Source organism: Aythya marila (assembly GCF_965140915.1).
Source record: "Aythya marila genome assembly, chromosome: 6".
In the NCBI taxonomy this organism is placed as follows: Eukaryota; Metazoa; Chordata; class Aves; order Anseriformes; family Anatidae; genus Aythya; species Aythya marila.
Window position 1 is genome coordinate 20,853,488 of NC_139047.1, and position 118,577 is coordinate 20,972,064.

Genomic DNA, 118,577 nt, shown 5'->3' on the forward strand with positions numbered 1-118,577 from the left:
CACTACCTCAGGTTTACATCAGAATGATAGCTGCTTGATGAAGCAATATCATTTTGCTTCTGTTCTCTCCATACAGTAAGACACTAACAAATCTGATCTCCTGACTCAGACAGTTGATCAAAGTCGTGGGTGTGCACACCTTGGAAAGTATCAGCATGCACATTAAACCCTCTGACTCTTGACTAAGAATGAAATAGTTGCAAAATTCACATTGCATTTTTTAGTGCATTCTGCATGTTTTTAATCAGGAGCATGTGAATTGATAAAGGTGACTTGAAAAGGTTTTTGTTTTTTTATAAATAGTTTATTTGCTAGAAATGATGACAAATAGTTATATATCTAGTTTAATAGTCAATCTGATCTAGAGAGAACTGAGCAACTTGAGGCTTAAACCCTCACTATGCAAGGTTAACCATCTTTCCAGCCCCAAACCATTATTTTAACTTGCCATGAAACTTCCTGTACGTTCAGAAAGAGTTAACCATGTCATCTAGCCTTGCTGGACACTTTTATCTCTTGGATCTCTCCCTCTCATCTCAGTCTTCATATTTTATACTAAAAAATATAACATTTCCTTTCAGTGGTGATAATCACAATTTACATTTTAAAACAATTTCCTTCTGCATTCACAGGATTCTATCTCCTTAGCTCCTGTGCAGCTTTATCTCCCTGTCCTTTTTCATTCACTTTAAATGTTTCTAAAATTTTCTGACCTTCAGCCAATGATTTTCTAAAGTGCATCTTGAATTTCTTAAAACAGGTTATGCTGCAGGTTTCTGTCTGTAAAGTCAAGAGAGAAGAGTTAGTTCACTTGAAAAATGTTTGTGTACCTTAACCCAAATTGATACCAGGCTGACCAGAGTCTACAGCTGCTCATTTCTCAAATGCAGTTTCAGAAGCAGCAAAATCAAAGAAGTACAAAACGTTTAGGGTAACTGTATTTTCCAATTTCCTCCTGCTTCTGCATCTGGGCAGCTCCATGCTGTTTCAATATTTCTCTTTAACTGCTTGGCCTAAATAGACTCTGATGCTTTTAATTAGTGTATGCGTGTGTATCTTTGTGAATCTTAGCCTGGAAGGAAGCCAAAGAACTTGTACCTGACTGTAATGGCCTGGATTTTAAGGTCCAGCCAGGTGAGTAAGCATTTACTGTTCCTGCTAGGGAGAGAGAAAACACCTCCTTTTACCTATGCCAACAGTTTCACACACACTGGCCTTAGAGCTGTTAATAAAGCCGTTTGGCATGGCCACTTCACATTGAGCTTCTAAAGTCAGTACTCAAGCAAGCCATTCAGCAGAGCTGTAATTTGCCTTGTAACACCACCAAACTGCCTTTGCCAGCTCATTGAATGCCTGATGCATGAAAGGTGTGGTGCGTTACAATGAAAAAATAAGACTGAAGGCAAAATCTTGAAATAATAATTATAGCAGGTTCAAAGAAACCACAGACATGTATAATATGCCTTTACTTTTATTAAAAATGAGTCCTTTCTCTTTTAAAGTCAGACATCTAAATATAACTAAAGAACCTCAGAATCTAAGAATGGTCTTGCTCTGTCAGACCAAAGGTCTTATCTAGCCTGGTATCCTGTCTCAAGCAATGTCCAAAAATGGATGTTGAGGAAATACTGTAAATGAAGGAAAGCATATTTAACTCCTATCATACAGCGATCTGTAGTTCAGGAACTTCCTAAGCCAGGGAGGGAGCTTTGTGTTTAATAACTCTTAATGGATTTCTCCTCCATCAACTTGTCCAGTCTTCTCCAGGAAGAGATAGAGAAGATAAAAATGGTACTCTTTTCAGTTTCTATCCCTTTTTCCTGGGAAAAACATTGGCCCTATTCCACAAAGTCAGAAATAGCTATTATACTACTATAGCAACTGAGTGGCCTGAGGCTTCGGTATACAATGACGGTGGGAATTTCACATCTCCTGACAGAAACAAGTGACACATGGGAGCTGCCCATTTGTCATGGACTGGGGCTGACTGATGCATTCAAAATCTTTGTTCTGTGTTTTTTTTTTTTTTTGTTTTTTTTTTTTTTTTTTTTTATTCTAAAGGAAAAGGTTAAAAATAATTCTACCTTTAATGAGCTATTTAAAAGCTGAATCTTCAGATCTTTTAATTGTGCAATTGTACTGCTATGCAAAAAACATTGCACAGACTTCTAAATCTGGTCTAATGCCCAAGTCAAATCAGCTGAGCTAAGGGCATTTCTGTTTGTTGGTTCTGTGTGGAGCATTCCAAGCTCTAGCCTAGCTTGTTCCCTTTTCAAAATTTTACTTTATTTTTAATGAAAATATCTGGACAATTTCTTGCAACGTTTATCTCTGATGAGTACACAGTACTTAACTAGGATGACTTAATAGATGTTAATGTACAGCAAAAGGCAATATAAACTGCTACAGGTGAACATAGCAATTAGCATGTGAGAATTCTGTGCCTTTTTAGATTTGTTTTTATGCCACAGTATGCAGAACAAAACCAAACATTGTTTAGTCTTTTTTAACTCTTGACTGTTTCAAGGTATGAACAGAACTTTCCAGGCTGTGCCATATTGAGTGGGTAGAAAGCAGTAACTACGTGATAGCAATTTGGAAGGAGAGAAGAATGAATTAATGGTGACTTGGATTTCCATGGTGTATGGACGTAACACATCAAAAAAAAACAGGAAAACTAGTGCTAGTAAATTCTCCATACATTTCTTATATGGATTAAACTTAACTACAACTTGACTGCTCACATTAGAAGCATTTCAAAATGCTAAATTTTATCAAGTGCTGCACTTTAATGAACCAACAGCAAATATGTATGCATTCAAGTTATATTTTTATGCAACATACACAAAAGTTAGATAGCTCAGTGCACATCACCACGGACTTACTGTTTTTATGTGAGAGTACTTGGCTGTTTAATTACCATCTTTATGGTGTTTATTTGGCATACATACTGGTGCATACATACTAGATAATATACTTGAGCTACCCTTGAACTCTCCTGTCCTGTGCACTACTGCTAAGGTAGCCAAAGAGATACAGGATTTTGCTTCAACATTCTCCAGGAAACCTGGGTCCAAAAATGAGTTCTTAGCCCCTGCTGAGCTTCACACAGCTGCTGGTTTCAAACTGTCCTCAACATGCCTGCTCAAGCTGCATTGACTATACATGGATGCTCACTAATAAGGTACTTCTGTAAGAAGACACTGGCAAGCAGCAGAAAAGAAAGAGTCAAAATATCTTGGAAGCTGAAATGACTTGAAATTATTTATGCAAATTCTTGGTCTTGGATCAGTAATAATTTTCAGCTGAAAACCTCAAAGAATTTCTGTAGACAATATTTCAGCTCCCTCTTATGAGGTAAATACTAAACATTAAGCCAAATTTAGCAGTACTCAGCCTTGAGTTCCCGTCCATGTTCATTCTTGCTTCTTATAATCATAGTGATAAGTGATATGCCTGGAAAATGTCTTTGAAAGGGCTATGAGAATTTTCACACTTGGTAAACTCTGCCAGGTACTCTAACTAAAACCTTTGTGTAAGTTTTTGCTCTTGACTTTTATTCAAACATTTATTGGAAAAACAAACAAACAGCTTTCTGAAAGTTTAGAACACTAATAATGGTTAGATCAAAATCAGCGTATGTGCCTACAGCATGACTTCAGTAGAACTTAATGCAACATGGTGTTCTCGAAACTGCAACCATCTGAAGGAGGGGTGAGCATTTATTTTTATTTTTTTATTTTTTTGACAAATAAGAGTTTTCCAGGTCCCTAGAATTCAATGGAAACTGAATTCAGTGTTCAACTGAAGTTGTCTTGGCTTTGTGCTGAACATCTCAGTACCATCATGTATTTAAAACAGAGATGATAGGGATTGTCCTTTGGAGCCCTTCTGGGGGGTCCATGCCAGCAGTGAGTCCCGCTGTACACAGAGCAGAGGGACTTCTGCTATTAGCATTTCAGGGGAGGAGGGCCTCTCCCCTCTCTCCTCCTGATTTATTAATTTGTCTAGTCATAGCATACATTTCATAACTATGACTAGAGAGCTCTGTATTTAACTCCCTCTGCATGCTTCAGAGTTGTCTAAACATATGGCACTGGATTCTGCCAAAATGTATGCAATACGTTGGAGGATGGACAGAAAGCATGAGACCTGTAGAGTTACCAGGTTGGATCTGAGGGAGCTGGCTAGAACACTGAGGGATACAAGTTTGTGCAGCATACTACTACTCCTGTGCTAACGTATCTTGCTTTCAGGACTTAAGATAACTCCTCTACTTACAGCTTATTTATGCCATATGTCTTTTCTGAATCTCTGTTGAAGAAATTCCGAAATCTTTTTTGAATCTAAGTGTATTTTTCTCATAGGAAAAGATTGTTTCTTGTAGTTTTGTTTTATGATATAATAAGACTTAAGCTAATGCATTACTAATTACTTGAACAAATATTATGAATGTATTATTTTCCAAAGGTGTTTTTCTTTGTAAATATGTCTTAGTGTTTAGACTCTACAGACTTCAATGTTGAGGATTTTTGCATGGCATACTTTCCTAGTTATATATGAACATCCATAATTTGTAAATTTATTGTATGATGCCAATTCAGAGAACTTGTAGTTTCTTCTAAACTTTAGGTAAGCTTAACATTTAAATTCACTCTCATCTGTGAATTGCAACTTTTTTGGTTAATGCGATTTGAAAATATTAAACAAAGCTGTTTTAAAAAATAATTAACATTGCAACAGGATACGACAGTGCATGTGTGATACTTAAATCATTCAATACTTAACATCATCTGAAGCTTTCTGATATTACTCAGGTGTAAATTTTCTCCACCTCAGTAAGTTATTTTCAGAAATACCGGTCAACAAAATAACTTAAAAATCACGACATGTAATATGGTAAAATACTCACCTTGATCCAAAAGCAAAAATAAAACACTAGCAGAGTAAAACCATAATGGTAGCCATGGGAATGCATCATGGTATCATGTTAATCATAAATATGTGCCAAAAGGACAATGCATCTCTAAGAAAGTAAATACCTGTAATGAAGACTTAGGAGCAAAATATATTTTGGAATGTATTAATAAAAGAAGAAATTTTCTTGGATCTGCATTTACAGTTATATATAGAGACAAATATTGTGAAAACTCTCTATAAAAAAGCAAAAATGACTTAGACCCATACTTGAGAGTATATGGGGTACATTTTTGCAGTCTTAGTTTTTGACAAGTTCATCTATCAGGCCAAAGTGTTAAACAGACAATGCATTGCTTGCAATGTAGAATACAGTGATTTGTTTCCTTCTCGGGGTGATATCTGTCTACGTGTAGGTGGCCAGCACAGACATGACAAATATAAATTACTAAAATATAATATTAAACATGAAGACTAAATTATACTACTTGTGTAATCTTGTTGAGGTTGGTAGAGTCTGTCACGCTTCAGTTACTGTAATTGGGCTCCACTGGAAAGCAGCGAACCCATACAAACCCAGCCATGGGATAATTTTAACGTTACCTTTGGTCACGTAGATAGGATGGTTCTAACTTGAAATATTTAAAACTTTTTTTTTTTTAATTATTGTTTAGGTGGAAATAAATCATTCTTTTATATATTCTATGCACTTTAAAAATATTAGTAGTCATACCATAAACTGGATATCAATCCATCAATAAAGGCATAGGATGCCTTTATGTTTACATGTTTATGAAATCCACATATCAGTGAACTACTTGGTAAATCTCTGATGCAAAATTTGAAGGCTACTCATTTTAAAATCAGTTCTCTAATTTTCTATGTACTTACAAACTTAAGATCTACCCAGGCAGCTGCCTTTGATTATCATCATCCATTTTTTTAAGGTTATCTGCTGTTGAAAGTAGAGAATACAACTAGTAGTGATACAAAATCATGTTATTCACAGCGGTTCTGCCAACTAGCTGAATTTTAGCAAATTGTTTAATCTCTGGGCACCAAGGTTGCTTAATATAAGAATTAGATATAATGGTTTTAACTTCTTTATGGGGGTAGCATAATATTTAGAAATGCTTTCAGAGCTCCTTACAAAAAAGACATTACCAAAATGCTTACTATACTCTTGTATATTTATAGGTTAGATGTGTGTAGTGTTCCTTAATTAAGCACACAGTTTTGATGGGCACAAAAACCTGTCCCTGTGCCTACAGCAATACTTTCAGTGTCTGTATGCATGTGTGTGCATGCTTCCCCAAACCGCGCCCACATGCTGGAATGCAAACACAGAAAAGGCAACTGTTCAACAGGATGCGATGCTAGCTGATTGCCTGCTCTGTAGGAAAAAAAAAAAAAATACAGACTCCGTTTCATTTAAACAAAAGCAAGAGTCATATAACAATTCCTTGCTTTATCACTATACTGTAATGGAAAAAAAAAAAAAAAAAAAGATTTTTATCATATCTGGTTAGCAGCAGAATAAAACAGCTCAGCTCTCTAACTTATTTTAATGATGCATCATAAAATTAGTTTAACAAGGAAAACACCCTTCAATTCCATATTCTATTCCACACCTTTGTTGCACAATATTATGCAAAATGACTGTATGATACAGCATGATTTTCTATATACGCAACTACAACAAGCAGGCATTCAGGTTTTATCCTTAAACCACAAAATGCCACTAATATTCTGATATATGTGAATAAATTGAATCAGAAAGACCTTGTAAGCAGAGCTTTACAACAGAGAAAATTTTGTAGGACTCCTGTGGTCTGTTTAATGCCTCTAATACCTTTCACTACACGCAATAAAGGGCATACCTGTTTGAGAAATTACATGGTCTATTACATTTCTGTTGCACCTTTCATCCCAAAATGTTTGCACTCCACATTTCTGGCAACCTCTTGAACAGAGGAGAGCAACCACCAGTACTATCCTGCTGTGTGGGTGGAGGCGTGGAGATTTTCCCGGAGACATCTAGGACAACCACTGCCTGTTACAAAAAATGCCATGGGATATTACTGCTTTTTCAGAACAGACAGGACTTTGTTTTTAGTAATTTAACTTGTATGAAAAACATGTACTTAGTAAGCTGCCTGGAACTCACATCCTTACCAAAGGCAGAGGTTCTCCTTCAAATAGCCATTGGAATTGACAGTTCTCTCTAGCTGAAGGTTATGCTAACAGTAATCAGAAATGGGTATTAATCTGCAAACATTTATGCTCAAGTATACAATGGCACCAAGTACATTTACTGCGTACGGTAGGTGGCAACTTGTCACGTGGATTAATGCTTCTAGCTAAACGATTGTTTTACCTCAATCCATAAACAAAGGATGACATTATAGCAACTGTACAATTAATAACCTGCCTCTTTGTTAACTTCTACAATGTTATCTCCTCAGATTAGCTTGAAAAAGCTACAGATTTTTTCTTCAAATGCTCTTTATTTTTTTTTCCCCCCTCTAAGTTATTCAACAGAGGACATGGAGAGCGTATTAATAGCTCCATTATATAGCTCCCTGTTTTAGTCTTCTGTTTATAGTGTATGAAAGTTACATTTGCTTTATATGAGCCATGTTTTAAGTTCAGGACAAAGCTGTAAACTTTACAAAAACAGGAAAATAAAAATAGTTTGACTCTATCAATGACTTTTGAAACACAAACACAGAACTGATTTTCTGTTGGTAAAAAACAGAAGTGCCATTGGAGTGCAGATTTTGTTTTTAAAATCTCAGATCCCTAGGAAATATGGTATCTCCAGTATCTCAGAAAACCAACTATTTAAAGTTTAGTCGTCATAAAATTGTCACTGCAGAACATGGCCTGCAGGCGCTCAAGTTTAGAGCCTGCAGCGTTTCTAGTGATCAGCATTTCATGCGTGCTCAGTTGACAACTGAGGTTTGATTAAGAAAAGTGGTAGAATAAAAAGATAAGCATAATCTCTCCCTTCTTAAGTGAGATTAGCATCACTGACTGAACTGCTCTTTTAGATAATTCATTCCTCCATTGGAAATTGCCATTGCTGTCTGTCTGTCTCTCTCTCTCTTTAGATATTTTCCCTTGTGTTGATTATCACGTTCCTTCCTGGCATTGCTGAATTTCTGCTGTTAGCCCATGTGAGCTACTCAATAGTTTGCAATCTTCATTCTGGATTAGTGCTTGCCCAAAGAATTAGACTATAGCATATAGTGGTTTTCAAATGAGATTTTAAAGGGAATGTTACAACAGTTTCCTACCTGTCCAGTAAAGTGTATTAGAACAACATCACACAAATCTATGTGATCATTTTTAACTAAAGCATGATCAGCTGTGATGGTCTTCAGTTCAAACAGTGCTGCAGCGTTGAATCATCTCACCTTTGCAACATGGCAGTTTGGTTAGCATTTAGAAGATGGAGTCACCTAATGATTTTGCCTGAAAAGTAGCAGGTTACAAACGTGAAGTTCTTTTATACTTACAGGAAGGCTATGCTCTGAATACAGTTACCCTGCCCTTGCTGCAGGAACAGACAAAGGAAATATTTCTCAGCCTTCATGGTAACCTAGACAGTGCCCAAACAATTTGAGGAGCATCAGAAAAGAAAGGATGGACGATCAGAGGAGAAAAAAGATCAGACTTACATTAAGGTCGTCCCTGGGATTGCTCTTGAGATTCTTCTGCCAGATCAGTTTGTTGAACTCTTTGAAAATTGAGCCATGGAAAGTCCACCTGACTCATCGGGGCTTTTTTGGGTTTTGAAATTTACCCAGATTAATGGGGCGTGCCTGATAATGGCATGTGGTTATTCAGGCTGCGAACAACCTCGATAATCTGTCAAAACAGGCAGTTTCAGGTCATTTAATCTTTATTGAAGAAGCAGAAAACAAGCAGAATAAAAGCTTTATTGAAGAAGCACGGTACAAGTGAGAACGGCACACGGCGAGAAGCAAAACATTATTAAAGTACAATATAGTATACTATATACTGTATTGTACTGGATACAGTGTATCTACTAGATGAGCTATATACTAGATAGCTCGTGTATTAGCATAGAATGGCCAGTTATAATACTTTTCCTAGATATTTAATCCTAGAACTAGTGAGAAAAAGGGAAATTATACTTCAATGCCACGTTCTGGTTTTTCCTCACGGGAAAGAAAAAAATAATAATAATTAAAAAAAAAAGATTGCTTTGTTGTTGTGCCAAAGCACTTCCCGACTGCGGAGCTGTGTTTTGCTGTGCATCCCCCGGCCACACGGTGTGACAGCGGCACGGCGGGGAGGTGACCCGGCGGAGCTGCACGTCCTGCCCCGCGCTCACTGCCCGGCCGCAGCGGAGCCGCCCGTCCCGCAGGAAAGCCGGCTCTGCACAGGGCGAGCTGCCGCTCCGGCCCAAAGCGCTCCCAGCGCCAGCTGATGGCCGCGACGGGGGCAGGCGGCGCCGTGCTCCTGCCCCAGCCTGGCAGCGCCAGAGCCCGGCGGGGGGAGCGGGGGCAGCCGCAGGGAAACCTCCGCGGGACGAGCCCGAGGGCCGGGCCCGGGGAGAGGAAAATTCCAGCCCGGGACAGCGGCCGCTGTCAGCCCGCCGGGGCCGGGTGGGTGCGGGCAGGCGGAGGGAGGAGCCGGGCCGGGAACAGGGAGTCTCTGTTTCCCCGCCGGCTGCCAGAGCGGGAAAGGTTCCGCGTTTCAAGTTGCTCACCGAGAAGTTTTTTTTAAAAGGTTTTATTACACCCCCCCCTCCCGCCCCGTTCTCCGCCCAAGGTGTGGTTCGGCGAGCGGCCGCCCCGGCGGAGCCGGAGCCGCGTATGCGTGGCCGCCGCCGCCCCACGGGCGCGCTGTGGAAGCAGCCGGGGAATGCCTGGGCTCGGGGGCGAGGCGGCGCCGCGGGCGGCAGAGCGGGGCCGCCTTCCCCGGCCCTCCCCGAGCAGGTGAGGCGGGGCCCGGCGGCCGCTCACCCCGCCGCAGGCATGGCCGCCCCGCCGCCCTCAGGGTAAGCGCCGCTCCCGCCGGGGCCGGAGCCGGCTGCGGGCGCCCCGCGGAAGGAGAGGAGGGGACGGGACGGGACGGGACGGGACGGTCGCGGGTTCTGCCCCTGGACCGGGCGACGGCAGCGCCGTGCTCGTGGCCGCCCAGCGACCGTTAAACGGCCGCCGGCGCGGCGGGAAGGGGAGGGCGGAGAGCGCGGCCCTGCCTTCCTCGACGGCACCCGACCGCTCGCCGCCGCCACCGAAAGCGGGCTCCCGGCGGGGCCAGCGCTCGCCCCTCGGTGAGGTGAAGTGAGGTGAGGTGAGGTGAGCTGCCGGCCGGCGGCGCTTCGCGGCGGGGCTCGGCGCGTTCCCCTCCCGGACGGCGCCCGCGGGCTGGCTTCGAGTTTTGGGAGCGGTGGCTTGGGGGCGCCTCGGGAGCCGGCTGAGGTGAGCGGGCAGGTGAAGCTCGGCGTGTCTGCGCCTCAGCGCTAGTCCTGCCCGAGGGGCGGCGAGCCGCCCGTAGCCCGTCAGGAGATGGAACTTGTAGGACGTGGCTCGGGGTCCCGGCTGCAGGCAGGCGGGGGCTGCCGCAGGTACCGCGGTGTGCCTGCGGGTGGTGGGTGCCCTCCGCAGCTGTGTGCTCAACCCCGCAGGTCCCCGGCGAGGTTGCTAGCCCGACCTTTAAATAGTGGGGACAAAATAATTGGTGAGTGTGTATTTTAACACCAGGATGTTCCCGAAGCTTGTGTATTATCTGCAAAAGCTGAGTAATTGCATTTCTGACCAAGTGAATACGTGGTAAGCAGGTGGAGTTGGTGATTTGCTGTAGCAGCCGCAGTAATCAGATCAGTTTGAAGCGATGGATGAAGCGAATACGGGGACTGGTAGAGAAGGGGCACTTGTTTGCCTAGGGCCTTGTGGTGGCTCCACGCTTATGCACAGCCACAGAGAAGTGAAGTTTATCTTGTTAGCCACTGTAGAAGGTACAATTACAGTATAGATAATTAGTACATTTCTGCAACGTAGGGAATGTATGCTCAGCTGAAAGGACCAAGCGTATGATAATGGAGCATGATTGGAGGTTAGGAAGCGGCTGCAGTGGTATGTCTGGAAAGCCCTCAGTTGTACTTGCAGGCTGGAGTGTGAAAACAAGCAAAAAGTCACAACTACAACGTTGGGTTGAGTGTGCTAACAGCTTCCCTAGGTCTGCAGCCTGCCATAAAGCTGTCGATTGTACGCAATTTTGTCTGCAGCCTGGCTCCTTTAAGGTTGGAGGAGTAGCGTGTTCCCTTAATGTGACTTCAAGCATCTGTCAGCATTCACATCTCATTTCTGAAAAAACATGTAGCTAGCAACAAGGCTTATTTTCATTAGCCCTGCAGATATATTTTCAGGCCTTTTATCAGCTGTTCCCATATAATTTAGTTCTTTGAAAAATCAGCTTACTCTTCCTCTTTTGTTACAAGAGTTTCTTATTGGCAGTCTGAAATATTTCCTGAAGGTGATTTGTTCATACTAGATTAGAGGGAAAAAAAACAAAACAAAACACAAAACTGGATATACCAGCAAACCCAGCAACTCCCTCCCACTTTACTGAATAGGATCCACAGATTCTTTTTTGAATGGTTAGCAGTGCTGTGGTTCTCTTCACCAAATGAGATTATGGGACAAATTGTGTTAGAAATAGTAATGTTCTTTGGTTTGCATTATATCTTCTAATCTGCCTGGCCAGGTGGGAAATGTTGAAACACAGATGAAAACTGTTTAGCAGCAAGTGTGTTCTTAAATCACTGTTTAAAGTTACATGGTGTAATTATGGATAATTCTTCACAGTTTAAAAACTCAAATTATGCTAACTGCCAAGAAAGGTAGATGTGTTAAAGTTTTTTTTTGTGGGTTTTCAAGTGTCAGTGTTTATTTAGCCTTGGAACTTCTGTATAGCTTAATCCTCTGTGATACGTCGTGGCTTTTCTCTATGGAATTTTCTTATCTTGTTCTACTGGGACAAGATTTGGAAAGTATCTCATAACTATATCCTGGAGGACTTTTTTTTTTTTTTTTTTTTTTTTTTTTTTGGGTATACAGGATTATACTTTCCTGTTAAAAAAAATGTTCTTTAAAAAAAGTTTGTGGATTGGGAGAAAAAGATGCAGGGGTACACGACTATGTTATTCTCGAAGTACAACCAAGGTAAATTCATAAAGGTCTGTTTTGTTTTAAATACTCAGCTGGATTTTTTTTTTAATATGGTGAATAGAAGGCATGCCCAGTAACTGGCTGGACGTGCCACATAGTTTCCTCTGGTAGGAGATGAAACTTGGCTGGACCTACCCTTAATAATTTTATAGCTCATCCATCTTGACTCAAGTCTGAGGAGCACTCCTGGAAGTATGTTCCTGCCAGGCCAGCTGACACAGTGTGTTCCTGTTCAGCACAGAGGTGAATCGGCTTTGTGTATTGACTGTGTTACAGGATGATAGGAAGATGTGTGTTTTTTTAAATACTTTTTTTAAAAAAAAAAAAAAAAAAAAAACACAAAACAAAACCTGGCTGGTATCCAGCATCTTGACCTCATTTTTTCCTGCTGTTGCAAGCTAGCTGTATCCCTGGTGAAAATCAATTTTTACATAGACAAGTAGATTTTGCTAGTTGACACAGACTTTTACTGTGAAGTGGTGCCAGCAAATATGCTGTTAAACTATTGGAGCAAAATTGTTTCTTGATAAACTACAGATTTATTTCCTTTGAAATATTATAATGACCATTTAGGTGTGCCTTTTAATTCAGATCTAATCAATTTACGATAACTTCATGTGATCTCATTTGTATTCAGAGCTATATATTTACTTAAAGAAAGTGACAAAATATTTTTATTTTTTTTTTGATTGCCTAAAGAAAACATGCTTAGGAGCTACAGCTGCTCTCCAGGGGCTGAAGACAGAGATGGCTGTAGCAGGGGGTAGGGGCAGGCCTAAGCTGAGCTGTGCTTAGGGTACTGCCAGGAACTCTCCTCAGGTGTGTCTTCATGCTCCCTTTCCCTGGCTGTTTAGCCCCGTGAAGGTACTGAGGTTTTTAATAAGAACAGGAGAGAAATCTTTTTATGTGGTTAGGGCTGCCTTTGAAGGAGAGAGATCTGAATGTTTTCAGAAAAAAAACCTCTCTGTTGTGTGCCTTTGCTTGAGTACAACTGTTGAGTTCTTTTAGCAAATAATTTCAATCGGTTTACGGATCTCTAGGCATGTCAGCTGTGGTGCAGTGTTGAAAAGTGTCTGGTATCAAGCTTAAAATACTGGTTTGAGCTCTCCTCATCTGTTCTTTGTCAGCTGAGCTAGTTCACAACATGGCCATAGGTTTGTTGGGGCATAAATGAAGGTCCTCTGTGGTGTGGAGCGTGGGATGAATGGGGCAGGAGGTGCAGCAATTACTTCAAGCGTTCTGTTGTCAAGCCACAGCAACAGGTTGGAGGGTGGTGGTGGAGTGCCTGAAGCTTGTACAGTTTGGTGGAGTTCAGGTCCAGCCTGAAACTACTACATTTTCAATGAATTAGCGGTTGCTATTGCCTGTATAGTACTTCACTGTATATAGATGTTCATGGATAAAAGCAAGACCTTTGTGCTTGTGGTACTAAACGGTAGTACTATCAAGACTCGGAATTTAGGCTGGCATGGGTCTAACAGGCAAGGCAGTTCAATCTTAGGTGTGCTCTATCTTTTATACTGAGGAGTTCAAGATAAAGATTTTTTTCTCACTTCCATGACCCTGGTGAAGATCTAATTGAGATACAACAAAATGGAAAGAAGTTTGAGATCTTGTGACCACAGTTTGCTGGGTGTTTGAAACAGGGAGTTAACCACTTTGTGGGTGGATCCCCATCAGGAGCCACTTAAATGTTCTTCATTCCAGGGTGTAGTTTACTATCTGAATTCTGAATATATACGTAATACCTCTTGAGGTGATTATGTTGTTCTTTTTAACAAATCTGCTTTAATCAAGGCAGCATCAAATAGTTACATGACATAGTGGTGCCATGAATCAAATGTTGTTGCATTTAATGGCTGGTTTGGTTACTCAAACCTTGTCAAGTCTGAAATCATAGCTGAGTACTCAGTGGTAATATTCCCCGTTGGAGTGTGTTGCTGTGGGAATGAGATCAAGGAAGCATTAGGGGGCTAAGGAATGTGGATACTAGAGTGAAAAAATGCGTGGGAGGGTAATGCACAAATAGAGAAATGAGCAGTTATTTCAAGCCTTTGTCCAAGTGTGACGGTATCCTGTGAAAAGGAAAAGTGAGAGCTAGTCATTAGTGAGATTTAAACAGCATGTGAGAAAAAAAAGTGCTTTGGACTGGAAGGTGGGTTTCAGTGTCATCTTACGCTTCGTTCTTTTTTTTTGGTATTGTTACTGGATGTTTTTGTTAACTTTAAGAGAGGCTACAGTGTTTACGTAAACCTGAAGATCACTATTTATGTTGGGTAGTAGTATCTGTGTTGGGTGAAAGAAGAAAAGAGCCCATTGTAGGGACCAGAAGCTTAGATCCCAGAGGAAACCACAGAGCTTCACATGATTACTATGATCTGATAGGTAAAATAATTCAGTAGGAATATTTTTAGTTCAGAAACCAATGGTTTCTGCTGTAATCTAGCATCTTTGTAGACCTTCCTTCGTGAAGTCCAGTACTACTTCTGGCTTCCTTGACTGTAGCTTGGAAGAAAGTTTTTAAGTGTGCAAATTTCTCTAGCTTGGCTGCTGCTGTTTCTGGCTGCCACTGCTGTAATTTTGTGCTGCTGGGGAGCTGAGGATCCCAAATTACCCCTACTGCTATTAGAGTTGTAACAATGTTAGCACCTGCTCAACTAAATATTTTTTCAAGAAATTAACAAGTTGGTATGATGAGTTGCTCTGTTAAATAACTGAATATGAGGAAAGCTGTTTTTTTTTTTTTTTTTTTTTTTTTTATGACTGCTTGCAAGTTAAAACAAATCTGACGGTGCTCTTCCCTTCCTTTTCACCTGGCTCTCACCAGCTTCCCCAGGGGCTGACCTGCTGCTCTCACTTAAGCTCACTCAGCTGCCTGCTGTTTGAGAAAGGGCTGTTCTTTACTGTGAGTATTTGCTGTCACTGTATGCTGCTCTAAAATTCAACAAGATGACGTCAAGGCAGTAGAGGATGACAGGAGGCCAAGATGTTGACTCCTAGACTCCTGTAGAGTTCTGTGGCCATGCCCAGCATTAGCACAATGAAGAGGAAACTCTGGCTGTGCAGCATGCGACAATGGGAAGCTCAAGAGGGGAAAAAAAAAAACAAAACAACACAACAACCCTGTTTTGAGCTGTAACAGGCAATTAAAAACTTGAGGTTTCACCTGAATTCTCTCCTGAAGTGAGGTCTCACAATTGGAAATGTAACTCTTTGTATCAAAGTAAACTTTTTACTAACTAGGATTCAAATAGATGCCTTCTGACTTAAAATCTGCATGTTGATGGACAAATAGAGAAATACGCATTTTTTCATGTTTTTTTTTTTTTTTAGAAACTTTTTTTTTTGCAATACCATGGGAATATTTACTAACCTAGGAGTTCCTGGATTTGTTTTTTATTTGCTTGGAGTTTATCTAGTTCAAAAGGGGCACATACATTTGTGTATATCTTTTGGTGGTTGTAAATGATCAAAGACATGTGGGTGGTTGAAGGATGGATCCCTAATCTGTCTGTGAAACGTCTCCCTGGGGAGTTTGTGTGTATGTCGACTGTTCTGCAAGACTAGGATTGTCAGGATTGCTATTTTCAGTTAAAGAAAATAGAGCACATGAATATTTTTGGCTAGGCATGAGCTTTCTTCTGTGAGAAAGCATTGGTTTTGTTGCTGGGAGCATTAATTCAGCAAAGGCTTCAATTGAAGAAATAGGTTGCTAGTCGTACTTTTTTAGCTGTACTTTAAAAATACTTTCTGCAAATTTTGTCTTTTATTGTTCATTTCTGTTCTAGATATATACCTATATGGTTTGGAAAATGTTACTCCTATTTAAATACCATATATAAAAAAAATCAACCTCTCCTCCTCTCTGAACAGTGTAATCAATTACTCTATGCCGAGTAGGTAAGTATTGTGAGCTAGAATTTTTCTCAAGTACCAGTGATCATACAGTTTCTGTTACTTGCCCTGCATCTCTCTTATAAAGTAATGCTGTTTTAATTCCAAAACCCACTCTATCTCAAAAGAACAGGATTATAAACTTGTGTATTTGTCTTTAGAATCAAGTCTATTTTCACTTCGGTTTCTGACAAGAAACCGACCCAAATGAAAAAAATGGGATTTTTAAAACTAAAACGAAGAAATTCTGTCCAGAAAATTGACTTCCTTCTGATGTTTTACCTGGCTTTCATTTCAGACTTAATGATACATTTTCTTCCAAAGACTAGGGCTCTGTATGTGCAAGTATAGCAGCTTTTACACATTTTGCTATGGGGAGGCTGAAGTACCTCTTTCAGCTGTCCCTTCAACACAAGCAGTTTATTGACAAAGCCATTAAAAATAGGGTCTTTGTATTGGTGGATGATGTAATTTCGCGTCTTTTCCCCACTCAGTTTTAACTGCGAACTGTGTAAGCAGTTTGGCAGATTCCTTAGGTATTAAGGTACAGTACAAAAACCTTTACATGATGTGAAGTACTGTGTCTTGCTCTGAAGTTAAATACCTATACTTCAAAGTACAATGTCACTGGGTTCTTACTGGCTTTGTGGTGTCCTTTCTGCAGACCTCTCTAAGCATGGCACCGTGCTGTTCTTCACTGTCCTAGGGTGATATGCAGCTTCCCGAGTGTTTGAGCCATGCTCAGATGTTGTACAGTCTCCACCACTAATACCTGCTCTCTCTCATTGAGCATCAGAGGACTTGTACCCGAAGAGTTGCACATGCTTGTATCTTATTACTGCCCAGACACTTTTAATGTGCAGGTAACAAGGTTGTTAGAAGGGTAGTAGGGAAAAATACAGTGTGGCGAGTTTGGTTCTGGTCATTTGGTATTTTACCAAGTGTTTATGTATCATTGCATTGCTGTTGACCTTTGTGGAACCCAGTACAGTTCTTGTTTAGTGCCAAACATGACTGAGAAGACAGCTGGACATTGCAGTGCAGGTAGAAGGTAATCTACTGAGATATCTATTTTTAAAAATTCTTCAGACTACGATGTTGAAAGCATTTTTCACTTGGGAGGAACAATATTTTTGTCTCTGTTTTTGTTAAAAATAGGCGCCAAAGTGTCTGTTAGAAAGGTAGTTTGGAAAAATGTTTACAACGTGTCATTCTGGGATGTAACCCCTTCAAGCAAAAATAAATACATCACCGCTACTAATGCAGAAACTCTTGTTCTTTTCATTAAAAAAAAAAAAAAAAGGCATCCTGTTCACAATTAATTGTGAAATTGTTCTGGCTTTGGACCCGACGATCTCTTGAGGTCCCTTCCAACCCCTACAATTCTGTGATTCTGTGATTTGCAATGATGATGCGTAGAAATTATTTGCAATGGTAAGTGTTTTCATGGCTCTTCAGCTTGTAAGATGGACAACAGGTTATCTAGGTGATGACCACAGAGTAGTAGGCAGGTTTCCAGGGGTGAAATGTCTGATGATTTTCAGAAGTTTGTGTCAATTCAGAAATCCACACTATGGCAGAAATCTGGGCTTTGGCTCTTTTATTTTTAATAAAATAAAATTCTCCAAAATCAAGAAAAACTGTGTGTTGAAAGTTGTCCCTTGGTTCCCATGCTTTCATTCTTTAGCAGTCATTGCTTTCTTCATCTACTTTATGAAATCTCCAGACAAACTTTTCTGTATCCCCTGCTGATCTCTGACTCATGGTATCTCACTTCCCCTTGCCTGCAATTTTAATCCTCTCCTTCCACCCACATTACGAAGTAGCCTCACTAATTCCATCCTTGGTGACATCCCTCAGCTATTTTTACCTCATTAAGTTTTTAAAGTACTCGCTTCACAGGGAAAGTCCCATTTTGTTGGATCTTATATGTGCTGCTTCTCTTCTGAATGCTTTTATTGCTGGTTATGCATAGGAATTTAGAAGAATTGTAACACTTAATTCCAAAACCACAACTGTTTAGGTGCCTTTAGATGTTTGAAAGATAAATGGTGTTTTCCCATCTGACAGAATTTGGAACTGAGATCTTAAGGCAGCACTGATAGCCAGAGACATGGGATTTATTCTATATATTTTTTTTCCATTCAAGGAAATCAGAGTTTATACTTTGCTGAGCCAATACCAGGACAACTTAGGACATTGCTGAGCCAATACCAGTGATTTTCTTAATGTATTATGTTTTGTCATTCCTCAAAATCAGATATATGTAATTTGATGTTTACATGGCAGGTTCTCAGGACACTTGTTTTAGAAATGAACTGATGGAACTGGACCTGATTAATCTTTTTTCCTTCAACTCCTTAACGTTTCTGTATCTTTGTTTAGTGGCTGTTCTTCTGTGGTGGGGGGCGGGGGTGTTTTTCTCCCAGGTGATATGTACAGTGTTCAGAGGATTCTGAAATTAAACTAACTCAGTTTTTTTCTTTTTTTTTATTGTTCTCCTGCAGTGTAGGGCACATTTCCCCCCTGCCCTCAACTATAGTGGCAGTAGGTAATGCTTGTTCAATGCTTTAGAAAAGCAAGGTGAAAATGCACATGTGGGAAACTACAGCAGTTTATGAGTGCTCCTTCAGAGCTTATTGTTAATAGTGAGTGGGATAGGAGAAAATCTGAAGCAGCTTATTTTGGAAAACTAATAAGGATCTGACATCACTGTCTGAACTGTTGGAATCTCTGTCTTGTTTCTAAGCATCTTTCTTTGACTGTTTTCATATTTCCACTGCCCAAACACTTACAAACTTTCCAGTCTTTCTCCCAAAATACACCACTGCAATGCTTTTTCATCCATAAATCTAAAATTAATACAGGGAGAGGAGGGAAATGTTATGAATTGTAAATGCTATATGAAAGCTTCAAAGTATAAAATGACTTAATCTAGAGGAGAAAAAAAAAGGCAGGTGAGACTTGGTATCATGATAATTATAGAAGTATTCAAACTAATCTTTTTTTTTTTCTTTTTTCTTTCCCCCCCCCCCCCGCCTGGTGGTGTTCTTTAAGACACTGCTTATAGTTCTTTCCTTTTTTTTTTTTTTTTTTTTTTTTTTTTTTCTTCCCCCTGCTTTTACTCACCAAAAGTTTCCTGGATTCTGTAGCTTCAGTATGTAAAACTTGCCAGCCAGTGGGTTTATGAGATCTTATTATTATTTTTTTTTTTAAGACTGCCTGCCAGGACTTCAATCCAGAATAAGTTTTTATGGTAGAATTGAGAATGTTTGGAAATAATGACACACGATGTAAATGCTGAAATTTCAACCTATGCAGTGCCAACCAGTATTTTATACATATATTGACTGTAGATAGAGATTGAAAAAACTGCTTTGTACCATGAATGGCCTCATGGAAAGATCCATGTGGTGTCAGTGAAAACTCTGCCCCTCTTCAGAAGAGACAGATATTGTAATATGACATTTTTGTGACCTTCAACAGGTCATCTCTTAGGTCTCAGCTTTATTTGAGAGAATTAGGGCACAAGTATAATTCTGGCCCCAGTTGATGGTGATCATAAACTGTCTGTAATTTCTGGATGAATAAAGGGAAGAGTTAGGGCAAGAAAAATAAACAATATTTGCTTTCACTGGAAAAATATGTTAATGTTGATTGCATATAGGGTTTAGATTTGCGTGATTAATTTAACACGTTTAGGGCTCAAGCTTGAAATCACATATGAGTGGTCTCTTTGAGAGAAAGTACAGCATGCTGTGTACACATGGCTGCTGCTGTGTTGTGAGTTCAGCTGTACCGTGCCCTTGCAGGTTATTGACTATTAACTACTGGGCCGTACCCGACAGACACATGCAGGCTGGCCTAGCGGGCCTCAAATCACAGGTACAGAGCCCTTTTCCTGCTATATGGGGATTTTCCTTCACTCTCCCTGAGTGTGATCTGTCTGCTCTCTTACCAGCTGATGTGGCCTCTGCCTGCTCATGGTGCACAGATCTGTGGTAGGAAATGAAGTGCCCAGTGAATTGTTTTAAATGAAAGATTGTCAGAGCTTCTTGGAAGACCTTCAGATGGAAATAGCCTTGAAAAATCCTACCCTAATTAACTGAGAATTGTACAGTTAGGTGCCAACAGCATGTTCTCGGAAAGGAAAACTGGTCGAATATCTAAAGAATTCTCTTACATGTAAACAGGAGGTCCAAGATTAGAAACGATTATGAGTTTTTAACATTCACTTGAAGATTCAATAAAACCCAGTGAGATCATGACAGCTCTACAGTTTCTGGCTTTTCCCACATCCTGTCAGATCAAGCTTCGCATCTCAGTCATACGCTGAGAAGTGTTTCCTTCAGTCACTTTGTGGGGTCATGTGAGTAAATGCCCAATGTGGTAGAAAGATCTCCAGTGTGCTTGCAAAAGAGCGTATGATACTTTATCAAAGATAGGAAGGGAGAGCTGAAACATGTCAAAACTTTAGCTGAAATTGTAAAACTTAAGTCCTTAAGCTCCACCCCTTTAAAAACTCAGCTTCTGACAGTACCATCAGATCTGTCAGCAGATGCGAATCACATCCTTAAACTGTTGGGGTTACACCAATTAGTCTTCCCTGTGGTTGTCTGTGGCTTGATTAACAGTTTCAGTTAAATGGCCAGCAGGCAAGAAATGGTTTGGTGGCTATTTATGGGGAGGACTGATTTGCAGATATGACACAGGCTATGGAGTTTCATTCTTCTTGCTTTCCGTTTTGATAGTTGGATAACTGCCAGGGGTGGCATACTTGGCTCTCTCATACGGATGGTCTAAGTGGATGGAAGATTTCTGTGTCTTGTTCTGAGCAGAATAGATTTATTCCTGCTCTTCAGCTGCTGGAGTAGGTTAGTTGTAGTTTCTTTTTGTCCTTTTCTTCAGCTAGAAGTCAGTGAAGGTTTTTGTTGCCTTTGGACCTTTTCCCTTGCCTGTATTTACCTGAAGATACTCTTTTAATTTGGTGATATTTTTGAAATAATAGTTTGAAAGTTCTGTCTCCAAAGAGAGGCTTTCTTCTTTATACTAGCTGCAGTATGGCAGTGACTTCATGTCCTTGTAATAAAAATGCCAAAAATTGTGGTCATTTTTGTTTTAGGTGTGTCAAAAGAACAAAGGGTCATTAGCCACAGCTTGAATCTCTTCCCTGATAGGAAGGTGGAGTTCTTTCCACAGATGCCTTTGGGCAGTGTGTGAAACCCAAAATGTTCTACTGGAAGAGAACAAGTGTGGCAGAGAGGTTGTTGGGTTTTAGGCTGCTGGCCCATAGCTGTTTACTTGGTAGTGTGAGGGTGAATGGTGTTTTCAGTTGAATTTTAGCTGTCTTTTGTTTGTGTCTTTCTGCTTTTATAAACTGTGTAGCTAGCTGCCCGACAACATTTTTTTTTTTTTTCCAGATAGCATGCTGAAAAACTACAGTATCAAACTTTAGTCTTAAAATAATATTCATGCTGCTTTTGATCAGATTCTGTGAAGCACTGATCTACTATGGGTAGCCTGGGGGAATTGGGACAAGTCTTAGAGATTTTGGCAAAGGAAATACCTGCAGCTGGTCTCTGACCTAGCTCCTACCACTACGGGCAAGAGTAGAGGCTCTGGTGTAGGTGATGTTCTGATCTCCCCACCTTCTTGTCACTGAAGCTTCTATTGCTGTAGCTGTGTTGGGGGTAATTTTGCCTATCCCTCTGCTTTCACCCCCACCTCAAGTCTTTTTTTTTTTTTTTTTTTTTTTTTTGCCAGTGTAGACAAACTCAAAGTTCTCTAGTGTTCTTGAATCAGGGTCTTTAGTTTCTAATTCACAAGCTTGCCCTATGTTGGTATTGGTAATTACATTTCTGCTTCCACTGTCATTCTGCTGGCATGCTGTTTATCCCTTGCTTGACTGTAAATTAGTATTGAAGAAAAAAAGTAGATATTTTGGAGCTATAACTAGCAATACATTCTCATTGTATTAGTTTTTAATGAATTACATTTAACAAGCAAAAGCTTCTAAAACTGTTTTGAACAAGTGTGGTTAACAGCTAAGCATGTGTGGTACTTCTGTCTCTGCAGGGTGACAGCATGCAAGTGGAATGTTCATGAGTTATTGCATGGGCACAGAGCAAGAGTGTGTAAATCATATACAAAATGCTACTTGGCTAGTTCCTTCATGGGTAGGAATGTGAAAATGACTGCAATTCTGACAGGATTTTAACTGTTGTGGTAATGCAGACTACAAAATTGATAGATGTTTAAAGTAATTGGAAAGGTATCTAATAAAAATGTTATTTTCTTTTAGGTGTATTTTACTGAGATTTTGTTATTTTGAGAAAAATTCTAAATTGAGGGAGAATTCAGAAGTGCTTTCAAGTCACAAGAACTTGTGTTTTAAGGGCTTTATGAGGCCTTACAGCTTAGATCATTCAATCAGTATGTCTGTTCTTTCCTCTGAAAGCAAGGAAGTCCTTTTCCTCTGAATTTTCTTGGGTGTTTTTACATGACTTCCAAGGTTGGAGTAGTGTTTCACTGTTTTTAGATAATATTTATAAACTTGAGTCACATTGTTTCGATGCGTTCAGCATACATCTGAACACAGTATAGATTAGATGTTAGAATTTTCAGAACTAAAGAGGTCAGGAAGATGAAATGCTTGCTAATTGAGTGTGCTGTTTCTCATAATGAGAAAGGACTTAGTTATAGGAGCTCTGATAAATAAAGCCTGTAGGCAAACTACCCAGCTGTAGTTTAAGATGAAAACAGGATGTTGGTTGTATTGCTGGAGGACTACTGTATAAATCAAAGGATATGCTGTTATTGCTGTGTAAGGAAACTCTACTCCCTTGGAGTGGTTCTGTATATAAAAGAATGGTAATTGCCATGCTTATCAAGGCCTGGCAGTTCTCCTTTTCCAATTGTGACCTGGTGAATCTACCTCTGGTGCATGACTTAAAACGTTGCCAGTTATTTTAATCCCCTATTCAATGAGGCAAACAAAGTGTTTATTTTTATCTCTTTATAGTTCCTTAGATTATACAAATAGAACCCCCCTTCCCTATATTCAGGCCAAGGGTGGCTTATTAAGGGGATCTGTGGATTGTGTCCCTGGTGCCTGTTAAAGCCTGCCGGCTCCAGTTGTGTCACTCAGCTGTGTCATCTGGAAATGGCCAGGTGACTTTCTCCCCTTGCAGATGTCTGAGCTTGCCACCTCGTGATGTTTTTCCCCCTCTATTCTCTTTGTTCAGTAGCCTGAACTGTGCTTTGTTTTTCTCTTAACTTTATAAAAGTGTTTCCCTTCCCCGTTTCAGTGAACGTTCTGTTCTAGTGTTCCTCAACACTGACTAGAATGGCGTTGCCTTTAACTTTGATTTTTAAAAGTAACACTTTTTAGGCTTCCAAGCACTATATTCAAACGCACTTCTTCTCTTCAGGAAGAAAGTATGTCAAATTACTGTTCTGGTTTGTTTCCCACAGGTTTATTTTTCTCTTCATGTACACAGTAGGATAACTTAGATGGTTATTTAAGACATGTGAGTTTCTCTTAAATGGAAGTAGCTGAATCTGGGACAACAGCAAGTATATGAATAAAAGTTGATGTTTCCATAACATTACAGGCATTTTTATAGAGGGAGAAAAAAAAAAAAAGGGGCACGTCGTTAAGAAGAGAACTGTTTTGGTAGCGTGATTGTAGTGTAGCGGTTTGCGCTGGCTAACAGAGTTGTTGACCTCTAGGTATTTGTACTCAAGTGCATTTGTACTCAAGATGACCTGTTGAAGGTCACAAAAATGTCATATTACAATATCTGTCTCTTCTGAAGAGGGGCCCTGCAGTGAGGTTCATGCCTGGGCGTCAGGTTTGAAAGCACTGCTCATGCCTGTGTGGCAGGGGAACAGCATTTGGTAAGGAAGTGTAAAGAGCGGAGTTGTGAGCCAACTGTGCAGGACTGTCTTGGAAAACAGATAGGCCTTGCTCTTGAAAGCATCTTGAGGGCTTTATTGCATGAAAACAACACGAAAAGAATATTACATTTGCTTTATAATGAATTATAAATGTATCTGTCAAGTATGTGGTTTCCATGAAGTTTAACGTTCAGAATGACTTTTCTGTTATTTACCAAAGCATATCTACATTTACCTGGAGTTTGGTGAGAGAAGGATATAGTGGGAGCTGTTTAGGCTTGTGTAACAAGCCTTCATAAATACCTAAGAAAAAATGTATTTATAATAATAATGTTCCAAGAGACATTACAATTTCATTGTTTAGACTGTAGCACAATTGAAATAACTTCTTTAAAGGTCTAAGTAGGACTGTTCCTTTGGAACATTATTCATTACTCATCTAAATTTTCACAGTTGAGAGAACTTGTATTGGGTGAAACAATCTATCCTCCTGGTTTTGAATTATTTTCTAAATCACACTTATATTGCCACGTTATTTGTGTATGCTAGAACACTGTCCGAAATTACTGGAGATGAGATGTTCTCAGGGGTAACCTCTTGGAGCACTGATAAAATGGTCATATTAAAACTGAGATATGACCATATGCCAGTATCCAGTAACAAATGTATTTCTGAAGAAGTATGGCCTCACTAATCTGTTTCTTTCTGCTTTTTCATAGGAGTAGGATTGGAGGAAGGAGCTTTCAAATATTGAATTTGTTTCTTGTATGTACTAAACAATTGTAGGAGTTGATCAGGAATTAAGTCTTTTTGATGAAACGGCATAAAGTTCCAAGGTGGAGATCAAGTTATATTGGATGTACTTGGGAGAAGACTATGTTTCCTGTAGAGACTTTTCTGTACAGTTACTTGTGACTAATTTATGGAGGGGCAACCTTTTCTAGGCCTAAAACCTAATTTATTAGTTTTTTAGAAACTAAATGATTTGTTTCAGTCAGTTGGTTATCAGATGTCATAGTGTCTTTAGCAGGGGTTCATCAAATAAGGGTAGGTAATGATTTAGGTTGGACCAGTGATTTTTGGAAAATGCATACAACTTCTTAATAGTCACACCTTGTGGTCATTAAAGGTAACTTTCAAATTCCAGCTGTTAATATAAATGCATGCTGTTCTTTAACAGGCCAGGAGACGTGCTGTGGAATTCTGTTGATGTGACCTTGTAACTGGTGGATTTGAAAAGCATTAGGCATTATTTGAACTGCTCCAGTACTCTGAAGGCCTCTTAATTATACTGCTAGTATTATTTTTATTAAACTATCTAAGGAATGAGGGATATTTTCTGGAGTTGTTGTCTCAGGTATGCACTCACACAGACATATCTTGCTGTGCAGGTTGTTTTGTACTTTTTGTTGTGTGTTTTTTTTTTTTTTTTTTTTTTTTCTTTTCCCTAAAATTTCAAGCAAGTATCACAACTCTTCTTCCACAAAGCAAACAGCTGTTGCTTTTGATTAGTAACTTAAACCTTGGTAAGAATGTAAATTCCTCAGAATTGTCGTGTTTTGTGGAGCTACTTATGTTCCAAAACAAATCTGTTGAAAAAATTTCTCACTGGAACATAAGGCTTTGTATTAAAAAAAAAAAAAAAAAAAAAAAAAAAAAAAAAAAAAAAAAACACACAAAAAACTTTTTCTCTTTTTCTGCTTCTGTACTACATTATCTGTACTGATTTACTCCTTTCCTCCAGGAAACACATTTGCATTAAAGATCCGGTGTTCTGTTTGGTTAGTTCCTGCTGCTTATTGCTTACACGGGATTCTCTTTGACCTTACAATTAACAGAAAAATGAATTAAATCAAGCAGGAATTAAGTACTGGGAGCTGATAAATTCTGATGAGTTCTTTCTAATCAGGCTTCCATTTTCACTTGCAAAGAGTCTCGGTAACAACGATAAAAATAAATAAGATTTAAAAAAAAAACAACACAAGAAATACGTTTTTCATAGCATCTCTGGTGCTTTGTGGAGGGTTTTCAATTACAGTGGTCAGTGATACCACCAGTTCCTCCTTCTAAGTGTTGGGTTTGTCCTAAGAAAAAGTACAAGTTTATTTATTGGTAGGTATGCTAATCTAGCCTGAGCCATTTTTACCTGATCTGTTTTGGCTAATTGCCTTTCAGGTGCAATATTTGCATTGTATGTTTGCAGTTCATAGTCCCAACTGATATACCGCAACTTCCATTTCCAATTGGTCTGTTGGTGTAAGGATGCTTGCTGCAATTTGTGCAATACTGAAACAGTAGGAAGTGCAAGAGACAGACTGCTCAACTTACTTTTAGGCTTTTGCTTCATAAACAGTGTATTTGACCTTGCTAGACTGAGTGAAGAGTGGCAGTAAGTATTATAAATTCTGGGTAGCTCTTTTGGTAACTTTGAAAGTTGTTTGCTTTTGACTAAAAACCAAGCTTCTGGTTATTAATTCGAGTTTAGTTGCACAGTGAAAGCCTTCCACTATTTAGGCAAAAACCTGTATGTATGAAAGGTGGAAGTCTAGGCTTGTGAGCATGGATCTCAGGCAATAAACAAAGGACCAGAATTCATAAAACTGGCCCAACCCCATCATAAGCAGACATTGTTGTGTTTCTAAAGAGGCTGAAAATAAAATGAGTGGTTTTGTTATCAGCTCCTTTACTGTGCCATAAGGATATGTCACCAGTTTCTAAAAGAGCATGTGGCCCGTGTACACTGGGTTTCTACAAAACAGCTAGAGAACAAGCCTATTCCAACTGGCTTGTGTTGGCTGTAAAGCAGGCATTTGCACTGCTAACTGAAAAACCTTTTTAGGAATCTGAAAATTGGAGGAGAAAAAAAAGCTATTCCTAGGTTAGGAATTTCACAGTCTATGGGCATCATGTGCTAGGCAGTGAAGATTGGACAAACTTGCAAAAGTTATGTCATGGTCCCGCAGGGTTGCTAAACTTGGTAAACTCTGCATGAACATTTCATTTGGTATCTAATTATGAATCACAGTTGGTCTTGCATGCACCCATGTACTGATGCTGAGATGTGCTTGTGGTGTTACAGGCTGTTTAGTAAAAGAAGTGAGCTGTGAATTGTTCTGTGAGAGGTCTTGGTTGCTGGTGGGATAAAGGAGCTTTTGTATTTTAATTTCTGGTCTCTAGCACCTGTTCTCTTTGATTTACCTTGTTTGGTACATCTCAAATTTCTATCCTGACTCTTAGTTCATAATATTTTATTTTGTTGATGCCTTTTAGCTTTGAATATGGCAGCCATTACTGCACTATTTCAACAGCATGTTATCCCAAAATGTTTCTCTTTTGGAGTATAGCATTAAAGGAGTCTAGATTTTTCTTTTTCTCAATCAATTTCTTAATTCATTTCTGCAAACTGTTTTGTCTGATGGTATGCTCTGGCATTAAATAATAGTTTGTGGCTTCTGCAGTGCAAATCCCCATTCCGAAAGCATGCAGTAGCAGCAGGATAATGGATGCTGGACAGGTGTTTGCTCGTTATGTATGACTGATCTTAAACTTTTATCTTGTACTCTACTGGCACAGCCACCAAGTAATCTCTTAATGGCGTAGAGTGAAATGAGTAACAATTGAGATCTATATTATCTGTTCATCTAGTATTATATTTTTGTGATTTTGTTGGAAATAAAAAAGACTGGTTAGAGATGAAACTGCCATGTCAAAAATTGATGGGGTTGAATGTAATGTTGGCTGTTTAACATCACTGTAAATATCCAGGCTTGGTAATGTGGTCTGATTCATACATAAGCGTTCTGTTTGAAAGTGCAGGAAGCCAAAAAAGGAAGATGATTGTCCTGGTTTCAGTTAGAAACATCCTTCAGGCTTCCAAAAGTGTGAGTTTTGGATTGGACTTTAGCTACAAAATACTGAGATTCTTCAGAGAGAGCTACATTGTGAAACACGATGGGATACAAAGGCCTGTAGCTGGATACTTTGTCAACAGAGCCTGCATGTACTTTTCTAGAGTATAGAAAAAGGACTTGGCAAGCAGCCAGCCTCTTTCAGTTTCTACTGTCTCAAGTATTACATCTTAAATGCTTTAAAAATAGGAGAGAGAACTAGACATAACAATAACAAGCCTTATGTGAATATGTGAAACTGTATTGCATTGTGCGGATAAAATTAATCTATCCGTTAATCCATTCTATTTGTTTGTGGCATGCATACATGTGAGCATAAGTTTTGCAGATAAAAGGATCCAATTCTAAATACTACTGGAGTTGATATTTGCTCATTTAAATTGTTCTGTTGATTTACATATACCTATGCATGCTCTTATACATATTCTCACTGAAAATTTAAGTTCAAGCTTTCTCAGAACTTAATCCTTCAAGTTCTGTATATTTTCAGGTAGCAATGTTGTATGCATTGTCACTGATGGTAGTTGCCAACAGTAGAAATAATCCTCCAGTGTTACATTAAACCTGAATATGTACTTAACATAGCTATGTGTTTTGAATTGAAATCCAAAAACCCAAACACAGCTCAATTGACATACTTTTCCTCAGGAATTTCTTTGCTGGCCATAGTGTGGCATTTCACATAAGCTGAAAACAAGCAGAAAGATTATTCTTTCTAGTGTCAGTTTGTGTTCTTGGTCACATCCAGCTCCCATGCGTAAGAAGTGTGCAAGGTTGGGACTTCGATCCGGTGTTATACAGCAGGGTGTTGCAATTTTGCCCACTGTGAGCGTGTATGGACAATTTTCTTTCTTCTTTTTGTTATTTTAAAATAAATAAAAGAATGTGACCTGGAGCAGGTTACCTGAAGAAGAAACTTCATCCCTCTGGTAAAGAAAGTAAGGGCATCTTTTCCTTAACCAGCCATTTAGTTGCATCGCTTAGCATCAGTAGTGCTAATAATATTCTGCCTTTTAGTTTGGGCTTGAAAAAGAACAATGTAAAGACAGAGAAATTATAGGTAGGCCCAGCTGTAAAGCTTGTCTTGTAATTTTCTCAGAACCTTATGTCATTGTTATGATCCTTTGACAGCTACCTGGTAGCCTCGTTAGCTATGCATGACCACAGAAAGATAATGGTGTATTTTTAAAGGCTGTTAGATTGTACTTAAACTTATGATCTAAAAAAATTTTGACATAATCTGCTGTGTCATTGTGACAGATGTGGAACAACAGAATTGAACAAAGATATATCCCCAAACATGCAGAAAATAGAATTATGAGCTTAAATGTGATGATGAGCTTGAGAAACTATGTGAGTGTACACAGAAATAGAGCACTGGTGCAGTGTGTTATGAACTGCCATTAGTTACCCACGTTAATTTGTGAAAGTTGTTTGGAAAACAGTTTTAGCCAGGCTGTTGGTGTGCATTGAGTAGTTAGGAGGCATAGTAGGCATTAGTTCATACCATGATTAACAGTTGGATCCAGTGAGGTTTTGTAGACAATTGCTGATCCTTAGATACAGGTGGTGGTGAAAGGTTGGTAGAGGAGGTTGGCAGAAGAGGAATCCAGAATCACAGTCCGTTTCCTCTGTTTTTATCATAATGCCTAATTTCACAGGTGAATTTTGGTATCTCCGAGCAGTCAGTCACAACTTGTTTTGTCCTCTGTACATATCTGAAGTGACAAAACAAAACAAAAAAGTATTTTTCTGATCCCTATCAGTATGTCTGAATCAATAGTAGACCATCTTTGTCTAACAAACAAAAATTGTGGCTGTCCCTGCACTTTCAGCACAAAACCATTTTCCTTTTATGGTAGGTGTAGTTACGTGATTACAGTGGTTATCCATGCATGTTCCATCCCTAGTTCTACTGAAGTTGATGAAGAAATTTTCATGCATGGAGGCTACATTTTAAAACTGGCAAGGGTAAAAATCCAGGAGTGGAAATAACTTCTTGATCCATTAGATAATCTTGATAGCGGCTATTCATCTCTCTTGTGATTAGATGATAGAATAAATTTATTTCCCCTGGAAAAAAGGAAAGTTTTCACAAATTTAAATCATTCATCAGCAAGAGACAGAGACAAAATTATCATGATGTGATGGGGCTTCTGCAGCATAGCTTTTGGACTCTTCCTGAGAGTGATCTGATGATAGTAGTCAACCGTCTAAACTATTAAAGTTTTTAATTTTGCAGAATTTGTACTTTTGCACTGTTCAGTGAAATAGTGGCTTTACATATGTTTTTCAGCTTATGCTGTCAGACATACCATACATAGCAATACAGATATTTTTGTCTTTTTTTTAATATTGCAGTAATCTGTTGTTCTTCTAAAGGAAGACATTTCTGTTCTAAAAACAAATGACACACACACAGCTGTGTAGCCAAGTGACCAAGAGAAAATAAGTTCCCATGATCTATGTGTCTGTACAAGTGATGGGGGACCAGAACTTGTCCTTTGTCCAGTGGCTCAGTAACGCGTGGCCTCAAGAGAATATGTGGCTATGCCTCTTTCACTGTTATTTTCCATAGAAATGCAAGAATGTGCTTCAGTGCTGGATAGGAACAGTTGCATGGGGGTTTTTGTTTTGCTTAGTAAGATGTGTTTTCTTGTATCTAAATTCCTGAGGGTTGTATACAAATTTGGGCTACATACTGATTGTGTTTTGAGGAATAGAGTGTAAAGTTGTGTGTGATACTGTGGTTCTTTGTTAGGGGGTGGACATAAATGTTTTGTGTTGCAGTGTCAAAAGCTATGCAGCCGTTTAATTTTTGTTCTTTTCATTCTTGAACAAATGCTAGAATATTTGAAAACAAAAGGAACTTCTTAGGTATCTACATAAATAAGTAGAAATCTGAAATACAAAAAACATAGACTTTTTTCTAGTGCTGGTGAGACAAAACTAGGACTGGCAGAATCCAGTCTTTGATATTTGATTTTTGTGAGATAAAATTTGCCTTTTTTTTTTTTTTCTTTTCTTGGTGTGTGTGTGTGTTTAATCTCTCATCTAGAATCGAGAAGTTCTGTAAAGCCACATCACAGCCCAAGTGCTGTTCAAGTCACTAGTGACCAACTATGGAAGTGTAAAGCACTGGCTAGCTTTGAAATTATAGTTAGTAATTTGATGGCATAGGCTTTTTAGTGCCATCCTGAGGCATTATTCCAAACCTCAAAATGCAGAATATGTACAAATTACCTGTCAACGTTTCCCTGTAAGAACGTTAAAAAGCAGAGAGAGAGAGAAACAACAAAACAAGCAAACAAACAAACAAAAAAAAAAACAATCACAACTCCAACAGGTGCATGCTAATTACTTTCTCCATGCACCTCACTATACACAGCTTTCTCAGAGGCTGTACTTTTGAGGGTGAGCCTGTTCCTTGTTAAGCAAAGTACCTGCTCCCCAATTTTGTACCATTCCATTTAGCTGTCTGTCCATGACAGTGTAGGTGTCCACAGAAGTGGACAGAAAAAAATCTAATAGCTCTTTAGATAGGCTAACTTAAATAGCTTATTTTATTTAGAATTAATGGACTTAATTACCATTTGTTGCACCTGACCTTACTGTGTTATGGGTAAACTGTGTTGTTGTGTATGTAACCAGGGAACTGGAATGTCACTGTGTGTAAGTACAGTGTCACAATGCTGTAAGCACAGTTGTCCTGTGTCTACAGGAAGACACTTGAACAGAAGCGTTCTAAATCCAAGCAGACAAAATAATAATAGCTGTCTGTTCAGGAAGAAGTATTTTCCTTTGAGTGTGTATTTTGTCTTCAATGCTTTTCTGTTAAACACATGATTTTAATAAGTGCCGACAGCACTGAGTTTTTGATACTAAAATGAATGTATTTTTGCTGTGGTCACTATCGCTAACTTGTTAATATAGTTACTATTTGTCAGACATGTCTTCAAATCGTTAATATATGTATATTTTATAATGTAGAGTGCTATAGAGTAACAGTAAAATAGGTAAACAATATGCTCAAATGAAATTTGTATAGCTGTGGAAATCAATACTACTACGTAATCACTTACCTTATCCAACTCACTGTTTTGATTTGGGGCCCACTAAAGTCACTGCTATGTTAACATTTCTTTGTCCATATATTCATGCCGTGCTGTCTAATGGCAATAGAATCTCCATATACAAACAGTTTAAGAAATAAGAGGAACGATCTCATGGCAGAAAGAATGGCTTATAGCTATTTGGCAGTTGAAACAATTACCTCTTGAATTTCCGTCAGGCCTCCAGGGAATAAAATATTCTTTTTTTTTTTTTTTTTTTATTTCAGAGTTTTGCCCTCAGGGATAAGAAAAAATGACAGCAGAGGAATTGTCATTCTAGTTCATGAAATGATGCAAGTGATCTAAAATATTGCTTTTTGTTCTCATTTGTTACTATAAGCATTGACAAGGAAAGCGAATTGTTGCTGATCATACTTCAAAACTGAACATTTAAAATTATCTGGGACTTCAAGCGATTAATATGTGCATGGTCTTATGTTATCTGTTAGCTTAGAAACTACAGAAATACCAGATTTATATCTTGAAGAAACCTTTAGTTTGAAAGTGGAAAGTAGCTGTTGCAATCCTGGCTGACCTCCAAATCTCCTTTCAGTATCAGTTTATTCACTAAATGAACAGGAATAGCTTTTCTTGTAACCCTCTTTGGCTTTTAACTGAAACACCAGGAGTTTGGGCAATAAAGCAGAAAATAGACTTTTAAGTCCAGCTTTGAAGTATTGTTCTCTTAGGTCTTCTATTTTGCATCAAATGGTGAATGATTCTTTTATACCTGAGAAGTGTTTTAAAAGGGTGTGGTAGTACTGAATGCAGTATGAAGACCATTTTCACAGATGTTTATTCACTTTCTCAGAAGTTAATATTGTCCTACCTAATGTTTCAGAGAGAACACTTTAGAGATTTCTCCAATCTTAGTATTGATAAAAAGACACAATATGAAGAAAGTGATGTAACTTCTGTTTGAAAATGTACATGCACTGTGAAAATTTGTTAAATTATTTCAAAACAAAACAGTGAATCAAAAATACATGTCAATTCGTAGAGTATCTTTAGAATTTCATTATTTTTGCTTTATGCTCTTAAAAACCACATAATGCATTAATGAAATATCCTGATGTCTTTGCACTAACGTATCTCTCAAGATGTGGTTTATATTCTAGGGATATTTTTTGCTGAACAATATGAAGAAAAAACTGATGAGCCAATTTCCTGTCTTGTACTGGTGGGATTAGATATGATCAGATTTAATCAGAACAAGAAACTATAAACAGTTTCAAAATACAGCCTACCTGCAGTGCCACCCTGTGGCTTTTTTTTTTTTGTTTTCCTTGGCTTCTTTTAAAATAGCCAGTTTCTGCTAGTCCTCCACGAGGAAGATGATATGAACTGCTAAAACTGTGTTACTGGCTGCAGACCTGTTTAGCAAGGAACACACAGTAGATTTTCTTGCCTCGCTTGGGGGAGGCAGCACATTGTGGCCTTTCAGAAACCTGTTCAGAGGGAGGAATAGAAAGAGGATTTCTGAGCCTTTCAGTCATCTTCTGCATCAGATCTCTAAGCAATGGCTATTTTGGTCACTGAAATGGAAAGATCACATCAGAGCAAGAGAGCAAAGAATGTACCCTTTGACAGCAATAACTTGGAGGAGCGTGTTAACTGGTCCAGCTGGTCCAGCTCGTGCTGTGTATGAGTATGCCTTAGGTATCGTAGTCAGTTGTATAGGAGGACAATTTTTTAAATATTAGATTCTCTAGGTACATTTCTTATGGAGATAGTTGATGCTCTTTTTCATTGAAGACATCTGCATTTTTGTTGACTTTAACTGAAAGATGTCAGAGGACATTCTTAAAATCAGTTGTGCTTTGAGCAATATGTTATGCTTTGCCTTACAGCATTTTAAAGGGTCTAAATCTTAGCAGGAGAAGTACCTGCAGGTTTAAGACTGATTTTTCACATAGAAGGTAAATAATACAAGGTTGAGGACGTTTCATACCAGTCAAGCATTTAAGGAGGAACTTCTCAGCACTTTGCCTGCCTTAGAGAGCAGAACCAGTTTTCTTCCTTGTAGCCAGCTTTGTCTTGCCAAAATCCCTGGTTGAAAGGCAATGTTTTTCCCTCTCTGTATCTTCACTCAGCCTCTCAGGCAGGGAAGAGAGCAGACCGGTTTGTCTCTCTTCTCTAGGTGGTAGTGCCAACATCACCATCCCAGGCAGACGCTGCAGCAGCACTTCTCTAGGGACGCTATCACATCCCACCACCTGCTTCCAGAATTTATTATTGGAAGCTGCCCTTCCACTCGGTTGTCCAAACAGACCTGTTTGCCTAAAGTTTTGAGTATTAAAATTATTGCCCTTGATATTGTAAGAGTTGCTATTTGCAGTGCATTGAATGCACTTTCAGTATTTTCTTGCTACAGAAGTAGTTATTTTAATAGAATGAGCTATCATAACATATGCTGGGATACTTTTTGCAGCTTGTATTTTCCTGCCCTTTAATTCTTCAGAGCCTTTGACGCTTGCATCACCTGGCTGTCAGCTTGAGCTGCCTGCCTCAGTTTCCTCATCTTTAAAGAGCAATTGCTGCCTGCGTCTGGCTGGGGCACATGAGCAGTGCACAAAGTGAGCGTGGGCTGGTACAACCTTGCTGTCTCCAGCTGCAACCAGGTCCTCTTCCTTAACCAAAATCTAAATAGCAGAGCACAGAATGTACCAGGCTGCATGTTTAATGTGTATGTGCTTTCTGTGGTACACAGGTACTTGTGTTGAGATGCATCTCAGTTATGAAAGCTGGTCTCTTCTTGAAAGCTAACGTTTATTCCAAATTACCGTATCTTCCTTGTTCATGGGGGACATGAGTTGTAGTCTGAAAGCCAGCAGTGGAAAGGGCTGGTACTGCAGCAAGTTGCACTGCTTGCTGTGTGGCACTGTGGAGTCATAAAGAGGCAGAACTAAATATTCAAAGTTTTTTTTTCCAGCATTGGCAGGACTTCCCTTGTGTGACAGGAACCTTTTTTTAAAAAAATAAATAGAAATGCACTGTGTATATAAGCAAAATGCTGAATTCCTCACTATTTGCTGTTAATTCAGTGAAACAAAAGGTTTAAAAAGCAGTTAGTACTTTATTTTCCTACTATTGTCCTACTTTATTTTCTTAGAACTACTTCCAATTAAATACATCTCTTTGGAAGCCTGGCTTTCTGGGTAGCAACAGCCAAAGTTAGAAGACGATGTGAGGGAGAGTAATTGGGACGTTTTTGATTACTTATCTTTATTTAGGAAGCTTGTTAGTTCTTTCTACCAGTCTTAATGCATCCCCACTACTGCAGCACTGTAAACTAGAGTCCATGCTTTAAAGCAGTTATTGCAGAACTCGTTCAGGCCACAGTAAGATACAAGAACAACTTCATTGTACATTGAATCTTGTTCTTTGTTCAGTGGATGTTTTTTGAATGGCTCAAGTATAAGTCATGGACAATTCTGATTACTCTTTCTTAAAATGTAACCCAGAAAACTGAAATGTACACATGCATGCACCTTCTTGTGTATCACATGTCTCAACTTGAGTCCCTTCTGTATTAGAAGTTTTGGCTAGCAAAATGTCTCACTTCATTCTGTGGATCAGAAAAAGGTTGCCGTTTTAATTTAAGAAAATACATATAAAAACTTTTATACAGTGTGATTCAAGTTGTGGTAAGACTTCAGCCATGTGAAGAAAAGCCTGTTTGTGTCTTTGATGGCACTTTATTTCATTGAGAAGGAAGATCTGTGCTAGCTGTTGTGAAGCTGGCATTTATGACTACGCTAAATGCCCTTTCATATATTTTTAATAGGTACTTTTGTTTATGTCTTTCTTTAAAATATAAAGACTTGTCATGAGCTCACCTCTAAAACTTTATCAACTTTTATGAAAAAAACAACTTTTTAGTTTTAGAAACAATCCAAAAAATTCCATATAAAACATTGTTTGTGCATCCTGTTCCTTCAGTTCTGTGATATGCCATGCCTAATTCAGATTTTGATAGAAAATTGCCAGAAATAGTCACCTATCATAACTGTTTGCCTTTCTGCTGAAGGGTTGCAGAGTTTACAGGGCTAAAGTAAAACACTGAATCATAAGCACTCGATGAGTGTTATGCCTATGTCTAATATGTCTAAGAGTGGAAAATACCAGGTGAGCAGACCTGGTTCAGTGGCTGGTATGTCACTACCATAATGTGATTTTTTTTTTTCCATATGAAAACAAGACACCTAAAAAGATTTGTGATCTTGCCATAGCATGAGATACTACTGGACAAGTAAATATATTCACTTATCTCTGCTCCCCGCCCTCCACTTTTGGTCCAGCAGAACTCAGCTTCATTAAACTGCTCTGTTCACTTTTCTTCTTTATTTCTGCTTTCGCTCAGTGTTGTTCTTCGTAAGCTTTTTCATTTGATAGCATTTCAGTATTTGTACTCCACACAAAGGGAAGTGTTTGAATACTTATATTGCCTCTGAGTAGGTAGAAAATTGAGCTGACAGCCCTGCCCTGTAAAGAGCTTATAGAGAACCTGGTATGTTTTAACATACCGAATTATAAGTGTCTGTTTCGTACAGTTGCACAGATGAGATGGGCTGCACAAGTCGTACAGCACTGTGATGAGCTGCATGCCCATGCAATGCAGCGTGTTGTACCTGTTTTCTAGAATATCTGGTTTATCTAGTCGCAGTCTCACTGACCTACTGTTGAGGTAGCACAAAGAGTTTTGATAAGTGGATGTTCCAGTAACTTGCTAGAATGGGGGGCAGTGAAACATGAGCTTTGCCAATTTTTGCCTTCGTCTATTTAGCTTGCAGAATACATTGCTCTTTGTGTTTTTGTTTTGTTTTTTATTTTTGCTTTTCCACATGGTCACGCTTGGCAGGTCTCTAGGATATATATATTTTTTAAACTGTAATTGTGCAAATAGCGCTTTAAGGATCCTACCCTGTTACCTTCAATTTTCAACTACTTTGTTGAGGCTACCATATTATCTCTATGTCTAGAATTAGCTCTGTATTTTGGAAGTATTTTTTCAACTCTTTGTTGATTTTGAACTTTCTTCTTTTAAATACTGGAGTGAATCCCCTGACATGATATGCCCATTACAGAAATTGGTATGATACACTGCCAGTTTAGTTGACAATGATACTGATACTGAAGATGTGTTGTTATCTGGATTAAATAGTTGATGTGCATGCATATTAAGTAAGAGTGTTTTTCTTCCTCATTCCTGTCCTTCAAGTAGCAGCGAACCTGGGGCATGGTCCTTCCCATGTGCCGTCTGCAAATCTGTGGTCTTTCGCTCCCCAGGCATCCCTTCAGAATGGGCGTCCTCCTGTAAACCAGTTTAAGCTCCTGTAAAACAAAGTCTTATCTGAATTACATGCTGACATCATTACATGGGGAGGGCTTTTCAGTACAAAATTTAATATTGATCCCAGTGCAGTTACGTATTATTTTTGCATCGTCTTGTGCTTACTTCACTTTAAGGAAGTACCTGGAACTTGCATGGCTACATACATATCTACAGTTATAAACCTTGTCTTTTATCATCTGATAAGCACACAAACTCAAAAGATTGAGAGAACACCACAAGATAAGCTGCTCTGAATGTTCTGAGGAACTGAGGGAGTTATTGCTGGGTGTTTGTTTTTTTTTTTTTTTTCCCTTAAAGCAGCAGTGTATCATATGTAAACATTCAGAACAAGAAATTTGTTAAACCTCCTATTAAAGCTACATCTAAATTCCCTATAGCAATGGTGCCATAAAAATATCTGGCAAAGTGCAGACTATTCTGTCAAGAGAGAGATGTGATTATGAAAACTTGTATGGGGAACTTCAATCTGAAAATTTCTGAATTAAAGGAGGGGATTTTCCAAAACAAAAATCACTGTGGGAGCTTTATTCCGTCTTGTCAGTTTTTCAACTTTCTAGACCCCTGGCAGTGATTTAAGGAAGCACAGTGACTCTGTTTGGAGCTGTATTTCTCAGATCTCCAAAACCATTGAGGTCTCTCTCTCTTTTTTTTTGTTAGTTGTTTGGGTGCATTTGACTGGTGAATCCCATAGTGACGTTTAGTGTGCCAAAAAGTCTTTGCTATGTGTGGCTCCTGCTTCTGCTGCTTGAGGAAAATAATATTGCTTCAGTTCTCCTTGGTGTTGTCTAAGTAAATTGTGAAGAGATGCGAGGTCTCCAGAATCTGACAAAATGTCTTGTACTGACCTTTAAATAATAAGGTGTCTGTTAGAAAATCCAAATTCTTTTTCCCTGCAGTTCTCTGCCATAAGTGAGTAGGGTTGGTCCACTTGGTTGGTCCTTTTTTATTTTTATTTTTCATTAAGAGTTTTAAATTGTTGGATAGAGACTTCCTTTAATTATGCAGCTCCAGGCACAAGTCACGTTTTTCCCTTTGTGTCCTCTGACAATGGCTCAGTAGCAGCTAACCTCTTCTGGATCTTAAGCACTTTAAAAGGTAGAACAGTTTCCATTGCTCTCTGCCTGGCTACTCAGTATGGGTTATTCGGTTGGTACAAGACTGACACATTTTTTCAGTGCGGATTTTTGGGTGATTATTCTTTTTCTTTCATTTTTAAATTGCATCATTCAGCAATGTTTTGGGAGCTAGTTCTGCCAAGGGACCGGTTTCTCTATGCCACAGCCCCAGCGCAGTATCGGTTACCTTCTGGGGCTACGCCTGTGCCACCAAGAGGAGGAGTGGCTGGGGTGTGGGGCTGGCTGTCCCTCCAGCTTTCATCTTGTAACATGAGTGAGGATCATGATGATGAAGGCACACTGGCCTATGGATTACTAAATTCTGGTTGGCTTTCAGCTGTGAATAGTCCACTGCTGTTTTAACCATAGCATTGGAGCAGTAGTGAGTGTTACACCTGTGTGTGCCACAGCAACAGCTTCATTTATGGAAATAACCAGAGTACCAGACTTGTGGTTATTTGTTTCATTCCCTTTTCTAGCTCTCAGGTGTAGTGAGATTTAGGTGTACTGCTATGAATAGGCTGAGCTCCAAGCTTTTGTGGAGGATTATAAACTGGGATTAAAATAAAAAGGCATTACTTGATCATTAATCGGTGATCTTATTGCAACATTGTCACAACAGACCAAGAAATGTTGATCCTGGCTTTTCCTGGTGTTTAGTTTAATATGTATGCAAGCAATTCTTTAAGTGCATGTTGGCATCTCTAAAATAAAAACATGTCTTGCTGAAACTTCCCAGAGGCAGCTGAATTTGGCCTGTTTGTGGCTTTCCTGCCTACATGCAGTGCTAAATGAAATAATACAGTTGTTGCACAAACAGGGAGGGTTATAAAGGTAGCTTCACTGTGACATTGCATCTGTCGTGAGAGCTTTCCCAGATAAAAAGAATATAGTAATTATATGATTAAACAATAAGGAAACTTTTTGGGTTGTGCACTTCCTCAGGCTATTAACCTAACCACTAATTAACTAACAGGAAATTCCAGACCTGAAAATTTCATTATTGCTATACTAAACTGTGAATATATGTGTGTTAATGAGAATTACATTATAGCCATCTGTATCATGTTTTTGAATTGTGTCAAAGCAGGAGAAGCAGAATATACCATCTGTTACCTAGCCATAGTAACATGCTGCATAAATCAAGTCGCCAAAAAAAAAAAAAAAAAAAAAAAAGAAAAGAAGTTCCCCTTATTTACAACCCTAGTTATCACTTTATTTATTGTATTTTATTTGTAACAACCGCTAGTGCCGTGGCACTACCACCACTATAGTAATCATGGTAATGACACTATTCTGTTTGCTTTGTTTTGTTTACAACTTCTATGGTATAACTTCAGTATTCCGGGAGGAAGAGCTTCTTGAAGTGATAATTTCTGGGCAGTTAATGACTCCTCAACTTCAGTTCTGTATTCTCTCAAATATGTTTGAATCCCCCAAACCAAGAAGCTAAGCATTGCCTTGCAATTTGCAGTTCTATTTTGTTCTTAGGTAAATAAATTTTTCTAGATAATGTCTACTGGTGAACTCCCTTTCTCTGAACAGTGAGCACGAATTGAAGCGTTTCACTGTCATCTGCGGGTTTTTGCTGTGCCTTTTAAGCTTTGTTTACTCTTTTTTGTGGGTTCTTTTTGCCAGTATTTTATTTTTTTTAAATAAAAATCTTATTTGGGAAGAAAACTGGCACAGAAGAAGACAGCTGTGGGATAGTGAGGCAGATCCTTAGCAATAGAGATGAAATGTGACTCAGCAAGGTTTAAAATGCAGCTAATGATTGCATGTTACCTTTTGTGCTGAGTAGGGAGAAGAGTGATCTTTGATGTGAAAAGTTAGGATAAAAGGTGGTAATTGAGATAGAGAGGTGGAAGAGTCACACAGCAGTTTAAGGGAAGTCACCCTGTGGACAGGTAGCCTAAATACGGATTTATCTTGTTGTCCCCAGTAGGTTTTTTTTTGAGTAGGCACTCTCATTTTGTCCTTGACTTGCACAGCTTTGGTGAGAGCTCTTAAGTACTAACTTTGTATTCAAGTTAAATGAACAAAATTCTGTTTCTCTGCAGACTGTAATGCAACAAGTGTGGTTTGAATATAATGAGGAATTCTTCAAATGTAGCAGTATATCTACAATGTAAATGTCTTATTTAATGCTACAGGAACATAGAAAGAACTTATGTTCTGTGGTAACCAAAAGGATGAAGGGAAACTAGCTGATAGTCTTTAGGTTATAGACTAGCAAAAATCTTCTGTGTGTCCGGAAGGACTTTCAAGAAAACTAAAGAAGTGTAGCATGTTATGCTAGACTTTGCTTAGCTAAATTTATGTAAAAATAAGTACAAAGTATGAGGAATCTCTGAAAGGAGGCCACCTTGGAGTTCCACAGTTCCTGCTGGAACTTTTGGTTCACCATAATAATAACCTGGAAAAATGTGAGGTGACAATCAAAAGTTGTCATTCATGGTCACTAGAGGAGACATGGCTTTGTAAAATCCTTCTGTAAGTTTTCATAGCAAAGTGACTGGATAATGAAATGAGGTGAAATTCACGTTAGATAAATTCAATAGGAATTGGTTTATTTGTATTAGTAAAGGAATAGAGAAGAAAATAAATGACATGATTGTGCCGCTGTATAACGACAATCTAGTGCACAGTTCTGGCTTCTCCAAAAGGTTATAATGGAACTGGAGGAGTAGGTTCTGGGACAATGAATAGGGATGGTCAAAGGTGTAATATGGTTTTCATATGAGACATCATGACGTGGTCTCTCTGGTCTCATGTCAGTATATTTACTCTTTTACGTACATGCAGTGATGTGTTGTAAGTATTCCAAGTAAGTGAAAAGAGAACATGCAATAGAATCATCTAATGATACTGCATAAAATCCTTAAACCAAATGTTAAATAATGGAAAAATAATTAAGTTCCCCTTCATGTTGAATGACTATACAAATTGTAATCAGCTTTCCTTGTTGATGTGTGACTTGCCTAAGAAAAACAAATTCTTGGTCTGCTTCCAAGCCATTTGGAATCCTTTGTCTATGCTCTCTTCTCCAGTTCTTTTTGATAGAACAAAACTATTTGCCTTTCCCTGGAGACTTGGCTGCGCTGATCCGTCACAGATGAGATGTCATCTCAGTAGGTACAAAGCAACTGAAGAAACAGTATTTAATAAAGCAGGAATTTAATCTGGAAGATTGCCTATTCTTAGCTAGTAATCCAGGTTTCCTGCTATTCTTGCTACTTTCAGGCTTCAGTTTCTCATGGATATTATTTAAAAAATAATAATCAACTATTTCAGGGTTAGATGGAATATCAGATAGTTTATAAATAAAAAGTTTTTTGTTTGTAACGATAGAGACAATAGGTTCAAAGAGCTTCCAACTGCACAGATCTGTCCCCATTGATTTAAAAAAAAAAAAAAAAAAAAATTCTGACCAACTTTTCCATATGTAGATAACTGGTACACATCCATTATGTTTAACAGCCTATTAGGCTTTGAGGTGGGAGGGTTGTTTGAATTTTCTCTTTTTACTTATTATAGAAATTCTCAATACTCTGGTTAATCACAGACAACTGAATCTGAAGATATCTAGAGATCTAAAAATGAATATTGGGAAGTTGTGGCTGTTTTTTCTGTTCTTGCTTGATATGCAAATCTCCATATCCTTTTGCTCTCAGAAACAACTCTGTGGATTAGTACAGATGTTTGACGTACTCTAAAGAAGCGACCTATACAGGGATCTCCTTAGAAAGTATTTTGTGTCTAGCACTGTAGTGTCATATTTAGCAAAATTAGATCATTTATTTCTCTTAAAGCATGCATGCACAAGAAATAAAATTCTATGTTTATGAACTGTTCGCATACATTCCCTTTTGCTGCTGAGGGTAGTCAGTTGATTTTTCCTTTTTAGGGAATGCTTGCCAATACAGCAATGCCAAGATGAGTAGTAGTATGTTTTATGGGAAAAATGAGAAGCATTTAAAAATGAATTCTGAAGAAATTATAAGAAAACATCTTAATTCCTCTCCCATAGATCTTATTTTCTAATACGCTGTCTAAACTCCTTTCACCAGGTCTTTTAAGGAGCATTTTTATATCAGTTTGTCATATAAAAGTTTTGTGCAAATCAACAAAAAATCAACAGCAATAAATATACAGCTTTATATGTGAAATCCCTGAGAAGGAAATTGCTAAGTAAATAAACAGTATATAAGACTTAGTACCACAAGATACCAAAGAACAAAGAAAAACAGACATTATGAACATTAACTGAATATGTCTAGCTACAGCCCTTAGACTAGGTAATCTTTCTGAGTGGGATTTCCAAATGTTTTATACTGTGTAGGACAAGTTTGCTACAGGGAATATGTTGGTATCTTAGATTACATTGATACCCTGTTTGCCCTGAAACTTTTACTATTGGTGATCCAAGTCCTGCAAGTCCGGCTGGGTTTGTATTGCTGCTGACCCCAGCTTTTCAAGCAATTAAAATAGTTGCGAGGTTTTCAGTTCTAAACATTATTATCTCTTGAAGTTTAGCTCTGGATTGCCCTTTACTTGGAATGCCACCGAGCTTTGATCTGATGGTTTGTTTCATTTAACCTTACATGTGCTGGGTAAAACTGATTTTGTCTGATACAGGGGTGAGTGGATGCTTTTGACAGGACTTCTTGGGTAACAAAGGCCAGCTAAGGAGTTGTCAGTGATGTTAGTCACCACGCACAGATGTTATCCTCTCCCAAAGTGGTACACAAACAGCTTCAAAACACTCTGTGGCCTGATACAGATCTAGAAGCAGTATTTGCTAATGATAGGAACCTGCAGGATGCACTTGCCCAAAAGAGTTTGACTGCATTCCTTCCCATTACCTGAGAAGATTTAATTGTAAGCAGTTTTTATCTTGCTGCATATGTGAGGTTTGACTTTGACAACAGGTTGAGAATTGTTTTTCAAGCAGCTTGTGTTTTTCTTGATAATGGTGTGAAGCTTCTGTTATTACCCTACTTCAGAGACTGCAAAGTCATTTTCTTCCCAGGTAGTGTAAATGTTGATCTTTTGTGATGCTGATTACTCAAGGTCTTAAGCTTCAATAAATTTGTAGGCAGTACTGATGATCAAATCAACTGGATTTGCAGTTATGTGCCTCTGCTACCAAAGTATTCCACCAACCACTAACATTTGCTCACCTGAACTGCTTAGTTGGGTGTCTTACAGATGGAGAAATGGGGAAGGATAAAAAGCACAGAGAAAGGAAGAGTTCTAAAACTTCCCACTGAAGTTGTCTTGCAGAAAGAAAAGGAGTATGGGTGATGGGATTGGATTCTTTTTATGGTATGAAGCCACGGAAGATACAACAAAGCTACTTAATACTCTTTTGAATTGGCTGAAGTAGACGTGTCAGGATTAATGACTATACAAATCTCTAGATGTACTATATAGGCTGTTTGGTCAGGTGGTGGGATTATAAATAGGTAGGCTTACTGATGTCACCAGTAAAAGAAAGAAATGACAGAGTGCTTGCCATGCACACACTTCTTCCACACACACTTCCAGACCTTCTACCTACATATGCTGTTGAAAGAAATTCACTTGATTTTAATGAAGAGAGACCTGTGTTATCTCAGAGGTAAGCAGAAAAGTAGTTTAACCATTGTTAGCTGTACTTCCTCCCTCTCCTTGTTTAGGTGATCAGCAGGCTTCCAGGTAATACTTACATTATCTTACTGGCCAGCATCCTACTAGCAGTTCTTTTGTTTGATATGCACAGGTAAAACTTTGACCTGCAGAGCTGTTTTGGTTGGTGTGAATGGGAATTCTGGAAATGTTTGATGTAAGGTGACAAATATTTTGCAAGACTAAGGATGAAAGTGTTGGTATTTACACAGCATTTCCTTGATTGTTTGGTTGAACTCATCTGAACTCCTGTTGTGAGGAAAAATATTTACCATAATTACGTCCCTGTAGCAGCGTCGAAGTCTTTGCTCTTGTAAGAAAGGCAGATTCAAGTATAGGGCAGTACATAAGTAGTCAGAATCCAAACATAGACCAGTAAAAGGAAAGAATTGAAGTCTGTAGTGCTGTTTTCAGAGAAAGTATGTAATTCTTCCAGTCCAAGGTACAAAAGCCTTTTTATCCCCTTACTGGCTCAAAGACCAGGGTGAATAAAGACTTGTAAGTTTATCCATGTAGATGGATTGCTAGAATTTCAGTGGTGTGCTTCTGGGTACAGAAGCTGTTCCATCTGTTATTTTAAGTTACAGATTGCTGTCTGAAAGTTCAAATAAAATTATTTTAATTGAGGAATGTTGTATTTCATGGAGACAGTAAGGCTTTTCTGACTTTGCTCATCTTTCATCTAATTTTTATCTAAAACTTTGGAAGAAAAGTTCTTTTTAATAAACTTGTCGAAGTCAGTGCCTTTGGTGTTTAATACAGTGGAGTCCATGCTGTGTGCTCATTCAGGAGGTGAATACAGTGTTGTAGCACAGTAGTTAGAGCAAGTCACTTACTCATCAGCTTAATTTATAGCAAAGTTCCCTACTTTCCACAGAGCAGGCTACTACTGCTGCTAATAGTTGTAAAGGTTAGTAAGATACAGGTTTCTCCCCTTCCTAAAGACATTTTTTTTTCCTACAGTAAAGTTAAGGCTGAAGCCCTGTAGCCTTTTTCAGAAAGTGCAGAGACTTTCTAATGGAGTAACGGGGCATCCAAAATAGCTTTGGTGTTACCAAACATGGTGCAAGGAGACAGTTTTCTTTGAAGAAACATCGTCTTTCAGGCCTGTTGCAGGAATGCAGTAAGAAACAGATCTGGGGCATTTTGAGTGTTCAGAAGAAAGTGGAGGAGGGAGCTAACAACAGCTCTTGTATGAAGGTGGGGATGAGTCTGGGGGAGGATGTTGTAGCATTTCTGTGGGCCCAGAATTGCCAACCAATGAGGGAGTTGAAGTTAAAGGGGGACAAAGGGGAGGGAGGCTCCTGCTGCCAGTGGCAGCAAAAGTGGGTATGAAAACTGCTGGTCAGGCAGATGCTACAAAGAGCTGGGCTAGGACTTTGGGCTGTGCTTCCTATCACCCATCACCCCACAGAATGCACAAGAGATCGGGCTTGAGCTCCAGCAGCAGCACTGACTTTTGAGGAGGTGGTAAGTGCCACCCTGCTCCTGAAGGGCTTTGCCACTGCTTTCTGAGGGTGTGGGTGCTACAGGGGATGCTGTGAGAGATGAGCAGGAGAATCTGGTGGTAGATGGACACTTACTGTGTTTGTTTGAGGTTTTGCATGGAGCATTTGCCTCAGATGTTTGTGGAAATAAAGCTACATGTGGGGGATAGGGAAACCTCTTTATTACATCTTAGCTCTCAGGTTAGCAACTAAGTTGAAAAATGAAAGTGCTGAGATGCTTCTCTTGCAATTTAGTGAAGGTAATGCTTGCTTTGGTACAATTTCCTAGCCTGAGCTTTTTCTTCTTGCTTTTTCTTTCTTGTAATTAACTCATTTTCTGACATGATTCTGTGTAGTAACTCCCTCTTGCTCCTCTTTTGTCAGTTTTTCATGTGTCACATACCATCTGTTTAATTTCGGCAACTTCAAAATCTTCTTCCTCAGGATAAAAAACTTTCTCTGCTTTCCAGTCCGTTCCAGTGCTTCATGTAGCGTCTGTTCTCCAATTTACTAAACCCTCCTATTTCTTGTTTATGCGAATGTACAAAATATTTTGAAGTTTTACCAAACTATAAGGAGCTAAAGGACCCAGCTGCCAGAAGGCGGCTGCTGGTGGCTGTAGAGCTTTCAGCCAGGGATAAAGGTTGGTCTGTTCCAAATACCTGCTGGAAAACACAGAATGAGCTGCAGTTCTTCTCAGAGCCAAACTCAGTGATTCTTCACCTGGGAGACTGGAGCATTGCAGCTGCACCCAACCTTTTGTAGCAGCTAAAGAGAAGATGGGTAAAGTTTGTTTTCCATGTTGCTGCTGCAGTGCTTCCCAGGTACTGGCCTGCATTGTTTTACCTGTGTTGCCCACCTGCACCTATGCCATGTTACCTGTATTTGAGGGATGTGGAAAAAGGGAAGGGTTTTTGCTACTCTTTCCTGGCTGCTGTGCTACTGAGTGGTTCTGCTTTTCTTTTCCTTGCCTCTTCACAGCCTCTAAATCCATCCAGTGCCTGCCTCCAGTGTTACTTTTAAAATGTGATTCTGAATGGCAGAGAAAAAGGAACAGAAGAAAAGCTCAGATAAATTGGCAATTCTTTACTCTATTGATGTTCGGAATAGTGGCAGAAAAACCCACGAGCACAGCTAGGTGTTTCATCTCCAGGCTTTGAAAAGACTGGCGCTATACCTGCTTTCATGACTAGAAGATAACGGCCAGAAGGGCAAATTTAGGTTTTGCAAGCCCTTAATTGAACTTTTCTTGCTGGTCATAGGAGAAGAATATCTTTGTGAGTCTGCTTTTATAGAAATACTTGAAAAAAGATTTGAGAGTTTGTTCCTGGTGGAGGTAACATATGTTTGCTCAAGTTTTAAATATTTGTTAGATTTATTACTGTATCAAAGGTTAAGCTCCCCATTTGAGCTCAAGCTGCTCTTCGTTTCTTTTCCTGTTTATTCAGCCAGTTATATATTACTCAATAGCTGTTACAGATTTACTGTTTTCTCTTCCCTGCTCTCTTTCTTTTCTGTCAGGCTGTTTGCATAACAGTAAATATAATAAAGGCTAAATGAGTCATATGTAGTTTTAATAGTTCTGAATATCATTCAAGTTTTTTGATTTTTCTTTTGGTAGCAAACCTGTTTTTCTAATTTGATACTTTTATCTAATAGCAACCTTTCCACAAAGTATCTGCTTATTACAGAGGCATGTTGCACTTGACATGCCAAATTTGAATTTAGTGTTAACACTATTTATTTCACAAATCCAAGTTCTTAACCTCCTTAGAAGTAATGCTGTTGGAAGTGATTTTCCTCCACTTCCTTCCCCCACCGCTTCCCGTTTTTAAGAAGATATAGTACTTTTGGCACAGCATAATGTGGTATAAAAGATCACTTGTGTAAGAATACATTTTGATAATTCCTTAATAATAATAACCTTTTATGCAAATTTATGGCATAATGTATTTTTTATCCTCTGTTGTCTGCTAGGATTCTGAGCTCTAGGCTGTTTTGCTAGCAGCAGGGCAAATCTTATGCCTCGAGAGGAGCTAACTGGTTTTGCTGGATGGCATAAAGTGACATGGAGTCAGTGGTGATCTGTGCTCAAGAGTTAGTATTTCATGTGTTTTAAGTGACCTTGAAAAGGTCATTGTAATGGTAGTTATGGTTTGGCTTTTAAGGGCAATGAACAAATTTTTGCTTTTTTAGAAAATTAATTATAAATTTGAAACTCATGCTACAGAAATCTATCCTGAAGTTGGTGCCCCTTTTAATATAGGGAGGGCCACAATTAAAAACATGCCTGTGCCATACAGACTTGTGTTTGTTGCCTCTGAATCCCCCCTTTTTCCTCCTAAAAGGAGAAAACATTGCGTGAATTATGGCTTGAATACAGTCTCTTCTGTTTTCAAGACTGCCACTGCCATGGGGACAGACAATCAGACGGGCAAGTGTCTGTTCCAAATGGTCTGCAGGGAACTGAAGGATTCATTTGCTGCTTTCACTGTGTACCAGACGTCCGAAGATTCCATTTAGCTTTCACCTTACTGTCATGGTTACAGTCCTAGTCCTGTGATTTATTTCTCTCTAGGATAAGACTCTTTTTAAAAATTCTTTTCTTTAGAACTCTGAGGCTAGTTAGGGAGGGATTCAACACGTCCCATTGATTAGGAAAAACTTTTTTTCTAGCAAGAGCTTTGAAAACATACCTTGATTCCTGGGATGCCTCGTATTTGTGGTCCAATTCCCTTATGGAAGGGGATGGAAAAACAGGTATTCTATGTTTGTTTTTTTGTTTTTTTTTTTTTTCTTTCACTGTAGCAATCATCTAAATGTGGGCACAAATAAGAGAATATCTGCAGAGAATTTGTTGCTTGTTGGATCGTCACTGAGTGAAGTCATAGAGATGATCTTCAAAATTCAGTTTATTAATCATATCACCTGTAGCATCACTACTGGCGTATCAGTCGGTATATCAGTTGTACAAGGTCTTTTTGTTTTTACGAGAACCCTTTTCTCAATTCTTCATTTCTAGTACCATCTCTTATGTAACATTTTTTAAAAAACAGAAATAATTTGCAGTGTTGATCTCCTTTCAGGCTTGAGAATTTGTATAGGAAGTGCACAGTGAAATATCTCATTATCACAAAAGATTTCAAAGATTTTCTTGGTTGTTCCTCCACCTGGAAATTGGAGTTGAAATGTACTTCTGTACATTTATTCTTTTGTAACTATTGAACTTGCTGCTAGATATATCTGTACAATATAAACGCTGAAGCTTCCCCGGATAGCTAAGTGGATGAGTGTGAAACCTGAAAGCTCACATCTATCTGCAGAGCAGATGCAGCAAATATTTTTTCCTTCATTCTGTCCTACAGGTATCATAAGCCTGGCTTGAAGGGATAACCTTCCAAGAATGGATAGTGCTTGCCTCTCATTGATCCATACCTTGATCTTAATATCCAGCTGGTGCTTTTATAGTAGAAATAATGATAGAGACTGTGTATCAAACAGTGATATTGATCTAGAGATGAAAGCCTAGTATCAAGGCTGATAGGCACATTGTATAGATGCCATGAGGCTGGTATAGCAAGTACTTGAGCTGCTTAATTTTAAGGATAAATATCCTTAAAATATTTTAAGGGTAGATAAGAAGAATACTAGAGTACATCAAAAGTAACCTCTTCAGCAGCACTACTTCTAACACAAATTTTGTGTAGACATCTGAATCACAAGAACAAAGCAGTGCAGAGGGTGTTCTGTCACATGAGTAGTGTAACTTTAAATTTTCTTGAACTGGAACTTTAAGTGATTGGAAAAAAAACTATATATTTGTAAAGTAACTGGTTAGAAATGTGTATATAGAGAGCTGGGATGCAGCAACCAGCAATTAAAGGTGATTAAGAAGCAATGTAGATAGTTACAGGTGATGATTTCACTTCTGTTTGCAGAGTGCAGTAGTGTTTGGGGGGGGGGGAAACTCTAGAAGCTTATAAATCAATTAGGTTTTTCTGCTTTTGAGATTTTTTTTTTTTTCCCACTTTGGGAAGAGCTCCAATTCATTGGGCAGTCTGAAGCAAAGGACTTTCAGTCCTTTCTTTTCTGTCAACTTCAGAGTTGAAGACAGGATGAGAATGAGTGAATCCAAGATGAGAAAGATAAGTCTCTCTGAAAATTAGAAAAATAGATGACTGTGTTGTGGTATGAAATAAATATAATTTTAAAGATATGTTGGCAGGTTGGACTTACCATGAAGTACTGCAAAATACTAAGATGTTTGCTTCCAGTAAGCCATGTACATATGCTGTTGTGTGTGTGTAAGTATCATTTGACTGACTGTAATGAATATCATGCGATGTTTCCTCATAATGATGAACAGATAACTTAAAAACACAGGAGTTCTGTCCTTTGTTAATAACACCCAGGACATCAGGACTCACATACAGTAGGATGTCTGGAAGAACTTTTTTTTTATTGTGAGTGAACAGATGCCAAATAGCAGATTGTAGACAGAATAAAGCTTTGTGCTTCATATGCACAAAATGTAAATCCTGAGCTCACCAGCACAGCAGAGCTGGTGGTAGTATGTGTGGGAAGAGCACTCCTGCTTGAGCATTTTCATTTTGGTCTATCCCAAGGTTAAGCAGAGTTATGCAGGCTTGACAGCAGCTTTGTAACTACTATAATGCAAGAAGCCATGTATTCCAGAGTTCCCAGGCTAAGGGAAAAATATGCCACATGGGTATGTCAATGCTATCGTTAGTATTCAGATTAAGAACAATATAAATGAAAATTGAGCTACTTCTAAGTAAAGGAAAGAGAAATATCATCCATAAAATGCAGATGAAAGTGACACTACTGTAAATTACTCCATTTTTCATGTCTTTGTGTAACTATTAAATCCCAAATTGGGAGCTCCATCTTGCAAACTTATTTAAAATGTGGATTACTGAATACCTATGTCTTACGAAATACTTTTTTTTTTTTTTTTTTTTTAAGGGGAGTGTGTATGCATATGCCCTGAAATATATAGCTGTGATTTTTATAAAAGGTAAAACCTTTCTTTTTAGTGACTTACCTTGATAACTTACATCATTTCATGGACTACAGCAAGAATCAGACAATGATGCTGCAGTTGTCATCGAGCGTTTTCCTAGCAAGTAGTGCTTGATGTTGAGGATATGCAGTAGTGATGCTTTGAAACTATAACCCCAAAGACAGAAGTGAATAAACAGCAGGAAAGATGGTGTTTTTCTCTGCTTTTTGTACAAGACAAATTTATTCTGTGAGTATTAAAGATGAATAGTACTGAGTTGGGAAGCTTGCAGAAGAAATTAGTGGCTTAAATATGTTGTCTGTGTTGCTGATATATCATTCTGAACGGAACATATTAACATAGACCTGAACTCTTGTTTGCCTGTTCCTTCACAGAGCAGATGATGTGCAAGGTGTTGCAGCTGTCTGCTACTGCTGCATTGCAATGGCGCAACATTATTGTAATAATCAAGAAAGTGTTATAACAACTGCTTTGAGTGCAAAATCAAAAGCAAGAAAAGATCTAGAAGAAGCTTTATTGAAGTGGCCTTTTTCCTCTCATAAGGTGATCTCAACAGAGCTAGTTGCTTTACTGACTTTGAGTGAAAAATTTAAAAAGTGCTACTTGTGGTTTTGGCATATCATTTTGTGAAGTTTGGTATCAAAAAAAAATATCTCTGCCCTTCATAGAAACACGCATTCTTAGTGATGCCAGAACAAACTTAAAGTTTGCTTAACAAACTTAAATCTATCTGTTGTGCAGTAGAAAGTTTTTATTCTGCTACATTGAATGAAATTTTTCAGTACCTGAGAGCTGAGCAGTTGCAGGTGAGTCCCCTTCTGGCCTTTCCCATCTTATGTGATTGCCATGGAAAACTTGAGAGATGGTCCTGATGAGGTTAGAGCCAAAATAATGTCACTGAAAGGACTATCAAGCTGTCTTTGTGTACTGTCTCATGTAATTGTGTTGAAGGATGGAAGTTAAGTACTGTAAACATTAATACTCTTTGAAAACAGGACTTGAAGAGGTGGTTGTTTGTACTGTAGCCTTTGGTTATGTAGCAGATAATTTCCTCTCTTTCTCCAGTTTTTGGGGAAAGTGTTCATTATTGAGAGGACGTGCTGGCAATAACTGGAATATCCAGGTCACTGTAAGTTCAAGTATTTCTCATTATTATAATGTGCCCTTTTCTAGTTGCTCATAGTTAAAAATACACTGCTTGTAGTTTTCTGACAGGCCTTTTTTTTTTTTTTTTTTTTTTTAAAAAAAAAAAAAACTGGCTTTCATTATTATTTTTAAATATAACATCAAATAGACGTGCTTTATTTATTTACTGTACCCAGATCTTTATTTTAAAATGGGCTTCCACACATTCAGATCATTGACGCTATTGTTTTTTTGCAAGCAGGAAATATGTTGAGATACAGCAACGAAACTTTGGTATGTAGAAGTGGGTTGTGAAGCACATAAAATGTTGATTTTATGGCCTTGCTTTTGATTTAAAAGGACACAATGCTTTTTCTTAACAAAATGATGAAATCTTATGTCTGCATTTTTGCTGAAAGAGCTTGAACATCCCTCTGGCTGCCTTTTTCCAGGGCTAGGAAGAATCAGCAGACAAAGGTTTATTATTTTTTTTCTACTTTGTTTTGAGCAGTTGATTAGACAGATCTGACATTCAAGCTGTTGGAGATTAGCAGGTAGCTGGTGAGTTTAGCTGGTGAGAAACGGGGGGGAGCATGGCCCGTCAGGGGGGTCAGCAGGTTTGCAGTGGCCGGTGCAGAGAGAAGTCTGTCAGCTGGTGGGGCTGAGACCTGGGGAAACAGGGGAAGCAGCGAGTACCTGCCCTGTATGGGATGCTGCCACACAGTTTCCAGAGGAGTTTAATTGACCTGTGTCCTTATTTGGAGTCAATTTCTATTTTAACTTCCTTTCTGGATGTTGTAGCTAAATAAGCTGTATGCTGATTCTTCCTGCAGCTTTCCTTTACTTCTGTAGTAGCCAAGAAAATAAAGAGTATGTTTTGGTTGTTCTAACTCCTTCTGATGTTTACTTTGAAAATTAGATTAGAATAAGTCTGCTTAGCTCCTAGCACATCTGGAAGCCATATGAAAATGAAAGACACTGAATGAGGCCATTTACTGAGCACCTTTTTTCTGACCTCTGAACTGTTAGTTTTATTTGATTAGAATTTATTCTCTTCATTATGGTTGCATTTTGTCTTTCTTAATTTTAAGAGTTCTCTTCTTCTCAGGAGGAAAAACTAGCTTAACAACTCACTCTCTTTTTATTAACAAAATCATTAAAAGAAAGCCTAATTGCTTTCCCAGTACCTGGTAGAGGTGAAGAGGCAAGAGAGAACTGGGCTGCTGTTTGTTGATGGATCTTTATGATGGAAAAGAATTTGAAATGATGCCATAGAGTTGGAGTTACTTGGATAATGCTGGTTTTATGATTCTTGGCATTTGAATAAAACTGTGTGTGGAGGATGCCTCTGAGAGGAAGCAGCTGCGGTAGCTTCTTGCAGGCTGCAGAGTGCAAAAGAGGAGGGGAGGGATTGCAGGTTGTAAGTGCTGTTGCAAGTGGACTTCCTCCAGCCTGTCACTTGCTGCTTTTGATTTACACCTACATATATAATAACATTCATGTTAATTCCTCTAACTGCTCCGTACCAGCTCTGGGACCATGGGGGTGCAGGACTTCATCCACCACCAGTCAGGCAGCCTTTCTTCTGAGAAGGCAGAGACACCGGACGCCAGAGAAGAAAAAAAAAATTATCTGTGAGGCCAAATGTGACTTGCTTGGGGTGAGAATGAGAGAGAGAGATGAGAGAATGGGTAAAAATAAAGAAACAGAAAACTTGAGAATGGGAATACCTCTCACTTAATAAGAGATTGTCCACAGACATTACACTGACTTTTTGGAGGTTTTTCCTCCTCTGAGCGGGGCAAGAAATGCAAGCATAACTCACCATAAAGAAACTTAAGGTCTCTTAGGGATGGGTAGGGTACATATGCCACCTTTCGTTGGTGTAAGGGGAGAGTCAGCCTCGCCAGGCTGCCTAAACCCACGTGTGTGCACACACTGCTATGTGTAATGTCATCTGCCCAGCTATCGCACCCAAATTCTGTCTACTATTTTTCCAGCTCTAGCTCTCTGCAGTGTGAACTGGACACTGTAAATAAGGCTACGTTTTACTGATGCAGACCACGCATTTACTGATGTGCTCATTTTGGATTAAGCACTCTCTGTAGTGATAGTGGAGTTTCAGCAATGAAATAGCATTTGTCTGCTTAATGGAAAACAGAGTCCACTAGCATTTGCAGATAAATCTTACTGTATTGTGTAGTCTTCAGGGATTAAATTCTGAGTTCAGTTGTAGTAAATATCTGAAGTCACCTAAAGATGTAAGGATGAATATGTAGGGTGAGAAGCAGTACTGCTTTGCTTTGGGTATGGATTTTTACTTTATTTCTTACTACTAATGTGTTAGTGGTTTTTATATTTATATAGCTTTTTATAGTTGTATTGGTATTGATGTTCTTTTTGGTAGTTATATGGAAGCTAAACTCATACAACAAAACAAAAAAACCTAAGTGGGGGAGGAGTAAAAAGCAGTTTGATTCATACTTTTTGCAACACTCACATAACCCAGAAACAATGCAGGCATGTTGCTGTAGAGACCAACGTTAAGTGTGCAGCTCACACCCTGTGTCTCGAATTGTGTGCAGAGGGAGGTGTACACCAAAACTAATTTGGAACATAAGCAGAGAGGAGGCGTAGAAGTTGATGATGAATCTTCATTCTGTGTGTTTGGACGTTTGGGAGTACTCCTGAGGAGCCTGGAGAGGCTGTGAATAGTTAATTATTCAGCTCGGAGTTCTGAAGTTCAAAACTCCAAGTTCTTTCAGAAACAGCTCAGTCATGTGAAGTTTCATTACACAGTCGTCTGTTGCAATGCTGTTCTGGACCTTGTTTGTTCTTTGTTGTAAGTGACTTTAAGCTTCATTTTGTCAAGGAAGATGTATGTTTCTAACTGTCGTATTCTCAATCTTTTGGGTTAATTCTGTAGGATAACTCCAGAAGTTAATGTATTTGGTTGTTTTTAAAGTAAACAAACTTTGGTACAACTCCAAGGATCTAAATTGCAAGCATATTTTTGGAAACTTGCTATATTATGTTTTTAAATATCCATATACAGTACATATATACAATATACATGTGTATTTTAGCTTTTAGTGTGTGACTTCATTCTAGTCTTTAAAATAAAAAATGTTTATAAGAAATGAAAAAGTTTTCATGAGGTAATGCATGTCCACAGTATTGGATGTTTTCTCATCTAATGATGCAAGTCTTGATTGTAGTATCTTTTCCTTGTAATTATATACATGAAGTGTAAAAATTGATTTGAATAGAAAGGCATGTTGTAGAAATAAGTCCTGTATTCAGAATTTGCTGTAACATAAACAGATTAAGAGGTGCAGAACGTGTTGCTTTTGGACCATTAGGTGTGTTTTTGGTGGTCTTTTATTTTTTTTCAGGTTTGCAAAGGTTTGTGTGTGTGTGTGAAATAAGACAAGAAAGAATAGTAAGAAAATAAAGATAGAAAATCTATCTTCCTCTTTTGGTGAGAGGAAAATGTGAAAGCATATTGTGACTGAAATGTCAAGAAGTATTACAACACGGTAGGATTGGTATTTTATTACTGTATAGAAATAAATAGACCTAGAGCTAGTAGGATTTGTTTAAAGGATTTTAATAATCAAAAGAGAAAATTGGGGAAGAAAAGTGTGATTATTCCTCTGTCTGTCCTATAGATTAGACATATAGCCAGTGCAATTTGGCTGCATACTGTGTAGTACAGTGTTTTTATTTAGACTAATCCAGTAAATCTGTTTGGAGAATGCTCAAGAAAAGTCTTGCCTTTGTGTACTACAAAGGAGAGGAAAAAGTCATTCAATTAACTTGACTCTTAATTTTTGTATATCTATTTCAGAAGAAAAGCTAAAGCACCTCCTCCTCCATCTGAACCCAAACCCATTGCTGTTTCTCCATTTGATGACACAGAATCAGTCAACCTCATCATGGAACAGAAAGAGAATGTAATCGATAAAGACATTGAACTGTCAGTGGTCCTGCCAGGAGATGTGATCAAATATACTACAGTTAACGGGAGGTATGATACACAGTATGATACTTTGGTTTAATTTTTCTTTCCTACTCAAGTTTACTTTGACCTTCATCCACTTTTAAACCACTCAGTAAAATACACAAGTTGTGAATTCTTTCTAGTCACTGCAGATCTCTAGGAAGAATACTGGTTTGTGTGATACATGGAGTTTTCAGATACTGTGAAAGTGTCTGTGTTAGACCTTAAAGATGAGTTCTGCTTCCTATTTAGTTACAAAGTCAAGCATTTGCTCAGTACTACTACCTATAGACTACCGTAAGTCTTAAAAAAAGGTATTATCATTTCAGAAAAAATCTATAATTCTTTTAAGAAAGCTTTTAGCTACAGCTTTGCATTTTTTTAATCAAATATGTTTTGCTGAAGCTAGTTTTAATTTGAAATGCATACTTCAGTCTGGTAATTGGCAATATAGATTGTGAGTGTAACTCCCAAGTGTCCTTTAGTTCAGAAAGACTTAGAAATTGACTGAAATCATAAATCCTAGGACTTAAAATAGTGTATTAATTATCACAGTGGGTTTACTAAGGAAATACTATTCAAACACAGCAATGGATCAGAACAGTTAGGATGCCAGTTTGTACAGACTTTTTTTTTTTGCACTGGGTAAAGTAAATGTAGCTACATCCGCCTCACATCTTAATGAGAGATAATGGGTTTTGTAGCTCAAGTCCATTTGCATGCTTTGTCATTTGCTAGAGTTGATGAGGTCACTTTCTAGATATCGAATACTGGCTTGTGGTGGAGGTTGCATTATTATTATTATTATTTTTCTTCCAGACTACATCTCATTTTTCAGGATAAATTAAATCTGAGGTCATATTTCTTAAAACAAATGTTCTGAAATAATTGGTTACTACTATGATGCTTCATAGTGTTCTTGCTAGCATGTTTACAGCAAGGAGTATTTCTGGCTGTCAGAATTATGTATTCCGACAGGTTCCTCCTTTTTTTTTCAGTCCTTTTGTCCATGCTTGTGAGTACCATGTACTCTGTATCTTGCTTTGCTCAGAACAAAGTGCAACAAAGCAATGTTGCATATATCCTCACTCAGACAAATTATCTTGTGTGTAATTATATTTTCTATATGAGATTTTTGAATCTTCTCCTTGGTTTTAAATACAACACAGGACTTACGATTTTTCTGCAGCCAAAGAGAATCAAAAATAACTTGACAAACTTTTTTATCTAGCAGCTTGATTGTTTTAAGTTTGTTTTCCCACAAGAAAGAAATGCAGTTCGAGAAAGATTTCTCTGAATGCAGTAAATAGTTTCAATTATACGTGTCAGTAGATTAATTTAGTTTTCAACAGCCAGTATAATAATGACATGTATTTTATTTGGAAACGGTACATCAACTAATTTTTGCAGGGTAGCATGGCTTTACAGTTTCAGACACGTTTCAGACAGACCTTAACTTTGCTGAATTTCCTTAGAACCCTTTGAGTTTCCATTTGATCCGTTCTCGAGTATTTTCAGTCATTAGGGTATTCTTAGCAAACTGTTGGTTTACTCTGTGTAGCCAGTGAATAGCCAGCTTTGTAGTGTTGCCCTACTTTTCAAAATCTATTGTACTTATATTTGTTGGTAACAAATTCAGGGGTTTTCCTGGTAGCTTTTTTTGTTTGTTTATTTGTTCTTAATTAAAACAAGTGTCTTTTTTAGAGAACAGCTTTAATAAACGCTTTTGCAAGGAAGGCCAAGGATCTATAGATTTAAGTAATCAGAGATTTATAGAAAACCAAACTGCCTGTGAGTAATTTTTTCTTATTATCTTTCACCTGTGGCTGCTAACAGGATTTTGTCTGTTCAGTTGTGTTTACCATCAGTCTCATGATGGTAAGGCCTCATCTCTAACATTTGATCATGTAAGAATGACAACTTTCTTAATGTAGCTAAATTTTGTCCCTCGTTTTTGGAGCAGCATGTAGAAACTTGTTGCATTTTTTCCTTTAAACGCTTGATCCAGTATTTTTTATAATTTTCTTAATAAAGAAATTTTACATGTTCTGGAGAACATGATCTAGCATCTTCCAGTTGAACAGGACATTTTTGGAAGTACCAATAGAAAGCAAATTTGCAGAGAATAGCTGTTTTCGTGTACTAATTTGCATTTGCTGTTTATGAACAGCTGCATTTCTCATTTACCTGTCTGTTGCTTTTTGTGACTGGTTAAGGTGAGGGCTTGCGCTTGTCACTGGGCTGCATTTCCACAGGACAGCTTTCTGTGATCTTTGCTTGTGAATTCTTGTCCTGATCATCCTCAGCATTTGTACCTTTCTCCTACAACCAAAGGCCAGAGGAAGGGCATCTTTTAAGGCTATTTGGGTTATTTAAAAAAAAATCAAAACCAACAAAAAGCACCTGAAAAGTGGTAATGGATAACTTCTAGTAGCAACCTCTCTGGCTAATAGCCTATTCAAGAAGTACTGGCTGCTGTCTTCTCTGGCTCCCTCTTCCCATGCTGTCCTGCCTCCAGTGAAATGCAGAAACAGGATAATTCGCATTTACAGCTCCCTTTCCTTTCTTATTAGGGTGAGATGGATGCAGTTGCTTTATTATGGCTTAGGAGGAAGGGAAACAGAGTAGTTCTTCGTTCTAATCGGAGCAGGCTGTGATATATGAGAGATCTGAAATAAATTCCGTCCTTTAGCAGTGTGTAGATGAAAGAACACATGTTCTTTTGTTTTGTTTTTTCCAGTGCTTAGTGTATTTCTCATGGTATTCCTCAGGGTGATGTATATCTCCTAGATGAGGGCATGGGAGTTCATTACATTCTTCTATAATTCTTCAGACTATTTGGTACCTGTTTTTTGACACCTTCTAGAGCATCATTTCTGCATGGTTTTCGGTTTTATTTTTCCTCCTGCTTTAGTCTCCTGAGGCAAGTGTTCTCTTCTGCCGTTTAACCAAGCAGAAACTTTCCCCAGGGGAAGGAAAAAAAAAAAAAAAGTAACTGGAAGGTCAGCATGTGCACCAGGGAGTCCAGCCCAGCTGCCACAAATTAGGAGACAGTTTGCTTATGGGATGCATGGCCTGTTCTTTAAGTACAAGTGTAAATGGATTATGTTCTAGGGTTAATTAAAGGGCCCACAATAATTTCCAAGCTTCAGTCATTCTTAATTCTTTTTACAGATCTGTATCATGTGAAAAGTCTGTTTTAACTTCCTACTTAATGTATAAATGTATTCACAATCTCTATATCATCTAGGATTCTGCTTAGCTTGATGCTTTGTAGATGCTATCTCCACATTTTGTTATGCTACCAGAATACTTCCATCTGTTACGTGATTACATCTAGAATTTAAGATTTCTGATAAAGCCATACTAGCCAAACCCTGTATTAATTTTCACTTAAACACTTCAGTATTCTTTTCATTTTTTTGACTGCTTCACAGACTTTTAAATTATTTTTGTAATATCCTTGTGAAGCACAGTAGATGATAGATTTCCATATTTGTAGCTGTAACCACAAGATGCGGAGGATGTCAAAATGAAATGGTCCTTACAGATTATTGTCCTGTTCTTAGAATAAATAAATAGGAATGACCAGTTCCACTGATGTGATAATCTTGTAACCTGTTTAATTGCTGTAATATACAAAGTTACTGTATTCTCCTTACCTCCAGTCTGTGTAACACTTCTATGATACTTCTGTTTAAATGCAGGTTTAGGCTGAATATTCCCAGTTGCTTCTGGAATTTATTTACTGTCTTAATATGCTGTTTTGCATATTTTTCATTGCATTGTGAGACAAAAGGACATACAGTTAGTGATCATAAAGGAAAAATTCAGTTTGACTTGCTTCATTGTGAAAAGGACATCTGTTGCATTACATAGAGCTTCTCAAGAAATGGCATTCAGCTACTGCACTGTGATTTAGTTTCTTCCCCTTCATCTGTGCTAAACACCTGGCTCTTGTTTGGTGATCCCTAAATCTGTAAAAGGTGACTTCCTCAAAATTCATTTCATCTGCTTCCTTGAAATTGCTTATACTTACTCAGAATTTCTGAGAATAAAGTTTCTTGTAACCTCAAAGTAGATACCAAAATCTTTGGAAAGAGACTGTTCTTAATGAATAGCAGGGCATTTGTCACCACTGATATAGTTTCCTTTAAATATCCAATGAGTTGGCTAGTCTGCACCTCCCTAGTGGCCTCAGGAAACACATCACCCAAGCGAAAACGTCCTGCTCTATTCTCGCGTTTGGTATACTTCTGTGCAAGCTGGTTCATTTTCTTTAGTGGTGGTGGTTGTTTTTTAATGTTAAATGTTTAGTATCATGCTTTGTTTTACAGCTTATTTAGTTGCTACTATGGCTGTTTTACAGGAAGCCGATGATGGACTTGCTGATCTTTCTCTGTGCACAGTATCATTTAAATCCCTCAAGTTATACCATAGAGTTGGTATCGGCAGAAAATAGCCAGATAAAATTCAAACCTAATACACCAGTGGGGATGCTTGAAGTGGAAAAGGTGATTGTAAAGCCAAAACAAATGGATAAGAAGAAACCTGTTCCTGTTATACCTGAGGTAAGAACTAAAATAACAAGTTGAGTTGGCAGCTCAGCCTCATTTCAGCTTTCCCTGTTGTATCTCATCCTCTTAGCATGCACCCCCTGTGAAAAGCTTGGCTCTGTGTTCCAGATAGCCTCTTCTCAACTCATAATATGTGTCTTGCTGTGTGTGGTTTGTGCATATGCATACTGTACTTTTTTGTTACTCTGCTCTTTTTCTTTTTAACACATACCCTTAAGAAGGTAAGGGCTTTTAGAAATACTAAAGCCATTTCTGGGAGTTGCCTAAATCTTTCCTTCTTTTTTTGTAAACCTGCAGTATAAAAGAATGCTGTGTTTTGTTGTTTTTTAATTTATCTAAAGCACTTAAACAAGGCCAGGGGAGCCCTTCAGCTGCCCTTTTACCTTTGTCCTACGCCCACACATAGACATTTATGGCTCATTTGTTGTCTTCTCTAGCTACCTAATGTAACCTAGTAGGGCATCCTAATCCAAGTGTGTACCCTGCTGGACAGACAACTGACAGATGCTAAGGGTGGAGCAGGCTATTTCATGGGTCCTTTCCTTAGGTAGAAGTGAATTGCAAATGAATTCTTAGTTTCTCTTGTAATCTTGCTAAATGTGTAACATTAAAGCTGACACTAATGGGAATTCCTGTGATTACTGTAAGACTGTTACGAAAATGCCAGTTTCAGAATTTGTGCAGGATATTTATTTGAAATTCTCTTCTCTTTAGCAAACAGTAAGGGTAGTGATAAACTACAAGAAGACACAGAAGACAGTAGTAAGAGTTAGTCCGCATTCACCCCTTCAAGAACTCATACCAATTATCTGTAGTAAATGTGAGTTTGATCCTTCGCAAACTGTGTTGCTGAAGAATTACCAGTCTCAAGAAGCTCTTGATGTGACAAAATCTCTTAATGACCTTGGACTAAGAGAATTATATGCCATGGATATCAGTCGAGGTAAGATAACTTTTGTAAATTGATCTCAAAAAAGATAGCTACTCAGTATTTCAGTAAAGTATACTTTTTGCTTTGGTGTGAGTAGTTTTTTGGTAGTGGTGTTTTTGTTTTTAACGTAAAGAAATTAATTTCAAGCAATTTGGTATGTATTTCACTGATCTTCCACAAAATTCAAACTTAAAGTGTAGCTGTAACTCTATTAAGAAATGTTATATGAAGGTTTTATTTTTTAACAAAGTGTTGGGTAACAGCAAAGGTGGCTCAGTACAAAGCAACATTTAAAAACAATCACTTCCCTACTCCTGCCCCTTCTCAAAAAGACCAATAATTCTGTACTTCCCGTAGCTCATAGAAGCCGCATAGGATCATGATGAGCTGAGAAGTATAGAAACACCATAGATACATGGTTTTGCTTTAAAATTCTGAAATATTAGACTATTGTGATAATGCTTTCCTGTGTAATATTTGTATTTGTTAATTTCATATGTAGATTGAGAAGGAGTAATAATTATCTTTGTAACTATGGTCAAGCAGGGGTACTGTTAGCTAACTTGCCTATATTTGTGCAGACATCCTATCATGGTTTTAACTTTAGCTGTAAGCCTATCTCTATAATGAAAAGCTTAATACACTGTGATTAAAAATTCTATACAATGTGTTTTGTTTAATTTCAGGCATTTTTCACAGGAAATTTTTGCCCCAGTATTGAATGTACTAATAACAGACTCATTCCTATTCTGGACCACTGTTCTATTTTTGTCCTTTGTTTTCTTTTCTTCTCTAACTGTGCCCCCTTAGATATGATAACCTTATCCTTTGGTTTCAAAAGTTCTCTCAACTGCTTCACAAAGGGCAATTATCTTGAACAAAGAATGTCAGGTTTGGAAAATATGCTCTTTTCCCATGGAGAAAACAAAAATGAAATACTTTTTATCGCTTATTTTTCTTCTTGCCTAAACATGTTATTTGGACTGCATGCAACCATAGTGAATTGTCATTTATTATCTGGCTACTGCTGTCCTCCACAGACTGGCAGAGCTGCCTTTTGCACAGAGTGAACCATTTGTCATTTGAATCAAGTAACAGCCAAAAATCTATAGGAGAGAATACAAGGGAATACACACTTTCTGCAAGGCTATGCCCAACTAGGAACTCTAGATGTGCTACGGTTCATTCAATGCAAACTAGTTCACAGTTTCCATTTTGTAGACAACTTCTAAGCTCTGAATTTTCAGCTTTCTTCATGAAAGTAAATAGTGAGATGTGCCATGTAACAGACTATAAATTTAAATTGTATTTTACTCAGATTATATTTTCATTATACATTTTTTTTCCATTTTCCAAGTTATGGACAATCCAAAATTTACAGAGCAAACTATTTTATATTCTAGTCTCTTCCTCTTTAGAAGTGTAAATGGAACCTCTATCTGAGATTCCAGTCTGTGATTGCATGTCTTCAGGCTCACTCTTATATGGTATTTTAGCATTGGGTGGTAAAGGTACATATTCTTTTTCTTCAGTTGTTTTTCCTAACGTTGAAGTTTCAGCTTGGCTTTCTGTGTTTATAACTTCTAACTACATCCTTGATTCAGACTGAGACTTTGTCTTTCTTTTTTGTCTTTCTGTAGCCACATCACCAGTCAATTTAAACTTACCATCTTTGCAAGGTAGGCTTTACTGAAATCTGCAGTGAAACTGTAGCACTTACATGATACTACCATTCTCTTCTATTATAACATCTGCTTAACTGTAACAGGAGCAATTATCTCTGTACTATTATAAATGCATATTAAGAAAAGTTAATACACAAATTGATATACTAAGCTGTATATAAAGTATTTCTGTATAGTTTTACTTTGATTAATTAAATTTATAGTCATGCTTATATTGATCCTAGTCCCACAGTGGTCTTGCTGCTGCTTTCTGTTGGTTATTGCATTTGCATTCAATGAGATTTCTTTAAGAAAATTAAATCTAGTGAAAATTAGAGACACAACATCTATATTTACAAATTGTCTGCATGAGTTAAGACCATGTAGGGAGAATAACTTCTGCAAGATATAGTTATCTTTACCATGACTGTGTGCAAGTTGTGCGTGCAGCACCTATTAGGTCTTTCAGTGATGTTTCTCCATAGTCATACCATGTGCATGCTTGTACCTGACCTGCCCCACTTCACACTTTGCTATGTATTTAAGCTGTTGTGAATTGTGAACTGAAGAAGTCTCTTCAGACTGATGCTCTTTTCTCTCCTATGGCCTTTGTCATATGAACCATAACACATGACAAGTGGGATGGGTTGGGTTAAGTGCTGGGGGTATTAATAGCAGCTGAAACTCAGCTATTCTGAGCTCAGAGAAAGAGTGGTGAACGCTGATGGTAGGAAACCTGTTCATTTTACAGCTTTTAGAAAAACTATTAATGTAAGCGATTTATGGTGTGCTTTGTATATCCTTCCAGAAGGCTTATGACAGACAGTGGAAAAAGCAAGAATACGGGAGAAATAATCTGTGCAATAAATAACATCTAGAACTATTATTTCCTATTTTAGATGCCTACCAAATGTCTGAAAACTCAGAAGCTCTAAAAGAGAAAGAAAACAAAGGTTTTTTCAGCTTTTTTCAGCGAAGCAAGAAAAAAAGAGAACAAGTAAGATGTAACTTGATATAAGCAAAACTTCTATAAACTTATTTACATTGAGCTGTCATTACTGTTGATTGTTTTCTGGAAAGTATAAGTAACTTATTTTTTGTCTTCCCCATGAATCCCAAGGCTGCCAGCGCCCCAGCAACTCCATTAATGAGCAAGCCAAGGCCAACATTTATCACAAGATCCAACACTGTTAGCAAGCAGTATGACTCAAACACTATGCCGTCTGAAATGCCAAAGAAGCGGAGAGCTCCTTTACCACCTATGCCAAATTCTCAGAGTGCCCCCCAGGAACTTGCACAAGCCCAAGCCAGACCAGCATCTGATACTGTGAAATCTAACAGCCTTGACAGGAATGAACAGGTTAGTTACATTTACTTCACTTCTTTTAAAGCGAGAAGTTTTGAGAGAGTAACCTTGATAGCCTTGTTACTTTAGGCCTCAGCTGATATATGAATGGTAAATAAAAGTGAAGCGCTTGCTTTTAAAAAATTGAGTTTGAAAATAACTTGGAAGATGCATTTCTTCTAGTCTTTGTCATGTATGCGAAGTAGTTGCTGTATTTTGGAAATGGAAAACCAACTTCTTACGTAAGTTGTGAGGATCTTTTTGGTCTTTTGGATGAATAGCCTTTACATATTTAAATGTTGGAACATTGCCTTACTTTGCTGTGTCTTGTAATTGATGTTTTAGTTTAATGTGTCACTTTTAATGTTTCAGTTATATATGATAAAGAGTAGTTTATTACATTACTAGAAAAAGAGGAAATCCTGGAAACGATTCTTGTGCTTCCAGCAAGTTAAAGCAAAGTTTTATTTTAATGAAACAGAGATGTACTTGATTGAAGCTTTGAGGTGCTGGATATATATTTAAGTTACCCATATACACAGAACTGCACATATACACAGCACTGCAGAGATTCTGCCAACAGAAGTTGGGAAAACAGTTGATGCATTGTGCAAGGTATTTACAATATTGTCAGTTGTGAATTCCAAATAAAGATCAAGGTTAAAATTGTCATTACAAATTGAAACTTCTTAAAAATTTCATATTTTGATTTGAATCCAGAATCTGAAGGTGGCCTTTGATAAATGAGGTTATTGGCGTGCTAAAAACATAAAATGCAGAACTAAATGAAATTCCAGGCTGAGGGATTAATTCTGTGTTAGATTTAGACGAGAAGTTTCAAACTGTGACTGCCTATATCTTTATATGTTGATTTGCTCTTTCATTGATGCACAGAACCACAAGAGAGCACTGTTTAACAGAAGTTCTGAATTTGTATATTGTGTCCTGCTGAAATGCTTTAATGTTAGGAGACAAAGATTTCTTTCTGTATTTTAATAAAAGGAACTTTGGAGAAAAAAAAAACATGATTCTTTTTTTTTTTTTTTTTTTTTTTTTTTACTTCATCATTGTCGTGGTTTAACCCGGCTGGCAGCTAAACACCACGCAGCCGTTCGCTCACCCTCCCCCCTCCCTCTCTGGGACGGGGGAGAGAAATGGAAAGTGAAGCCCGTGAGTTGAGATAAAGACAGTTTAATAAGACAGGAAAATAATAATAATAATAATAATAATAATAATAATAATAATAATAATAATACAATGATGATAATAGTACTACTACTAATAATATGTACAAACAAGTGATGCACAATGCAATTGCTCACCACCCGCTGACCGATGCCCAGCTTAACCCCGAGCAGTCCGGCCCCCTCCCCCCGGCTAGCCACCCCTATATATTGTTTAGCATGACGTCAGATGGTATGGAATACCCCTTTGGCTAGTTTGGGTCACCTGTCCTGGGTCTGTCCCCTCCCAGCTCTTACTGCACCCCCCAGCCTGCCCGTTGGCAGGACAGAGCAAAGGCTGAGATGTCCTTGGCTTAGTATAAGCACTGCTCTGCAACAATTAAAGCATCGGGGTGTTATCAGCACTCTTCTCATTCTAAGCCAAAACACAGCATTCCACCAGCTACTAGGAAGAAAATTAATTCTGTGCTAACTGAAACCAGGACAATCATGTTTGTCTTTTAATTGAATTCAAACTTTTTGAAAATAAGCTATTAATGTCAACATACTTTAAATGATTAATATCCTATTATGTCTAACAGTAATCTATGACTGCTGGGCCAGGATCTGTCACTCAACAAAATTGCTTAGTTTTATTATTTTATACTGACATTTCTTATTCATCTAAAGTGATTTGACTGAAGCTGAATAACTCCTTTTTTAAAAAAAAAAAAAAAAAAAGGACAGAAGTCCATATAGAAAATATACACAAAAATTTAACTTTAATCAATGTTATACTATTTTTTCTATAACTTTGAAGCTTTTGGCTTTGTTTGTTTTTTTGTTTTTTGTTTTTTTTCCTTTTGAGATTATTCCTGTTTAATTCTGATTTGATTGCACAGTAGCTTATCAGATAATAAAGAGCTTGGGACCTAAATGTGAGTTAGTATTTGCTGCACAATTTGAATTGGATTAATTTGTGTAAAATATTTTGTCCTTTTTAATATCTGTTTTCCATTAAATATCATCTAGTGAATTAATTTGGACTGCAATAGTACATATTGCTTAACTTGATGAGGGACCACTTAGGAAGTACCTAATGGGAGACTTCCTTGGGAGGACAAAGCTGCTCTGGAGCAGTGCTGAGAGATTTTCAGAGACAGCCTCCCTGCAGCACAAAAGTGGACCATTCTCCTATGTGGGAAAAGGAGAACACATAAAAATAAACCATCTTGGTTAAACAGAGAGCTGCTGGTAGAACTCAAGTGCAAAAATGTGAGGGATGGAAAGGGGACAGAACAATTCCTAAAGAGCTTAGGCCAGAAAGGCTTATTGGACGTACCTAGATGTAGACAGGAGTGTAAAGGCAAGCCTGGAGCTTGGAATGACAAGAGGTTTCAAGAATAATATGAAGGCTTGTATGTTAGTAGAAAGCACAAGTACAAGGCCGAGGGACAGGATCACTTATCTCCACTTTGACACAGTTGTCAGCAATGCTGATGTTTCTTTTTATTTATTTATTTTTTTTAACAAATTGGTAAGGTATGGATTAGACAGAAGAAACTCAAGATAGGATGAAAACCTACTAAACACTTCAAATGGTTAATGGTTCAGCCAGATTGGTGTGGTGCAGCTCCTGAGGAGCTCATAGTATGTCTAATACTGTTAAATATCATAATAAACAACCCAGATGATGCAGTTGAATGCACTCTCAACAAACTTGTAGTTGACACCAAACTGGGAGGAGAAAGATAGGTATGCCAGAAGAACCACCATTCAGGGAGATCACAACCGTCTGGAATTAAGGCTCAGATAGGATCTAATCACACTGTTCTGATGCTCAGAAGGTATTATAAGGAATGTAGAGGTGTTCTGTTGCTTAGGTGGCAGGATGAGGGTCTACAGGCATTAGTTGCTTCAGAGAAAGTTTCATTCAGGTATAAGAAGAAAATTCTCCATTGTGAAAACAATTTAATGTTGGAAAAGGTTTTTCAGAGAAGTGATAGAAGGTCCCTTACTGGAAATAATGAAGATGTGCCTTGGCAGGTTCCTGCAATAATCTAATCTAAGACCCTTCTTTCAACAGAGGGTTGGACTGAATGATGTCCAGAAGTCCTATCCCACCTAGACTTTTCTGTTTCACATGGGTGAATGAGAGTCTTGATTTTCAAAACCATGCGTCCATAATTGGGAGGACAGAAAAAATCTGATAGGCCTACCTGACTAACATAAACCCACCAAAAGATACTTGTTTGGCTGTGAGATTGGGCGCTACCTGAGTAATGTTGGCCAGGGGAAGGTTTGGAAGCTTGTTTTTCTTAGAGCTTCCACTGAAGTTTCTAAAACAAACAAAAAAGAACCTCTGGCTTCTGGTTTCATTTAACTGTAAAATAAAGGACAGTTCCCTTAAAAATATAAAGTGTTAGGTGAGAGACAATGTAAAATGGTTTTATCTAAATAAAATGTCATCTGTAGGATTTGCAGCTTTATAAATGAGATTGGGCACTATTTAACTGCACGGTAAGAATTAGTCTGTAGTCCATGAATTTATATCCTAAATACAGAATTTGAAATGAGACGTAAGCTTTAGAGAATAAAGTTAGTTTTGATAGTTGCACAGCATTTTTCAGCCGTAGCATGTGCATCAATAGTTTCTTAAGCCTAGGTGGCCAAATAATACCATTTTAGTCCAATTCATTTGTCAGTAATGCAGCAAGTACAATGGTCACACTAGACTACGATTATTTCATTGTAAATAATATAGAAACTTGCTCTTGTATTCCCCATTGTTGAAAATGTGCATCCTGCTGCTGTAATTTAAAGTGATTGCTCTTTTGACTGACTGGTGTGTTTGCTAGGCTCTTTAGACTGACTGAGGGTTTTATTGTTACTTTTCATGGGAGTTTTACAGCGTCCCGTTATATGAATTTACAAAACTTAAAATGTAATTTTTTTAAGGGGTTACTTTTTATCTGCTTCTGTATTATTCAAAGCATTTAATTGCAAATCGTATTGCATTTCAGAATGCCTTAGTTCTGAAGCCTTCAGTTTATTTGGCAAACTGGATACATACCTCAGTTCTTTTCTGGACCAGGATGACCTTCCACATGTGCCTTATTATGGACAAAACTCCTTTGTAACGTCCACAAGGAAGACAAAGTGAAATGTCAATTTTGCCTGGATAAACTGTTTGGCTGTTTTTGACAGAAACATGCCAAAGTAGTAACATCAGACAACAGTGAAACGAGCCAACTTGAAGGGAACAGTGTTCTCACTGTTGTCTTTCTTCAAACTCACAGTGTATTGTAGTCCAATTTCTCACAATATGAAAAAGGGTTTAACATTTACCTCCTACAGCTTCATCCCTTCTCTTAAGAAAGAAACTGCTTTCTCTGTGTATGAGCAGTTACATTCTGGTTGGATTGTTTTTTGTCTTAATTTCAGAATGATTATGGAATTAGGTTTTGAAGATAGATAGTTCCTATTATTAGGTGAGAAATTAGTATGATGGCTGTGAGGGTGTGGCTTTTACAAGTTTATTTTTAGCATGATTTGTTTATTCTTTGGAAGATGCAGAAGATGACTTGTACAGTTTAAATATCGTGTTTGTCCAGTAAATTTCTACATTAAATCAGATGGAAAATTCCTCACTTATTTGTTAGTTCTAATTTTGGGCAAGATGGCTCTTGCCAGAAGTGCATTTAGAGCTAGCAAGTTTAAAAACACTTGAAAGTGGAGAGGACTCTCAAGGGTTTTCGGAAAGTGGTAATGTATAATGCCATTTACATACATATACATTCATACATATATAGAATCATAGAATCATAGAATATCCTGAGTTGGAAGGGACCCTTAAGGATCATCAAGTCCAACTCTTGACACCGCACAGGTCTACCCAAAAGTTCAGACCATGTGCCTGTCCTGGTTTCAGTTAGCACAGAATTAATTTTCTTCCTAGTAGCTGGTGGAATGCTGTGTTTTGGCTTAGAATGAGAAGAGTGCTGATAACACCCCGATGCTTTAATTGTTGCAGAGCAGTGCTTATACTAAGCCAAGGACATCTCAGCCTTTGCTCTGTCCTGCCAACGGGCAGGCTGGGGGGTGCAGTAAGAGCTGGGAGGGGACAGACCCAGGACAGGTGACCCAAACTAGCCAAAGGGGTATTCCATACCATCTGACGTCATGCTAAACAATATATAGGGGTGGCTAGCCGGGGGGAGGGGGCCGGACTGCTCGGGGTTAGGCTGGGCATCGGTCAGCGGGTGGTGAGCAATTGCATTGTGCATCACTTGTTTGTACATACTATTATTACTTTCGTATTATCACCATTGTATCATCATTATTATTATTGTTATTATTATTTTTGTTATTTTTTTTCCTGTCTTATTAAACTGTCTTTATCTCAACTCACGGGCTTCACTTTCCATTTCTCTCCCCCATCCCAGAGAGGGAGGGGGGAGGGTGAGCGAACGGCTGCGTGGTGTTTAGCTGCCGGTCGGGTTAAACCACGACAGTCTTTTTGGCGCCCAACGTGGGGCCCGAAAGGTTGAGATAACGGCAGATCTGATCAGAGTGTGTTAAACTAAAATTGGTGGAAGGATTAGACCTGCTTAATAGTCACTTGTCATGATGCTGATTGCTTTAATCACAACTCTGCTGCGCCTGTTTTCCAAATTGAGTATTATAGTACATTATTTTCCGTATTTGCTCTCTGTAGTGTTGTTTCTCCTCTCCGGGCCCTGGTTTCAGACCATTATGGTACTAAGTGTTATAGCAATGGCTTATGAGACGATAAGATATCTGGTCATGACTCTAACTTGGTATTTATACTCAGTAACATCGTGGACTCTGTACTTTGGAAACAGCATCTTGGGAACTATTAGCAATTATACCTATTGTTTTTCTCCATTAGAGAGTCAATCTGTGGAGGGGAAAGGGGAGGATATTTTTCCTTACTTGCTTACTCTCCCTTTCTCCTTCACCACCCCTGTATCCTCCTGGGTCACTCTGCCTTCCTCCTTCACCACCCTCTTATCCCCTGAGCTTGTCACAATAGCTCTCCAAGATATTGAATATTTCTGGAATACTCAGAATACCATAGTCTTGTTGTTCTGCCTCATGAATGCACTTCAGATTCTGCTTAAAGTTAAACAACTACTTATGAAGCTCATCCGGAGATCTGCCCGGAGGCAGTATAGTTGTGGGTGGCAGGGAGTATGGGTGGATATGGGCAGGCATCTAGAGCAGTTGGCACCCCCAGTGTGTTGGAAATTCACCCCTGAACAATGGCAAAATCCTCAAAAACTGGCAGAATGCTTGAAAAAAAGGTGTAATGATTCTGGCAGTTCCAAAGTAACACAAATCATTGTAACGTGCTGGGGCCTGGCTCATGCCTATCGAGCTGCCATTGATACTGCTGTCAACTTAGTGACAGACCCTGCGGCCACTCCAAACCCTGTGACAGATCCAACGGCCACTGTGACCCCTACGGTGGATTCTGCAGCCGCTCCAGTCCCAGCTCCTGCAGCCGCTCCAGTCCCAGCTCCTGCAGCCGCTCCAGTCCCAGCTCCTGCAGCCGCTCCAGCTCCAGCTCCTGCAGCCGCTCCAGTCCCAGCTCCTGCAGCTGCTCCAGTCCCAGTTCCTGCAGTCGCTCCAGTTCCAGCTCCGGCCGCTACTCCAGTCCCAGTTCCTGCAACTGCTCCAGTCCCAGCTCCTGAAGCTGCTCCAGCTCCAGCTCCTGAAGCCGCTCCAGCTCCAGCTCCTGCAGCTGCTCCAGTCCCAGTTCCTGCAGTCGCTCCAGTTCCAGCTCCGGCCGCTACTCCAGTCCCAGTTCCTGCAACTGCTCCAGTCCCAGCTCCTGAAGCCGCTCCAGCTCCAGCTCCTGAAGCCGCTCCAGCTCCAGCTCCTACTGCTGCTCCAGTCCCAGCTCCTGCAACTGCTCCAGCTCCAGCTCCAGCTCCTGTAGCCGCTACAGCTCCGGTTCCTGCAACTGCTCCAGCTCCTGTAGCCGCTCCAGCTCCTGTGGCCGTGTCAGAGAAACGAGCAGTAGCAGTGCAAGCTGCCCCTGTAGAGAAGGTGAAAATATGGTATAGAAATTCAAGTCGTTTAGAACGCAGAGAGTCTTCTGCCAATCCAGGTAAGGCTTCTGCCAAAACTAAGTATAGAGATGACGAAGATGATGACGACGCTGGGCCGTCAAGGATTCAGGAGGAGGAAGATGAGGATGCCGAAAGAGCAACAGTAACTACCCGAAGCCTAAACGAGCGCGAGCTACGAGATGTGCGAAAAGATTTTGGTCGCTGTATAGGTGAGCAGCTTGTCACCTGGCTGCTCCGGTGCTGGGACTCTGGAGCCAATTGTGTGGAATTAGACGGCAGGGAAGCCAAGCGGCTGGGATCCCTTGCTCGAGACGCCGGCATTGACAAAGCAATTGCAGATGGAGCACGACCCACCAGCCTCTGGAGGCGTCTCCTCTCAGCTGTGAGGGAAAGGTATCCCTTCAAGGAAGATATTTTATGTCTACCAGGCAAGTGGACCACTATGGAGAAGGGAATCCAGTACCTGAGGGAATTAGCCGTACGGGAAGTGATTTATGAGGATCCAGACCTCAAACAAACATCCACAGATCCAGATGAAGTCAAGTGTACACGACCCATGTGGCGGAAGTTTGTACGGAGTGCACCATCATCATATGCCAGCTCATTGGCAATAATGGCCTGGAAAGAGGATGAGGAACCCACAGTGGGTGAAGCGGCTAAACAACTCCGGCAGTACGAAGAAAGTCTCTCCTCTTCCTTACAGGCCTGCGTCTCAGCTGTGGAGAAACTTTCTGAAAAGGTTCACCAACTTGAAGAGAATCTATTGTCCTCCCCACCTGAACCAACCAGTGCCCACCGACCAAAGGAGAACACTTGGGAGAAACTTTCTGAAAAGGTTCACCAACTTGAAGAGAGATTATTCTCCTTCGCACCTGTACAAAGCAGTGTCTCAGCTGTCAGGGGTAGGCGTTCACCCACACAAGGAAGACGATATGGTGGGTACTCACCCCGTGCCACCCTGTGGTTTTACTTACGAGACCATGGAGAGGACATGAGAAAGTGGGATGGAAAATCTACCGCGACCCTAGAGGCACGGGTACGTGAGTTGCAAAAGAAAACAATCAGGAAAAAGGGATTCTCCGAAAAGTTTGCTGCTCCAACTTCCAGCAGACAGTCCTTCAAACACAGAAACGAGGAAGATTCTGACCAGGATTAGGGGGGCCCTGCCTCCAGCCAGGGGGAGGAAAGGGACAATCGAGTTTATTGGACTGTGTGGATTCGATGGCCTGGCACATCACGCGCACAGAAGTATAAGGCTTTAGTAGACACCGGTGCACAATGTACTATAATGCCATCGAGCTATAAAGGACCAGAGCCCATCTATATTTGTGGAGTGACAGGGGGATCTCAGCAGTTGACTGTATTGGAGGCTGAAGTGAGTCTGACTGGGAATGAGTGGGAAAAGCACCGCATTGTGACTGGTCCGGATGCTCCATGTATCCTTGGCATAGACTATCTTAGAAGAGGATACTGCAAGGACCCAAAAGGGTTCCGGTGGGCTTTTGGTATTGCTGCCTTAGAGACAGAGGGCATTAAACAATTATCTACCTTGCCTGGTCTCTCAGAGGACCCCTCTGTTGTGGGGTTGCTGAGGGTCGAAGAACAGCAAGTGCCAATTGCTACCACAACTGTGCACCGGCGGCAATATCGCACCAACCGAGACTCCCTGATTCCCATCCATAAGCTAATTCGTCAATTGGAGAGCCAAGGAGTGATCAGCAAGACTCATTCACCTTTCAATAGTCCCATATGGCCAGTGCGAAAGTCTAATGGCGAGTGGAGACTAACAGTGGACTATCGCGGCCTGAACGAAGTCACGCCACCACTGAGTGCTGCAGTGCCGGACATGCTGGAACTTCAGTATGAACTTGAATCGAAGGCAGCCAAGTGGTACGCCACAATTGATATCGCTAATGCATTTTTCTCCATCCCTCTAGCAGCAGAGTGCAGGCCACAATTTGCCTTCACTTGGAGGGGAGTCCAATATACTTGGAATAGGCTGCCCCAGGGGTGGAAACACAGCCCTACCATTTGCCATGGGCTGATCCAGTCTGCACTAGAGCAGGGGGAAGCTCCTGAACACCTGCAGTACATCGATGACATTATTGTGTGGGGTGACACAGCAGAGGAAGTTTTCGAGAAAGGGAAGAAAATAGTCCAAATCCTTCTGAAAGCCGGTTTTGCCATAAAACAAAATAAAGTCAAAGGACCTGCACGGGAGATCCAGTTTTTAGGAATAAAATGGCAAGATGGACGTCGTCAAATCCCAATGGATGTGATCAACAAAATAACAGCTATGTCTCCACCAACTAACAAAAAAGAAACACAGACTTTCCTAGGTGTTGTGGGGTTTTGGAGAATGCACATCCCAAATTACAGTCTGATTGTAAACCCACTCTACCAAGTAACTCGTAAGAAGAATGAGTTTGAATGGGGCCCTGAACAACGACAAGCCTTTGAACAAATCAAGCAGGAAATAGTCCATGCAGTAGCCCTTGGGCCAGTTCGAACAGGACCAGATGTAAAGAATGTGCTCTACACTGCAGCCGGGGAGAACGGCCCCACCTGGAGCCTCTGGCAGAAAGAACCTGGGGAAACTCGAGGTCGGCCTCTGGGGTTTTGGAGTCGGGGATACAGAGGATCTGAGGCCCGCTATACTCCAACTGAAAAGGAGATATTGGCAGCATATGAAGGAGTTCGATCTGCTTCGGAGGTGGTCGGTACTGAAGCGCAGCTCCTCCTAGCACCCCGATTACCGGTACTAGGCTGGATGTTCAAGGGAAGGGTCCCCTCTACGCATCATGCAACTGATGCTACATGGAGCAAGTGGGTTGCACTGATTACTCAGCGGGCTCGAATAGGAAACCCCAGTCGCCCAGGAATATTGGAAGTGATCATGGACTGGCCAGAAGGCAAATACTTTGGGATATCATCAGAGGAGGAGGTGGGTCGTGCTGAAGAAGCCCCACTGTACAACCAGTTGCCAGAGAATGAAAAGAAATATGCCCTGTTCACTGATGGGTCCTGTCGTATTGTGGGGAAGCATCGGAGATGGAAGGCTGCTGTATGGAGTCCTACGCGACGAGTTGCAGAAGCTGCTGAGGGAGAAGGTGAATCGAGTCAGTTTGCAGAAGTGAAAGCCATTCAGCTGGCTTTAGACATTGCTGAACGAGAAAAATGGCCAGTTCTCTATCTCTACACCGATTCATGGATGGTAGCAAATGCCCTGTGGGGATGGTTACAGCAATGGAAGCAAAACAACTGGCAGCGTAGGGGCAAACCTATCTGGGCTGCTGCATTGTGGCAAGATATTGCTGCTCGGGTAGAGAACCTGGCTGTGAAAGTACGCCACGTAGATGCTCATGTGCCCAAGAATCGGGCTACTGAAGAACATCAAAACAACCAGCAGGTGGATCAGGCTGCTAAGATTGAAGTAGCTCAGGTGGACCTGGATTGGCAGCATAAAGGTGAATTATTTATAGCCCGATGGGCCCATGACACCTCAGGCCATCAAGGTAGAGATGCAACATACAGATGGGCTCGTGATCGAGGGGTGGACTTGACCATGGACGCTATAGCACAGGTTATTCATGACTGTGAAACATGTGCTGCAATCAAGCAAGCCAAACGGTCAAAGCCTCTTTGGTATGGAGGACGATGGCTGAAATATAAATATGGAGAGGCCTGGCAGATTGATTACATCACACTCCCTCAAACTCGCAATGGCAAGCGCCACGTACTTACAATGGTGGAAGCAACCACCGGATGGCTGGAAACATATCCTGTGCCTCATGCTACCGCCCGGAACACCATCCTGGGCCTTGAAAAGCAAGTCCTATGGCGACATGGCACCCCAGAAAGAATAGAATCAGACAATGGGACTCACTTCCGAAACAACCTTATAGACACTTGGGCCAAAGAACATGGTATTGAATGGGTGTATCACATCCCCTATCATGCACCAGCCTCCGGGAAAGTTGAACGATACAATGGCCTGTTAAAGACTACCTTGAAAGCAATGGGCGCTGGGACGTTCAAAAACTGGGATACGCATTTGGCAAAGGCCACCTGGTTAGTCAATACTAGGGGATCTACCAACCGAGCTGGACCTGCCCAATCAAACCTGTTACGTACTGTAGATGGGGATAAAGTTCCTGTAGTGCATGTAAAAAATATGCTGGGTAAAACAGTCTGGGCTACTCCTGCCTCAGGAAAAGGCAAACCTATTCGTGGAATTGTTTTCGCTCAGGGACCTGGATATACTTGGTGGGTGATGCAAAAGAACGGAGAGGTCCGGTGTGTACCTCAAGGAGATTTAATACTGGGTGAGAATAGCCCATGAACTGAATTGCACCATGTTAAATAGTATATTATACTGTATGTTATCACTACCATGATTACTATAGGTGACTAATTAGAATGTATGGAAAAGAGTGTAACCTGAGCATGACATAAATGGTATGGAATAAGGGGTGGATAGATGTCCTGGTTTCAGTTAGCACAGAATTAATTTTCTTCCTAGTAGCTGGTGGAATGCTGTGTTTTGGCTTAGAATGAGAAGAGTGCTGATAACACCCCGATGCTTTAATTGTTGCAGAGCAGTGCTTATACTAAGCCAAGGACATCTCAGCCTTTGCTCTGTCCTGCCAACGGGCAGGCTGGGGGGTGCAGTAAGAGCTGGGAGGGGACAGACCCAGGACAGGTGACCCAAACTAGCCAAAGGGGTATTCCATACCATCTGACGTCATGCTAAACAATATATAGGGGTGGCTAGCCGGGGGGAGGGGGCCGGACTGCTCGGGGTTAGGCTGGGCATCGGTCAGCGGGTGGTGAGCAATTGCATTGTGCATCACTTGTTTGTACATACTATTATTACTTTCGTATTATCACCATTGTATCATCATTATTATTATTGTTATTATTATTTTTGTTATTTTTTTTCCTGTCTTATTAAACTGTCTTTATCTCAACTCACGGGCTTCACTTTCCATTTCTCTCCCCCATCCCAGAGAGGGAGGGGGGAGGGTGAGCGAACGGCTGCGTGGTGTTTAGCTGCCGGTCGGGTTAAACCACGACAGTGCCTAAGTTCACAGTCCAATCTCTTCTTAAATTCAGACAGGCTCGGTGCAGTGACCACTTCCCTGGGGAGCCTGTTCCAGTGTGCAACCACCCTCTCTGTGAAGAACCCCCTCCTGACGTCCAGCCTAAATTTCCCCTGCCTCAGCTTAACCCCGTTCCCGCGGGTCCTGTCACTAGTGTTAATGGAGAAAAGGTCTCCTGCCTCTTGACAACCCCTTACGAGGAAGTTGTAGACTGCGATGAGGTCTCCCCTCAGCCTCCTCTTCTCCAGGCTGAACAGGCCCAGTGACCTCAGCCGTTCCTCGTACGTCTTCCCCTCAAGGCCTTTCACCATCTTCGTAGCCCTCCTCTGGACACTTTCCAACAGTTTCATGTCCTTTTTATACTGTGGTGCCCAGAACTGCACACAGTACTCGAGGTGAGGCCGCACCAGCGCAGAGTAGAGCGGGACAATCACCTCCCTTGACCTACTAGCGATGCCGTGCTTGATGCACCCCAGGACACGATTGGCCCTCCTGGCTGCCAGGGCACATTGCTGGCTCATATTCAACTTGCTGTCTACCACGACCCCCGGATCCCTCTCTTCTAGGCTGCTCTCCAGCGTCTCATCGCCCAGTCTGTACATGCAGCCAGGGTTTCCCCGTCCCAGGTGCAGGACCCGGCACTTGCTCTTATTGAACTTCATGCGGTTGGTGATCGCCCAGCTCTCCAACCTGTCCAGATCCCTCTGTAAGGCCTTTACGCCCTCATTTGAGTCCACAACTCCTCCAAGTTTGGTGTCATCAGCAAACTTGCTCAAAATACCCTCTATTCCTACATCCAGATCGTTTATAAAAATATTGAAAAGTACCGGCCCTAAAATGGAGCCTTGAGGGACCCCACTGGTGACCGCCCGCCAGCCTGACGCAGCCCCATTTACCATAACCCTTTGGGCCCTGCCCGTTAGCCAATTGCTCACCCATCGTATGATGTTTTTATTTAGCTGTATGGTGGACATTTTGTCCAGTAGGATCCTATGGGAAACCGTGTCAAAAGCCTTGCTGAAGTCCAGAAAAATCACATCAGCTGGTTTCCCTTGGTCCACCATACGGGTGATCTTATCATAAAAGGAAATCAGGTTAGTTAGGCAGGACCTACCCTTCACAAACCCATGCTGGCTGGGACCAATGACTGCTTTGTCCCCCAGGTGCGCCTCAATAAGTCTGAGAACCAACTTCTCCATGATTTTACCAGGCACTGACGTGAGACTGACAGGCCTGTAATTGCTAGGGTCTTCTTTCTGACCCTTCTTGAAAATTGGCACAACATTTGCCAGCTTCCAGTCTACCGGGACCTCTCCAAATTCCCAGGATCGTTGAAAAATAATTGAAAGAGGTTCCGCGATGACATCCGCCAACTCTTTCAGCACCCGGGGATGAATCCCATCCGGACCCATGGACTTGTAGGGATCCAGGTGGAGTAGCAAATCCCGCACACGTTCAGGGTCAGTTGGGAGTTTGTCATCCCCACCGTCCCGGTCCTCCAGCTCAGGGCACCCTGGGTCCCGAAGCCCATCATCGGCATTGAAGACAGAGGCAAAGAAGGCGTTAAGCGTCTCTGCTTTGCCTACGTCATCGTCTGTGAGGAGACCTTCCCTATCAAGGAGTGGCCCTATGTATTCTTTAGTTCTCCTTTTTCCATTTACATATCTAAAAAAACCCTTTTTATTTTCTCTCACAGACACAGCCAGCTTCAACTCTAGCTGTGCTTTGGCCACTCGAACTTTCTCCCTACAAACACGAACAGCATCCCTGTATTCTTTCCATGACGCCTGGCCCTCCTTCCAGTAGCGAAACACTCTCTGTTTCCGCCTAATCTCCATTAGAACATTCCTGGTCAGCCACGCCGGCCTCCTGCCCCGCCTGCCTGACTTGCGATATTTTGGAATTGCCTTATCTTGTGCTTCTAGGAGGCATCGCTTAAAGAGTGACCAGCACTGGTGGACATCGAGGCCTTCAAGAGCAGTTTCCCAGGGGACCTTACTGACTAGTTCCCTGAGCAGCCTGAAGTCCGCTTTCCCCATATCTAGGGATGAGGTTTTGGTGGCACTTTTCCTTCTGTCACCATAAATTTTGAACTCAACCACTTCATGGTCGCTATGACCGAGGCGGCCACCAATCACCACATCTCCCACCAGACCCTCTCTGTTTTCTAGCAACAGGTCTAGGAGGGCACCTTTCCTAGTTGGCTCCGTTAGCACCTGTACCAAGAAGTTATCATCTAGGTGCTTCATGAACCTCCTGGACTTGCTCGTGTCAGCCGTGTGGCACTCCCAGTTAACGTCTGGCAAGTTGAAGTCCCCCATAAGGACAAGGGGAGTTAATCTCGAGGCCTCTCTTAGTTCTGTAAAGAATAATTTATCGGCGCTATCGTCCTGGCCAGGCGGTCTGTAATAGACTCCCACAACGACATCCCCTTTATTCGTTCATCCCTTGATCCTTACCCAGAGGCTCTCAACTTTGCCATCGCCGACCTGAAGTTCCACACAGTCCAGCCCCTGCTTCACATACATCGCCATCCCACCACCTCGCCTACCCTGCCTGTCCCTCCTGAAGAGCCTGTAACCATCTATCGCAACACCCCAGTCACAGGACTCATCCCACCAGGTTTCGCTTATGCCGATGATGTCGTAGTTGCGGGACTGGGCCAGGACTTCTAGCTCATCTATTTTATTCCTCATACTGCGTGCGTTTGTGTAAAAGCATTTCAAGTGCATCTCCTTACACTCAGCACCTTGTGGATCTGACCAAAGGACCTCACTGGCACACAGCCCCTCTGATTCTAGCGTACCATCCCTTAGGTCTTCACCGGCGCGCCTGGTTTTAGCCCTTTCCCCCTTCGACTCTAGTTTAAAGCCCTATCTATCAGCCCTGCCAACTCCTGACCAAAGATCCTTACCCCTCTCACATATATATATGTGTGTGTGTGTGTGTGTATGTATATGTATATATCCTTATGTATATATCCTCAGTTTTTGTAGAAGTAGATGCAGTTTTCCAGTTCTGATGTTTCTTTAAAAGAAAAGCATTTGATTATATCCAAAATGCCATTGCCACTGTTCTTCTGAATGCTTTATTTATAAAAACTAGACTATGATACCTTCATATCTTTTCTTCATGAATGTTTGTCTCCATACGTTGTTTTCAGTTTTTGTAAAGAAGTGTACATAAACTGTGCTTTGGTCAGAACAATTAAATAGAGATTTTTAGTCAAAACACCTACAGTTTAAAATGATGGATTGAACTTCTCAAGTGTAGAAATACAGCTTGCTTTTATTTACTCAACCGTAACTTCGAAAGAAATTGAAATTTCTGGTCTACCCCTTAGAAAAGCAAGAGAAGATGGAGGAAAAGAGGGGGGTTAGGAAGCAACTAAACCATAAAGTGTTTCTGAAAAAGATGTATTAGTCGCTGTCATGGATCAACTTGGAAGATTGCTGAGAAGGATGAGTTCCATACTTCAGAAGTTATACCAGAGGCTCAGTTGCCTGTGCTCTTTGGAGGAGAAGTTGGGCAATGGTACAGTGAGCACCATGGTGAACCTGGGGGGCTCTTGAATAGAGCCTGCATTACCTGTGAGATGAAATGTTCAGCACTGCCTGTTGGCTCTCACTGAAGTTTGCGTGAAGATTATTTGATACCATTCTGATATAATTCAGAATTGATGGTGGACGCTACATGCATCGTATTTTCCAATATACCAGGTGTATAACCTTCTTCACTTTTTTTTTTTTTTCCATTTTTGTACTAGCAAGAAAACAATTTAGAGAAGTTGTACACGATTTAGAAAAAGTTGTAGAAAAAGGTTGTAGAAGAGAATAGTAGTATTGTGTTCGGAGACAGAATACTATCAGCTGATTTTTTCTCAATATTTTGTGTCCTTTCTTTCCAAATGGCCAGAGGTACATTGGTTTCTCCATAGTACTTCAGCTAAATTGAGGTATTTTCGGGAGCTTAAGTCACGTAACAGAAATTGAGTGGATTAGGCGTTGTAAGAGCAAATACAATGTTTTTCTGGGTGTGTGGGTTTGTTTGTTTTCCCCTATTAAAATTGTATGCTTGCATAAAGGGAAAAAAAGAAATACTAACAGCATGGTTAGCAACGTGCTTTGCTATCCTGTTCCACTGCAGAGCCTCTGTTACACTTAGTTATCTGTGGACTAAAAGAGTTACCGGTGATAGGAAAATACGTATATAGTGACCCTCTTTGTGAAGTACGCACACTGAAATGCTCCACTACATTCTCTCCCAAATACCAGTGTTTTTTCTTCCATTCCAGCTGTAAAATTGCTGTGGCTTAATTACCAACCTTTTTGCTGTTTTGAAATGCTTAGAAGGGTCCAGCACCACATCTGCTATAGCTTACAGAGGCTGGAACTTGGGAATCACTAGTCCCTGTAACTGTCAGCTTGGGCTGGTGTGGGATTTGGTGCTGTACATATCTGTCTGTGTGCATCTGAGGCTAAAAAGCTTTGTGTTCCCACTTGTTTGTTCCAGGATGGGGAAGGATTACAGTGTGAAAAGTGGAACTTCTGCATATGTTGTGGAAGTTACAGCAAAAGTGTTTGCTCTTGTTTCTGAACAACCACAGTTAATTATTTCAGGGATTCTAACATGAATTTTAATTTAAGTGCAACTGGTAAAGCACTGGTTATTATTGGCAGTTGGTATGACACATGAACACCCAGATGTATATTCCAAAACTTTGTCAGATATGTCTTAATAACATTATTTTTTTTCCATCTGTTTGAAGTACTATTTTCACATTACAGCCTTTGTTAGGATTTGAAAGCTCTTAATATTCATATGTTGAATAATTCCTGAGAAAATCTGTTCAACACTTGAACCTTAACTGGAACATTTAGTACTTTCTCAAAATCTCTTTGCAAATCGTTTGTTTCTTTGGATGCAAAGGGTGGTAGAAAGGCTTATAAAAATCTTCTAGTAGCATTTGTGCTCTTACGCTGAGAACATTATTCCCCCCCCTACACACACTCTCTTTCTGTGCAGGGGGGAACTCTGGTGACATCTGTTTAGCTGAGCAAGTATGCGCAGAACTCCGTGCCAGCCAAGTCAGCTGAGGGAGTCTGTGCAAAGCAGATGAGGGTGCAGACCTTTGAACAGAGAAGCAGTGTCTCTGTGCAGAATGGAAAGGAGAAAAATGGAACTGCCCAGCAGCGACAAGGAAGACGATTTGACGATTTAAAAAAAAATAAAAAATCAACCTCATCTGTGGAAGTAATATTTTATTTGACATTCCATCCTGCAAAAATTCAGATGCTGAATACTATTAATTCACTTTCTTTTAAAACTGTTTGGGAACTGTGAATGAGAAACTATTAATGTGTGAAGTGATTTTGTTGTGTTAAGTTTTAATCCAGGATCTGAGTTGTCAAAAAAGTATTCAAGCATGCAAGTATTTTTAATTAGGAGTGGAGTGGTATGTCCATATCTTCTACTGTTTGTAAGAACATTTCACCTTGTGCTTTGTTTTTCTCCTTAAAACACGGAACCTCCCTTTCCTCTAAAAGGTGTTAGTTACTTGCTTTGGCATTGAAATCACTGGTAGAAGAATTGTGTGAACATTTTGGACATTGCTGCTCCTTGCAGTGCAAGAAGAGTATCTAAGGGATCTGTCACACCTGACACTGAGGTGGGACGCAACATTACAGATGACCGAGTATCCCCAGGGTAGCTCGGAATGCTTTTCACTATCCCCCATCATTCATTCAGGTATTCTGCTGAGAACTAACAGGTGCTGCCAAGCACTGCTTCACAGACAACTTGTGCTAATATCTTTTCTCTTGTAATTTTCTTGATAGTTTTAATTATGTAGAACCAAATACTCTAGCTTTTTGTCTTTAATATCCTTCTTGCTGTAAGATGTATATTTCTTTTTCAGTGGTAGCCTGACAGAGAAGTATTTTATTCCCTGGATATTAGCACGGTCAACAGTTCTGTTGTCAGTGATGTTTTTGAAAGGATCATCAGTGAAACAGAGAATTGTAGGTGTATTTATGTCACCTCTGTTACCTGATGGTCTGCTTTGTGAAGTGGTCTAGTTAATTAAAGCACAAAAATTCTCTGAAGATGATCCCCACATCTATTTCCTGTGTGGATCCTTCTAGCAAACAATGAACATTGTCGCTGGATTCTATTATATTGTTGAGTAGACTAGATCATAATTACTACAGAAATAGGTAGCTGTGTCCAGAGCCAAAATACGCTTTACTGCTAGGGTGCTGAATGTCATCATTCAAATAGATTTTGAAATTCAGGGTTTCTTCAGCATAAGGCAAACTGCAGTTCAGAGCGGCAGGCAATTTTACAGCTGCCATCTTTTGGAGTTGGAATATATATATGTGTGTGTATATATATACACACATATATATACATATATATATGTATGTACGAATACATATTAATTTAAAATGCAATTGGGCTGTTATATCATATGAACTGTATTCATCTAGTATTCTATAAGGTAACCTGTGTCCATTTTTTTAAATGCTTTTGATTATTTGTGAATTAAGCTCTTGTTTTCTGCTACAATAATATGAGAGCATTATTGCAATTTAGCATCAGTGGGCATTAGAATTATTGTTGTTACACTTTATTACAATTAAATATGAATAGCTATTGTAAGACAGTCATCCTTTCCAATATAAATTTTGAAGGATGGCATTAGAAGAATTTCTATAAAAATCCAAGTATTTCAAGTAGAGAAGCAAAGTCCTAATCATTATATATGCAATCCAATTAGGAATGTTGTTGAAGGAAACGTGTCATGTCATTTCAGTTGCCTGTAGCTGAAGCTTTTTTCCACAGTGATTTTAGCTACTTTTAGAGAAGATTTATTTGGGTTTTGTAGAATGGCCTTAGGGCATAAAGAATACGAATTCTCTGTTACTACATATAACAACCAATTTACTGCTGTGTCTTGGACCTCTGTGAATATATTCAATTACTCTAGAAACTCTATATAGTTTTTAATTGTAAGAATTAAGATGAGAAACATAATATATCTGGTAATAGGTAGACACTCTCTCCTGCATGAATATATATTATAAATACTTTTGGAGAGTAATTACTAGAGCTATTTTGTTTGCTTTAATTGCTAATAATTTTTTTCTGCCCTGTCTCCCTTCTTAGGCCCCTCCAGGATTAGTAAGAAAAGGTTCTCTGCCACTCAGTGACACTGCTTCTGTGAACTCTTTACGGAGGATGAAGCGCAAAGCACCCTCACCACCCTCTAGAACACCAGAAGATCAAAGTGAAAGCAGTAATGAGACTGGTAATCTTTTTATACTCTTTAATTGGGAGGCAACAGAAAATATGGCAATTTGGCTAAACATGAAAGAAATACCACCCTATGAGATAAGGACTTAAAGTAAAGGTTCTGTATGCCAAACATCTTCATATTATAGGGATTGGTAATGCTACTTTGAGATTGGCCCCTCAAAGAAAGGCAAGTTTTAGGGCATGAAGATCAGGAAATAAGAAATAATATAAAGCTAGTTATAGTTAGAGGGAGATTAATAGACTACGTAATGAGAAAAAGAATTTAGAGGAAGGGTTTTATATAATTATAATTCCTCTGATCAAAAACTAAGTTCTCTCAGGTTGAAAAATACCTAACAGTTGATATTAAAAATATCTGAGAAATGTGTCAAGCAGTGGTTGCTTAAGAGAAGGTATATTTCTTGAGGAACTCACCAGTAAGGCAGATCACAACATTTTATCTGGATCTTCCACTGGTGTAGAAATTGAGAGGTAATACTTCTCACAAAAAAAGCTTATTACTTGACTTTTTGCAGTAACAGAGTCAAGAGAATCAACCCCCACCAAAGTGGAAGAAAGAACCACTGAAATGCTGTCTGAAACAGGTTGGTTTTTTTTCCAAATACATTGGTAAAATCTGCTTCATAGTAAACTGCCATAAATTCATAGTAATAAATTATTTTACTGTGGATACGTCTTGAGTATAGGACTGATTTTAGTGACTCAAATCAATTACCTTTTCCATTGAAGTACGAATAATGCTTTCTAAAATACAGGTGTTTTATCTTCACTGTCTACAGAAACATGTACAATACGTTTTCTATTGGTTTCTGTGCTCCACATTTTAAGAAACTAAACAATATCCTTATTTTCCCTCTTAACCCCCAATGAGACAAGGCAAGAACAAGCTAGAACTTCAGTGATTTTTGTATGTCTTATAACAGACCTTTCAAAATCCAAAGCCCAGTCTTGTTTTCAGAACCCACTGCTGTGCTGCCCTTGACCTGCGTAACCTAGGGGTAGCAGCAAATCTGTGCCTGGTTGCATCTGAACAACCTTTAAAACATAAGTTATAAACATAAACGTAAATTGTACGCATGGATATTGATTATAATTTAAGTGATTTATTGGGTGTTGTGGAAAAAATATGATACAGAAATGTGTAGTTGTTTACAGTAAAATACAGTTCTATACCTGCAGAACACTACTTATTAATTTAAAGTCTTAACAGTGCAAACAGGAGAACTTTAAGTACTGCTTTTGGTAAGTGTCTGACTGTAGGGTTCAAATACAATATACAACACCTAGGAGTCTTAAAATTTGCAAAAGTTTTTAGAATAATCAATACCAGTGTAGTATGGAAAAATCACTCGTCAGTGTATTTTACTAAGAATGAGAAACATAAACACTAAGCATATGGAATGTCACGAGCAGTGTATGAAGCTAAACGCACAGTTACTCTGCTAGTTGACAGAAACTCTAAAGCATTAGTTTTCCAGGTAGTTAATTGGAGGTGCCAGTAAAATTGGTTGGAATGGTAAAAGCAAACAAGCAAATGCACCACAAGAATAGAAAATGTCATCTGCTACCTTAGATCTCTGGCAAAGGGGGAAAAAAAAAACACAAATGGTAAGATCTGTAATAAGTAGATTTGGTCTCAATTAGTGTGTAGGGCAACTTATGTAAATTGCCAGAAAAGACATTTAATAGAAAAAATAGTGAGAAAAGTCTTTGGAAGAATAAAATATTCTTAATAAATAGGAAGTATTAACCTACATTGTGTAGCCTGATGTTCAAGATACAATGAAGTTGTTAACTCTTTCTAGTTACTGTAGTAGATGAAGACGGATAGTCACTTCTAATTCTAAGTGATAATGATATTTATTAGTGCTTAATTTCCTGTGTTGAAAACTGTGTTCTTTTCCACATGATGCTTCTAAGATAAAAAGCAAAGTTACCATGCTATGATTTAATATCAAGTTTTTTGTTTTCTTGAGCTTGTTTCTATCTTAAGAATGTAGATTGAATTTCTGCATTTCCCATCACTGTACTGTCTTAAGTATTGCATAGATAGCAGCTCTGAGCTTCATAGAAATACCTCATTCACTTTTCTGTAGATTTAGTAACCTCTGCTTGAGGTATTTAATTTTTGTAATTAAATAATTTGTAATGGAAAGAAATAGAAAAAAAAAAAAAAATCATTCTCACTGGGTTTAGAACGGTCTGTGTTGAGCCCTGGGATTTACCTCCATGGTTAGTAACAGCTTTCATTCTGTAGTTCTGCTTGTGATGTTGTCTTGCATTCTTGCAATGTCCTTTGTTGACCATGTCATGCAGTGTGTTTTTTTCAATGTCACATAACACAGACTCATCATCCTGTACAGTTCTGCCTCCCCCACCCCCGGGATGCTGCTGCTCTCTGGTGGCATCTCTGAAACCGTCCAGAGGCCTGTTTATAAAGAGTCCTCTTAGCGAAGTCTATCATGCTTTGAGAGCCGGTATTCACCAGCAGCAAAATCAATTTCACTGTACTTGTCTTATTCCTAGTCTGAAAATTATGCATCAAACTTGGGCACAGTTTTATATAGATAAGGTAAAATATTTCAGTATGTATGTAATTGTTAAATTGGACATAATTTTAACATTACATGTTAATGTAGTTCCTTCCATTTGGATTAATACTGCTTTGAGTGTCAGGCTTCTAGAAGCATGGAGTTTTTGATCAGCTGTGATTGGCATTCCCAAAGCAGTTCTGTTATGCGTTGCTCCTTTAGCAAATAAGTAAATAATTTTTTAAGCTGTGAATATAGTGCTACCTTCTGCCCTATAATGAACCATTACAAGCATTCAATAAATATTTGTTGTCTTAGTAGTTCGTAGCTAGTAGAGCCATGTACGTTAATTGGAACTATGCTATAAGCTTTTGAATAGGCAACATTTCTATTGTGAAAACAGACTGTACCTTGACAAAAGTGATTTGAAGGCATACATCAACTAGAATAAACATTGAGAGAATTAATTTGAACATTTGGGATTATAAACAACAATTTACCCTCAGTTATGATTTTTGTTCCCCTTCCCAAAGCTTAATTAATGATCAGTCCTTTTTTTTTTTTCCTAGGGGAAAGGGTGAAATGGATTAAAAATCTGTAGCTTTTTTCTTTTCAATAACTTCCATTAAATGAATCCCTTGATATCATCATCTTGGTTACAGAATCTCTTAAAACTTTCTTAAGGAGTATAGGGCTGAGTAAAATTACTGACAGATTTACATGATGTAGTCAGGCTTTTTGGCTTTGGTATTTACAAGCATACAGGCTCAGAAAGCAGCATCAGCCTGTTGTCCGTTGTTCAGAGAGTATTCTTACTGACTCAAAGGACACTTGCAGTTGGTTTATCAGTCGTAAGGTATTTCTTCACAGTGTAGCCCTGTAGGTTTTAATAACATTCTTTTAGGACTATTTGAAACTCAGTGACTAATGTTCATGGAGGATAAATTACTCGCAGACAAAAATGTTTATATTCTATATGTATTTACATATAGAGTATATAGGCAATTAGGGTGCAATATGTAGCTGGTGTTGCCCTAAGTAATTCCTAGTGACATGTTGCATATAAAAACTCTACATGGAGGGTTTAGAAACAAGTCAAAAGATCTGAACTGTTCCTCTGGGTAATGTAAATGAAGAATGGCTGTTACACGTTGTTTATGTATCAAAGTCATTCATACTGTTTTTCTGTAGTAGCACTGGTGGCCCAGGTCTCGTAGTAACAGTCACAGATTAAAAACCACTAGTTGAAACTAACCTTAAGCAAGTTTGGTGTTCTGCTGATAATACAGTAGAGCACTGATTATGAAGTGTGAGAATTGTTTGTTTGGAATTATACATTTGTAGTTCAGGTTAGTCCAGTCCAAGCTTGGAAGTGTTTCTAGCACAGAAAGGATGAACTTCTGTGTAGGAGGAAAGCCCGCAATGTCTCCTGCCAACCCAAGCTAACTTTCCATCCCATCAGTACAGTAATGGAAACTTAGTGTACAACTTAGCCATTATATTTCTCCAGAGGAAAAGTGACAGAGATGACTGCAGTGACTGGGCACAAAGCCATAGCAATGTTTCCGTTTGTCTTGTCAGAAGGCCTGGCTGTGCTTTGTTGTATAATTCAGGTTTCCACAGAGTATTAGACTGAAGGTCTTAGTCTTTGTTCCTCTGGCTGTTGGTGACTCAGGTTCATGGCATTTGTGGGATGGAGATACTACAAGGCCACTTGTTAACTGTGATAGTGTTCACTCATTTTCAAGAAAGTTCTCATCTGTGTAAATGATGTGATCTTGAGAGTTGGTTACAGATCGTGCAATAGTCTCAGCAGATTTGATGTCTGCCAGCATTTGATCACTAAAATCCTTTCCAAAGTATTAGGCACCTTGTATGATTTTGCCCCAAATGGAGACGGGGCGGGGGGGGCGGGAGGAAGAGAAGGAGCTTACTCTTACTTGTAAAGTCTTGAGGAATCTCTTTGATAAAAGCATGGCATATTTGTCTTCACGTGTTTAAGTGACATGGAAAGAGTTCATCTGCACCATTTTGCAGTCTTGCTCCTTTTTCTGTGGGCATCTAGATCACCTCTGCATTCAGCAATGTGACATGTGTTGATCATGTTGCTGAATCTGCAGCTGCCAAGCATTAGTACTAGAGAGCAATATAAAAAACTAACTAGAATTCAATAGTAAAATGTTTAGCTTTTGTATTTGTTCTGCAACTGTAGTACTGAACTCTGTACCAATGACCCTACTGGAAAAAGCAAAATTTCTATTCTGAATAGAGAATTTCTCCAGGTCTCAGAGTTCTCTGTTATGTTTCTATAATAGTACATCTGTAGACTTCTGTTTACTTCAAGGTGGTATTTTGTTTCAATTCTTTGCCTTTGTGTAGGGTTGTTTTACACTTCGAAATTTACTGATACAACTTTTACTGAAGTCTAAAAGGCCAATTGCAAGGCCTGTGCCTAATAGGTATTGGCACATGCAAAGCTAACGGGAATACCTTCTTCAGGTCAGGCAGAGTCCACTGCTTATATGGCTCTGTTTCCAGTAACTTGCCATGGCACCATATTTTACTATATAGATGGAATTATTATTTTCTTGGTGTTGTAGAATGCAAGTTGCAAAGCCAAGAGGTAAATTGTATGGTGCACTTACTAATATTTGTCAATCAACATCTTGTTATAGGAAGATTCCTGACATGAAAGTAAAGCCAGATACAGTTAGTCCCTCTGGAAAAATAAGTGGGTTTATTAGTCTGACTGTAGGTATGCTGGCTTATACGTGTCCTAAACCAGTAACTAAACCTTTTTAACTATGCTTTGGCTGGAAATTTTATTTTAATAGATCAACATGTATTTTTTTAATATTATTGTTCATGTACTTCTACTGTAACATAGGGCAGTGCACAAGACACATCTAGCTATGTTTTAATACCCTTGGGATGATTGTGGGAAAATTTTGATAGTGGTGAGCAATCTTGTTCAAAATGTGGAATAAGCTGAGATTTGGTCTCTAACATACTTACTCTGATCTAATGGAATCATTTATTCTAAGCCTCATTGGAGAGGTAATGGAAATGGTAAGAACTCTGGGAAAAATAAACTCTCTACCTCCATGAAATTTGGGCTTATGACATTGTTAAATATATTTTGATCTATACTACTTCAATGCTTGGCTTAAACAAAAGACAACATTATGCAGTAGTTACAGATGCAGAAACAGATGAACAGTAGCATGGTGGTAAGTATATTTTCATGTAAAAAGAGAATTGGAAAGAACTAGAAAATACTGTGAAATTAAATCTGAATGAGTCCTTACCACCCCACCCCCTGAATTAAGAGAAGTCTCAATTTTCCTTCTTCAAACTACTTAGGCTGACTTCACGGTCTCTTTTGTATCTGCACCCTGAACTGATATTTGTGGGTTGGTATTTGTTTTGTTTTGTTTTTTTTTTTTTTTTTCTTTCTTTCTGTGAGTGTAGGTGTAAGGACCACAGAATACAGCCTGGAAGAAATTGATGAAAAGGAAGAGATGAGCGTGCAACAGGGAGAGGAAAGTGAAAGTACGGATACCTCTCTCAGGACAGGAGAGATTACTGCAGCCTTCAGCTTTACTGAGGTACAACTGGAAACTGAAAAAAATGATCCTGCTTCATCAGCTCTTGTTCCTGGCACTGTTTCTGTAGACAACTCACAAAGCTTCAAGGAAGAAAAACAAGAAAATATGAGCACAGATGGCAAGTAAGTACGCTTTGTGACAAAGAAAGGAGCACTGGGGAGGGAATGGGGGAGGCAAATAAAATGTAGAGTGCTGTTTCATTGTGGAGCACAGAATAGAGAATTGTGAGAGAGGAATGAGCTTAATATGCTTAGCTTTCATTGTAGCACTCTTCTGGACACAGTAATTCATGAAGCCTTTCAACAAAAATGACTGTTGTGCTGGGTGTTCTGTTTAAGCCTTCCTTTCCTTACTACTAAAACATCCAGATCCCAGAAAAGCTGAACCCATCTTTTAAACATAAAAGTTTTAAACATAATTACTAGAGCAGTGCAGTGTGCTGGGGGGAAGGAGGTGAGAAGCGGGGCAGGAAATGTGATTTGATTCATTTAAAGAGAATTTGCAAGATCATTCTTACAGTTGGGGGGAAAACAGGTATATTGGCCATTTCGGTTCTAGGCATGCTTCTATTGTTTATCTGTTACCTATTGCTCTACAATTTGTTTTGTTTTCTTAATATATTAGCCAGTTGTCTTGACCTGTCTTGATCTGTCTTCTCTCAGGACAAACAAGAATTAACATATTACTTTCCTTAACCACTCATTTTCCCTTCTTGTGATGTTGTAACTTTGCACTTTAGCATGTTTGTTAAACTACCTGACTCAGCAGGTTCCCAACATGAGTTAGTGCCTGCTTGAAATGAATGTTGATTGTCCAGAGAAGTCCCATTGCATTAATGTAATTCACTATTTCTGTTGTTCCCTGGGGCAACTCAGCTGGCTACTGTTCCCAATTTAAACTGAAAGAACTGTTTCAATTACTGTACCGAGGCCAAAATGTGTGAATGCTATAGTAGCCAAGAACTTTGAAGGTAATGCAGAGAGCTTTGACTTGTATTTCTAGGGTCTTTTTGTCAGTTCAGTGCCAGGTGGGGCTTTGCAAAAATCTTTGATGTTCTGTCCTGAGAAATACTGCACAAATTGCTTGGGTGTGTCTGCTCTTTGAGGAACTGAGCTGGTGGATCCACCAAATGTTATTTTTAAATTCTTGCAGATTATCGAGACCTGAATTATTGTGCCTATTTGGCCAGTTGTCCAGGGGATATTTCATCACTCCCACCCCACAACTAACTTGTATAGGCCTTTTGTGGTCTATAATACTGTTGAACATCACCTAGTTATGCACTGTGCTGTAACTTCAGAGTTTGGAAATCCTTTTCTTCATGAAATACTACAGTGTTGAAAATGAGGAGTAGGGTTTCTCTGACATTGTTTCTGGAAATCTGGTAATTCAAACTTAACATTGGATCTAGTGACTTTGAAGATGTTTTTTAATCAAACCTGGGGTATGTATAGTATTTCAGTCAAAAGGTCTGATTCCTGTAATGCTCTATGACATTTGGCAATTTTCTTTGTTTTTAAACAGTTCAGCCTGTTGCAAGTACTTGTCATTCTGTCCCTCAGCTATGTTCAAGGGAATGGAGATAAGCAAGAGTACAGAGGGCAGGACTGAGCTTTAATGTACTTCCAACAAAAATTTTGAGCGTGTATGCTTCTGTTTAGTGGTTATTGAACGCTTAGAGCATGTTTTGGACTGTACAGGCAACATGAGGATGGATGCTTATTGAGGAATTTATTTTTTTTAAATACTCAAAACAGATGTTTCAGCTCACAGCAGTAGTTCCTGATAACTAATGCATTTGATGTGGCAAATGAAATGGAATCTTCATAATGCCAGTGTTAGTACTACAGAAAATAAAAGTATCTCAAACATACAGAAGTTTGAAGTTCTAATATTTTTAAAAGAGAAAATGAAATATTCTAAAAGAGAAATTTACACTATTTTGGCGTTTTTCATTTGCCTTTTGAAGTCAGATATTTAATATTTCCTAAAAACAAAGTGTTTTTTTTTTTTTTTTTTTTTCAGCCTTTGTGGAGTTCTTTTGTCCCCTCTGATCAGAGGCAGACATTGTATGCATTGGCAAAATGTTTAGTATGCAAGTAACATGTTTTATGCATATTTATTTGTTGTTCTCAAGACATTTCTTGCAAGGAACAGAAAGTTTTTCGTTACTATCTTGAAGTCTATACTGCACAGTTCATATGCAGTCAGCATCTCATGTGACTTCATATTCTGTCGGAAACAAAACTAAAGACAGATTCTAAATGTTGGGGGTGTCATAAGACTTCGTGCTAGGAACATCATTAAATGAAAGATAAAGCATTACCTTAGTGGCTCCACTAAACTTGAGTTGTTAGTGGAAAGAGCCTTGTTAAAAGTGAATGAGTAAACAAAAGGAGAGGAAGAAGGGAAAGGAAAACTGATCATGTTACACAGAAGAGAGTGAAGCTGCATGTCATTTTGGTGAAATATCATAGCAGCATTTCCTCTCATTTAAAATAAATAAATAAACGATTCTGTTGGGTACTCCAATGTTTGGCAGAGTGATTCTATTTTGTCCATCTGTGTTTGGAGAATATTGCCAGTTCTCTTGCATCTTTTCTTCTGTTTACTGAAATGAATGATACCAGCATATTTAATATACTGTTGTGCTTTGCAGAGAACTACAGACTAAGATAAGCATTGAGCAAGCTGCGTTCGAGAAAGATAGGAAGCTTAAAATTTTGGATCAAAATAAAAATCATGGTGAGTAGTTCCCACTCATTTTTAATACTCAAAACAAGTTTGAAGAAAACTCTTTGTTTCCTTTGAAAACGCTCATAATACCATCACATTTGAATTGCTATCATTGGATTATTTTCTTTATACTTCCTCTAGCTCTGGCATATCCTCTTTGAGATGAGGTTATGAAAATTGGCTGCGGGTTGTTTTTTTTGTTTTGTTTTTTATTCCTCCAGCAGTAGTCAAAGCTGTACTGTTGTAGGGCAGTGTGGGTGGAGCATTGCTTAGGAGAGGGAAGGAGGTTTTAGTGTTTTCCAATTGTCCCCTTTTACAAATACACAAGGTAGAGTTAACAAGTAACATTTTTAATGTTAAAACCATAGAACAGACACTACAAAGATGGAACTAAATAAAAATTGGATCTAACTTAATACTGCGTAAACTTTGAGCTCAGGTCACTGATACCTGTATAGTCAACTGAAAGTTGTTAGCATGTCTAAAGTGACTCTAGAATATATTTTTAAAGGTCATGCATGACAGTATGAACAGAAGCCTGTTAACTTCCTTACTTAGTTACATGTTAAGTAAAGAAGAATACCTGAGTACGAATATAATTATTTGGCAATATCAGTCAAGTATAAGTATTTCTTTAACCAGCTTTTAAAAGCATTAAGGAAAATATTAATATTAGTCTGTATAACTGCATCTATATTAATTTACGGAATCTCTCTAACTTAAAGATTACAGTGACACAAAACTCCTTCCAACAAACGAAGATGGGAGAGAACATCAGACAGCAGAAATTAAAGCAGTAGATTTTAGAGAAAATAGCAAGCTTGAAGTTGACAGACTATCAAACTGTCAAGCATCTAAAAATGACATCTCTGTAAGTCAGAGGAATTATACTCAACTGATTCCAGAAAAACAAGATCAGAAAACAAATCAAACCAGCCTGGACACAGTAAAAACTCAGGATGTTGCAATTCAGACAGGTCCAACAGTTTGCGATTTGGGAAGGACTACACAAAAAGAAATGAAAGATTGTGAATCATTCTCATTCAGAGGACCGGTCCCTCAACAAAATACAGGTATAAACAGCCCCCTTCTTCGAGTGATGCAAGGAATGCAAACAGATGAAGAAATTATAACGGAACAAAATCTTCAGAGACAGGAAGTTACACATGAAAAAGTAATTCCCATAAAAGATGAAATTCACATTTGTACAAATGGCAGTAACATTGCTTCACCAGAAACAGTTGCAAAAACTCCAGATGGCTCTCCTATAAAAGGTTACCCTCTTTATAGACAGGACATGAAACCTAAACCTAAGCCTGCTAATGAAATTACAAGAGATTACATACCAAAAATTGGAATGACTACTTATAAAATAGTGCCTCCAAAATCCTTAGAAATAATGAGGAGCTGGGAGTCAGAAGTTGCATCAGACTGTAAAGATCAAGATGTATCTACTTCTGACAACTCTCCAAAGCATGAAGACCCCAAAGAATTCACAATGCAAGCTGAAATTTCTCATTTTTCAAAAAGTGTGGGTCATTTACAGGCTTGTTCACAAAATAAACCTGCAGCAGCAAACGATCTGCTGCACAGAGTGAACAGCATGTCTGAACATGGGGGGACATCTGGAGCCGAGATTGCTACTGAGAGCAATCAAACAGAAACAGAGCCTTCCAAGCAGTGTATCCCACTGATGCTCAACACGGATAATACAAATGCTTCTTCTGGGACTCAGGACAAGTCAAATGCATTAAGTCCTACAGCAAAGCCTAATTCTTTTTTTCTTCAGATGCAACGGAGAGTTTCAAGTCATTATGTGACATCGGCAATTGCCAGAAGTACTGTTAGTGCTCCTAATTCCACTCCAAATGAAGTTAAAAATACAGAGATTGAAAAAAGAATATCATCACCTGATGAAACCTCTTTTTCTTTACATAAAACAAGTAGTTCCTCTCCTCCAGCAGATGAAGAAAAAGATGATGGGAAAAAAATTGAATCCTCCACTTCTCCTGTTAAAAGCAATAAACCGTCAAGTTTTCCCCCCTGCCAACCAGCACCGTTGAACCTAAGAACTCTAAGAACTTTTGCAGTTCCGAAGCCATATTCCAGTTCAAGGCCATCCCCTTTTGCTCTTGCTGTCTCATCAGCAGTCAAAAGGTCACAGTCATTCAACAAGACACGTACAATCACTAGCCAGGCACCTAGAGAGGAATTTCCTGTTGAACTCTCATCTGCCACTTCTGCAGCTGAATTCTCCTCAGCTACCTCCCTCCCTCAAGTGAAAAACCCTTCCTTACACAGCATAACTGGAGGGTCACAAAATAATCTAATGGATAAGGTAAACTTTATTTCTAATATTTCTTGACTGGTGAATTTCTGCAATGTCATTTACAGCAGAGCAGAGACTTATTCTGCCTAATCACTGAACTACTGGCTTATCAAAAAGTTCTGCATTGAAACAGTGTAAACATCTTGTGGTACATAGGAGTAGCACAGCATTATAATGAATTATAAGGAAAAAGGAATGCTAAAGTGAAAGCAGTCTCATTCAGAATAGTGGAAATAATTATTTCTTGCCATAATTATCACCCCTTGTACTTTGAAGAAAAACGGTAAATTAAACAGAATTACTTATTCTGTGTATACCTATTTTTATGTTCAGAGCACTTAGGATGTGTTCCTTATGGTTCTGCATGTTGGTTTCTTTAATTTTGGGTAGCATGAGTTTTGCTTCAAGTGATCATGTCAGAAACATACTTGAACCAAGGGTGTAAAATTTTGCTGACATAACTACTTACCTTAAGTAAGAAACTAACAAAAATAAAAATCAGCTAATGTATTAATCAGCAATATATTAATGTTGTGAGTGCATAGATGTCATAATGATGTGAGTGCATAGATAAGGCATCATTCAGAGAACTGTTTTAAGCTGCTCTGGCAAAGGTACTTTCTGTCTCCTATAAGTTCCATCTGCACAATGGCAGCTTGATGTATCCACAAATCCTGAGATGTGTACGTGCGCCTAAAGACTGCTGGCTGCCTTGCATGTTCTGTACAAATCTGCAGTATTATAGGATTCTGGGCTTAGCAGGCAAGAGGCTGTACTGTTCCAGCCTTCCTGTTTTTATAAGCGTTCTTTGGGTATGGAAGTTCAATGCTAATCTCTGCTCAGTAGCTTCAAAATACAGCAGTGCTTGCCACCACCTATGCTTTTGGTTCAAAATGCATTGTTGAACTTCTCAGGATAGCTTCTGGATAAGAATTATATGTTAAATTTAGATTCTCAGAGGAAAACATGAGTAAAAGAAATGCTCATTCTAGCATATGTGATGGTGATGAATGGTTTTATATGGAAATACTTCGGAACTGATCTTTGTTAGATACTTCAATGCTTAAAGAATATTTAAATATGCTACAATGTGTTGTCTAATGTGCCTACATTTGAGGTGGTGACATTTTGGAGTAATAGCTTGTCAAGTCATCAGGGAAATAAAGCAAAACAAAAACAGGTCTCAACGAGTTGTAATGCTCAAATTTCATCTAGTTTAGTTAACATTTAGTAGAAATTCAGATGATAAAATTGTAGTATTTTTCCTTCTTTTCCTTTTGGAATATATTATTTCCATATCTTATCACTTTGTGGAGTCTCAAACTCTCTGATCTTGGAGGAATTTCTTCAACATTTTAATAAGTCAAAAAAATGTATGAATCTTAGAACTTTTTGGTTGCTGATAAATTGAAGATTAGTTTCCAAAAGCTATAGTGGAAACATGGCTGCTCTCTGAAATCTTGAACAAAGCAAATGCTGCAGTGGTGGCCCAGGCTGAGATGCAGCCTCTTGTGAGTTGACTTAGTTGTGACTTATTAACATTAAAGGTCTTTGTTATGTTTTTCCTCTTGCTTCCTCTCTTTACAGAGAAGCAGCAATGTGAATAGTGAGCAAAAAAGTCAGGCACAGTCAGGTGCTTCAGCTGACCAACCACCCCCTGTCACTACGAGACAAACTGCGATGACAGTCCAGCGCTCTGACCCAGAACAGATCCACCAGAGCTTGCTGGCTGCAATCCGCTCTGGAGAAGCTGCTGCCAAACTGAAAAGGGTGAGTTTTCATCACTGCATCCGTAACAATGAACTCATAGCGTTTCCTTCAAAATTGCCATATTAATGTCTGACACTGAAAGTAGTAAGCTTTGGCATGAAGTGCTGTGAGATCTCTTACATGTAACAATGGAAATGGAGGTGGGGAGGAGAGTTCGGCTTTGCAGAATAAATTGGTGCATGCACATAGAAAGCTTTATATGCCCTTCTTTCAAAGAGTGCAAATGCAATCGGAAATCTTCCTGAAATGAGTTAGATATCTTTAAGTTGCCAATTACTGTCTCTTTCAAAACCGCAGGAACCTATTAAATTATTTGTGTTTATATGTTTTGAAGTACTGTGGTTTTGGATGCATGCTAAGCAGCTTCATCCTAGACCTGAATTAGCTGCAATCCTTTGCAGGCAGATAAATAGAAGTTGTGAAGATTTGATTTTTCCAGGTATTAAACTCTGTTAGGTCCTTAATTCTTAAGGCCTCCTGCTGCTGTTTGGTATTATTAGTAAGATATTTCTCAATGTCTTGTTAACAGTCCTAATAAGTCTGTCTTCCCCCACTCCCTCAGGTAAAAAGTGCTGCTTAATTTTTCTTTTCTGTCTCCTAAAATGCACCTGTACTTCCTTCACTGGGTATCGCAGGCTTTAAAAATCTATTGTTTTAAATTTGTAACCAGACAATTTAATGATAGTCTCATAAAAAGATTTCTTGATGTAAAAGCTTTCTTGATGTAGCATTAGTATTTTGTATTCTGTACTTCAGAATAATTTCTCATTGCAGAAAGTTAAGGAACTCATGAGGTTTTTTTGTCTTCCTTTTTGCACTTTAAACTTGAATAAAAGCAAATGATGTGTGGTGGGTGGCTGTGAGGGTTTTTTTGTTTTTTAATGAAAATTTTTGATTGTATAGGATCAAAATCTCTCAGTTGCTGGTCAAATATTAGAATACTCTGTTTCAAATATGTGAGGTTTTATTTCAGTTTAGCACTGCAACAGCCTGTCTGAGGCCTGTAGGCCTCCCATTATTTCTACTGTGGATAGGAAGATTCATTTTCCCAGAAAGGGTATAACTATGCTTAACTAGTTGTTGCCTTCAGACAGTAAGAGCAGTACATAAGGCACTGAGTATTGCTTCTATTTGTCACTAACTACAAGCCATTTTAAAAACAAGTTAAGATTAAGCAAGTATCATATTTTTCAGTCACTTTGATGTTAACTTGATCTATTCTACCTGAGTTTGTCTTGTTTGTTTCTTGCTTGTTTGCTTGCATATATATGCATGTATTTTTACTGTTTTTTCCAATGCACAATTGTGAATAATATTGAATTTCATTTATTTTGCATAGCGTGTGAAATTTGTTTTACGATTCTGTGGGAAATACCTATAGGCATTGGCTACTGACACAGTAGCTTGCAAGTGTTTTTAAAAAATATAATTCATAAAGTTCTTTTCAGAATTCAAGAAGTCTATAGCTACTTGAAAAACCACAGACAAAACTTATGTGGCTATTTATCATTTTCTAATAAAGATGATGACCTGTATAGTCTTAGCAGTCAAGGTACAGGAATGGTACTGTGAAGAAAAGAGAGGTGATGACTCAGATCCTTTTTTTCCTCTTTCCCTTGCCAACTCTGCTGTGGGCAGGAGTTGTCCTTCCTCAGTATAGTATCTGTAGAGGCTGTGGGTGATGAGGGGCTTTTTTTAAGGAAAAATGATTAGAAGATTCCATAAGCGTGAGGAAAAGCATTCTGCAACATTGAAACCTGAAACAGGCTTCAACATCCATTCCACACCCCTCCTAAAATTGCGATGAAGAACCAGCTGAAATTCTGCCAAACAATTGTACACACAATGCTCTTTTAACCAGAGTGCATGTACTGTGGTACAGGTGTGTCTGACTGCAGAAAGAGGATTTTTTTTGGCCTATGGCAAATTTAATAACATTCCCGTTTTAACATGGAGAACTTGGCTGTACTAGGACAAATAGAGATGTGAAACATTTTGCATCAGTAAGTTTGCACCCAAAAGTGATTTCCAGTATTGAAAGGACTTTTTGCTTGCATTCACCTCAGCTTCCAGCTTCCACTATTGTGCTGCTCTCAATAAAAGGGGTAATAATGCAAACCATTGGAATTGTGAAAGAGGGTTGTCAGGTGCCTGCTTCTCATTTACCTCTCACCGTACTCTCCATTTCTTAGGGTCTCTGAGGGAATTGTTCAAAAAATAAAATGCTGGCACCACTAGCCCAATCCTTTATTTTTACCCTGTTTTATTTAATAAGTTGTCAGTATGCAATGCCAAGATCTGTGGTCTTTTGTGTTGCTGGCCTTTTCTGTTGAATTTTGTTGGTCCTCAGTAATTACTAACCTAAAATGGGTCAAATGAGGTTTCTTTTTAACTATTTTCTTTTAATAATATTTTCATTTTGTTTAGTAAGCTATGTGCTGTGGTATGCAGCTCCCGTGGCTCCCTTTAACTCCAACTAGAGTAACTGGTTTATGTAGCTCTCCTGAAAATTAGGTCTTTGCTATCTATCCTAAAAATTATAGTTTGCTCCTGATACAAGAGCATGGCATAAATGAATGTCAGATTTTATTAGGAATCAATTCCATTCAATATTTAATTTTAAAATGTTAATTTTGAGTGATAGTTTTTCATGTATTCCTTTTCAGCCAGGTCCAGAGATGGACTAAAAATTCTGTATGTTTTGAATAGATATTCACTGAATTTATTGATAGAAATGTATGCAATTACTTAAAAACATTTTATCCTACTTCTGTAGCATATATGTGCTTTGTTCAGAAATTATGTAGGAGATCTTTCATTGGAATAAGAAAAACATAGAAAAGACTGAAGACAAGAAAAACTGAATAACAATATATATATATTTTAATGATGCTGTGAAACATACTACAGCCAAATGTATTTAAAAAACTTAGCTTAATATTCTTTTTCCCTTTTTTTCCCCCTGCCTCCAGGTTGGTCCTCCATCAAACACTATAGCGGTCAACGGAAGAGCCAAGCTTACTTATTTGTATTCCACAGAAGCAAAAGCTAATCACTAGTTATTATAACAAATATTTTGCACTTCACTACTGCTTCATAGGCCGGCTTAATACTAACTATAAATTTTTGAAAGTGTAAATGCAAGTATATGTTAATATATTTTTGTCAATTGGTATAGGAATTTCACACTGGGTCCTTTGATGCCTTGGAAACGATTATTAGAATATGTAAATTACGGTAATAATTTTCTCTTTATAAAGCTGATTATGCTGCTAAAAACTTTTAAGAGAAGGTGCAGATGAGCTTTGCTTCTTTTGGAGTGAGTGTCAAAAATTGTTGACTTCAGCCTTCAAGACTGAACAATATGTAGCAGTATGCTGAAATTACAGATTTAAAGAAATCTAAGACTTTTAGATAATTAATTTTGAATTGTGTATTACTTTAACAGATTGTAAGAATTTAAATCTACCACATGCTGCCTCCATATTAGTTCATTAAATTAATTTTGTAATTAGTAGAAAATTATATGCAATACTTTTGTTTCTCTTAAAAAAAAAAATTTTTGTTCCTTGAGCTGATGTAGTTGGGATAAGTATTTTAATTTTAAATCTCCTCCAATTTTTTCCTGGTAGTATTTAAAAAAAAAAGACATAAATTACTGGAAATTTTTATACTAAAAGTTTTCTTAAGAGTAACACTACATGATGTTTCTCATCTACTCTTTGAGCAACTGTATATAGTATTTACCTAGCACTCAGATGAACAAAACATTTTGTGAACTAGATATACTTTTAAATAGACATCAGCATATAGTCACTTAGGGATAAAATGCAAATTCCAGTTTTGATAATTAATTAAGTTTAAAAAAAAAAAAAATCACTGGAAGTATGGCTAAAGAATGAACTGCTTTAGACTTGTTTGTGTAAAATATTTTAATCTTAGAACAGCACAATAATACACTTATAAACCATTCTTGTATCTCAGAGCCTCTATTTATAGACTACATATTAAATACCAAAATGGGAATGAATATATATATATATAAAGAAAATGCTTCATGTTATATTTTATCTATTTTGCATTTCTTGTGAAGATGATACATTTTGGGGAGAGGGCAGAAATGTGATCACACATGATGAAATAGCGAGATTATGGATGTATGCAGCAAGTGCTGGGGTATTTGCCATATTAAAATATTTTCTTGCTGGACTTGATTTAAATAAAAATAATTATATTTAGTTTCTATTCTTTAACAATATATTTATTTTGTACTTTAAAGTCATTGTTAACTCATTTTCTGAAACTGATCTAAATGTGCATTTCAAAGGTTTATTAATGGTTTGCTGCCAGTTTTTTGTGCAATAATCTCAGAGAGGTCTCATTACTTTTCTAGTACAGGCTCAATTATTTGTTGCTAATAAAACTGTTAACTTAATGCTGAAACCCTTCAGAGAACATTTTAGTAAATAAAATTCATAAAGAGAACTGAGGAGCACTTATTTGCTGCTGTTCTCTCATGTTTTCTCTCTTATAACTTAGTCCCTTGTCAAGGTGTGCTGCCACTGCCTTCTAGTTCTTGCCTCCAGTCAAGGGCTGATTATAAGGTGGAAGCGGGAACCCACATGGTAGTTCAAAATATGTGTTTCAGGGTCTGATTGCAAAAGAACGCTTCATTCTTCACTTGAAAATGGTGAGATAGTGGAGATAATGGAGAGGTTGTTTTTTTGTTTTGTTTTTCCTAACTGGGGCTTGCTTTCTAGATTTTATTGTGTCTTGAGGGACAGCCTGGAAAATTGTAACTCTCTCCAAGGAATCTACTAAGTGTCTGTGTTCATTGTGCTATTTGAATTTGTTTTTTCAAGCAAAAACATGCTGATCTGTAACTGGCACAGAGGTTGCACTGCAAAGGAGTCTCCTTGTTTATACTTAGGGTGAGAGGGTTACATTGGCTTTCAAACTTTTGCTTTCAAACTTTTGTGTTCTCAGCTGGAGGTGACTAAAAGTTATTTCATACAACTGTAATTTCATCTGCAGACTATATAATTTCATTATTTCAATCAAATGCGTGGAGTCCAATTATTCTGGTTTGGGAAAAGATCAAATAACCTTGCTTTGTTGTTGTTTTCTTTGGTTTTGATTACAACACTATACTGTATATTCCTTAGTCTCATGTTAAAAGTATATTGGCCTTTGATGTGAACTCCTGAAGGCAAATATAATCTCATGTACTAGAGATTAAAACTAAAAACAACTTTCTTGAATTTTAAGGCTTCTTGTCTGTACAACTGAACTTGCTTGATAATTAACTTAAATGACTACACACAACAGGACTGTGAAATTGTTCAATGAGATTTTCTGTTACTAGTTGGCAGTATTGTTTAGCAAAACTTCTCCTTCTTCCAACATATATGTAAAACATTTTAAAATCTTGCTATTATATATCTAGAGACTCATTTCTTCTGTAATATTCTTGTATTAAATTCTACCAGAAAAACTCTTGATGACAAACTTGTGTTTATTAAATATTCAAACAAGAAAACATCTGCTGAAGCAATAAGGATTTTTTTTTCTAGCAGCTGCAAGTCCCAGTTAGGTAGCAGTAGATCTTTGTTGTGGATGCCTTGGAAAATACCTCTGTTTTTTTATTTTGATCCAAACATATTTAGTTTGGGGAACCTGTACTAGAGATGCCTTCCAACAGAAGACAACTATTTATGTCACAGTACTTAAAATCCTCCTGCTGCTTTTGAATGGCAGGCAAAATGTCTGGGGAAGAAACCTCAAGAGTCTGCAGTAGCAGAAATGTCAGTGCAATTGTGTAAACCAAATAACAGACCCCACTAAAAGCGTGCTATGACTTACCATCATGAAGCAGCAGATTGTAGTGTAGCATGGTGGGACCTTGCTCTAATTCTGACTCCAAGGCTTTGTAAGTAAAGGATCTTTCTCAAAGACACAAAAGATCGTATTCTCTACAAAAGATTGTATTCTAATTGAATAACTACAGAACTCTAGTTATTAAAGAAGATATTTTTATTTGTTCTGCAGAAGAATAAAACTAAGAATACAGATATACCTGGAAAAGGGAAACAGTTGTGCTGGGAGAGCTTAATTCGTCACCAGATAACATTTGGTAATCATCAGTTGTGACTAGAGGTTTTTGTGACCAAGGCAAGAGCTCTCATACTTGCAGCTGAAAGATGCTAAACCACTGGGTGTCACCATTTTAGGAAGTATATTTAGTGATCAGTGCCCTAGTTTTTGCCAGCTACTTGTGATTTGTGCCCTACCATATTGTAGCACACAACATGAAGATATATAAGAGGAAGGAGGACCATCATTCCTCTCCCCTTTCATTTTTTGTTTTCTGTTTTGGCTTCATGGTTCTACAAATATTGTACCACTTCTGAATGTCTGGGTACAAGCCAGAAACAAAAAGCCTAACTGAAAGCCTGATAAGTTTGTGTATCCCTATTTGTGTAACCAAATTTGTACACAAATCCCTATTTGTGTAACCACCACAGTAATGAATGTAATCCTGTGTAGGACAGCCATTGCTCCACATTTGGTAATATTATAACAATGAAAGAAAATCTCTTACTACAGGGTGAGAGATGAAACTCAATCTAAAAAAGAAACCAAAACTATCAGGAAACTTTAACTGCATCTGTTGGTAATTATTTCAGATCAACTGTGCATTTGTAATGTAAGGCCTGGAAATAAGAGCTATGCTATCTCTACCACAAATATATACAACTCCAAAGCTGAAAAGAGCCATCCTTTCTTGTTATCAGAGTTGGATTTGGACATAAGTTGCTAATTCCTTTTGTGAACTTATATTCTGAGGATGGTCCTGTGGTAATAGCATAGGACTATGGCTAGTGTGATTATACACATATGCCAGTGACAGTAACTAGCTCTTAGCTTGATTGCATAATGAATGTGTTTTTAGTAGGTCTTTGATATCAGCTGCTGCATGTGAAGAACCACTGTCTTCTATTTAAACAAATTACCCGTTTGGTGCTTTCCATCAGTACATGGACATTTCCAAACAATGCTTAAAACAGGAATTTGGGGCTATGATAGGAAGCTAATTCTTAGTTTCCTCCTTAGTCATATGAATATTTCTCAATGCAACTGATAAAAGAAATGAAAAGATTGATATAAACCTATTTGAGTAAGAGTGAAAAGCTACGTGTTTCTGAAGAATGCACTCTAAATTTATCTTAACAAAGCTGTCTCTTACATTTGCCAGTAATATTGACTCAACTGTATCTCAGTAAAAGGTGTCCATCAAGGGGTGGGGGAGAATTTGGTGAGAGAGCAGAAGCTTTAAGATTAGTTTGAAATCATCCAGAAGAACACAACTTGCTGAGGGAACCGTTCCCTTGTCCCTTCCTTTGAAGAGAATAAACTAAAATACTTAAAATTCAAAGCACTAATCTTTATTTTAATTTTTTGCATTGGCATGTTACTTCATAACATACCTAACCATGTGTGTATATGAATTAAATATTATATGCCCTTAGTTATTTAATCAAAAAAAAAGATCACCAGCTGGAATATTCAAATGCCTTTATATAGCTATCAAATGCTCACTGATTTAACCTTATGATTTATCTGCATTTTTATGCAGCTGTGGTATGTAGTTGCATAAGGTTATATATACTGTAAATCTAGAAGTCTCCTAAAACTCAGTTTATTGTGAAGACGAAAATTTGTAGTGTGTCAAGAAATGCTCGTTAAATATTCTCTTAGTCTTCAAAGACAAGAAGTTTCAAGGTAAACTTTAAAAATAGAGCAATTGTCAGTGTAGGGGTTCTGCTTCTACTGTTGCCATGTTCAGATAATGTCAAAGCACTGGTGTGCTGCTTTTTTACAGTTCTTAAATCTCTGTGGATTTTTATTTTTAAATCTGAATTCCATTTTGAACTTAAATGTTGAACAAATGTTCAATTGTTGTTTGAACATTAAGTGTGAAGGATCCCCAGATGTTTAATAGTATGTAATTAGGTGGACCTAACCAGTTTATTCATTAATGAAATCCCTTCACTTAAGGTATACTGTGGCTTTGATTAGATGCATTCCTTTGCTAAATGGACTAGGTCAGCGCCTAAGGGTATCTATACTGTGCTAGTGATTCTTGAAATATTAAGCTGTTTCTCTTTTACTAGTGTCATTGCTCCTTTACATCTGTCTATGGTCATTTATAAGATGTAAATTTAAGCCTGTTCTGATTTATGAACATAGTGTGCTGCTGACACCAGTGGGAGTCAGTGGCACTCTGTAACTTCTGTAACGAAGTCAGTGTTACTAATACGAAAGAGAAATTTAACCATTTAAAGCAGCTTCCTACAGAAACTTCAGATGAGTCATTATTTGCATTTGATACCTAAAATGAAATTCAACTTCATCACAAATCATAGGCTTGATGCAGAGATTACAGTATGAGGTTATATTATTATCACTGCATAGGGTTGGATGTTCACAGTGGTATCTTACTTTCACAGTGATATCTTACTTTCATGTAGTATTCAGGTACCTAAATTCTTACAGGTAATAATGGATAAAAAGTGTGTACTCTCCACATCAATGTACACATCAGAAAATGTTATTTGTGAAGTAAGTTGAAACAGAAGCCCAAATGAGAAAACACAAAACAGAGGGATGCATTATAAATGGTAAGGTTTAATTAAAAATGCTAAAGTAGTCCACTGGTTGATAAACTTTCCTTTGGATAAGGATTCTACTGGCTTAAAAAACTGAAATGTGCTTATGGACAGTTGTTTTGTAGATATCACTCAGGTGTAGACTGTATTGCTAAAGTGGTGTAGAATTAGTCTTTTGCAAATATCAAAGGAAAGTTGGCTATAGAGAATATAATTAAAATATAATATGGCTGGAGAGTTGAGGCTTTCACCTCCTTAGAACTAACTTCTCACATCTGGTGACTGATGTCCTTTTTAGTCCAGTTTCTTTTTTTTTCTTTTTTTTTTTTTCAAGACAAATTTTAATGAAGCAATATTTTCTTGTATTGTTTACCAGTCTCTAATGCATCAAGTCAAAAAGTAAAATGCCAGCTACAAATAGTGCAGTGGCCTCTCTTGTACCACACAGTGTAAAGACACTTGTGTAAAGTCTTTTCTCCAAGTTAATACTAAGCAGGACTGACCTTGCTTAGCCTGTAATATTTGGTATCATCATAGCCAGAGCAACAAGAATACAATAAAGTACAGTATGTAGAAATAAATTTTCACAAGTGACAAAATAATTAAAAGAATGGCAGTGTTGAATAGTGGGCCTGCATATGTGATCCTGAACATCCACAGGGGTAAGAGTTTATATGTATGATAATCTCAGGACAGGGGGAGAACTATGCCCACAGAAGCTGCAGTTGTAGAAATTGTTGAAGAAAAATCTGTCTAGCAGCAGCTATTTCCAAGTGCTAGTGTACCTCATGTACTAGTGCCAGTATGCATTAACCATTAGCATACTTACCAATGGTTAATATATTTCTACTTGCAAAAATAATGAATAAGCTACTGTTGGATGCAATTTAATCATTTCTCTCCAGCTACTGAAGGGCAGCCCCGCAGAGAGGGATCTGGGGGTTGTGGTTGACAGCAAGTTGAACATGAGCCAGCAGTGTGCCCTGGCAGCCAGGAGGGCCAACTGTATTCTGGGGTGCATCAAGCACGGCATTGCCAGTTGGTCAAGGGAAGTGGTTGTCCCACTCTACTTTGCACTGGTGCGGCCTTACCTCGAGTACTGTGTGCAGTTCTGGGCACCACAGCACAAAAAGGATGTTAAACTGTTGGAGAGTGTCCAGGGGAGGGCGATGAAAATGGTGAAGGGCCTAGAGGGGAAGACATATGAGGAGCGGCTGAAGTCACTAGGCCTGTTCAGCCTGAAGAAGAGGAGGCTGAGGGAGGACTTCATCGCGGTCTACAACTTCCTCATGAGGGGGGAGCAGCGAGGCAGGTGACCTATTCTCTGTAATCATCACTGATAGGACCCGTGGGAACAGTGTTAAGCTAAGGCAGGGGAAGTTTAGGCTGGACATCAGGAAGAGGTTCTTCACTGAGAGGGTGGTTGCACACTGGAACAGACTCCCCAGGGGTCACTGCACCAAGCCTGTCTGAATTTAAAAAGCGATTGGACTGTGCACTTAGTCACGTGTTCTAAACTTTTGGGCAGACCCGTGAGGTGCCAGGAGTTGGACTTGATAATCCTTATGGGTCCCTTCCAACTCGGGATATTCTATGATTCTATGAAAACTAACAGCAGAAATCAAGCTGGAATGTAGCTGGAACAACACTGTCTCAGAAGATATTTTTTTTTTAAAGAAGCAGGTATTTTAGATTAATAACCTAAAGGTGGAAGGCAGTTTGGGTGAGTAAGAGAATAAGATGAGTTATAAGACCTTTAGAAAAGATTTCAAGGAAGACTAAAGGAATGGAGTTGGTTTAATTAAAAAAAAAGAAAGTATGATTAGGATGACATAACTTACACACTTTAGTCACTTACTTTATCTAAGATGTAATTAATGTTTGGCCAAAACACAGGTCTGAGCATGCCCTATGTTTGTTTATTTCAATGTTGTGGGCAGATGGTATTCTCTCATTGCATTTCTTTTTCAAATTTGCCTCCTTTTGCTTGCAGCCTTTCCCATACCTTCCCTTAAGGAAGTCACCAGTGTGATTTCTCCAGAGTTTTGGCATGTCCTTTCATGGTTTCTGCTTTGGAACGGGCATGCAGCACAGCTTTTACATGAGGCTTTTCTTTCTTTGATGTGGTCTAACAGCTGTAGTTTTCCATGGCAAATAATGAAAGAAGGCTATTTTCTGTAGTGAATCACCTGCAGTATACACCTATCTTCTATACAAGATCAGCAGTTTATGAGATGATTGTGTGTCATGGTTCTACACATCCAACTGAACAGGACCTTGCTAAGTTGTATTTAATCACAGATGCAGTCATCTGATCCACAGATGATCTTTTCAACTAGCCAGTGAACAAGAATTTTAAAAACTTGATATGATGTATTCATAGCTCAGCTTGTAGTAATAGTTGTTCATTAGTTTCAATTTACAATAATATTTCTTTAGCACCTAAAGTTTACCACCTTTATATATGAAATTTCAATCCATTTTTCTGATGGGAATTTCTATTGGCTTTATTTCATGCACTAACAGCAATTATTCACCTTTTGAAATCAACTACCACCATACTATTTTTGATTAGGATTCTCTCCCACTATCTCTCGGGGGGGAGCAGGGCAGGCCTGGAGACTGTAGCCAGGTTCAGCTAAGAGTCCAGATTACCAGACAGGTCTGTGGTGAGGGAGAAAAGTCTGTGGTTCTAGGTCTGGATCACCAGGACCAGACAAAGGCATAGCTGTTAAACAGCAAGACCTATGCATTGCTCAAGTGGAGACAAAGTACTAGAGCCTCAGCTTAAAATCAGCTCCCCAGGAAGGAGAAGCCCTTACCACAGCCTCCCCACCAAGCTCTCTGAAGAGCTCATTCGAAGGTCACTAGCTGCAACAGGAGGACAGGGACAGGGAGGATGTGCTCAGGGCCTCTATACCTGGCCCTGATGAAAATGCAACTGAGTGGAAGGAGAACTAGCCAGATCAATGTGGTACTTGAGATATGTTAGAGTTCATTCCTGGAAAAAAAAAAAATTGCTAGCAGAGGCACACCATGCCTAGTAAGAAAAAAAAAAAAAAAAAAAAAAAAAAAAGAGGGAGCTGTGGGCATGTTACTAACATTGCTGTGGTTTTCTCATCCCCCTTCACTCCCATCCACCAAATGAATGTGAAAGGCAATCTGGCCATAATTTGTACTCCCTCTTCCCTTTTCTAAAATAATATTCTCACTATACCAAATCACTTTACTGAAGGTTTCGGTAAAGCATCAGGTGAGTGAAGACCATGTAGTTGCACAAGCACTTTTGCCTAGAAATACAGCCAGCTCTCCAGAAATCTGGAACAGGGAGAATGACTTTTGTTCAAATATTCTTTCCAGTCTGGTTTGCAATTAAACATTTTTTTTTTCCCTGAAATATTTTTGCTGATTCATTATTAACTTACTTTCTATTTCAATGTTAAAGTAAAATATGTTTCTTTAACTCTCTTTAAATGAACTACCTTTGTGGTGGTATTTTAAATGAGTCTTTTGATGCCTTCTTAATGGTACATTAAAACTTAATGAATGCTGAGTAACAGTAGAATCCCTATGGAAGCACATATGGTATCTACATTAATACTGAATGAATGCATAATGATCAGTAAAATTTCTGTGATTTCCACATGAATCAACAGTGATGAGCCACTTAGTGTTGCACTCAATTACATCATGTTTAATTTATGTAGCATTGTTTGGACGTTATGTTTAAAATGTCTTTAGTAAATCACTGAGATTCTAATTGAGCCTCCATTACAGTGACAAATTGCATCGTAAACATTAAATTCATTTTTTTACACAACAATTAATTTATGTTGAAGCCTGCCTGGAAAGGGTCAACAATTTGATATATTCTCACTATTACTCTCTGAAAAATTGAATCCTAATATGAAAACAAGTTACAGTACCTGTTAAATTATTTCTGTTCCCTTAGTTATGCAGCAGACGGACACTGGAAAAGCATTAATTCCCTGAACTCTGGAAAGCATGGCAATACCTCAGCTGCTCTATATGACTGCTGCCAAGCAGTTCTGAAGGCCTTCCAGGTCAGAATGCCTCGTCTGCATCCCTGCAGCAGACTCAGAAGGGTTGTGTATGCCTGTCTCACCAGGGTGCCATACCACCTCTTGTGTATAGGGGAGGCCCTTCTAGCACATCCATGACTCACTTGTAGCACATGTAGAGCACAACAAGGTGGACCAAAAGCTTGTGAAGTGTCTTTCACAGTAACTGTTGCCACAACAGATTTTGCAGTGATAGGGCAGAGACTTACTTACCGGATACTATGTGAGACTCCATCTTTCCAGACTGTTTCCACATTAAGACTAGGGATAAGCATGTATCTGACAACAGAAAAACAAAACAAGTAAATCTACTTTGTCAGGTGAAACTGTAAATAAAATACTCATACTTCAAGTCTCCCTAGGTACAGTAAACCTCTGTTTGGCTTTCACTTTTTTCTGTCAAGTGCTTATAGCAAATATGCTTCTGAGACACCATTTCAGAAGGTCTACGCATGAGCTGGCTTTGGATATGGTCCAAGGCAGGTCTGTATGGAATCATTCACAGAGAAAGGTGGCCTGCTTTACTCAATCAGCTCAGTTAAATGGTGATCTGAAGGTGACTGATTTTTGGCAGAGAAGATAGCCTCTCCTACTACTCCAGAAAGAATCTGAGCTCTATTCCCTCTCACTGGCAGGTCAGGCTAGTAAGGTCTTATCAAGAGCCTTTGTGTCTTTAACATTCTCCCTCAACTAGCTCTTCAAGGTACAATAAGCTTCAGAGGTCTTGGCTTAGGGGACTTTTTAGTACTAAGAGGTTGCCTAGCCTTCTTGTCTCAACAAGAACAAGATTTGGAGACATAGTCCTATCAGCTATCAACAAATAAATCCATCACTGTATTTTTAGCTTCTGCAAATTTCCTGTGCTAGCTGCTAGCAGTAGGCACTGCATCCAGTTGCTTTAGTTTATAGAGGATTTACCATCTGTGCGTATACAAAGCTATCATTTTAATCTGCTGTTCTTTTTGATCTACTATGAGATTATCTGATAACTGGAAGGGCATCTAACAAACAGCTGACCAACAACTTTGTTAGAAGATGTATTGACAAAGAACTTTATAATGATAATGATCATAACAATAACTGCTCTCATTTCTCTGGATTGCTAAAAAATGCAAATTCAGACCTTTAATAATTGCAGCTCAGGCTTTCATTTCTGATAGCAAAGTGAGAGAGAGAAAAAAAAAATCTTTCCATCCTAAGAAGCTGTAAAAGAGGCTATCAGCTTCTTTAATATATATATATGTATAATTCACTTCATTCTTGTTAGAAGAATTTAATAAATGAAGTATAAGAGAGGAAAAAACTTATGGAGAACGTTTTCATTTTGCTTTAAAAAGTCATTTTTTCATTTATGTTGATCATTCTAATGATTCTGTTCTCATGATTCAGGATTTCTATGCTGTGTTAATTTAATTCAGCTTTAATTTGAATTGAATATAATACTGGCTAGTTGGTTAGCTACAATGATAAAATATGTCTACTGCTTAAACAGAAAGTGTTTGAAATATATAAACCAATCTGAAATACACTTCAATGTGTATGTCTAATAGATTTTAGTGATGTAATATTTTCTAATTTGTTATGTAGCTATGTATTTTTAGAGCCTGCTGTGTAAGAATATTTTTTAAAACTAGATGTGATGAGATTATAATACCACTCTAGCCTCTGGAATAACATTAATATATGAAACAGTACAAGAAAATAATCTGATGTATGCCTTGAGCTACACAATGACTACACAAACATACTTCATGGCAAATTAGATTTCCTTGACTGGTGGTGTGGTTACAGTGATATAATTCATGTTTCATAACTCTGAAGAAATAATGAAGAGACTGTAACCAGAAATGTGTCAATTTGAATAAATTTATTATGAATTGCTTTGGTTTTAAAAGCTCCCAATATGTTATAATAGAAGCCTACGTTCTTGCAAGAGCCAGACAAACTATCTGTAGAAAATGGGTTTTAAATGTCTTAACAAATCACTTAAATGTAGATTTTCCTTTCAAATAAACAAAAAGAGAAATGTTCTGAAGAGACTGTGCTAATAAAAGAGATGGGAATACACCTTTCAAAGCTGCTTTAAAAGTAGAATGCTTGGGAGCCTCATGTATAGGTGATGGCTTTTTACTCCACATGGAAAATCAAAATATTGTGAAAACTGTACATCCATTTTTGCCTCAATCTAAGCTGCAATGAAGCAACTCAGCCCATGCAAAAAAATAAATAAATAAATAAATAAATCAACAACTGCTGAACTGCAATTACATTTGTGCTGAATGCAGTATGCAATGGACTACTTCCAGCTACAGTGCAAAATTTCTCCCACTAAAACCAAGCAGGTTTGCAGAATGTAAATTGGAATTCAGTTAAGGCACCATCTAACATGCACAAAGTATGCTTTAACAGTCAGGAAATTTCATGTGTCATCTTCAGTGACACAATCTGGCTTTAGTCTGATTTCTTGGTCAGAGGCTTAGTATTGGCTCTGACATGGCTTGACAACAGGCTAAAATTGACTCAAGGCCTTGATCAGAGCTGCCACAGCCATGGGACTCAAACATCCACAAATGCACTTTGTTGGTTCAAATTCATTAAGAGTTTTGGTGGGTAAAATTTTTACCAGTAGGCTTTATGCCAGATCAGATACTGTCTGTCCTCCCACAGTTTGCATAAAGTCAACATAGAAACATAAAACCACTACAGATTCTTTATCATGCACTGTGGCTAATTTGACAGAAATGTGACTGTGTGCTTGTTCCTTACGAGGAATGGGTAGGTAATCTTGAGTGATCCAGTAGCACAGAAATCCAGCAGTAAGACAGAATACCAACTTATGTGTCTAACATGGCTTTTTAAAGCCATGACTTATGAAAAGGGAACACATCAGTTCAATAGTTCTTCTTGGATGATACAATGAAAGTTCAAGAGGCTTAGAAGTCTGAAAACTACGTTTCTATTGTTTTATAAAGTAAGTCCAAAGAACATTATAAACAAACAAACAAAAACATGATTTGGCTTATCATCTTTGAATTCTCAAACAATGGACTGAGCTAAGTTCATGAAACTGACTGAAGACACTGAAGGTTGAATTTAAAAATGTTGAGTGGCTCTAATAATTTTCCTAATTTCAGATGTGATCTCAGTTTGTACACCTGTTGCCCAAATGCTTCAGATACACCAGAAGTTAATTTTCTTTGAAGTCAGGTGCAAATTATTTATGAACATGTTCAGTAGCCAGTTTTCTCATTTCCCTTTCCACTCCAAGGGAAAATTCTGTAAGATTCTTTGACTTACCAGAATTTAGAGGACCACTGAGTAAAACACTATTCTCTGGGATTATTTGGTATGATATTATTCATGTCTTGTGTAATGTTTCCTTCATAAATACAAAAAAGTGGACTAGTGGGATGCCTATACTCAGTGTTTTGAAATTGTGCTATTAGCAATAGTAAAATTAGGACTATTAGGAAAAAATTGCTTTTAAAATGAAAAAAGGGTGGCTACTGAATAGCTACAGAGCACAGCTTCAATAAACTTGAAAGCAAAGAAAAATGTACTTTTTTCCACAGCCCAATGGAGGATCACCTTTTAGACCAGATTTAAAGCTTATTGTCAGGAGTACTGAAGTATTAATATATTTTACCTTTTATTTTTAGAAACAAGAAAGCTTCATTATAGTTACACAGAAGGATGGCCTGATTGCTAGAAAACTAATTTTGGACTCAGAGTTTGCATTCCTTGCTCAGCCACAAATTTCATTAGATCATGAGAAAGTCACGGAGCAAATTAATTGCATTGTCTAATTTTTAACAGCTACCTGAGATACTTAGGTCAGAAGACAGTTCACCCTAAGTTTCCAGTGTAGCCACAGGAAACCAAAAGGTCTTCTGGGATGGCTGTCAGCACTTAGGTGCCTTAGGTGCTTTCAGTTGATCTCTGGAGTCTTCTGTCTCTCTCCATGGAAGTTCTATGCCTCTGTGTTAAATGGCCAAGCTGCCCTGCTACAGTGTCTAAAGTCAGATGCTCTAAACACCCACTTAGGGTTAATTTTTAAAGACATTCAGGCGCATAAAAATGCAAACATTTACTCATCCGCATGAAGGGAATAAATACATTAAAATGTTAGGTGTACTGATGTTGTGATAATTAGGTTCATAATAAGTGCTGAGATTGTCATTGTTAGATAGGATTCCTGAATTATAGACATTTGCATTAATAACCTATTAATATAATAACTTCCAAGTAGTCAGCACAATGCTTTTAAAACATGAACAGTAGGTTGATTTTTTCAAAGGTTTATTGAATACTGCATTCCTTGAATATAGATTTCTTGGAAAAAGCTCTTGAAATACTTGAGAAAGTACACAAATACTTTTTGTGTAAACCCTGTGGGATTAATTTATTCCAAAGAGTACTAAATGCCCTACCAGGTGATGTATTAAAATAGTGGCAGATATGTTATCCTACAGATGCAGTACCATAGGAATTCCAGCTGGCCAGATAAGCGTTTGTTTGTTTTACTTTCTGTCATTTGGGAACAATGTAATTACTCCATCATTAAGATTCAGCAAAGCTTTCCATTTCAGAGCCCATTTTCAAGACATTTTAAATTGCACAAGCACAGGTAGGTTGATTTAGAAATTGCTTTGCTGCATCAGGGCTGGCACAAATTTGAAGGTGCAAATTTAGGCTAAGTTATTCAGTGATTTTGGAAGAGATTCCTCCCCACATCACAAGATATGTACACAATCACATTTAATTTTCTTACTATTCCCTGAATGAGAGAAAAACCTCCTTAGATCTAATGAAAGCTACCAAAATCCAATTTTATAATGCAGCATGTCTGAAGTTACTAGACTTTCATTTAGTTTCATAAAGTCATGCATGGTCTATTGTGAGCTGCATGTTACAGAAGCAGAGAAGAAACAATGTGAGTAAAATTCAGGCACTTAAATACAAATATCTGGTGCAATATTTAACGTCCAAGAATTTCTAAAACATACACACTGGGCTGTCATATATGACAGGGGATGAACAGGAAACCCATGTCTTCCTAGGGCAAGGTAGAATAGATATCTAAATTGGTACTAGATCCCTGCATTTAGGTAAGTGAATCACTGTACGTATTTTTTTTTTCAAAATACAGAATTAAGTTTGTCTTTAAATTTCTTATATCAACTTTGTTATTATGAGAACAAAAATGAAATGCTATCTTACATGAGTCTGACTAGATAGGTTGTTCCTTCTTGCCCCAAATAACTCCACATCTCCTCTCCTCTTTGTGCATATCAGGAGATATGCTTTGTCTGGTACTAATGCTTCAGTGTCCTTGGCAGCAGCTCAGAAATGGCTGCGATTTAGGAGTAGTGTGGCTGTTTGTAAAAAGTCTCATTTTAGCTCTACATTCCTTTTTTTTTTTTTTTTTTTTTTTTTTTTTATGCTTGCATTTTATTTCTCCTACAAAATGACTACTGTTAAAAGACCTTGAATCTGATTTCCAACAACTGACATTACAGACACTGAATTTCTACATTCTGGATAAACACACAGAGTATAAGATAGCTAAGCCACATGCACCCTTCACTTCATAGTAATTATATGGTTGTGTAAAATATTCTGAAGGTATGTAAGGTCAGAAATTATGTTTTCTGTATAAGGCAAAATTCTAGAAAAAGGACTGTAAAAAGTATCAGTAATACTCTGCTGTTGTGAAATATCACTTTTTAAATTTTACTAAATATTCTGTTTATGATGTTTAAAATTGTCCACTCTTCACCGTAGTTATTCCAGAGGTGCTAATGAAACATTAATTATCAAATGTTTACTATGGATAATTAAGAACAGAGAAATGTATTCAAAGTAAAATGTTTCTTCCATTACAAAGCTATCAACACAAACATTTGGCACGGCTACATTGGTTTCCTGAGACTTGACTATTCACTTCCAGAAATAACTGTAGCAGTATATTATGTGGTTCATCCATCCACAACTACCCAGACTACATCTAGTCTGGTAGTTAGACCCTTTAGATGAAAACCTAGCCAATGTAATCCATATATATGTAATGTTCACCCTGTACTATTACAGTTCTCTCTATTTAGAAAGGAACTTTTTGCCCTAAAAAAATTCAAGGTTGGCCAGTGCAGATCACATCACCTAATACCCATTTTATTGTAGATGCTGCTGAATGATCGATATCATACAACCTCAGGCTGAGGGAGCAGAAGCCAGTATGTCATGTTGTCTGACCTGCATCTCACAGGACCTACATGACACCCAGTCAACCCTATACTGAACCTAATTATTTGGTTTTAGCTACAAAGACCTCTTTCAGAAATCATAAGCTCTTGTTTTGGTTTGATTGACTTGAAGGGTATCACTCTCAAAACCCTGCACTGAATTTAATTCTGTTCTTGTGTTACAGTTCAAGGGAAAATTCCAGCAGGGAGATGTTCTGGTCTGAGGACAAAGCTGTCACAAGGAATCACAGAACTTGCTATTGAAATAGCAAACACTCCTGTCAAAGATAGCAATAAAATCCATCCCTGTACTCATGTTCCTTATGAAAGTACACTTAAGTGTTCCTGCTTTTCAGTGGGGAAAAAATCCCAAGCCCAAAGCAAACAACAAAACAGAGCACAAATCTGCTTCTCAACAGTAAGTGCAGAAGAAGAAAATTAAGTTGGGGGAAGCACCACAGCATTACTGTGCTGTGGTTTGTGTAAGTACACGCAGAGGGAGTTTCAGATTAGGGTGAAGAGCAGCTTCTGGAGCCTACTGAGACTGGTGGTACTGATTTAATCCCTTGGAATCTTTCCCCTATCTGCAGTTGAAGATACACATTTCAACAATAATGCTAAACTTAACATTCAATGCACACTGTAATAATAGGCAAAACTCCTACAAAGTGTTCAACCACAGATAACTTTCAAGGAGTTATGCACTACTGCCAAGAAGTTAGATACTGATATCTCTGAGTGTTCATAGGATAAATTTGGCTCTCTTGAAGTACTGCCCAAACAGATGGGCCAGTTTTCAAAGTTAAAAATGAGCTTTCAAAATGTTCAGGAATGAGGAATGATGCACAGTTCATAGTGTCAGGACCACAAAGAAGAAAAGTTAGTTTGTGTTCAGCATATTCTATGTGCATCAATATAACAGACACATAAATTACAAATTCAGATGTACATCTTGGGGAATGCCATTTTTTACTGGACAAGGTATTATTATTATTATTAAGATGACCCTCTATATTACATTTGATGCAAGTCACATTAGGGTACTTGTAGAGGAAACTTTACATTGGGAAACAAGACTTGGGCCTGGTTATAGCCTTGCACTGGAAGAATTAACTACCTCTGTGGCTTCAACCTAGCAGTTCAGTAGAGAGAATCCTTTTCTCTGCTACTGTTACTATGACAGAAGACGGTGTAAAAGTATGGTATTATTTCTCTTAGTGTAACCATCTTTAAGAAATTATAGTGAAACTTTTTAGGATCAGGCCACAAAAACAAATTCAAAATACCTTGATTAAAACAAGGGGGAATGTGTGGAATGGTGAAATAAAAAATCCATGTTTTTTTAGAGATAATCACAGATAATTTGGATTTTTTAAAATTTCACTTTGTTAGTAATAACCGTGAAAGTTTATTCTAATTAAAGGCATAATTTTATCACATTAATCAAGTGCTGTAGTTCTAAATAGCACACAGGCTTTTAAGAAATGGAGAACCTGATTTTCTGAAAGTGGGGTGCATACTGAATAGCTTGAATCTGTTGTGCTTTTTTTTTTTCTTTTTGATATGTAGATTTAATTTTACTTGATAGACACCTGGATATGACTAAGGCTAACAAAAGATTTTTTTTTTTTTTTTTTAAGAGAAAACAAATCTATTGAGTTGAAGACTGAAGAATGCCCAGAAATTTAGTTTTATGGAAAGTTGTCTTAGAATGAGGACTATTGCACTGCAGAAGCAAAGTATGAAAGAGTAGGCAGCTTAGGTGCATTTATGATAAAAATGAAGCCAAGACACACAGTTCAACTGTATTATAAACAAGTATTTTGGTGTTGGGGCATAGCAAAAATCTGTGAGCCTTTTAATACCAGCATTATTAATTGTCATCAAAGGTGACTGGGTTTGAATTTGTTCAAAGTAGAAGTTAAAAAAAGGTTACTCTTGAACAGAGTTTAGGTCAAATGCTCTCAGAAAACTCGTCAAGTTCAGGCACTGTTTCTTATTCTTACAATTGTTTGAAAGGAGAGAAACAGTAAGTCAGAAGAAACTTTCACATTCTCACCTATGCAATGTTTGCTGTTCTATGCTGGAGCAATCAGATCTTTCTGTGCCTCAGTGTTTTGATGACTGTATTTTCTTGTGCTGCACTACTCAGAAAGCACTGGAAGCAGCAAGCATCAGGACAGACTATGAGAAGTAGAAAAATTAAAAATTTTAGTCTTTTTTTTTTAATTACTACATTCAAGTGAAATTATAATAGCATTACATCTTTGTTGATCTTTCCTTTTCTGCTGTCATGACTCATTGGAATCATAGCAAAGTTATTTGGAAATGCAGAAGTATTTAATTTATTTGTTAATATTCTAATTGTGATTTTTTTTTTTATTTGCCTGCCATTCTAAACCAATTACATGACTAAGCCAAAGACACAAAAACCTACCATGTATGTCAGGTTGCAGCTATGAAACAAGTTGCACAGACTGGGTGAAAAGTCAACACATATTTTCTTTCTGTGGCCAAACTTTTAAAATGCTGATTAGTATCAGAATGGAATTGCCACCCAAAGGTTTTTATCTCTTCCTGAGCCCAGTTTTCTACCTATAACACACACACCAGTTGTTCTTTCTTCTATTCTTTTGAAGAAAGTGAAGTTTAACATGCCATGTATATATACACCAGTG

At 38.6% G+C, this 118,577-nt stretch overlaps 1 protein-coding gene across 5 annotated transcripts; it reads left to right on the forward strand.

The window, feature by feature from the left end:
- The first annotated feature begins 9,746 nt into the window (after positions 1-9,746).
- Positions 9,747-102,394, forward strand: COBLL1 (cordon-bleu WH2 repeat protein like 1). 5 transcript variants are annotated; one of them, XM_082762839.1, is made up of 14 exons: positions 9,747-9,949; positions 55,583-55,762; positions 60,105-60,306; positions 61,027-61,255; positions 62,884-62,922; positions 63,807-63,904; positions 64,028-64,267; positions 83,783-83,924; positions 84,448-84,516; positions 89,935-90,193; positions 92,731-92,816; positions 93,533-95,145; positions 96,724-96,906; positions 99,879-102,394. In XM_082762839.1, the coding sequence occupies exons 1-14, from the start codon at positions 9,765-9,767 to the stop codon at positions 99,963-99,965; spliced, it is 3,612 nt and encodes a 1,203-aa protein (XP_082618965.1). In that variant the 5' UTR covers positions 9,747-9,764; the 3' UTR covers positions 99,966-102,394. The 5 variants fall into 5 exon arrangements, with proteins under 5 accessions (XP_082618965.1, XP_082618966.1, XP_082618969.1 ...); XM_082762843.1 differs by lacking the exon at positions 9,747-9,949 and adding an exon at positions 10,022-10,245; XM_082762842.1 differs by lacking the exon at positions 9,747-9,949 and adding an exon at positions 10,022-10,240.
- Positions 102,395-118,577: the final 16,183 nt, after the last annotated feature.

Coding starts and splice junctions, on each gene's coding strand:
- COBLL1 (XM_082762839.1), top strand. CDS start 9,765: ATGCGTGGCCGCCGCCGCCCCACGGGCGCGCTGTGGAAGCAGCCGGGG. Junction 61,256..62,883: donor TGCCATGGATATCAGTCGAG/GTAAGATAACTT, acceptor GTCTTTCTGTAG/CCACATCACCAGTCAATTTA. Junction 64,268..83,782: donor GCCTTGACAGGAATGAACAG/GTTAGTTACATT, acceptor CTCCCTTCTTAG/GCCCCTCCAGGATTAGTAAG.